General features: G+C 33.3%; 12 protein-coding genes across 17 annotated transcripts; 7 read left to right on the top strand and 5 right to left on the bottom strand.

Moving 5' to 3' along the window:
* Positions 1–3025: 3025 nt before the first annotated feature.
* On the bottom strand, positions 3026–5951 carry LOC122589339 (probable leucine-rich repeat receptor-like protein kinase IMK3). Its single transcript, XM_043761627.1, has 2 exons — positions 4179–5951; positions 3026–3805 (listed from the first exon to the last, which is right to left on the bottom strand). The coding sequence occupies exons 1-2, from the start codon at positions 5941–5943 to the stop codon at positions 3192–3194; spliced, it is 2379 nt and encodes a 792-aa protein (XP_043617562.1). The 5' UTR covers positions 5944–5951; the 3' UTR covers positions 3026–3191.
* A 29775-nt stretch (positions 5952–35726) lies between these two features.
* LOC122587956 (PRA1 family protein B3-like) lies at positions 35727–36461 on the bottom strand. The gene has a single exon (XM_043760107.1). It carries the CDS (start codon positions 36459–36461, stop codon positions 35727–35729), a length of 735 nt encoding a protein of 244 aa, XP_043616042.1.
* Positions 36462–37377: 916 nt separating this feature from the next.
* LOC122587447 (biotin carboxyl carrier protein of acetyl-CoA carboxylase-like) lies at positions 37378–42502 on the top strand. Its single transcript, XM_043759621.1, has 9 exons — positions 37378–37631; positions 39467–39640; positions 40234–40286; positions 40401–40454; positions 40713–40964; positions 41058–41120; positions 41809–41877; positions 41973–42018; positions 42180–42502. Exons 1-9 carry the CDS (start codon positions 37598–37600, stop codon positions 42239–42241), a joined length of 807 nt encoding a protein of 268 aa, XP_043615556.1. The 5' UTR covers positions 37378–37597; the 3' UTR covers positions 42242–42502.
* A 12379-nt stretch (positions 42503–54881) lies between these two features.
* Positions 54882–57386, top strand: LOC122587955 (protein FAR1-RELATED SEQUENCE 5-like). Its single transcript, XM_043760106.1, has 4 exons — positions 54882–55824; positions 56027–56964; positions 57136–57207; positions 57276–57386. Exons 1-4 carry the CDS (start codon positions 54882–54884, stop codon positions 57384–57386), a joined length of 2064 nt encoding a protein of 687 aa, XP_043616041.1.
* A 13237-nt stretch (positions 57387–70623) lies between these two features.
* Positions 70624–73431, top strand: LOC122589590 (staphylococcal-like nuclease CAN2). Of its 2 annotated transcripts, none has more exons than XM_043761897.1 (6): positions 70624–70943; positions 71944–72119; positions 72220–72276; positions 72733–72892; positions 72976–73044; positions 73119–73431. In XM_043761897.1, the coding sequence occupies exons 1-6, from the start codon at positions 70815–70817 to the stop codon at positions 73218–73220; spliced, it is 693 nt and encodes a 230-aa protein (XP_043617832.1). In that variant the 5' UTR covers positions 70624–70814; the 3' UTR covers positions 73221–73431. The 2 variants fall into 2 exon arrangements, with proteins under 2 accessions (XP_043617832.1, XP_043617833.1); XM_043761898.1 differs by having other exon boundaries at positions 70865–70943; positions 71897–72119.
* A 2169-nt stretch (positions 73432–75600) lies between these two features.
* Positions 75601–78426, top strand: LOC122587371 (staphylococcal-like nuclease CAN2). Its single transcript, XM_043759520.1, has 9 exons — positions 75601–75864; positions 75959–76014; positions 76352–76466; positions 76966–77076; positions 77154–77341; positions 77429–77485; positions 77715–77874; positions 77945–78013; positions 78093–78426. The coding sequence occupies exons 1-9, from the start codon at positions 75709–75711 to the stop codon at positions 78192–78194; spliced, it is 1014 nt and encodes a 337-aa protein (XP_043615455.1). The 5' UTR covers positions 75601–75708; the 3' UTR covers positions 78195–78426.
* A 10988-nt stretch (positions 78427–89414) lies between these two features.
* Positions 89415–98674, top strand: LOC122588437 (uncharacterized 38.1 kDa protein-like). Of its 5 annotated transcripts, none has more exons than XM_043760551.1 (8): positions 89415–89559; positions 89641–89851; positions 90122–90309; positions 90388–90444; positions 90935–91094; positions 91166–91234; positions 91315–91430; positions 98271–98674. In XM_043760551.1, the coding sequence occupies exons 1-7, from the start codon at positions 89474–89476 to the stop codon at positions 91411–91413; spliced, it is 870 nt and encodes a 289-aa protein (XP_043616486.1). In that variant the 5' UTR covers positions 89415–89473; the 3' UTR covers positions 91414–91430; positions 98271–98674. The 5 variants fall into 5 exon arrangements, with proteins under 5 accessions (XP_043616486.1, XP_043616485.1, XP_043616483.1 ...); XM_043760550.1 differs by having other exon boundaries at positions 98265–98674; XM_043760548.1 differs by lacking the exon at positions 98271–98674 and adding an exon at positions 96921–97192.
* LOC122587954 lies at positions 92103–93512 on the bottom strand. Its single transcript, XM_043760104.1, has one exon. The coding sequence runs from the start codon at positions 93510–93512 to the stop codon at positions 92103–92105; it is 1410 nt and encodes a 469-aa protein (XP_043616039.1).
* On the bottom strand, positions 95135–96992 carry LOC122588436. Its single transcript, XM_043760546.1, has one exon. It carries the CDS (start codon positions 96990–96992, stop codon positions 95367–95369), a length of 1626 nt encoding a protein of 541 aa, XP_043616481.1. The 3' UTR covers positions 95135–95366.
* Positions 98675–99054: 380 nt separating the features above from the next.
* Positions 99055–102543, bottom strand: LOC122590032 (alpha-soluble NSF attachment protein-like). Its single transcript, XM_043762368.1, has 9 exons — positions 102373–102543; positions 101145–101194; positions 100995–101067; positions 100385–100464; positions 100034–100185; positions 99787–99946; positions 99664–99711; positions 99516–99596; positions 99055–99292 (listed from the first exon to the last, which is right to left on the bottom strand). Exons 1-9 carry the CDS (start codon positions 102521–102523, stop codon positions 99212–99214), a joined length of 876 nt encoding a protein of 291 aa, XP_043618303.1. The 5' UTR covers positions 102524–102543; the 3' UTR covers positions 99055–99211.
* A 3015-nt stretch (positions 102544–105558) lies between these two features.
* Positions 105559–108570, top strand: LOC122589210 (amino acid transporter AVT6C-like). Its single transcript, XM_043761462.1, has 5 exons — positions 105559–106139; positions 106923–107075; positions 107170–107373; positions 107653–108118; positions 108199–108570. Exons 1-5 carry the CDS (start codon positions 105686–105688, stop codon positions 108323–108325), a joined length of 1404 nt encoding a protein of 467 aa, XP_043617397.1. The 5' UTR covers positions 105559–105685; the 3' UTR covers positions 108326–108570.
* Positions 108571–114475: 5905 nt separating this feature from the next.
* LOC122587996 (amino acid transporter AVT6C-like) lies at positions 114476–117883 on the top strand. The gene is made up of 5 exons (XM_043760142.1): positions 114476–114893; positions 115573–115728; positions 115813–116016; positions 116601–117066; positions 117542–117883. Exons 1-5 carry the CDS (start codon positions 114521–114523, stop codon positions 117654–117656), a joined length of 1314 nt encoding a protein of 437 aa, XP_043616077.1. The 5' UTR covers positions 114476–114520; the 3' UTR covers positions 117657–117883.
* Positions 117884–125519: the final 7636 nt, after the last annotated feature.

The following is a 125519-nucleotide window of genomic DNA, read 5'->3' as shown; positions in this document are numbered from 1 at the left end:
TTTGACCTAAATGAGGTCCTAACTGACAGCTGTTTCGAATTTGATGAAGGCCCACCCATAAGTGGTTCAAATTTAATGGATGATATTACAGAAGGATTTGCATATTCACCATATTGGATGATTATGCCAGAGACTGGGTTACTTATTGCTTCAAGGTATAATGTAGTGGTTGTTTTTTTGAGCAAAGATAGAGAGACAACGTGCTTACCGCTTTTTACTAGCCCACCAAGTTCACAACCACATGATATTTGTGTAATTGGACGAGTCAATGGTAATCATTTCGTGAGACTGGTGTTACAAGGAGATTTTCCGGTACCTCCTACGCATCCACAATGGTCTAGTCACGCATTTGATCGAGCATGGGAAAATCCTTTTTTGCATAGACAAAATGTGTACAACCAGATTAAATTTTCTAGACGTAATTAACTAGGTGTGAGAACTTGTATTAATATTGACTAAGAAAATGATTAAAATATTTTATTATCTATGAGTATTAATTATATATATCTTCTACTATTATGTATAATTATAGAAGGTGCATGTTAATGATTTTATTATATTTTTAGTCTTTCAATTGCAATAAAAAGTAAAATGTATGATATTGTAAATAATCAAATATATATATATATATATATATATATATATATATATATATATATATTGGGTAGAGATCCAGAAAGAAGGTTCTTAAGGAGAGAAGGTTCGTTTTGTACTTTTTTTAGCTTGTTTTTTTGACTTTTATTCTTTTATTCACTTTTCTTATTCTTTTTTTTAATTAATTCAATCCATAAAAATTTTTTAAAAAATAAATAAAAATAAAAAATTTCTAACCTGAGTTAGTGAGTTATACATGTAAGGGTACGGTACGGGCTTCGCCCTTAAGGATATTAATAAGGGGTAGTTGGTAGGAGTGATAAGTCATAAAGGGTGATAGGTTATAGGGGGTGATCGGTGATGAGGTGATCTACTTAACGGGCTTCGCCCTTAGCTATTATGGCTCCGCCATAAGCCGAAAGGCTTCGCATTTAGCTTACGGGCTATGCTCTTTGAAAAAAAATAATTTTTAAAACTTTTTTAAAATTTTTATATGGAATAAGTTAATTAAAGAGAGAATGAAAAATGTGAAAAAAAGAATAAAAGTCAAGAAAACAAGTTAAAAAAATAAAAAACGAACCTTCTCTTTCTTCTTTCCTTAAGGTACCTTCTCATTTGATCTTTATCATATATATATATATATATGTAAAGAAAAAAGTAACAAGACAACATGATTATCATATAAAAAATTAAATGAAAAAAGTAAACTATAAATAAAAAAGTAACAAGACATTATGATTAGTATATCATGATTATCATTACATTTTTTATAGCAAAAGTCAAAAGAAAAATAAAATAAAAAGAAGAAAAAGATCATGATTATCTTATTATTAAGATTTATATTAAAATATTGGTGTCTATAGTAAAAAAAATTAGTGTGAGCAGTCATTTCCTAACTTTTATCCGGTAGCTAATTAGTGAGATGATATTATAGAAAATCTCAAATGAACCTCGTAAGTAAATATTTTGCAGGTTAACTTTTCCAAACTATCATGATATAAACATTGACAGGAGTTTCACTTTTCCGAACTATCATGGTGTAAATTAATAAACATGGATACAACTTTCACATCCTAGTTTAAAATTTCTCTTTTTAGATAATCTGAATACATAAAAACTCATCTATTCATAACGATTTCCAATGTGGTTTAGTATTAAGGAGTCTTGAAGGTCTCATTAGAATAGGTCCAGGTTCAAACTAACCAAGATATATTCGTTATTGCTTTCACTACAAAAATGGTTTTGGTTACGACAACTGGTCACCCAAGGGTCCTTTTCTTGTAGTGTGAACCCTTTTCTTAAAAATCTCAAGATTACAAGTGATCAATTTAAATAAAATTTTCCTATTCGTCATAAAAATGGTTGTTGAGTATCAAGCTAATAGATGTACATTAAAAGTGATTCTCATTTAAATTTAACTATTTATTTGTGCAAAAGATTGACAACTAACAATCAAAATCCCCACAATTGACTGTTTATTTGTAATATGAGGCGTACCTGAGTTACTCAATGATTAAAGTAAAATATTATATTATTATGCTTGTTTCTTCATTTTGGGTAACCTAATTTTGATTTCTTTTTAGATCATGTTAATATCTTTCCTAAATTTTCAAAAATTTTCATCGTAATATTACCTTAATTGAAGAAACTATCTAAAGTTTCATCTAATAAAGTACATGCCATGTTGGTCTTGACTCTTGAGTGAAATACTTGTATACAATGGGTACTTTGTCATCTTTAAAAGTGCAGTGTGTTGCTGCAATGCATATCTTCAATCGGAATTTATATCATTTGAAGTAGTTACAGAGTCTAAATTACTATGCCAATTTCATCTTTCAAGCAAATGGAAAGATGAATTAAGACAATTGAAAAGAATACATCCCCAATTTGGTAGTAAAAAACAATAATGAAATCAACAAATTTTAGAGAAATAGAGATTGCTAATTGATGATGATTTCGAGTTTTAGTTAGTGAGGAATCAGCAGACAGGCAGGTCTTTTGGTGGTTGTTCTAGTCTCTCTAGCTGCCCAACCCCGTTTTGGAGTCTTTGACTAGAAACGCCATGGCCAGGCCCCAAAAGACAATGAACAATATTTAGCAACATGTCCAGCTCATTGGAGAGACAAAGAGGATGGAACGTGGACATGAGCAGTTGCAGTTGACTGCCGTCTTCCCCAGCCGCAGATAACCTCTTCCTTAGCCAAGCCAAGCCCAGCCCACCCCATAGATCCATGAACAACCCGATCAGCAAAAACACAACCTTTATTAGCCTGCAGATTAAACAAAGCCGAAAATGCAGCCGCTAATGGCTGATTACTACACCAAACATAAATCGGTTTTGACCATGACCATCATTGGTTAGGTCTTGACCAATGGTAGCATATCCCTTTATTAATTTTCACAAGAACTGATACACATAAATAAGTTCAACTAGCACCAAAATTTTCTAACTTCATTGAACAAAATGAATCAAGAATGTCACACAAACTAAACAAACTAACTTAAATGCAAGCTTATATATACAATGAAATAGACCTTAACATTAACTCAAGAATTAAAGAATCATAATCTCCATACTAACCCCTCAAGACCTCCGTTCACTCGCTCATTGAAGGTCCAGCACCCCCATCATCTCCTGAGCTCGTGGCGTTGTCAGGTCTAATCTCTTCCAACTGCTGAAGAACCAACTGAACCTCGGGCCTAGCCGATGGAGATGGGTCAACACAATGCAAAGCAAGTTTCAAAGTATTCAACAACTCATCACCAATTGCAGAAGCATCTTTCATTAACTCCAAATCAAATACTTCATTAGTCCATTCTTCTTTCACTATTGAAGCCACCCATTGTGGTAAATCTACACCGTTCATCGCCTCTCCCGGTGACTTTCCAGTTAAGAGTTCTAACATTATCACACCCAAACTGTAGACGTCGGTTTTTGTATTAGCTTTCTTGAGCTTGGAAAGCTCGGGAGCCCGGTACCCAAGTGCACCCGCTGTTGCAATCACGTTTGAATTTGCAGCAGCTGTCATGAGTCTTGATAGCCCGTAATCAGCAATCTTGGGGTTTACATTCTCGTCCAGCAAAACATTGCTTGATGTTAGATTTCCATGGATTATATTGTGATGGGTGTGGAGGCTAAGTAAACCTCTAGCCATTCCTTTTGCTATATTCATTCGTGCTGGCCAATCTACCGGTGTTTCTGGTCCTCGAGCTGCATTCGTTTCAATAAAATCAACTTTATTAAACACTAATGAGTTCCAAATTCAAATATAATCAAGTTACTTAAAGACGAATGAGTTCTATTAATCAACTTCACTGGTCTTGCGAAAAACACGGAAAACACTTTTTCATGAATGAAAACTATCGACAAAAATATACGAGTATCACTTATGACTTCAAATTAAAAATAAGAAAAAACACATTTTCTTTACTTTTTAAATTTTTTTTTTTTTTTTAGAATCTTAAATGTTGGGATAGTACTTGATTATATGATTAGCTTAGAGAACTACTTTTCTAACACTTTAAAATAATCAATCCCAAATGCACAAAGAGTATCAATCAGTAAATGAAAAATGTATGCTTACCATGGAGAAAGGTAGCAAGGCTTCCTTTAGGCATGTAATCAAAAACAAGAAGTTTCTCTCCTTTTGGTCCTAAATAATAAGCCCTCATTGCCAATAAATTCGGATGCCGAATTTTCCCAAGCAAATTCACTTCAATTTCAAACTCTCTTTGATTCTTTGTAATCTTTTCCCTCAATCTTTTAACAGCAACTTGATCACCATCTTCCAATGTCGCCTTATAAACCGTCCCATAAGTACTTTTCCCCATTATTTCAGCCGTTGCACACAACAAATCATCAGCTGTAAATCCCATTGTACCTTCAAAATGTACAAGTTTCCCTCCCGCCTCTCCGGCCACCTCGGCCTCTGGTGGGGCCACTCCTTTCCCTGCAGCAGTGGCCCCACTTCCCCCGCCCGCGCCCTGGCCCCCTGCCCCTTCAGGATCTTGTTTCTTAGCCCCTCCTCTTTTCTTGACCAAACAACAAAGAAGTATGCAACAAATCAATAGCAAAACTGCTATCACAGCCCCTGCTGCAATTAAGATGATTTCTTTGGTGCTTAGTTTGTTTTTCCCATTGTGACTTGATGGTTCAGATGGATTGATGGAAGGTGGTAAAGAAGTAGGACATTGGGTTGAAGGACTATATCCACACAAATCAAGATTACCAACAAAAGCACTTGAGTCGAATTTCGATGAAAGTTTTGTTGGGACTAATCCGGAAAGATTGTTGTAAGACACATTGAATGAAGTAAGGTTAAGTTTATCACCCAAGAAAGATGGTATTTCACCAGTAAGATTATTATGACTCAAATTCAACAAACTTAACAAACTCAAATTCGAAAAACTTTTCGGAATACTCCCATTTATAAAATTATAAGACAAATCTATACTTCTAACCTTCAAAAGTGCACCATATTCACTAGGTACATTGCCACTAATTTGGTTATGACTAAATGATATCTCTTCAAGCTCACTCAACTTACTTAAAGAAACAGGCAAAGTCCCAGAAAAAGAATTATGGTCAAAAGTCAAAGATTTGACCATGGGTTTTACTCCATTTTGTCCACTCCCCCAAGAATCTGGAAGATACCCAGAAAAGTTATTGTATTGAAGAGCTAGTAAAATAATGGAATTTGATTTTGTGATAGATACAGGTATAGAACCAGATAAAGAATTAAAAGTCAAATTGACTCTATATAACTTTGAACAATTAGCAAGAGTTTCTGGTATCTTACCAACTAATAAGTTATTACTTAAATCTATAGTTTGAAGTAATGGGCATGACCCTAATGAAGGTGGAATTGAGCCAGTAAATTTATTATTAAATAATTGAAGTCCTCTAAGATTTGGCAAATATCCTAACTCTTTTGGAATAGAACCACCAATACTGTTGTCATGAAGACTTAGTTTTCTAAGAGCTTGAAATTGACCAATTTTGGTTGTGATTTGACCACTTAAACCTCTCCAAGGAAGTTGAATAACAATGACTTGACCTTGAGCACATTTTATGCCTTGCCAACTTCCTGAACAAGCTCCATAGCCACTATCATTCCAACTTTTTAAGAAACCATTTGGGTCAATAAGTTGTTGTTTGAATGATTGTAGTGCTTGAAAATCCGATTCTGTGACTATAATTCCATCCCAAGATTGTGTTGAAACAAATGTGACAATGCAAGTGAAAAATAGTAGTGTGTGTAAATATAAGGTGAAATAGTAGTGTGTTGTTTTGTTATATTTGAAAGGAATAATGTTGAGTTGGTCAAAAGGAGTTGTTTTGGACTCCATTTTGATAGTGAAAGAATGAAAGAAAAGAAAAGAAGAAATGAAGAAGAAATGAAGTTGAAATGAAACAGTGAGATACAAATTAGTCTTGAAATATGGTTTTGTAGTGTGAAAGAGGTGATTTTTGGGAGTTTTGGCAGACGGTCACGTGACTCTCACGCTCTTAGTCACACAGAAATGTAAACATGTTAGTAAAAAACAAAAAAAAGAATAATTTAATTTTGGACATTTTATAGTTCCATGTTTTTTTTTAACTTATTATGTTTATGTTTTTTACATCTACGTATATTTTCATCATTTTGTGATGAAAGAAAAACACAGCAAAATTTGGAGAATTAAGATTTAGAAAGCATAAAATTTGACGGAAAAAACTTAGTATACTTTTGTGTACATTACCTTAAATTATGTTTATATTATCTTTCAAGAATATTTTATAAGATATCATAAATTTGTTATGCTTCTAAAATTTCAATATGATTGAACACACATAAATAATTTGTACGTCAAATAAATATTCCTACAAATATACATAAACATTCATTTATAAGTGTGTTATTTATTTTCTTTTTCTCGTATTAGAACAAGAACCGTTCGAGGTCAAAAATGGATAAATTATTCATTGGTATGTTTATCTCCAAATACCTTAAAGTTTACATTTTTTTGAATGTTACATTCATATTTAGATGTATCTTAGGGGGAAATAATCCATCTTTTACACCAACTAATATTTTTCAAAATTACACTCATATCCCAATTTTAAACTAGGTAATTATGTAACATCATTCTTATATGGAAAAAAAAATATTTTCGAATTTTATAAACAACAAATTTGATCCTTATTTGAATCTGAAATTTACACTATACAACACCTAGGTAATTTTGACCGACATTTAGGCTTACGAGATTAATTTATTGGTTAATACAATTTTGCAATGAAAAAATAACTTTGAATTTGAGAAAAGGAGAAGGGAAAGTTTTTTTTTTTAGACAAACAAAGAACATGTCAGACGAACACATTACATTCAGAGGCTCCCCTCTCACTAACTCACGTGCCCTTCTAAGTCTAACGGCTATTTTCTCAATTCTTCTTTTAAATCTCTTTTTTATTTTCAATTATTAATTATTAAAACATCGACGGCCGCTCCTCCTTCCAACGGCTAACATTTTAATGTCATTAGAGATCACAAACTATTATTGTTAATTATTTAGCCAATAAATTATAATAAAAATATAAATATAAGCTACATATTATTGTCAATGAAATTATAAAAATGTTGATAAATTGCATTTATTTGTGTTGTACCTTAAGTTTGATGTAACGTCTACAAAAATTTTGAAACAATAAATATATATGGTTATTGTTACTTCAATTAAAACTCTAAGGGCACTCATCCTCCAAATATTAGTTCATGTTAGCATCACATTAACTCCATATCAGCCTAAGGATTGACTAAAGACTAATTTCCCAAAACACCCTCAATGTTAGAACTAATCTAGTACCCACAATTTATTTCACTTTGCACTTTTATCCCAATACTCTATCATTTATTTAATTATACATTTTACCCCTCTAACTTATACATCTTCCATTTATTAATAGGAAACACACTTAAATATTTCATTAAGTAAAAAAACATATAATATAATACTAATAAAAAAACAACGCATTACTTTAATTAGAGTTAATTACAGAAATCGTCCCTTTCGTGGACATCTACTTGCAGCTTTCATCCTTAAGTTTAACAAATTATAGTTTAGTCCAAAAAACTTTACTTCGTTAACACTTTTAGTCCACGACCCAAACAGACGTTAAAAAAGTGATCACATGACCTGCACGCCGAGGGTATAATGGTCATTACAGTACTCAGGGATGAAAAATGTAATTAACAGTAACCATCAACAACAACAAATCATCTATCATCATCATCTTCTTATTCATACAAACACTTTTCTAAATCTTAATATGAATATATCAATACATATATAATAAATTAGAAAATAGATACAGAAATAATACATATATAGCATAGATCTGCTCAAAAAAACATATATAAAAAAGAAAATGAAAGCAGCAAATCTCTGCTTCCATTGTTATTCTTGTTGTACTTGGCTTCATGGCCATCTATATCTATATACCATGCATATATAGGAATTTATACAAGTGGTAACACTATTATGATGGAAACATTATCCCTAGATGAGTTTGAATTACTAAAGGGGAACACATGATTAAGCATATTGACATACTTATTTCTATATATTCATCATCAATCAATTAAAGGAAATTTGGAACACCAGATCATCATTGTCATCAGTTAATCCATCATGTGTTCACCAAATCATCAAAACCCTAAGTTCTTTTACCTCAACCATGGATCTTCACCGATCATTTTTTTTTTACCACCACTATCGGTGTTGACCAGTATATATGTATAATATATATATATATATATATATATATATATATATATATATATATTATACATATATATAGTTATATACATACTCACATACATACATTATACACATACATATACACTTTTAGCCCAATAATAAGAAAAAGACTACATTTTTGGTCCTTGTGTCATTAAAAGACAAAATTATTCATCATGTGACTGGCACGTGATGACATATTAAACGGAAGTTAATGCTCAGGACCAAAAGTGTTGATAGAGCAAACTTTTTTGCGCTAAAACTGTAATTTATTAAACTTAGGGACGAAAGCTGCAAGTGGAGGTTCATGATAAGGACGATTTCTGTAATTACCTCTACTAATCAAAAAGTACAATACCCGGACTAAAAAAAAACATAGTTCCACATTTTATTATTAAACAAAGAACAATGGATCACTAGAGGCGCCAGATATGGTCGACAAGACCATGACGAAGACCATGGTGAACCCCTCGGTCTCGAAGCTCCTTATTGGTCCGTTCGTGAACCGCCATCCTCTCTCGGAAAGTACGGACAAGTACACGGGGTGGTTGAGCTAGGATTTTTAGATCATAGAAGGTTATTACATGACCTAGATCCTCCACAATCATGTTATGCAATATCACACAAGCATACATGGTTCGACGAATCCAGTGGACACTAAACGACCTTGAGGGGTGTGTAAGTATCATCCAACGACCTTGGAAAACTCATAATGCTCGTTCCACATCTTTTCGCGCACTTTCTTGATACTTTTGGAATTTTTTCTTCTCCGCGTCTTGTGGGCATGAAAACGCTTTTACAAACGTCGCCCACTTAGGATAAATACCGTTGGCCAGATAGCACCCATTCTGGTAATTGGTTCCGTTAACTGTAAATGAAGTGTCCGGAGTCGAATCCGCAACAATCTCCCGAAACAAATCTAATTGATTAAGGACGTTTATGTCGTTGTTCAAACCTACCATTCCAAAAAATGCATGTTAAATCCATAAATCGTATGACGCAACAGTTTCAAGCATGATGGTTGGTTGCTCTTTATCACCTCGAGTGAACTGGCCTTGCATGCTTTTGGACACCTTTTTTACGGCCAATGCATACAAATATACAATCAATGCTCCCAAGCATACCTGAAAATCCATGAAGTTGTGCGTGTTTATTGTAGATACGCTGTAAGCGCGTCTCTAGAAGTTTGTTCATCCATTTGTAGATACTCAATTAATTGAATCGGCCATGTTGCCATACGCCAGCTGACGTATCGCGGATGTACACTTTTGAATTGTAGTAAAACTGAGTTTACCTCTTCTATCTAAATGCTTTTTTCGCAACTCTATATAGTGAGAAGGAACGAGCTCATCACCAACTGTAAAGAGAAAAGCTATATCGTTAGTTATACACATAAACAATTCTTTTCGCATTCGAAATCGACTTCTAAAGAAGTGTGGCAGGTGCTTTGCATTTTCTACAAAGTAATCATTCATCACTGTTGTTCTGCACCATATCGATCTCTTGGTATATATACTTGAGTTAGATGGTTAGAAGATTCCCCATGTTCGACCAAATCGACATAATCTCTCATTATATTGATAAGTTCATTGTCGGAGTCATTCGTAAACACCTCCGGTCAGCAATATGTGTTAACACTTGACGAAAATGGTAAAGACATGATGATTTTTGATATATGAATGTGTGTTTTATGTTTAGAAGAGTGTGTTTTGTGTATAAAATTAGATATATAAATGGTTACTATGGGATTGGGTATTGTAAAACAAGTATTAAAATAAAACAAATAAGACAAGATGTTGACCCTTAGATCATGGTTAAATTAATGCACGAAAATTCACGAAGCAATTGATGCACGATTATTTTCATGATGCACGGTGATTTTCAATGAAGAAAACCTATTGTTTTATCTTTTTTACTTTAATACTTGCTTTATTTTACCTAATATATAGATGATAAATAGGGACCAAAAATGTTAATTTATTCAAAATGTGGAATCTGGCCGTTAGAGGACGAGAATGTATAACTTTTTTTAGAACTTTGGAAATAGCCGTTGAAACCAAAAAAATAAAGGAAAGAAAAACAGAGAACGAGCTATATCCCCACAGGGTGAGGGACGGGTGTGCACTCGCCTTATTCGAGGGACGGGTGAGGGACGGGCGGAGGACGGGGGCACTGTGAGTGAAGGAGACCTTTCTATCTGTTTTCTCTTTCTAAGTCGTCGGTTTTGATTCAAAACTAATGACATTATTCCCAAATCAATAAGCTTATAATGAACTTTGTTATCATTTTAGTACATCATAATGAATCTATAGTTTTAAATCATGGAAATCAATGTATCACATATTATTTCCTTTTATATAGAAGTTGTGACATATTTATCTTTATATTTGAACATTTGATCTTCAAGAAACTTTACGCTCATATAATTACAAATCTTTTGTACTTATAAAAGAATTTTTTTTATAGTTGTATGCATTTATAAACTTTTTCATTTGAAATTATACCGACAATAGTTTAACAACTTTTACAATTTTTTAATAGAAGTTTTGTTACCTTTTTCAGGATATTGTAGTTGTATGCATTTATAAACATTTTACAATTTTGTTAATTTTTAATAAACTCGAATATTATCAATAAATAAAAATAATGTTGGTTTTATATTAAAATTATAAGCATTGAACACATTTGATGACTATTTTGGAAAGTTAAGACTTATAAATGCTCTTTAGCTTGTGCCCGTGTAGGCGTGTAGGACAATCATCCGAGATCAACTTGAAAGGTGCATCTTGGTGTAATAGGTAGTAAGTAGTCTAGGGATAAGTTGTTCAAAAAATAACTTGGTGAGTCTTGCGGTTTCTACCCACCCGATGTACAGCATTGATTGGTGCATCTAAGGGTTTTTTTCCTGAAAAAGTCATTATCCTGTGAGAGACCGGTTAGTACGTGTACGTTTATACCGAGTAACACTCACCTTTCTATGATGACCTGAAATTGTGATTCGAAACAAACAATCTAAAAAGTTGTGGCATACAAGTTTCAACTCTTTATTGTGTAACGTTCAAACTACACTTAATTTTCATTATTTTATCGTTTCAATTATTTTCAATAGAACTGTGTAAATAAGCTAAAAAAATAATAAAGCAACCGACAAAAGTTGTTAAATTGAACAAAAAAAAAAAGAGTTATCTATCAACCTTTTGGGATGTATTGAACTGTTGAAGTATCCACCTAGTGACCTAGGCTAGAAGGGTTTAATACTAGGTATATGTAAGTCCTAAACTTTGATACTTTAATAAACTTTGATACGAGGTATATGTATGTCCAAATTTGTTAATCTAATTAATAAATGTTTAAGTGGGCCGCTTAATCTCTATTCTCCACTCTTGAGTCCTAAGTCCTATATAACTTTTTTTTTTAAGTAGCTATGTTCTATATTATTAAATTGAAAAATAATATATCTTTTTAAAATTAGTCTAAAAATCATTTTAAAACTATAGGTATGTGATATGGGGATTCCACTAATACTTGTTTTCTTATTTTAGTTAGAAAGATTTTTAGACTATTAATTTAGGAAGATCTATCATTTCCTATTTAATATATTACTATATTATACTTACTAGATGGGTGTCTACGCGTTGCAGCGGTTCCATTTAAAAAACGATAGTTAAGTGTGGTGATGATGGATACGGAGGGCGATGGCCAGGGTGTCGGTGATGATGGACACTGTCACACTGGAAAGTGATAGTATGAAAGAAAATGAGACAAAGAAGTGGTGTGAAGTTAACGCATGTTACTTATTTTAGGGTTAGGGGTAATTTAGGGATATTGTAAAAAGTGCTTAAAGTCTTAAACCTTATTCTCTTTATAAGAGTTTATAGATGAAGTTAACGCATGTTACTTATTTTTGGGTTAGGGGTAATTTGGGGATATTGTAAAAAGTGCTTAAAGTCTTAAATCTTATTCTCTTTATAAGGGTTTATAGATATTATGTACAAAATCAAAGTCTTAATATTTGACTATTTTTCTTTTTTTTACCCTGAAAAGAGCATGATTTACTTTTTATCAATAGGAGGAGATAAACATATATATAAGTCTCATTCTTGTTAGTGATTGTTTTTATGTGTAGGATAGTTTAGTTAACTGGAACTGGCGATGAAAACGACCTTTCTTGAAGAGCAACGCCAATACAACGAATGTCGTTTGTCGTTGTTAATTTTTTCTTTCTTTTTTCGGTTCTTGTTGTCTAAAAAAAATCCAATGGGTTGGTGGTCCATTGGTAAGGTCTTAAACCGTGGAGAAATCCATTAGGGTTCGAATCTCACTTCCTACAGTTGTAGGAGCGGATTATCTGGGGGGTTTTTGAGAGTCCTAGGTTTCATCCCTGGCATGCATGGTTTGAGCTCCGCATACTAATCAATTGGATGTCACTGTGGTGTCTCGAATGCTAACTGCTAACTACTAATTATTAACTCGATGTTCAAAATAAAAAAAATTTGGCAAATGATGAGCAACAATTCACATTCATATGGAACAATTAGATCCCGATCAAAACAAATATCTTTGGATGAAGAGCAGTGAAAGAAAGAATTACCAAAAGAAAAATGCTAGCAAGAAGAGGTTTTCATCTCCAATCAACATCTTGCCCTATATGCCACATCTATAAAGAAGATATGAATCATCTACCCACTGGCTAAGAAATTGCACATCATGTTTGGTCCCAAGTTGCTTCATGGTGTCACTACAACAAAAAGGTCTTTTTAGGACCCTTTGCGTAGGACGCTATTAAATGAGTGTCTTAAAAACTACGTAATAAGACGGATGAGCGGTTGGGGTCCTTTTATAATATATGCTACTTAAACGGTGCCCTAAAATGTTATTTGATAGGATGGGTAATAATTTGGAGTTCTATTATCATAAAACTTAATAAGACACTTAAAATATCAATCCTGATAAGTTGCCTTATAAGACATTTAGTTGTTGGTGTCCCATAATGTGTTGTGAATCAAATTGCCCCTCAACCAAGGTATGTTGTGTCACCAAGGTATCATTGGGGAGAATAATTGAGGCCTGTATCTCTTCTTGTGATCTAGAAGAGACATTGGCAGCCTGTGCAGAGTCAGAGTGTAAGAGAGAAGGAGTCTGACCAGCCTGTGGAATACAAGCAGTGTCACTAAGGCGTTCGATACTTGCATCCTTTGGCTGATCATCCTCAGGAATGATGTGTGATGTGACTAATTTATACCCATTACCCACATCGTTATTGGCCATGTTACTATATGTTTTAAGTCGTTTTCGTATGCATTTGGCGCGTTTATGGTGTTTGTTAGTGTTTTCAGGCTCTAAATAGGTTACGCATTCTGGTGCATTTTCAGAAGACTTATTGGCCAAAGAAGTGATTCATGATAACGAGAGTTGATTAGAGTAGAAGAGACGGAAAATTAAGCAAGTTCATGATCGAAAGCGGAATTTCCACACAAGTATAGGACTGCGCCGTAGTGGAGATGTACCTAGTTCACTGCGCCGCAGCCCAGATGCACGGAGATTAATTGAAATCATCCGACTGCGCCGCAGTCGGGAAGGCACGAAGACGACAGCGCCGCAGTCACTAAAGGAAGAAACGAGGACGTGGATTTAAACTGCGCCGCAGTGGTGGATACACGAGCCACTGCGCCACAGTCACTTAAAGTCAAAGGTCAAACGCACCTCACTGCGCCGCAGTGAGTGCACGGGGGAACAAGCCTTAGGTCGGTTTTGCATCAGGTTTGGAGAGGAGTATAAATAGAAAACCATGGATGAAAATTAGGTTATCCAGACTCTTTCTAGGAGCCGCTCTACAAGGGTTCTTCCTTCTCCAATCAAGTCATTACTTAGGCGGATTCATAGAAGATATCACGGACACCCATCTAGATCGTAATACTTTTCTGTCTTGCAATTTCAATTTCTTCAAACAATTGGTACAATATGTTTTTCCCTCTTATTGATTATTATTGCTCTATTATCATGAGTGGCTAAACTGTCTATCATCCACCTTGATGAAACGAGACAGATGATGTGATTGCAATATTTTAATTCAAAGGATGGATTTTTATTTACCGTTGTTCTGAGATCTTGGTGATTTACTTCTTTTAAATAATTATTATAATATTGGTTATGTATTAATTCTTCGTTAGTGGTACTAGTCGAATTGATATATGATTTGAAAAGAATTGTTTGTCTATAAGCAATTGTCACTAGTTCATGGTATGATAGTGAATATTATTTTAATGAAAGAATTAATTTTGTCAACGTAATTTGTAACGGTTGGTGGTACTACGTTATTTTTACATAGGTTCATATGGTAATTTGATAATCAGTCAAACTAGTTATTGGAAAAAGTTGTCTTGGAACTCGTGGTACCGGTTTGGGTAATTTATCTAGTAATCTAGGTGATTTGGTGATGTGTTCATGGTTGGTGGTACCACATGAGTATTTAACTAGTCACGATTATCTTGTCAATCCTTGTGAATTTGGTCTTAGTTAAATGAAATCACATTTGAAGTCGAGGGAAGTCAAGGTGGATGACTTTTAATTATATTGTCTGAAGTTATCTTCATTTTATGATCTTGTTCAAAACAAATTTTATTTTCGGTTAAAAAGGAGATTTGAGTATTACCCGGTTTTCCAAACTACTTTACTAAACAATTGATTCAAACCAATCCCCGCGAACGAACACGGTCTTACCTCTTAATTATATTACAAATGATCGGGTCCACTACCCGTGAGTGCGTAGTAGTCAGTATGACCTTGGGAGGAGGTCTTTGTTTCAATTCCTTCACCCTGTTTGGAGGGTTGGACAGAAGTAGTTGTTCCCTTTAACTCGTCTATACTCTTTTGGGAGAGTGCAGATGGGCGTGGTGAATCCGGCTTATCAGCTTGGGTGGCAGAGTCAGCTTTGGAACGTTCCTCAGCTTCCAATGCACCTTGGGGGACTTTAAGTCTTACTATAGATAATTTGTCAACCCCTAAAGCTGATACAGTTCTCTTTGTTCTTTTTTTAGCAGCATTGAGAGGCACTAAGTCCTCAACAATGGATCTTTTAGAAGTGGATTTTGAAATGGTGGTTGAGGGTGTGACTAGAGTGGCTGATGTTGTGGCCAACTCTTCACCCTCAGAAGAAGAAGAAGTAGACTTGGAAGAGTTTAAGGGTTCAAGAGATTGAGTACCTTGAATCTTTTGATTGGCAGATTGAGTGTTGGACTCAAATCGCGTTGAAGGAGAGGCAGTTTCCTCCAATGCTTGTTGTTCCCTATCTCTTTGCCTGCAAAAATCAAGGTAAACCTGCATTGCTTGGGTTAATCCCTGCGCAGTTACCTTGGGACTATTAAAAATATTAGAATTAATGGCCTTACATTCCTGATATGTCCATTTATATGCATATTCCCATATCGTTTCTAAGTCGTTTTAAGCTTAATTATGTGCAATTTACATGTATATTCGATGCTTTGATGGTATTGTTAGTGGTGTAGGCTTAGAACAGGTGAAATGGTTAGAAACAGCTTTCAGATGATTAGAAGATGCACTAGGATGGTTCATGGACGCATACGAGTGAAGACGGAATTGAAACTACAAGTTTTGGCTGAAAACAGAGCAGGTGCGTCGCACCTGGTAGAGTGGTGCGGATCATTTTCTACTCAGAAAGTTGGAAGATGTTAGAAAGCAGGGAGGTGCGGCGCACCAACCCTGTGGTGCGTCGCATATCGGGCAGGATTATTTTTGGAAACAAGGCCAGGTGCGCCGCACCTGAAGCTTGGTGTGTCGCACCTGTAGGTCGGTTTGTGAAGACTTTTTGTAAACTCTATAAATACAAGACCATAACCCTCCCATTCGACATACAATCACTTCTAGTCGATTTTAGGGTTCTTTGGGGCTATTCTCAGCAGCTTTTTCGTCCATCAAGGTCTAAGGGTTGTTCGTGAGCTTCAAGGCATTCGGTTATCGTTTTTCTTAGCGTTTACTTGTTTTCTACACGTTGGTACAATATGTTCTTCTATATTTTTACTCTCTGTGCTTTGTTTATGATTATGAGTAGCTAAATAATTCTTCATCCACTGAGATGAAGTGATACATTGAATAATGGTTGCATAATCTTTTGAATTCAAGTTGATTTGATTTAACGTTGTGTCGTAATCTTAGCTTATTAATTCTTTGTTATTTAACTCTTAATTGCGGATAGTTTTTGCATGATCTCAGTGGTAACTTAGGTTGTCTAGAAGGTATTTTGATTGCTTGGTTAGAAGCAATTGTTTCTATGACGGGTACGGTAGAAAGTAATTAATAGTTAATAAGGATTAACGGGGTAATGGTTGGGTACAATCAATAGACACAATTGTTATCTAAATAACCAAAACAATTAGTTGATTAGGAAAGTTATGAAAGGCGTCTTGGGGTACCGGTCTTAGTAATGAAACTAGTTAATTAAGGGAATTGAATAAAGTAACGAACTTTACGGGTACGGGGTGAGTCTTTGTTTAGTTCTCGGTTATAAAATCAACATATTTGAATTGGTTCTTCAATTATATGCAACCTAAATAATATGTATCATGGAGTCGAAGTGGATGATCTTCTCATCCTATTTGATTTAAAACAATTTTCTTTTCGATAAATTCTTAGGAATTTCTAACTCTTTCAATCAACTAACTTTTAATATAAAAACCAAGATGACGTGATGTCTTTAAAAACCAAACTCTTTAAACTACTTAAAACTCGCTAGCTCTTTGTAGTCTCCGTGGAACAAACCTTTACTTACTTTAATCTATATTGCATACGAACGGGTCCACTGCCCGATTGTGTGTGGTATTCGATTCGGAGTATTTTTAAGGATTTTAATTTAACTAGATTTTTACACATCAATTCCACAGTTTGGCCAGTTGCCAAGTTGAAGTCACCATCTAGAATTGGTTCTATGATGAGTGCAAGAATCCTACCATAAGGTATGGTATAGGTCTTGTTTTTGACTCGGCCTACTAAGTCTTTAAATATAATCTCTGCATAATCTACTCTGGTCATAGTGACCAAGGAATGAAAAATTTGCAATTCAAGTACATTTGGCTGATCAAAGCTACCTTCTTTGCATTTGTAAAGTTTTAATTACAGTACTAAGAAGATAATTCCAAATTCCAGTTAAATATTTAAATTTAACCACTGAAGCCAAGGGACCTGAATAGTTCAGAGTTTGTAAAGTATTTTTGGCTTCAGTGTGAGAAACTACACTTGCATAATTATCTTCTTCCATATATTCAAGTTCGAAAGCAGACCTAAGCCTATTCTCAGTAATGATTACCTGTTTCTTACCATTGAGGATGGTACCTCAAACTGCAACATCTCCCTTCTTCGCCTTTCCTACCACACAGCTCGCCCAAAACTCACAGAGCATGTCCTGGTACACCACATCCGGCTTTTCAATCATTATCTTGCCAAACGGATGATGCCATAAGAAGGCAACAATTTCATCGTAACCTTCTGCCCAAGAAGGTGGATGAACATTGGCACAGACAAGATTGACGATCTTGATTTTACCAGTATCAAGATCGGTCGGGCTAACAATCACTTCACTACCCACAACATAGGGTGGAAGCTTGACAGCACTTACCGGAGCTGGGTGTCGAGTAAGCAATTCTTCATTAGCGTGATCATTGAAACTACCAATTATCGTACCAAAAAGAGACACCTTTTGTTTTCACAAACTAGTTCGTTTTTTCATTTCCATAAGCTCCAAATAGATGCTAGGACAATAGCATTGATCACCTATTTTAATCTTCTTGGTGCTTGGCTTGTTATATGAATTTTGGAGGGGTTTGTATGCGATAATTCATTGGCCATAGTTGTGTGTGTTTGAATGTCAAATGTAGGGTTAAGGTTTAAGGGAAGTCTGTGGAAGAAAAAAATAAAGGAGAAAGGTCGCTCATGGTGTTTGGTTAATAGATTTAAGAGTTAATTTCATTACATCACCATGTGGTTTGTCATATTATCAAATTTAGCTTTTGTACTTTTTTTTATTATTATTACATCACTCTGTCGTGACATTTTATATTATTAGAACCCCCACTCCCAAACGTCCGTTACCCACTCGTCGTTACCCCCCTCACGTGTATACCACGTGAGGGTATTTACGTCTATTTCCACTAAACCAGACCTATATACCTCCTTTTCTCCCCTTTTCCCTGTAAAACAAATATTAATTTTTTGTATTTCTTCCCCCTTTTTCCCCTATTTTAATTAGGCTTTTCAAGTTAAATCCCTTTGTTTTTCATCATGGTTGCTTTTTGTTACTCTGGAAATCCAACAATTGTTCTAACATCTTGGACCCCTCTGAATCCTGGTAAAAGATTCTATCGTTGTTCAAGCAAGGTAATGTTCGACTTTTTACTAATTTGTTCTTGAGTACAAATCAACCATTTTTATAAACTTAATATGAGTACAAATCAAATTCGTATGTTAACAAGTTCGTACTTGTTAAGACACAAAAACAAAAACCGTCAAAGACTTGTAATATACATATGCAATTATGCACTTAATGAAACATGTTAAGGAACCTATCAAGACACAACAAGACTGGTTAACAGGTATCTTAACAGGTTTCTTATTGTACCTTAACAATGTCTTTAACAGGTGCCTTGACAGGTTTCTTAACAGGTTCGATGGTTTAAATTTAGGATTTTTATTATATCTTGTGACTTGTCAAGTACAGTTTTTTATTCGTGTTTGAAAAAATTGACACGTAACATCTTCATATCTTTATCATGTTTGTGTCATGTTGTGTCCAACTCTATCCCTCTTATAGCGTTGGACGCATACGTTTCTTTTGATAGTGTGAAATTTATGCCAACATCATACCTAAGTTCCATATGACGTATTTACCACTTTAATTAGTATTTAGTGCAAATAAAATTTCCCAAAAATGATAAAAGTTAAGGAATACAACCACGCATAATTATATTGAGAGGTAAAATTTATCTTGAGGAGCAAATGTTAATCTTACGATTTGCATATGTGTTTTGGTCAAAAATCACCTAAGATAATCTACGTCGAAGATTTATATCAATTAAGTAACCAAACTTTCGTTCGTGAGGTTGTGTGCTTGTAAAATATGTTGAGTTACAAAGATGCGTTGATAAAAAGACTTTTGAAAACAGATTATGTCGACTAAACAATAAAGAAGGTCAATGTAATCGCAAACTAATGTAAATAATGCAAGATATGTTAAGATAAACAAGATATTGAGCAAGAATCAAATAAATAATGCGTAAAGTAAAGAGTAAAGAGCAAGAACACCGATATTTAATGACGAGGAAAAGTCCTTAATCCTTAGAGGATCGCCGGCATAAAAACCCCGGGAGGAAACAATCGTTCCTGCCTTGTTCTTTTATTAATTATCGTTGAAATGAATACAATTGGTGAAAGCAGGTTGATCGATCTTTCTAAGTGTGTGAGTAGCGAAAAGAGTAAAATGCAATGTGTGTGAATACAAGTGAGTGATAGCAGGTGAAAAGTAAGTGCCTAGATCAAGCCTCTTCTATTTATAACGTTTGAGATAAACTAACTATCCGATATTGTAGGGATCTTCCACGTCTTCAGTTCTTGAACGTTGGTGAAGATCTTGACTGGTCAAGTGACCGTTAGTGTATATTGCCTCATGCTGAATTCAACTTGAAATCCGATTATGTTGGGGACTAAGTCTTCTTTGCGTGTTGAAGAGATTCTTCACGTGTATTCTTGATTTCATACCGTTAGAGGTATTTCTCCATGTGAGATATTGAATAATATCAACCCTGTATGTATAACTCAAGAGGAAATAATAATAACATATGTAACAATACGTTAGTAATCTTCCGAATATTCCGCTGTATCAATATCCTGAAATATTAAGATCTTGGGCTTTCAAGATATTGGTACCTGAAATTTTTCAGGCATAACAATATGTATTAACTGTATTCGCTTTGCATTTTTTCTTTTTGTAAGGGTAATTGTACCAAAATATCCCTAAACTAATACCTTAAAAAAAAATACATTGTACCATAATCAGGTTAAAGGCAATTATCTACACACTACCCCCATACTGCCTCCATTTCGCCGTTAACCAAGCTATTAGCCAGTAGCCACTAACATATAAAATAACTATTATAGATCGAGTCATGACACGATGCATAATGGTCTCTATTTATAAGGACACCTATTCAACAACCATAAAACCTTTGTAATTTGCTACATAATAAAACAATTGCCTTTGAAGAGTTTCTCAATTCATAGTATGATCCTATTAATGAATAAAAAATCTCTCTACATAAGAATTCTCAATTCATAGTATGAGCCTATTAATGGATAATAAATCTCTTTACATATAAAAATACTTCATAAAATGAATGGTGTAATTTTATATTTCAATTTTTTTTTTTTTTTGTATTATGCTAGCTTCTGGCTAGCTATATTTTAATATGAAATTGAAAGTTGCATGTAAAAAAAGAAACATAATGTTAGCCCCATCCTATATCAATATTTTTTTTAACCATATACTATTAAATATGTTTTAAACATGTTTTAAAGTGTTATATTGTATAATATGAAATTAAAAATTGGTATTTTACGGATCATCACCCAATTTACCATGTATCATACAATTGCATATAATATATTATAATTCTTGTGTATATTTTATATACATCACATTCAATTATCAAACTGAGTTGTATAACATGGGGTCGTAGTTTACTCAATACATCTATAATCTCATTTATCTTAGTTTTAACTCGAACTTGTTTATTAGTTTTCTTATAAAATCTTTAACTTATAAAGCTTAATTAGTTATGTTGACCCCGTCCTTCACCATATTTGAGGATTTCATAATCCTTCGATCAATAAAGAACCCTGAGATTTCAAATCAAAATCCTATAAATTTCACAAGCGAGACAATAAGTTCTTTGAGTTTCGTATTGGACGAAATTTTATGACCCTCTCTACAAGGAAATGTTAGGTGTTAAATTTGGGTAATTGGCACATGTGTGTCTTTATGCCTATCATATATGGCTCTTTCCTAATAATGGACCACTCTATAGCTTATATTTATTCGTGGTTTTTACATTTCAACCACCAAAGCCTAATCAATTTAGTCCAATTCATGTATTGATGTGACCTCTAAAATATAGCAAGTATATAGTCGTATGATTTATGAAGGCAGCTAAAATATACATTGTTGAATCATTATGACGTATAAATGTAGATGAGAGATGTTGTATGCATTGGCGAAGCCAGATGTTAAACTTAGGAAGGGCCAAAAAATTTTTAAAGTGAACAATAGCCGAACAATGGTGATGACGTAACATCATTTAGTATTTTAGTTATTAGATGATAATCATAACCCTCAGAAATAACAAACAATATAAGATATCTTTACCTAGAAACAACAACATTACAATATGACATAGGCAGATCCAATGCATTAAACACAAGGGAGACTAACCCTAACGATTAGTAGTCAAGCAACGATATTTTAATATATTTTATACTTGATTTTGATTAAAGGTGAAAATAGAATCCAACCATAAAAAGGAAAAAAGACCCCAACGATGGAAAAATTTTAGCCGTCTGAATCTGACATTAATAGTTGAAGAAAATAATGATAACAACCTAGCTATAACCTTTACAGAGCTTGAAACCACTTAGCAAGTCAACCAAATTTTTTTCAAAAAAAGCAACATGTTATTAAGCTATTGAAAATATACAATGATAGAATAATGTAAGACAAACAAATAGCAAAACAATGGCATCCTTAAGATAAGTTGTATATAGTATTGTAGATAATGAAAAGTTATTAGTAATTTTAATCATCTATACTCCCTATATAAACAAACTACCCCTTTCGTAATTAAACACTCTACCTTTAAATTCCCTATTTTATCATTTTAATCTACACTACCACCAAACACTTTAATTATGAAATATTGAAAATACCCTTAAGAAAACCTTACACCGAATTTGTCTCTCTTCCATTCCCCTGAAGCTGCTCACATATTATACCAAAAAGCATACTCATCATCCCCATAGAACAAAACACACACATACATCCCCTCAGAACCACTTCCCTCTAAAACACACATAGTCACCGCCCTCCAAAACCGACGTCGTCTCCTCCGTCTAAAACACACATAGTCATAGGTACGGTGATATGGTAATCGCGCGGGTACCGCTAATTAACCAGCATTTTTTCCTATGCCCCGACGCATCGTGCGGGTACAAGGCTAGTTAATTAATAATAACGAGTAAATGTGTCAAGAATAAAATCAATGGTTCATAATAATGAAAAACATACATACATGGGATACTTTTACCTTTTAGATTTTTTACTTGCAACGTTTCTTACAAAAGAAAAAGAAAAAAAAACTTTAACAAATATTAGATGACCAAACAATTTTATTGGTATGATTTTTTAAACTTCTTACTTTTTTTTTAATAGGATGGGCCAATATGGTAAGATAAATTAAAATCAAAGCAGGCTACGTATTATATTTGAATGTCATTAGCATACTTGGGATGGGCCTTGGCCCACTCTCAGTCCAACGTGGCTCCGCCACTGGTTGTATGAATGATACACAATAGCATATCGTTTTGTAATCTTTAGTTAAGATAAGGCGATTGATGGGATGATCAGATGATGGTGTTCGGCTTCTTCTACTGACGGATTTGAATGATCAGTGAAGGGCCAAGTATATATGGGTCGGTTTGAGTCTATTTTGACCTAAAACAAAACTCAACCGATCCGTTTGGTTTTTAGAAAACCAAAACCGTTGGATTAGGTTTTGGTTCAGTTCATTTTTTTGGTTTGGTTTTGTTCGGTTTTAGTTGTTTTCGGTTTCTTCTTCTCTCTTTTTGCATTCATCTTGAAATGACTAAGAATGTAATAAAGAGCAAACATTGACATGGAATAAGTGAACTAAGTTACTCCGTATTAAATTTACTCAGGACGACTCACGCACATTGTTGTTTCTTTTAGTAAGTAAAATAATCTAGTAAATTTGTTAAGAAGATGACAGTAATTCAACTAACCATAACATTTCATAAGCACCTTCTAGATGTAATATTATTTATGCATAACCAGTTAAGAAATTAATCTTTGGCAAATCGCTTGAAGAAGTGTTTAAGAAGGGAAAATTCCTTAAATTTATTCTAACATGACTAATCATATTAGCATAATCTTAACCTTTAGTTAAAAATTAATTAAGACTGGCTTTGAGGTGGCTCAAACGGTGCAAAAGAGCCAGGCCCAATCGCCATGAGGACCCATTATTTTATAGAAGATATCACATATACTGCGACATATATATGTTCTTTATTAAAAACTCATGAAGACCATATCTATACTTCTATACTACTATATAAAAATTATAAACCCTATGTTGAAAGTTTACATAAATGGGACATGCGAATTGACCAAAATACCCTTAATAAATTAAATTAGCATCAACCCTTAATATTAAATTACACCATTAGTCCATTATATTAGAAAAATCTCTACTAACTCCTTTAAATCAAATATTTTTACCAACACCAAAAGATGTGGCCATCACCGGTATCGCTGACTCACCGCCGCATTGCGCGGGTCCCATGCTCATATTAAGTAAAGGCTACAGTTTTTTTGTTACCTAACATCTTTTATGGATTTTCAAGTTTTCTTACACGCCTATTATTGTTTCTATTTTAAATATTTAATATTAATCGTTTACTAACATTTGACAACTTGTAATTTAAACTTTGTTGATTAATATTTGAGTAGTTAAATATTATAATTATATTTTTTATATTTTGGTAAATATCATGAGATTTTAAACTGTTTTTTTAGTTTGGATGTACACCACCTAATGTGTTATATAGTGTTTTAAAATATACTCATTGTTATTTATATCTTTGTTATAAAACTTTTTAATGTCAAAAACATTTATCGTTTTAATATATTGTATAACAAAACTGGTTACTTTTAGGGCTTATATTTTATTCCCCAGCCAAGTTTTAAAATTTTTCTACATTCTTGGAGATGACACTGAAATTAATCAAGAACTAAGATTCAAATATAAACTTTGAATCTTGACTCTTAATTTTATTTAAAGGTCAGGATTTCCCATTTTGACTCCTTTTCAAAAAATTAAAAAAACATATTGTAATCAGATTGCAGACTAATATATTTAGAAAGATTACATATTGTTAACACTAAAGTTTACAAAGACATAAGAAACTAAATATATTATATGGTTTGGTTTGGTTTTTCTAGTCGTTTTTTTTAATATGAAACCGGAACACGAACCGATCCGTTTGGTTTTTGAAAACAAGAAACAAACCATTCGGTATTGATGGGTTTTCGGTTTTGACAGTTCGGTTTTCTTGATTTATTTTTTGGTTTTCGATCTTCCGGTTTGGTTTTGCTCACTCTTAATCGATGATGGTGATATTATTATGAACTTTGAATCTTGGCCCTTAATTTTCATTTAAAGGTTCAAATATGAACTGACTGAAATTAATCAAGGGCTAAGATTCAAATATGAACTTTGAATCTTAACCCTTAATTTTCATTTAAAGGTCAGGATTTCCACAGCCTTTTCACGCCCCTCTAAGGTGCACCATGTTGATAGGAATCAGCAAAGACCTTCTTGTACACGTCCTCGAGGATTTCCCATCTTGACTCCTTTTCAAAAATTAAAAAAATATATTGTAATCAGATTGCAGACTAATATATTTAGAAAGATTAGATATTATTAACACTAAAGATTACAAAGACATAAGAAACTAAATATATTATATGGTTTGGTTTGGTTTTTCCAGTCGTTTTTCTAATATGAAACCGAACCCCGAACCGATCCGTTTGGTTTTTTGAAAACAAGAAACAAACCATTCGGTATTGATGGGTTTTCGGTTTTGACAGTTCGGTTTTCTCGATTTATTTTTTGGTTTTCGATCTTCCGGTTTGGTTTTGCTCACTCCTAATCGATGATGGTGATATTAATATGGGATAATTTATGTTGATTAGTTTCTACTTGATTTTGTTAAATATGTGATTTTTATATAATGCGAGTTAAATATGAAGTTTATGGGTCTGCTTTTGTGATTTTACGAGAGATGCTATGACATGATGTGAAATGTTATGAAATGATTTGAGATGTTTTGAAATGCGATATGTGTTAATGTTATTTTAAAGGAAAATTTACCTAAAATTTCTATAAAAAAAAACCTATTTAGTTTTCGTTTATTTAAGGATCCAGTTTTCATAAATGTCCTAATAAGGGGAACATCGTTAGTTTGTGAAACCTGACATCCGTTAAGTGCCACATCACCCATGCCATGTCATCGACTTTGCTTATGTGGCATTGACTAAAATAGAAACTATATATATATATATGTGTGTGTGTATGTATATACGTATAATTAACACATTTTCTATTTTTCTCTCTCCTCATCACCCTGCTCTCTTTTTTTGCGGGTAAAGAAGGAATTGAATAAAAAGTTGTTTCAATTTTTAATTAGGGTTATTGTGCCGTGGAGTTATATTTATAAGAGAGTTTGATGATGTTGATTAACATGGAGAGTACATTTTGCTTTAATGTATAAGTTTTTTTTTGTTTCCTTTTCCTTTCTTTTGTTTCCTTTTATGTGCACATATATATATAATATTTTACATAGGCACATATCTATGTTATATTTGTCCTTGTTTAACTCTTATTAGTTAATTATTAATTGTTTATATATACATATAGATATATATACACACATATCTATATTAATTGTCCTTGTTCATTTCTTATTAGTTAATTGTTTATATATACATACATATCTATATTATATTTGTTTCTGTTTATTCTTATTAGTTAATTATGTTAATTGTTTATGATATATTTGGAATAAAGTTGTGTACTAGTTGTATATATACATGCATATTACACACACACATCTATATTAATCGTGAAAATAATAGTCAATACGCAGGATCAGCTAGGTTTGTTATTTGAAAAGGAGTTTAGGATATGTATTTTATTATTGAGAAAGTAAACTTATTTTGACATAGATTAGGGACAGAAATGAATTGCCTTCAGTGGAAGGAGGAGTGTGACAAATGGCACCAGGGGAGGAAGGTCCTAAAAAGCAGTCCGGAATGGTGAATCTATTTTCTGTATTTCTTTATAGCTATGAATGTGAGCATCATATTATGTTTTTGGTTGTCAACCAATTGTTTGGCTTTCTAGAAGAGTTGAATGTAAAATGTTTGCTGAGTTGAGTAGGTTGTTTTGTAGCTTAGGATGAGTTTCTTTATGTATTGTGGGCTTGATCTGTTAGTTAATTTTGTATCTTGTTAACTAACAGGACATATTAATCAATGTTGCTGCTGCACAGTTAGCTGAAGATCTGGTTTTGTTTATCATCTCCCTTTTCCCAGCGATACCCTTACTCAGAGCTCAATGTGTCTCAAAAACCTTTGAGACAGAGATCAAATCCATGTTAGCATTAGAGAATAAAAATATTCGGTTCCTTCTCCCTAGAAACACTCTACTTCATTCAATTACAATTGGAAATGAAATGTCTCCCTTCCCTATGATTGTCATTAATTCACCTATCCTACCTCTTGAAAATCTTGTGACTATGGTGGTTGGGTCTGTTAAGGATTTGGTTCTTATAGTATGTAATGGTGTGTCTTATGGACAACTTTATTATCTTTTCAACCCATCAACAAATTAGCTTGTTCGAGTGCCTGGAAACCCCATAATACCAAGTTTATCACGTCTAGATAGACGTGTATGTCATTTTACATATGAGTTTGGGTACAGTCAGACCAGTAGGGATCTCAAGATTGTTTGTATCATGAAGTCTAATATGGGACCTAAAGATAGGGAGAATTTGTGACGTGGAGAATTTGATGTTGATTAACATGGAGAGTACCCTTTGCCTTGAAGTATAAATTTTTTGGTTTCCTTTTCCTTTCTTTTGTTTCCTTTTATGTGCACATATATAGTTCATATATCTGTTTCTTGGCGGCAAAGTTTGATGAACAACATATTTATTATTTTATAAAATAAAACAAATAATCTACTATATTATTTATATCACAAGAAGACAAAACTGCAACATTTTTTGAACACCAAATTCTCATCTCACGACTTACTAATGTCCTCGTGCTTAAATCATCGCTACTCACTAACTATTTCGTGCTTAATGACTCACGAGTTATTACTTAAGTTTGTGTTTTTGTGTGTCCTTAATCGCAAAGTAAACATAGTTGTTGTAATGTAACCAATAATGAATAATAACAGGTGATATCACATTCTTCTTGTTAGTTCTCCTAATGTGTTTTGTTTGTTGTAACTAATTACATATTAAATAAAGGAAATATATTTTGGGCAACATTATTATTTTTTCTTGCATTTTATTTATGAAATATATTAGTTAACAAAAAAGGTCAGTAGAACGCACGAAATTCACCTAGTGAACTATTATAACGTAACAATGTATGTAATTTTTTTCAACAGTTAAATATCCATTCGTTCGACTCTTCTCTATGTATAACTAAGAGAGTATATAAAATAACATATGTGGCATCTCCATTTAGTTTACAAGTAGGATTTTTGCTTACTTGTAATCTTCATATATACTAAAAAACAACTGACCTAATAGTTTATTAACCAATCATAGTTTTCGATTTTATCAAATTGAAAATTGATGATGTCATTATTAATTTAATAATAAATTAAAAATCTTATTAATCATTATCCAAATATATTATTATATTATATTTATATTAATATTTATAGAAAAAATTCACTAATTTACACTTTTTTGTTTTCTATCAATAACTTACATTTTATCCTCACTAAATACCCAATTTACACTTTTTTTTCTATCAATAATTTACACTTTTTACCTTCACTAAATACTTAATTTTGTTGTAAAACTAAAGAAATAAAACAATAAAGAACACAAGAGATATAGAGAGAATGGAGTTCAATATCATTAATTTCATCAGTACATTTGTTTATATGGATACAAGATGAAGTCTTCTACAAGAAATAAATTTCTCTATCATAATATAAAGATATTGTCTACCATGTATAAAAATAAAAATATGAAACAAAGATCTAGAGAATTAAAATATGAAACGAAGTTTTTAATTTAAGAAAAGAGTGGTACCTCATAACTTCGATCTGCCGTAAACTCAATTTTGTAATCGACCAATATGCACGTATTTGTCTGACTGAAAAAATTATTGAGGAGTCATCATATAAGTAGGAATAATAAGTGCATGACTACATGGTGTATGCATGTATGTTCACATGTTTCCACCGAACAGCCATCATCAAAGGATTCAAGACCAAAATTAATCTTTTTGGAAGGGATAATGTTATAGCTAAAAATTAATTTTGTTCAACTGATCTTTTTTGTTATTTAAAAATAAAAATAAAAATTTAGAGCGTCTTGTAAAACTAAAGAAATAAAACAATAAAAAACACATGAGATATAGAGAGAATGAAGTTCAATATCATTAATCTCATTAATACATTTGTTTAGATGGAATATTCTACTAGAATTAAATCTCTTTATCATAATACAAAGATATTATCCATCTAATATTTATTCATAATATATTTATAATTATTACAATTTGTAGTTATCAACCCTCACTAAATATTTAATCTATAATTATTACAATTTGTAGTTATCAACTTGAGAATTTTGATTTTCATCACTAAATTAATTTAAAAAATTCGACATTTTATTTTTTTAATTTTTTTTCTTTCATAAAATATTTTCTTGTAATTTACTAAAATGTAGTTGCTTTAATAACTTACTGCGCAATCACAACTCCTGATTTCTTAAAGTTGACTTTTGTTTTCAATTTTAACTTTAGTTTAAATTTTTTTCGTTTTCAATTATAAGGAAAGATTACAAATTTCGTCCCTGGGTTTGGTTCCAACTTGCAACTTTCATCCCTAGGTTTATGAAATTACAGTTTTCATCCCTGGCTTTCAACCTCCGTCAACAAGTTTGGTCCAGGCCAGAAACGAACGTTAGGTATGCTGTCACGTGACTCGCACACCATGGGTATTTTTTTATTTTTCCTCCATCACACCCGTTTAATACCCCCATTAACAAATACACACAAAAAATAAATCCTTTTATAATTTTTGGACCACCAAATCTCTGTCTCTCTGTATCTCCTTTTTATTTTGTAATTCACTAAAAAATTAAGATTTTTCTGTGTAAACCATGATAATGGTTAATTGTTCATGTGAAACGACCTTCCCGCCGTAGTTTATGAACAAAGGATTCAAATTCCAGAAAATAATTTGATCACCGTTGAACAATTAACCATTTAGTTGACGCCTATATATCATTAACTTTACTACGTTGTTTTCACTTTTCACTATATGGATGGAGTTCCAAAGCTCCGTCGGTCAATTTCTTTATACCATTATTCAAAGTAGTCATTTTTTTTGAATTTTTCTCTATATCATTAGTCAAAGTAGTCATTTTGTGATCTCATCAAACATGGACCATATTATGGAGACACAATCCCAACTGTTTGCACATGTTTGACATACAACAATGAAATTCGAGCTTACTCGGTTTCTCCCTTTTACATACAACAATTAACCTTTTATATATCTTTAGAACTAAGTCATGTCAATTTAACCATTTCATTGTCATTTGGCTCGCATGACCCGTTTTTGTAAGTTCTCTGTAGCTTCTTTACGCATTAAACCTTTAAATTTGTGAAACCACATCTCTCTTTGTTGACACTTTAGTTGCTTTGAAATATATTTTTCAAAAGTAATGCCCTGAACTTATCGTTATACCATCTATAAAAGTTTCTTTTCACAAGAAGGTTTCAAAAGATTTTTCATAAGAGTATGGCTAAATCTATCATCTAGCGAGAGGAGATTCATCAACGCCAATAGGGGAACTAGCAGTGCAAAAAACATTGGGTGTCCCTTCAAAAACGATAACCTTATCTGCTAGTAAAGCTGCGGCCTCAAAGTCATGTTCAACAACAATTGCAGTCCTTTTCTTTTCTGTTATAAAACGTTTTATAACACCTGCGGCAACCATACGCTGCTCCGGATCCATGTAGAAGGTTGGTTCATCCAGCAGGTAAACAAATGCAGGCTGAGAAAAAAGGGGATAAGATAACATATTTGTATATGTATGCACATATATCAAGAAACAAACCGATTATAGTGGAATAACTAATATTTACCAGGCCGGGCAAGGGAAATGCAGAGTGCAACATTACACATTTCAGCCTTAGAAAGAGTGTTAGAGCGTCGATTCATTAGCTGAGGGATTTCAAGAGGGACCATGACATCTGTATGAAACTCGGGAGTCTCATAAGCACAGGGGATAGATTCCCTGAACAAATCCCTGACAAAACCATGGCGCGTAAGATACCAATCTACGACGATATTTTGGAGCTGGTAAGCCGTGCGAAACTCGGGTATATCTGACTTAAAGGCTCCCACAGTATCAGGGGGTGTAACATAAGCCTAAACGAAATGAATATATTAAGATGATATAACAAACAAACTACTAGAGGCGATGTCGTTTGGACAGGGCAATAAACAAGTATGTGTATACTTACAGAGGAACAAGAAAAGAAAAGAGAGAAATACGGGGCTGATTTAACTGACTCACCATCAAGTCCAAAAAAGTAGACTTGCCGGATCCCTTTCCACCGTGCAGAACGGTAATCTCACGGTCATTGATTTCACCTTCGGCAACCTGAAGTTGGAAACCACTTTCCCGTGTTAAAGACGACGACGACGACAACAACAGGACCCAATCCCTGCGCGGGGTATGAGGGAGGTAAGCTGTAGACAGTTATAAACCGCCAAAGAAGAGAAAATGTTAACGTTATGTATCTATAAATTTCATATATAAAAATAAAAGGGCTGTTCATCTTTCTGCTCATAAGTTGGAAGTCTAGAAATTCATATATTACATAAATGACACATCAATCCATTCAAGACTTCTAAGTTGTATTCCGTTATTAGGGATAGTAAGCTAGTATGGGCTGGGGATATAACAAAACCGTTGGGGTGCGTTTAGTTGGGATATAACTAACTAACTATGAGTGTCCTCTAGGAAAAAAAAAATTTCAAGGGAACATTAAAACCATAAAAGACAAAATTCTAACAGCAACGGCAGTATTAATTCGAATCTGGAAAAATTAGATATGTGTGTGTCGCACGCAATCGTCCAGATTAAAAATTAAAAAAAAAAAAAAACCTAACTACCACAAGATATATATATATAAAAAAAAAAGGTATAAAACCCTAACTTTATACTTTTTCATATCAAATCAAATCAAAATAATGATCTAGCTAGTAACAAGAACAAATATAAGATGAAGAATTAAAAGAGAAAAACGGGGAGGGGTGGAATTACTTTTCAATTCATCACCTTCGAATATATCCGTCATCTTGTTTTATTTTACTTTCGCCTAAATTAGGGTTCTTTTTTCCTTCGTTTTGTTTTGCTTTGTTTATATATATAGTGCGGAACTAATTATCATCATTTAAGTGTTTAACAACACATTGATCCGTCAAAATCAAAAAAATCACGTTTTTTGGTGGATGCATCATTTTGAAGAATATGCATCCAAGATGGATGCACAAAACAAAAAACAAGATTTTCTTGATTTTGACAGGCCAATGTGTTGCTATACACTTAAATAATGATAATTAGTTATGCACTATGTTAGTTTTATGGACTTATAAATATATAATATATATATATATATATATATATATATAGAGAGAGAGAGAGAGAGAGAACAGCCGCAGGTTGTTGGGCTTGGCCTTTTGTTAACATGAATAATAACCATTAAAATCAATCCGGGCTCAACCCTACATTAATTTAGACATGGGCAAAAGTCGGTTCCGGTCTCTGATCAACAAAAGACGGATCGGTTTTTACTTGATCCGGAACCGGTTCGGAACCGATTCTTGATTATATTGGAAAAACCCAAACCGGTAGGAACCGAAACTATAGGTTCCGAATCGGTTAGCGAGTGCATGCAAAAGTAGTTTAGTTCTTAACGACTGTTAGGATCACTTTAACGGCCATTAAAAGTCTTTTTTTCATCGTAAATTGATTTTCAGACTCATGACTGCTAATGGATCGAGACTAGGACCCAACCTTGCAAATGATAATATATAATGAATTAAGCGAAAAATAGATTATTCACTTCACGGCACTTATGGCCACTTTTTTTCATCGTAAATTGATTTTGGGCTACTTGATTGCTAATAACTTGAAACTAGGACCCAATAAACCTTCTAAATAATAATATCTAATGAATTGACATAATAAATTCCAAGTCATCTCACAAAAAACATTTAAAATTAAGTGAAAATATACTATAATTCACTTAAATCATGTGAACCTCGTCTTTAGAGTTAATTACAACTTACGTCCCTGTGGTTTGTACCAATTTTTATAGATCATCCTTTAGACCACGAAATTACGTGTTTTATCTCTGAGTTCGGAGTGTTTTATCTCTGAGTTCGGAATTCTGTTAACAATTTTGGTCCGGCCCACTTACAGATATTAAGTTGGTGCTCATGTGACTTGCATATTCAGGGTAGAATTGTCATTCTTAGGACCAAAAAGTGTAATAATATATATTTATCCATGAATCTACCTTTTCTAAGAAATCATCTGATACTTTCCACCCTTTCATATCTCAGTACCAAATGCAATAAATCAAATCCATCAAAACATATATTGCTCTAGTTATCAATAAAAGATCATAAAATGTTACTCGATGGTTTCTCTTGTTATTCAACGATGAAATCATCATCACTTCCTCTAATTTCAATTTCATTATCATTATTTACCCTATATACTGGAAACCAACTGAATTTTTACAAATATTTGTGCATCATGTACTATGTATCACCTTCTTTGCATGTGTTACAACTTTACTTATGCAATAGTACAAGGCCTTTCTAGATTTGATTATATTCATGGCCAAGTTATATATGTAAATTAATATCCTATTGTGTTGTCTCCTTGTCCTTCCTGTTTCTAAAAGATGCAAATTTAATGTTTGTCTGTTAGTGTTTTATTTCGTTTTATAATGCATATACTCCATTATACTCGTACATATGTATTGAACAAATGTTAAAAGTGAACGAATGACTTGAAAACAAAGATATATACATAATCTTTAAATTCTAAAAAAGCTAACATGTATTATGTTCAATTTCTTTGATGCAAGACACGAACATAATCACCATTATAAGAAGGTTTTCATTATGACGCGAGTTTCATTGAACTAATTATTTTTCTTTCTTTTTTTTTTTTTCCATATTTGAATGTTAATTTTCAGAGGGCGGGTTTGGTTCACGCAATGTTTTTTGGAAGAAATGAAATCTTTCAAAGGAATTGGAATTTGAAGGAATGAAATTTGATGGAATGTTTTTGATTTTTTGAAAATTCAAGTGATGGAATGTTTACGTTCCTATGGAATGAGATTCCTTATTCTTTGATCAACCAAACGCACTAAGGGATGAAATTTAATTCCAATTCCATCAAATTCTGTGAACCAAACGCGACCAGATTATCATTAAACTAATGATGTTGAAATTTGGATGATGTAAAACTGTAATAGAACAATTGACAAAAACAATGTTGGCCGCTGTCATCATATATAGCCTCTTAATTGGACCCTGGTTCTTTAGTGTTGGTACTTGGTACATGTCACACTTCTAATACACTACTGGTCCATCTCGCCACTAGCCCACTAGTATATAGTTTCCCATAAATTGAGTTATATAGTTTCCCATGGTGGGCATGAAGTTCGTCAACCTCTAACATGACATGATGAGTAAATATAAAATTATTTGGGTTTTTTAAAGATGGTTAGAGTTGTTCTTAGATAAAAAAATAAATTAAAAAGAGTTGAGCACTTGGGCATATGAACTTTTAATTGACACAGGCCTATTTCTATTAAGTTCTTGATAAATTAGTAGGTTGACATTTTGGAGCCTACCTTCATAGTTGGGATTTTATTACTCTAGAATCAGGTTTCTTATTTTAAGAAACTTAAAAGGATTCAAACTCAATTATATTGGATCGACTTGAGTAGAAACCAACTTTGATGGATACGTGAGAACTCAAATATTTTGAAAACCGATATGTTTCCAAGGTTTCATAATCTATGCCTCTCGAGAAATTGAACCGGGTCATTAGTTTTACTAAGGTTTTAACATGTGTGTCTCTCCAAAACTTGAACCGGACCATTAGTTCATCTCGGGTTAGACCAAAATTTTCATCTCACCCAATTTTCTTGATAAACCTCGATGTGAGATTCGAATTCAGCCTTCAGGGCTTATAGTCACTGAGCCTTATCCCACCTCTAAAATGCTAGTTGATCTAAATCAAGTCGGTCTAATCATACATTTACAGAAGAAAAGCTTTATCATAGAGCTAAAATCATTGTTATTTAGCGTGTTTGATATGCGGGGTAGCTTCAGCTCAACAAGTATGGTCTGCGGAAATGCTCATGGTTTGCCATTAAATGTAGTTATCCGCACTGTAAGCATAGTATGCAAAATACGTACAAAGTATTAAGAGGAGCTATATATGGCATTCCGATATTCAAGATTTGACAGTTAACTAACCTAGCTAGAGTTCCGAAATACCAAAATATACGTCTATATTTATGTCTACACTTCTGCAGGCACAAACTTTTGCTTTGTATAACCAAAGAGAAGCTCTGCAAGCTCAGCATTACTCATTAGGGACCAAAGTTACCATCTCACAATAAATCAGTTTGGCCAGAGTTGCAATATATAATAGCTCTGGCTCATTAAGGTTATCCAACCCACATGAAGTTCAACCAAACTTAGACAAACTGACATGTTACAGAAGACAAGGTAATTGAGGTCAAAAACTAAATTACTTAGATACACTACTAATAAGTTTGCAATATTCATACTTTCATATATAGTATGGACATATGTACTAATACGAGGCCACCAGCCGCCACTTTCCAGGAGAGGTCATGGGTTCAAGTCTTGCCAAAGGCAGACTTGAGATTAGTGGGTACCAAATTATACATGGGATCAGAGGGTTTTCCATCCAATTACCCTTTTTTTATGTACTAATACGATATATATCAATTTTTTTTCACCATTTATCATTACATATTCAAGTGATGATCTACAAACTTCCAATTAGTTATAGATCACTACAGATCAATCGATCTTGTCTTTAAAAGTTCGTTACGAATTCCTCAAAAGAATTTATGTGCAGTTAATAAAAAATTCACGATATCTCGATAATTAAACGCGCGCACGTGGAATAGTAGGAGCAGCAGCAACAGCAGCAGAAGTAGCCGCCCCAGTAATAAAGGAAAGCAGCCCGGAATCATTCCCCTGTTGTTCCTGACCATCCACAAACACTTCTTGTGGAACTCTAAATGCACCATGAGCACAAGTAACCCCTAATCCAAAAACAATAGACGATATCAACAACGACACCAACCCCGTCAAAAATATAACCAAAATGGTAGAAATAATCAAAATCCCCAACGTTTCGCGGTCAGTAAAACTACGATCAAATAAAAAAACCGGTTGATTAGGTGGACGAAAAAGGTAAAAAAAGATCCAAGCGGATAAAAGGCAAACGAGAAAGAAAAGAGGGAAAGGGTGTGACAAAAGAGACAATGCAGTAATGACTACAATCATGGCTGTGTAATTTATACGAAAATACGAAAAGTTCTTTTTGATTCGAGATACGCCTTCAGAGAGGGTGTCCGGACGAGAGAATGTGGTCCGGTCCATGAGCTCGAACCAAGGACGACGTTGAGAAAAAGAGTGGGTAAGAGAGGTTGTAATGCGGGAGAGGAAAGGGCGGATGTCTGGGTTATTTGTGAGTATTGGTGGAGGTGGTTCGGATGATTGTAGCGGAATGGTGGTGGATTGAGGGAGGCGTGTTGTTTTTGGTTTCGGTTTTGGGATTGCTGGTGACATCGTGTTGCGGTGGTTTGTAGATTTGGATGATGATGGATTTGCCATCAGATCACAGAAAAAGTGTTGTTTAATTTATGCATGCATTGTTATTTCAGTTACTACTAGGTAGCTTGTATTTGTTCTTTGTGGAGTTTTTTTTTGCTTCTGTTTTTTTTTTTTTTTTCCTTTCAAAAATCGTCTCTTCCGATCCATTTTTAGAAATGTGACTTTGGTTAAAAGTAGGATAAGTTTTTCATTGTTCAAAAATATAAATTACTGATTTATCAATCGAATCGAAAGTATTAATTAGTTATAACTTGTTAACTAGAAAAACTGAATTTTATATATTTTAATAAGAGTAATTAATGAGTATATGAATATATTTAATTATAGGCTTAAAAAGTAGGTATACGTTTAAAAATTTGTAACAAATAGTAAGATTAGACAAGGTTTTGAATGGATTTTTTTTAAAGCATCAAAGTTTTCTATGCTTTTAGTTTCAATTTCATGAATATACAAAAAGCTTTGCGCATATTTCTACAAAACCATTGAATAGCTTGAACAACAAATAATACCGATGAATAATGTTTAAAAAAACATACTCATATTAGTACGTACCAACTAAATCGGAAGGTCAGAATTATTCCTAGTTTTATTTAAGTTCTTAAATTCGATCATCTAGGGTATCAAACATTTGGTTTTTTCCTCCAAATGGTTGTAATAGTCAGCATTCCGTTGTCTATGATACGTGTAGGAGTTGACTATTATACAATGATGTTTTTTTTGTGAGGCCATCTTCGTAAAATAAATCTTATTTGAATATTTTTTGTATTTTATTTTCCATATACATTATGTGTTTGTTATGACTAAGGATGTTTGACTCCACGTGGGATGTTAGCAAGTGTCACGTCGGATACCTTTGAGGCTTTCAAAAACAAAAAGTGTCACGTCGGATACACACGGCGACAGTAGTGAGGGAGGGGGTGGGTGAAGAAACTGATGAGAGTAGCTAGCTCCCGTGTGGGCGGACATTTCAAAGACATCTTCTTTTTCATTTCCCTTGCCAAAATTAAAATATATCCATCTCTCTCTCTCTCTCTACTGTATATATTTCAAACTATATATCATACCTAATTCATCTCTAACACCTTCTACTTTCATTTCATTTCAAATTTAATCAAAATACTACATCTTCTCTCACAATGGAATCTGCAGCTGTCCTGCGCTCAATTCACTGTAAATATATATCATCTTATTCTCTCTCTCTCTCTCTATATATATAATATAATATAATATAATGTATCTATCTAGCTATTAATATCTGTTTATTATACATGTGATCCTTGGTTTATCTGTATGTATGTTGAATTTCATTACTTAGTGATCAAGTTGTGATTGAGCTATGTTTGCTGGACATGTGGAGTGTTTTTATTTAGGAACAGTTTGGTTGTTTTGGTTCTCTATTTATATCTATGAGATAGGTACTATGTTCTTTGTCTCAATAATTTAACTAACTAAATAATCGTACGTATTCTTTTGTTAGGGGTCAAAGGTATTTGTAAGTGAGTGAGTTTGTGAGTACGTGTTTTGGAGGGTGAGGTTTTAGTTTGCAGCCCGAGACTTGTTTTCTGAAATGATCCTGATGGACTTCTACGTAAGACCAGTTAGAGATTTCTTTTGTTTTTGCAGTGAACTGTATTTTCATCTTTTTTCTGCTTACCAAATCTTTTACTGGTGTAGAGAATTAAGATTTGTTTGACAATCGGATAAACACAACCGCACAAGGATATAACTTTTCGACACTGCCTAATTATTATAATATATGAGAACGAGTTACAAGCCCGATTCAAGATTCTCATATTTACTTTCCCCCATCACCCACTTCTTTTGTACTGAACACATAAACTCCGTCTTAAATCTTTTAAATTGAACCACAATGTCTTGCAAGCCAGAAACCACTAAACCTTTGTTGTTGAATCAGCATGATGTACAACCGCCACACCTTCACTGTCTTCTCCTTCCTCATTACACTGCACAGGGTGGGTCCACTGCTAGTATAGATGAAAATAAGAAGCATTTATTCTGCTGGAGGTGGGACATGTGTCCTAACATGCCATCATGTTAAAGCTGAGTGATATGCGATTGAAAGGCTTATAGCTTTGTGTGTGCAAGCCGTCATCATTGAAGACCAGTTCAATCTCTAAATTTTTCTTTCTAAATGACTTATTTTCTTGTTTGGTGTTCTCTGTTATGTGATCTCTGACAATCATACTGCACGTTGCCATGTTCATTTACTTGAATTCATATTGCAGCAATGCCTTACTTCTAGTGTCATATTTGCATCTGCAATATTTAACCTATCACTGATAAGGTCAAAACCCTTTCGAATCTCAACAATGGTAGTTACACGATGTATCAGTCAAGAACAGCTTGTGGATTGATATTCACACGAAGTACAGCTTTGTGGAATCACTTGTTAGAGATCAACTCTACAATTCTATATATTATTACAAATTAAAGATACCTAATTTATGAGTACATGGGGCCCTGCTAGACAGATGTTGTAACCAACTTATCACACAAAGCCACGTAGGCTATGACTTACCAACTAACTAACGGCCTTGACTTTCATTGGCCAATCCAAATCGATCTATATCAATTACGGATGAGGATAAAGTTGGTTTCAACTTTACTAGTAAAGTTGAAGACATTTTGACACTTAGATTAAAATCAAGGGTTAAGTATCAAAAATCATTTTTGAATCATGACCCTTGATTTTTAATTCAATGGTCAAGATCATCAACTTTACTAGTAAAGTTGATTATAACTTTAGAGGATCTCAATCCATCAATTACTCCTCCACAACTTCTAAAGTAATACATATTTAAAACCAATACATATCAGAATTTGATTAAATTGATGCATATTGTTTGTCATCTACTGAATTTATGCTATTTTTTGTCATCTACAGTTAATTTGACATTACTTAGGAGATATCTAAGTTCTTTTATTTTTAATGGAATTGATAGAATGAGATTTAGTTGTATTAATGTGTAGTTTTTTTATTGCAGATTCTATGGGTACTGTCGCACCTTTGCGCCCTCTATATGAGAGACCAGGTGTGGTTTTTATGAACAATGCTGCATGGCTTGGTTGTGATTTAGTTTCTTCTCAGAAAAAACGAGCAGGGTCTCTTGTTTCATGTGTGAAGTCTTCTGAGATGGCTGTTGTAGACAAGTCCAATGGTAAGCATTTTCTTTGATGCTCAACATCGCATTCTGTGCTTGAGTTTAATTATCATTAGATGAGTCAACTGGGAAAAAAGTTTAATTAGATACCAAGTCTATAAGCCGGTTGGCACTCAAATCAAACTGATGCTATGTGAAACTCTTTCATATATGGACTAAACCAACCTTGTCGTCAGTCAGTTTATTTTGATGTATCAAGAAGAATATGATGTACAATGTTGTATTTTCAAGTGAGATTACTTCTGAACTGCAGTTCACATTTGATCAATGATCTCCCCTTCACAATTTCTCTTCGACTTTGTTGAAGTTTTAACGAGATTATCACTGGTCGAAAGAAGAAAAAGAATAATATAGGCTTGTTTCTTTCTTTTCTTAGCATTCAAAATGCGTAATCCTTTTTCTTTCATCCTTCTGATACTGTTAGGTTTTTGGATGCCTTTAAAAATGAATATAGCACATTTGATAGAAACTAGTTGGGATCGTGGTTGTTGATAAATTTTATTTTCTGTTCAGTACTTTGGTGGTGCATGTATATGCAATTATATTTTATGATGATTCTAATTATTGTCATGTGGTGTTTCCATCTGAAGGATCAGTGGAGAAAAAGATTTCAGTGGGTTCCACTTTTCCTAATGGCTTTGAGGTAGATGTCTAATAATATCATAGTACTTTTTCAGTTACAGATAACACCCGGATTTGTTTTTTATGTGCATTTTCTACTTTTTAGTTGGCTTATACGATTAGTGATTAATATTAGGAGCTTGTCTTGGGAGTCTGTGACGAGACACAGATTGCTGAGCTGAAAATGAAGGTAAGTTCCCATATCAGGAATCTCATTTGCATTTCTGTTTGTTTCAAAGGATTGTTGTCTGCCATATAATCAACTGTATTAAATAGAACATTGAGTCATGGAACTACATATCTTTAAATTTGGTAACCACTATGGTGGTAAATGTTTGATATTAGATACAGAAGCTATAAGTTTACCATAAAATCCACTCTTAAGTGTAATTATTTACTTTTCCAGAGTAAATTTCGTCTGACCAGGTATCTGTTTCTTTGCTAATAGATCGGGGGATTTGAAATGCATCTCAAGAGGAACATTAAATCAGCAGAACCCATCATGCCTGTTGCTTCACCTACAGAAGCACCACCAATTCCTAGCAAACCAATGAATGAATCTACCCCTGTGACCGCATCATCACCGCCAACTTCTCAAAAAACAACTCCATTCACAAATGTCCCTGTTGAGAAGTCAAGAAAATTAGCAGCACTGGAAGCTTCTGGAGCTAGTGGATATGTTCTAGTCTCATGTCCAACGGTATGTTATTGCATTACTAATTTAGCCTGTGACTGCATGGCTTTATACAGAAAGTTCTGTGAGTTCCATATTTGACTCTTTCTTCTATACCAGGTTGGAACATTCCGTAAAAGCAGAACACTCAAAGGGAAGAAACAGCCTGTCCTCATCAAAGAGGTAACAGGCTATTTTGTTTCAAGTTATGGAGAAAAGTACCTAAATTTCCTTTGTTTTTTATTTTTATTTTGGTTCTCCTTATATTAATTTATCTCATTACATGAATTAAATATATCAACACTATATGAAGATTTATATGATTTCACATACCAATAACCATGTGGAAGCACAAAATGTAACCATTTTTTACATTCTTCGATTTCCAAACTGTGGGACCCATCTTCACAAGTATATTGAATCCAATAGATATGACAATAAGGTAGTCCAATCAGGTAGATAATGGGTCAAAAATTTACCTGGCTACTTTCGACCCGTATGACCCATGTATGTCAAGAGATAGAACATAACCCACATCGACCCATCTATAACTAAATGGGTCAAAATTGCCAGTTTGCCACATCTAGAGTCCACTATTGTATCTTTATTTCCTTTCAGTGTATATAAACTATAGTAGCGCATTTCATGATCTCTCCTTCATATACATGGGACCCATCAAATGGGGATGTTAAATTGCTGAATAGATTTCAATCTATAGTTGGAAAAACCTATCTATACAGGCCAACTGATTATCCAAGGATCACATATACAACGTACACCTTGATCTGACGTATGGTGGTAGATTATAGTCATCACTAGGCTATTGAATATATCTGTGTTTGCCTGTAATCAAAACAACTTCTGTAAACAGGGTGATGTTATCAAGGAAGGACAGACTATATGCTACTTGGACCAGTTTGGCACAGAACTTCCAGTGAAGGTCAGACAATCTCCTTAATATATTTTGCTCTCAGGGTAAAAAGATTTTTATTTCAACTTGATCACCTCTTGTAATTTGTGAATATCGTTATACAGTCGGATGCAGCTGGAGAAGTCATAAAGCTACTCTTTGACGATGGAGGTAAAACCTTTGGTTCACAAATTTTACATCATCTTTCTTCAGATAATTTGTCTGCTTCTAGAACAGATAGTTACAGAAATAGATTCGACTGTAATTTCTTGTTTAATCTTTTTAGGTAATAATTTCATGTTGTTTGACTTATCAAATTTGTAATTCTGCAGAGGCAGTTGGGTACGGTGATCCCATCATTGCAGTCTTGCCCTCGTTCCATGATATCAAGTAAAATACCATTCATCACTATTCAAGTAGTTTCATGGGTACGGAGAGCCCTTTGGCTTGCGGTTTGCTTCCGATTTCAAATTTTCTGTATTCTTCTCATGTTTAGCATTTTCTCCTTTGCCAAGTTTTGCGGGTTGAAAATGACACTAAATCTGCAACAAAAAGCGATCTATAATTTCAACAACTAGAGAGTTTATAATCTGTATTTGCCATATTTTTGTATGCCAGGATAATATATAATGATCATTGTTGCAGATGATTCTCATGCCTAAGAGCCGTAGTTTTTGTTTCTTAATCAGTTCAAAATCTCTAAACATGGGTTATCTTCATGCATTAGAAAAGTGAAGGCTTAACGTGTTTAAGATGGCGTTTTAGTCTCTTCCCAATATTATAAAACTTGATAAGCTATGGTTAATATGGCACCGAGTCTACTATAATATTACTTGAACTACACAGCTTCCTTTATGAAGACTCTATCTGGTTTGAAACAAGAATTAGTAAGGAATAGGATGCGTTTGTTATTTATGGCATGGAAGCCTGAAATCTGAAAACAGGGTCTGCAAATTAAGATGGAGCATCTATATATAAAACCATTCAACTATTTGAAAAGCAAACAAGTATAATGTCAAAATGTATGTGTATATCATTTTTCATAGAAGTATTACCTAGCACTTGGTAGCAGACATTTGTTAATTGACAAGCCACAAGCCTTGAGGTCCCTTTAATAATGACGATTTTGTTAATGGGTGTATACTCTCTGAGTTTGTCTAGTAATGCTGCAGGAAATCTGTTGACTCTGTTCAATGCACAATCATACAACATAAGTCAAGCTTACAACATAGCCTAATTTATTACGAGAGTAACAGTAAGAGAAAACACCGAAAATCTTTCTGGATTTCCCTCATCGAATATCTACATAGTTTTGCTCAAGAGGTCGATTTTATTGATATCATTTTCAGCGTCGTTGAGTATTTGACAACTTTGTGAAGATAGTAGGTTAGGGAAGCAATCTAATACAAAAATGGAAAACCTTTATTGATGATAACAAAATAAATTTATTTAGTGAATAATGATACATAATTATATTCCATATATATGTATTCTGTCAGACCACCGTTTAATCATGCAATAAGGTCTGATCATTTAAACTAAACGATCACAAACAAGCTTCAAATCTGACGATAAAGTTCCCGTGAACACTAACTGATTGATAAACATAAATACTCTTAATAAAATTTTGTTAGAGGGTGTAGTCTCTCAGTCTGTCTAACAATATTGCTGCAGGAAGGCTGTTCAATGCACAAGGGTACAACATAGCGAAAATGATTACAAGAGTAACAGTGGGAAAAAAAACCAGAAATTCCTCCCTGATTGGTTCGATACTTTCGCTGAAGTGGTTAACTTTATTGATTTCCTTTTGATGATCATAGATTTTTTGTTGTCATGCTTGAAGGAGAAATAAATTTGTGAAAAATACATTATAAAACATTACTTTTTTTTTTTTTTTTCACTAAGTTTTTAATAACCTTAAAATGCCACTTTTTTTTCCCATTAATTTAAACATTCCAACTTAATAATAATTTTAATGGAATTATTTACAATATTGCTCAACCCTTATAATAGCTACATTATCTTTTTTTTTTTTTTTACATAATTAATTACTTTTACATTAATAACCGCATCGCTACCACCGCCACCACCGCCTGTCATCACTGCCGCCGCCCGTTACATTGCACGAGCATTTGTCTAGTAATACAGAATTTATATAATCCACATACATGTATCTTAGGGAAGGAGCAAAATATATGTTGAGTGCTGCGTAATCAAATTTATCAATGCTTATGGATAGAATCTAGGGTTCTAGTATAAATTTATATGGAGTTTCACATTATTATTAATCTACACTATAATAATGGTGAAAATTTTGATAAGCGGGTTTAACTACACCCTTCTGGGTAGGGTGTTCAAAATATACAAATTCGCTGAACAAAATATAGCTACTGAACTATACATAAACACATTTCCCGTCCAAACAGTTGTGTATATAACTAGAATCTCAACCACAAGTATGACCCCTAAAGGAAAAACCGAGTTTTGATAAATAAAGATATGTAGCTGTCTATATATAAGAAGTACAATATTAATTAATCTTGGTTTATAACAGATTAAATAAGTGTAACAAAATGAGTGATAAATTCCCAAAATTTTGATGAAGGAGCCGTGAACAATCAAGTATTAAAGTAGTAATCAAACTATAGAATGTAGATTAATCTCTTCTAGCTAGCTAGTTGCCGCTTGTTGAATCATGCACCTTCCCAATTGCTTACTTGTTTCCCAATCTTCTGCAAAGCTTTGGTCACTTCTTCATTTGTTACATTCCCCGTAACCATTACCTTGTTGAGTTTCTTATCGACGTCATATGCTTCAATGTCTGCTTAAAAATACACGTCGTTGTACGCAGCTAGATTAGTGAAAACCAACTTAGAAACAAAAACTTGAATAGATAAATTATGTTCACCTTTGAAACTTATAAACTCTGTTAGATCCTTCTTATTGTTATATATAGTAAGAGAATAGTTCTACAAGGCTACAAGTTTTTGGGGTATACATCTAATTAATTACATTTGGTCAAATAGAAGCATTAACATATATTATACCTTCAAATTTCTTGATGGTCTTTAAGATCTTCTTGATGCATTCTTCACAATGTAAACCAACTTTCAGTTCTACCACCTATTAAGAAGCATAAACGAACAGGCAACAGATTAGTAATTTATTCGGGTTTAAAACGCAGAAATGTGCGGTACAAAACTCACATTAGTCATTGAAGAAGAATCTGTAGACAACTATGTGTCACAAAATGTTGAGAGGATTTTGTGAAACAATGAGAGCCTTTTTAAAAGGGAGTAAAGTGGGGAATTCGATTCTCAACATCTGGATGCCAATTTAACTTCACTTTTTTTTGTGTTGTTTGGGATGTGACTCGTTAGTCATTACGCACCGTGAGTCATGGTGGTTTGAGTCGATTCGGATATGGTCTTCATTGGGTCGAATCCAATTTGTGAAGCTAATTACTAGCTTGAAGTTTGTCAAGTCCAACAATTCGTGCTTGTTGTGTTGTTTAAAACCCGATTCTTATAGTTTCGACTTGATTTTCTTAATCATTGATGAAGTTATGGAGGTGTACGTTTTGTGATTTAAAAGTGTTGATCTTTATTACAAGTGCTTTAGAACTAGGCTGACATGGAAGTTTAACATGCTCAACATGTATGTAAAACTATATAATTGGTTGTTTATATACAAGTTAACTTCCTTATTAAACAAATATTTTGCAATTCATATGAAAAAAATAAAAACAAAAACTAGAGTAATAGAGCCTATTTGTTTATCTTTTGTAATTAGAAAAAGAAATTAACATATTGCAAGGTTAAAAACACATCAAATCTAAATTAATTCATTATCATTATCATTATCATTAAGTATATATGTATATTGAATGATATTTATGATTTTTTAACATCTAACTAAGACAGTGTCTAGTATTTCGTACGTAACGTTTCAATGGCTAAAGGCACATACATACTGACCCAACGCAAACGCATGAAGTCGGGCCCCAACTTACGTAACTCCATGTCTCAGGAAAAACTCACCCGCCCGAAGACCCACTAGCGATAAAACTCGGTTGCCCTTAAGATCGAATAAGTGATCGAAGTCACGTTAATCTTTTTTCATTGAGCAACTTTTTACACTGAATTATATATTTAATGTCAGTTTTTTTTATACAGAAAAATAAATATTGTCTACAACAACAAAGCCTTTTACTCAATCATTTCAATTTTTACTTTCAAATCTAATACACATTTTCAACCCATTAAAGCAAGATAATTATTTAGATGATCAAATTCTAGACTCTATATTTAAATTTGGATACTTATAAGATAAATTTCCTACATGATTATAGAATCCTTAGCACCTAACGCACTTGATAAAAAAATAAAATCAATTAATTAAATGATGACAAATGTCCACAAGAGCTACATCACTTGTACTAATTTGTACTTGTCTTCTCTTTCCCAACAAAGACAAACGAATAGGTATTTTTCCAAGTATTTATAATTACTAATAATTTTAAATCACATGTATAATTTCTTAGTTGGAGGTTTTACCTTCTACTAGGTATTGAGGGTGAGGGGCTCTTTAGCGCGGACTCAGTTAAGACAACGTAAACTAGATCTCCTGTTACGAACAAATGATCCACACCTTTATAAAAAAAATAAAAATAAAAAATAAAAAATCATGTGACTAAAAGTGTCCATGAGTCCATGACTGGCTAAAATTAGGCAATACATTAGGTCATTATATTAGCTTGTTAAAATTAAAGGTTGTATTTAGTTTTTTCGAATAAGTATGTGAAGTGCACAACCTCATATATTGGGTTCAACTCAAATAATACTAGCACGGTATCCGCGCAATACGACGGTGGTAGCCGTGATGGCGGTTAGTGGTGTCAGCGACAAGTGGTCATGGTGGCGATTATTGGTGGTGGTGACAATGTCAAATGATGCAGGTTGATGTAAATGTAAAGGTGCTAGTAGAAATATTTAGAAGATATGTTCATTTCGCAACTCTTATTTTCAATAAGGGGTGTATAATCTTTATACAGTAGTATATATAGATAAGTGTTCACTAGCCTTGGTTCCAGAGACATCAATGGCTGAACACAACATTGATACATGGTTGTTTATGCTACACCTTTAGTGAGATGCTAATATGCTTACTAAAATACTTAGAAAACTTGCTGGAAAAATAAATTTTAAATATTGACAAACGCTTTGCTTATAAGTTATAAATAAAATTGCTAGGGAGTAGATATATATAAGTTGATAATTTATATAAGCAGAAGGTATTAAAATAGCCCCTTTTTTTAAAGGAAAAAAAAAAAAAAAAAAGAAGAAGAAGGTATTAAAATATTCCTCCGTCAATATTTCCTCATTCATTACATAATTGTTTTATTTATTAATAATAAATTAAAGTAGTAAAGATTTCATGGACATTTGACACCATTTGAATCATTTGATTGGTTGATTTAATTTCTTACCAGATGTATTAGGTGATAAAAATTTTATGATTATACATGTAATTTTTTTATAAGTATTCAAATTAAGATATAAAGTATAAAATTTAACTATCTAAGTAATTATCCCATTTGATTCTGTTTAAATACTTTATAACGTGATGTAGTATCCAATATTATCAATTTCCATATAACATCAAAACAAGCCTGTGATTATTTTTTCGGTATACTGCATAACAAAACTTTTATTAAAATTTTCTATTTGCCGGTTTAATTGGCTACTTATATATATTAAAGAAAAAAGAAATAAAATATCATATATGCTGTTAGCAATACCGCGGTGTTACTGTGTTAGTACAGTAGCTTTTCCTCACAATCAAAATAGCTGTGTCAGTACTCAGTAGCATGGATGTCAAAAGAAAAAAATCAGATATAAATCTTTTGCCCACTGCTAAAATGATACGCAATTAATTAATTATTAACTTTGAAAATACCCCATCATCCTTCTGGCTTACAAAATCCAAAATGGCTGAAAGAAAGTCAAATTAATAACGAGAAAAATAATACTCGTAATTTTTTTTTTAAAGTTAAATTTTATTCATAAACCGTCAAACACCCACAAGCTGTGGAGTGACCAACTCTTTTATAAGTATACTATAAAGATTACAAATTTACATTGAAAGATGTCCATTCTTGCAAACTAGGGGAACTTAGACTCGACCGATTCTTGAGCCACAAAAAACTCAAGGCCTTGATCTCGTGAATAATCTTCTCCACATTGATCTCTTTGCCTTCGAACTTCTTCTTATTCCTTGCCTTCCAAATACACCAACAAGTGACAAAGACCACCCCCTTAAATACCTTCCTTGTTTTCTTCCCAAATCCCATATGCATATATAAATCAAATATGTCTTTCACAGAAAAGATAAAGATGAGATTTACCTTACACCAAACACTAATTCTATACCACACATCCATAGCAATCTCGCAAGAGCATAAAATGTGTTCGATGGATTCATCCGCTTCCTGACATAAACCGCAAACCAAGCTTCCATAGACACAATTCCTATCTTTCAGAGCCAATAACGTTGGTAACCTATCCATGGAAGCTCTCCACATGAAGATATTACACTTCTTCGCAACCCATTTGGACCATTTGAAGATGAAGTAATTACCTTGACTCGTCCCGCTTCTAAGATACTCCTTCACTCCTTTGACTGAAAACACGGTATCTTTGTTTCCAATCCACTTCCATTTATCATTCGGTTGCTTTAGAAAAATCCCGTCCATCAATCTCTTTAATTCTGTCCATTCCTGTATTTCTTCCACTGATGAGAAATCACGAGTCCACAAGCAATCAGACCCAAAAGTCTTGGAGATTGGGCAGAACCTGTCCTTGACGTAACACTTTTTCTTCTTCTCGAGTTTGAACAAATAGGGAAATATGTTTCTTTACTGCTTATCACAAGCCCAAACATCTAACCAGAATCGGATCGTATCCCCTGCTCCATATACACCTTTGAAACACCCACTTAACAATGAATTTCCGACCTTAACTTTATTAAAGTAGCTCACAATAGATTTCCAAACCCCCGTAACCCCACTATTAAATGGTAAAGGCTCCCAACATCTCTTGGTATTGTGTATAGCATCTATAACCTTTTTCCATAAAGTTCCTTTTTCATTTCTATACCGCCACAACCATTTGGACAAGAGAGCTATATTCGAATCTTTTAGTTTGCTTAAACCCAACCCACCGAATGAGACAGGTGAGGCTACTCTATCCCATGAAACCCAATGTATCTTTTTTGTATCTCCAACCCCGCCCCAAAGAAACTTCCGAATTATCGCCTCAAGCCCCATTCACTACTTTTTCCGGTTCTTTGAACAAGGAAAAATAGTAAGTGGGTAAACTTTCCATGACTGATTTGATTAAAGTTACCCTACCAGCCATGGAAATACTTCTGACCTTCCACACTGCAAGTCTAGATTCAAAAATATTATATAGAAAATCCTAACTCGCAACACGATTCATGTTACCCCCTATCCGAATACTCAGGTGGTCAAAAGGGAGTGACCCACCTTTACAGCATAATCGATCAGCCATTCTATTAATCTCATTATTTATCGACCCCCACCCCAATTAAGCTTGACTTGTTTAAGTTTATTTTTAGACCCGGGACAATATGAAAGACTCTTAACAAATGAGTAACCTGATTTAAATTTTCCTCCTCCCATACCCCCATGAAAGTACAGTCGTCCGCATAAAGTAAATGGGAAAGTAATGGACCTTGATTTGGAAGTTGCAACCCCTGTATAACACCCGCATCACAAGCTCTATTCATCATAGTCGATAATACTTCCATCACAAGCAAAAAAAGAAATGGAGAGAGAGGATCCCCCTGTCTCATTCCTTTTTGGCATTGGAAATCAAAAGTAGGGGCTCCATTAACTAGAACTGAAGCACGTGCAGCTGAAAGTATTCCATAAATCCAATTACACCAGCAGGCCGGAAAGCCAAGATTCTGCATAATGTTGATCAAGAACCCCCAATTCACGTTGTCATATGCCTTATTAAAATCCACCTTCATTATAAACATCTTCTTCTTTTCTTTTCGGGCCCATGACACCGTCTCATTCAAAATAAGAGGCCCATCTAGAATGAGTCTATCACTCAAAAAGGCCGTCTGAGTGTCAGAAACTAACGTGCCAAGAACCTTCCTTAACCTTATTGCCAACACTTTCGAGATTACTTTGTTAATAACACCAACCAAGGTGATCGGTCTATACTCATCGAGGCCTTCTGGGTCTTTAACCTTTGGTACGAGGGTGATGAACGATGAACCACACCCCCTGCTTATTTTCCCTTCGTTAAAAAACCTATTGAACAACCTCAAGAAATCATCTTCGAACCTCCCCCAATATTTCTTAATGAATCTGAAGTTGAACCCATCGGGTCCAGGTGCCTTGTCGTCCCCACATGAGAAAACGACCTCTTTTATTTCCCCAACGTTAAATCGCTCAACCAGCCTAGCTGCATCAGACTCTGCTAGTTTAGGGCCCAAATCACAGTTTAACTTTGGCCTATCCCGCCATTGTTCCTTAAATTTGTCTCTATAAAATTCCAACACCTTTTTCTTAATAGTTGATGGCTTAGTAACCCATGTCCTGTCCACAAGAAGGCCAGGGATGTTGTTGCTCGGCCTCCTGTTATTAATCAGACCATGGAAAAAACTCGAGTTCTCATCCCCGTCCACCGCCCATTTACATCTTGACCTCTGTTTGAGATCTTGTACCTTACAACCTTCAATGTCATACAATTTCTTCATACATTCCATTCTAATCCAACTTTCTTCTTCAGATAAGTCTTCTACTTCCAACTTGGAATCGAGTTCTTCGAGCTCTAACCTGCAGAGTTCAACTTCTTCTTCATCTTTTCGCTTGAAATCATCTCTCCAAATCTTCAATTTGTCCCTTAACCATCTAAATTTGAGCATCAGAACCACGTTGGGGAGTCCAACTCCTTCAAATGTATCAAAAGCCTCCTCAATAGTCTCTTCGAAGTCCGCTTTCCCCATCCAAGAGTTAAAGAAACAAAAGGGTATCGGTCCAAAATTTCGATCCACTAGGGACAGTAGAATCGGATTATGATCTGAAAAACGCCTAGGGAGAGCTCTGAAACAAACTCCTGGCCAGCTATCAATAACTTCTCTCCCTACCAGAATTCTATTGATTTTACTTAACTTCTTTCCTCTGTCGCCCTCAGTCATATAAGTGAATTTACTACCCTTCATCTCGAATTCATGAAGGTCTGATGCACCAATGAACGCATTAAACGCTCTTGCACAATGGGACTTGAAAACTGACCCTTTTCCTTTCACTAGCATCACGCACCGAATTGAAATCTCCTATAAAGAACCAAAGGCCAGGGGAGCCCCTTTTCAGATTCGCCAACTTATCCCATGAGTCAATTTTTGCTCTATTGCTTTGTGGAGCATAAACATTGACGACAAAAACCCAATCTGGATAACCTTTAATCCTGCCTTTAACTAATAAATAATTTCCGTCTTTCACACAATCAGTTTTTTTAAAAACTTTCGGATCCCACACACTAAGAATCCCACCCGATCTACCACTTGCTTCAACAAAATCAAACTCAAAACCCCCATTTCCCCAATAATTACGAGCTAAATCACTAGAGATAACCCCACATTGCGTCTCTTTGAGAGCAATGAAGGAGACTTTATCTATGTTTTTATTAGCTTTAATCCATTCAGCCTTCCCCATACCCCTTATACCTCTGATGTTTATAGAAAGAAAGTTCATTGTAAAACAAAGTTCATACCTTCTTCTTCGATTGTTCTCCTAACTCCTTTTTCTTCTTTTTCCACATCAACCCCTACCACTTTCCCCATACCCATCGTGCCTTTTATTTTATCGATCATCACATCATCTTGATTCTCTTTCATTCTTCCTTCATCTACCGATGGGATTTTATGTGAACTATCCCCAGAAAAAGTCTCTTCAATGGTTTGGGATATTACTTTCCTTTGAGTCAAATCCTTATTTTTAACGTTAGTAGCAGCTTGGACCTTATCACTCTCCACCTGTTTAATGGGCTCGACAAAGGAGTCCAAAGGCCCATCTAAAGAACTGAACTCAGATGTGCGAGGCCTCTTTCTCGATTTCATGGCATTAAAACTTAAGTTTTTATAATTATTATCCTGGCTTTTGACAATATTACCAAACTTACCCTTGACCCTCCTAACCGACTTTTCCTTAACCAACGTGAGAACACAAAATTATTATTATTTTTATTGGAAAACTCCCCTGCATTAAAATTTTTAGCATGCTTCTCCATGTCCCCATGCAACTCACTCGTTACCCCTTCCTCTTCCACCCTAGTCTCCACCCATTCACCTTCCTCCAGGTTTCCGGCCATATCGCCAGAGTTGTTAGTTGTTTTGCCGCCGTCTTCTTCATTTGACATTGCTGAACCCCCTTTCACCATACCACAAGGTGGACACCAATCCAAAGATCTTTCCTCAATCCAAACTCTGAATTTCTTTTTCCTCCACCTTATAGTCACCACCTCCTTAACCTGCTTTCCATCCCCGACCAACATCCCTACGCATTCCACCGACTTGTTATCATCCTCCTCCTTTGCTGTTGAGGGGCTGATCACCTTCCCCACTTTCTCACATATTTTGTTAACGACACCTGCCTCAGCCAAGTATACTGGAACCCCGAATACACCGACCCAAGCTATTCGTTCAAAAGGTATGGACTGACCAAACCACACATCTAATTGGGAAAACCATGGATCCCATCTTGACGAATTAGAGATAAAATCATGAGCATCCTTCTCATTCATAAACATCATAAGCATAGATAACCCACTCAGGTACTTGATGTTAACCCCCACTAGACCAATATCCCCGAGCCAGCCATGTAATGCGACCAGAGCATCAAACGATTTGCATCTTCCGACCAAAGCACGATTATGTTCTTTTGTTAGACCACAACAAGAGTTGTCAATGGTTAATTCTATCTCCTTCCTCTCAGACCTGCTTTCTCCTTTAACAACCTCACTGTATGACTTTCCCCCGTTAACTGGTAAAGCTTGTTGCCCCGTCTTGAAGGTATGGAAGTTTGATCGTGTATTTTCCTTTCTTTTTGGCTTATACCCCTCCTCGGTCCCTCTATTTTCAGCAGCAAACCATGCTTTGTTAATCTGAAGAACATTCCATCCCATCCTCACATGCTTCAGTCTAGACTCCAACTCTTTCCAATCCCTAACACCTTTGAAGCTAGCGAAACCGAACCGGACATCATCGACGTTTCGTTTCCTAGCAATATAAACCCCCACCAGATCTCCGTAATTCTTCAAAGTATTGGATAGCTCCCAAGGTCTGCAACCCTCAGGAATATTAGCGACGAAAAACTTTACAATCTGAGTGTCTTTACCTTCTTGTTTCTTTGGAGAAGAGTCTCTAGGCGGTCTTCTTTTGTTAGTGACATGCTCCCAACCGTTTTCTCTCTCACACTCTTTCACACCCATTACTTTTTTATTACTATATGTTTTTAATACTCGTAATTAGTATACTACTAACAACTACTACTAGAATTAATAAAAATTACTCGTAATAATAATAAATACTAAAAATTGAAAAGAAGAAGAATGGGAAATTCACTAAAAATGTTTCTTGTATGTGGTTCTTCCTGCGACACCCATGAAGATGTCAAGCTTGTGTTGAACACATTTCTGGTAACAACATCATAGTCCCCTCCCTGTTACAATTGTTAAAATATATGTCATATTAATTAAGTTGTTTTGGTTTATTGCTTAGTTTATTTTGCATGTGCTGATAAATAAGAGCTAGCTATTATAATGGGTCAAGTAGTGGGGTTAGTGTTTCCTATTTCTTAGCTAAATTTCGAGTACTTATTTGCTTGTAAGCTGTGAGAGTTTATATTTTCCAATTCAACAACACTCACTAAATAACAACTTTACCTGCTCATCTAAATTATCATTAAATATAAAAGGATTTGTTATCTAATGCCGGGGTTATAGGTTAGTAGGCATTTAATAAACTCAAAATTTCTTAAAATATTGAAGGTTTTGGGTTTCAATTCATCGACGGTGTATGGGAAGATTAAAATGTAGACAAACCTTACATCTACCCAGGTAGAGATTGTTTTCGGGTTCTACCTAAATGGTAAAAAAAAAGGACCTCTGGCCTTTGCATGGGATGAGGATCGGACCTTTGGCTCCAGAAAATACTAAGGGTTGTAGTTAACTTACATAAAATACATTTCGTATCAAAAATCCACCTTAAATTTTTGGTAAGTGTACAACTACTTTATTCACCTTAACTACCACCCCTAGTTAGTCTATGTATAGCAAAACCCAATATAAAAATCACTAATGATTAGGAGGCCTAACAAAAACACCTAAACTTTGACCTAAATACCACCTGTTATTTTGTTTTAAAATTCTATTAATTATATTATGTTATTACCACTATACCCCTAATCTTTTCTTTGCTCATAATACGTAATTGTAAAATCTTCTTTTTTTATTAAAAATATTCCTTCTACTGTACGTGTTTCTTCCATCTTCATGGTTAGTCTTCTTTTAACCCTAATAATTTATTAATATCATAAATGGTTATTGAAAGAATTATTATATTTCAATATTCAATCTGATAAAAATTTTTAATGTTATAGTGCATTGGAATGAGGTTATTGTTATGTGATTATATAAATTAAAATCATACAGTACATTAAGAAAAAGATTATTGTTATGTAATCGACGATGATATATTATCTTGATATCTAATTGTTTATACATGATATATTCAATTATTTAGTATACAATGTTTGTACTGCACTATAATGACATTGAGAAGAAAATATATATCCTTAGTGGTGGACAATACCTCTTGGAATTAAAGGAGAATTTATAAATGATATAACATATTTTTCGACTACTTGTATTATACAGTAGGTGATATATTGTGAAAAATTTTAATTAGATTATTTTGTATGAGCAGCTCATCATTTAAAGATGTTGGATAATCCACATGATGCTGAACCTATTCAGAATAGTTCTAATGCTATCCATAATATTCTCGAAGAAGTGGAACAGGTTGAACCTTCACATATTCAACCACTTGATGGTTCTATCCATAATATTCCACAGATTGGTATGAAATTTGATTCGGAAGAAGAATTGTATGAGTATTATAGAAAATATGCGTATCAAGTCGGATTTGGAGTGTCCAAGGCAAACGTTAGAAGAAAGGGTGATACAAGATACTATTCACTTCAATGTTTTAAAGGAGGGGTATATGTATATAAGACTGAATCTAGTAGGCCAAGATTGTCGAGCAAAACTGGTTGCAAAGCAAAAGTGAGAGTAATTGTTAAAAGCAGTGGCAAATGCAGTATCTCTTTAGTGTTGTTAGAGCATAACCATGTTTCAAGTCCAGCAAAGTCACGTTTTCAACGATCTCATAAGAAAATGGATTCATATACGAAAAGGAGGCTCGAGTTAAACGATCATGCGGGGATCCCATTACACAAAAATTTTCATTCATTGGTTGTTGAGGCTAAAGGGTATGAGAATTTACCATTTGATGAAAGAGATTGTAGAAACTATATTGCCAAAGTAAGACAACTAAGACTTGGAGTTGGGGATGCAGAAGCGCTTCGTAATTATTTTGTTCGTATGCAAAGACGCAGTCCAAACTTTTTCTACGTTATTGACATAGATGATGAAAGTCGTTTGAGAAATGTATTTTGGGCAGATGCAAGATCTAGGGCGGCTTACGAGTCATTTGGGGATGTTGTGACTTTTGACAGCACATACTTAACCAATAAATACAGTATGCCTTTTGCTCCTTTTATCGGAGTGAACCATCATGGACAATCTATCTTATTAGGATGTGGTTTAATATCATACGAGGATATAGAGACATACGTATGGCTATTTAAGTGCTGGTTAGAATGTATGAATGGACGTTTCCCGAATGCAATAATAACATATCAATGTCAATCAATGAAATCAGCAGTGGCACAGGTATTCCCACAATCTCATCATCGTCTTTGTCTTTGGCATATTATGAAAAAAATCCCAGAAAAATTAAGTAGTTTAAAGCAATATAAAGCAATAAAGAGGACTCTTAAAAAATATTGTGTATGAGTCTTTAGATCCTCAAGAGTTTGAATACGGATGGGCCAAAATGATTACAGATTATAGTCTTGAAAAAAATGATTGGCTCTCATCCTTGTATAGTGATCGCATGCATTGGATTCCCGTCTATGTGAGAGTTATATTTTGGGCAGGAATGTCTACTACCCAAAGAAGTGAAAGCATGAATGCTTTCTTTGACGGGTATGTTAACTCAAAAACCACTTTGCGACAATTTGTTGAACAATATGACAATGCACTAAAAAGCAAGATGGAGAAAGAAAACAAGGCTGACTATGCATCTCTACATTCTTCATACCAATTGTTGACTCGGTATTATTTCGAAAGACAATTTCAAGAGTCTTACACTAATGCAGTTTTTAAGTTGTTTCAAGATGAACTGAGAGGTATGTTGTTTTGCAATCATTCATTGTACCAAACAGATGGCACATTATCATTATTTCATGTGAAGGATATTCAAGAAGGTAAATATGAAGAATACAAGATAAACGTTGTATATACCGTGAGTTATAACGAGGTTGGATGTGATATCAAATGCTCTTGTCATTTGTTTGAATTTCGAGGGATTATCTGTAGGCATATGGTTAAGATCTTAATTGAGAAGGGCATTAATGAAGTTCCATCACGTTATGTTTTGTGTCGATGGAGAAAAGATGTGAAACATCGACAATACTTTGTGACAAACTGTTATGACGATTTGAAGAGTGGAGAGCAAACTCAACAACTTGATCGCATGTGTACCAACTTTTATGAAGCTGCAAATATCGTAGATTCTCCAGAAAAGTATGAATATTTGATGAAGTGTATAAATATTGCAAAAGAAAAGCTAAACGATAATTCGATTTGGAGTGTTAACAATAATTTAATCGAAGATGTTGCAAGTGTTGGTGCTCATGATCCCTTGGAATCGGCTAGCAGGTTAGTGTCGCCTAAGAAAGTACGCAGTAAAGGTCGTCCACCATCAAAGAGAAAAGAAACCAAAATTGAAAAACTTGTAAAGACAAGAAAGAAAAATTCAAAGGTATTGTTATATACATTGATCTTTGCCTGTCTTTTAATTCGTATTTATATAATGTATTTCGTTATTAACCAATTGTAACACTTGCAGGTATCAAAAGAAAAAGCAGACAAACCACAACTTCAAGGATGGCCATTGTTGTCAAATATGTCAAATGAGCAGGTAATATTTGCATTAACCTTAAATGAAATAACTATATTTAGTTGGTATAACTCATTTAATTATTACAGGTGAATTCGAGTTCCGTTACACTGACAAACACCACAACTTGTATACAAGGAACAATTCCTGTCCATGATAATTTGTTAGCAAGTAGATATAGCTTTGATCTTAATGAGTGAGCAAGTAAGAGGTGAGTTATTATGTTCTATTATTTGTATTTGGTTTGGTTAATTGCATGACGTATTATATACTCTGGTAGATTAACTTTTTTTTTTCCGTTTAAATGGTACATGTAGAGGTGGATTTCGAGCAAACATGATCAGTTCGTGAGCATCTTGGACATAAGTTTCTTTCTTCTTTTTCTTTAGAATTAATAATTGTAGTATTTAGTGTTATGGAAATTCTAGACCATTATTGATTCTGCTATTCAATCTTTTTAGACCAATTTTTTCTTTTTTATTGATTTTGCTACCTATTATTCTATCAATAACTAGTTTCTTTTCATTTATGTGGAATGATCATGACTTTAAGCAGTTTACTCTACACGTTATGATCATGAGGTTTAATATCATGTAGATGTTATGTTATCAAACTAAAGAGGGAATGCAAAACATTGAATAAAAAAATGTGGCAGGTGGTGATGAGAGGTTTGCAGAATGATATTGTAATCTAAAGAGGTTGGAGCTCATGTTTTATCCCCAATTGTTGTACGTAAATTGTATCCAAAAATATGTGCAAACTTTGTTGGCAGTAATTAATAATAATAAAATATCGTTTGAAAGATGAAACCAAAAAGTATATAAACACAAATTTGTGATGAAGCTAATTTGATTTTGTGTGTGTAAGTCTGTGAAAAAACTAATGATCTAAAACTAACAGGAATTTTGCTTACACAATAAAAGTAAAGGAAAAAAAAACTATAGTCCGTAAATTAATGAGGGGCAAAACTGGAACACAATTTATGTGGAGTATGGGTTATAATTAAATTGACAGATGGCAAAATACTATTTGTTAGGCTAATAAGTAAGCTTATATGGTAGGCATCCCTATCACAACTCTATAAAAATATGCAATTAATGATTCATATAAAAATGATAATTATCATATTAAATTTTTTTCTGATTCATATAGAAATGAGAATTTAATGCAATTAATGTATTTAATGCACCTTAACTACTAACCACACGGGGAACTAGTCGGCAAATCCTAAATGTAATATAATTTCCTTTTACTAATGGTAAACTTTAAAAGTTCTTCCAGCACTATATATGATACATATTTGAAACTTCATTAGTATTGTTAAAGTTCTGAGTATCTTGAAAGTTAGTATCTTATGGTATCCACCTACCATACTACTTATATTTGAATAAATTTTGCAACTACCGGCCCGATGTGACAAGTGGGTTCATAAGCAGGAAATTCGAGACTTGTGGATAAATGTGAGGTTCAAATACAAATTTATATGAATTTTTACACTAAATTACACTGGATATGGAAAAAAATGGTTCAGCGGGTTCTAAGTCCACCCTCCCAGGTGTATGTAGCTCGGCCCTTGCCTATAATTGTATTTTACACAAAAATTTACCTACATCGAAATGAAAGTTTAGGTAGGGTGATATTTAATAGACTGTACTCTAAATTGCAAATTCATTAGGTGGATTCAATGGCAGTGCAAGATGGGGATGGTTTTACAGTCTATGTTAATGTTAGCAACTCAGATCCTCCCAACGAGGTTGTAACGGCGGTTGTCTAATGCAATGAAGCACGTGCTGCAAGGAACTACATAAGAGCAAACGCATTGCAGAAGCAAGTTAAAGATGCAGGATATGCGTAATGAGCTCCTACTCATGCCTATCTCACAATGTATAATTATTTACTACTTAATGTTTTAATTTGTGAAACTCTTTGTCGACACAGGGTGCTAAATATCAATAATAAGCAAAAAGCTAGCACGAAAGTATCAGATTAGACTAAGGTACTTTAAATAGATTTTGTTTCTCATATTTCTTTTGTTTTGCTCTCTTTGAATCACCTTCCCTGATGTTGGTTGTGAACGATCTGTGGGGATAAATAATGGGTCGGTTATCTGTATTAAGTATGTTATCTATGAAACTTTTCTAAACGTTTTTCAACGCTGTAAAATTCCAATACAGGTGACTGTCAGCAAACGCTTTCCTATAAAAATTTCTCTTCAAGTAATAGGCAATGATTGATTGAGTGACTATGCGATTTGGCCTAATTGGAGGAAACAACCGGACCAAAAGTGTAACCAATTACACTGTCCCTCAGCACCCATAGGACATTAGGCAATGATTGATTCACTTTTAAATCAATGATAATTACTTGAGTGCTTGGATATATACTTTTATAATAGGCTTATTTAGATGTATCATATTTGAAATTAGTTATTTGCTTATTACATATTGCACTCCCAAACATCCCTTAAGAATGTTCTCAATCTGGGCCGGGTCAGCCCCACTCTCCACATTTGTGAGAGTGGATCATTGGAAGAGTTTTTGGGAGTCTTGGGTTCTATTCCAGACATTCGTGTAATTTAGGAGTAGGAGAAGAATGATTTGCCGTTAGAAAAAAAAATAGCATACTTAGTCTACATTTCATAAGTTCATATCTTTTAACATATTCTGGTTCTTTGTATGGAGATATGCCCTTCTCGATTTGGATCTTTCATTTCTATTTAGTTAATACTATTGCCTTCTTGTTTCTTAGTTTTTATCAGTTTCTCTATTCACGAGTTAATGGATACAGGGGAATAGATGCGCCTGAAATCAAAATGCCTTACGGGGAAGAGCTAAGGATGAGCTGGTGAAGATACTTTCTGGGCAGTGCTTGAAAATTTTGGTCTATAATCAAGATCAGTATGGTCATTATGTTGGGGATATCTACTGTAACGACATCTTTGTACAGGTAAGTTGTGTGATATCAGTTATTATAGTGTTATGTACCTACAATGTAATGTGCACTAATATGGGAACCTCGAGTAAACAGAAATTGATGTTGAAGAAAGGACTTGCATGGCACTACACTGCCTATGACAACCGGCCAAAGTTAGCAAAGGTGATTGATTATCACTTGTCAATTAGCTTTTTGAAGTTTGTTTTATGAAAATGGGTGAATTTGTTTGATGTCAGTGGGAAAAACATGCCAGAGATAAGAGAATTAAGCTGTGGGCTGATTCGAATCCTGAAATGCCATGGGAATGGAGGAAGAACCATCCGCAACAAAGATATTAAACTCTGAAATGTCGAGAGTACCTACTTACCAAGAATGACAATCGTGGTATTCAAACTTAGAATTATTTAAGGTGTGAATATATTATCTCCTATGTAACCCATGTCTGTTATCTGACCATCGGTGAATCCAGTCCAGATAGATTTGCTAATATAGGTATGTTGTATCGTAACAATTATGCTATCGGTATGTGATATGTCAGTTGGCAAAGTAGGTCTAATGCTCAATGTTCGTTTTGTGATTAACTAGAATACATACAGTAGCAGGTTTCTTTTGTTGAGGAGACGGCCATCCTTTAAAAACGTACCAATATGATTGGAAAGACCTTGTCCATGGTAAAGGAGTTGCCCAACTTTTTCTCAAGTAATTGAACTCTAAGGATTAGCCCAATTTCGGATTTCCTTAGTAATTGAACATTTGAACATTGGGTGTAAACAAGTTGGGTTTTTTCAAGCTACTCGAGTCTGAGCTCGCTTAAGTGAAGTTCGAGCATAGTAGTTTTCGAACACGGTTCATAAAACAATAAAACATAAACTTATTACTTGATTAGTTAGGAATGCTTGTATATAGAACTCTGCCGTGTGAAAAGTTGTGTCATCTAATTCCGTAGTTGCATCAGTAAAGTTTATAACATGATCCCTTGGAGTCATCTTATGCAAAAACAAAGAGAAATAAGATGTGGAACTGCCGATGATGTTTATAAGATGCAACAAGATATGTATCCATGCGATCCTGTTAATGTTGGAACTACCATATCAATCCTTATTATATAACGTATTTATGGAAACACTTTTAACCACAAATGTAAGAAATAAACAAGTAAAGTTACAACAAATACCGTCTTCTACGAGTTAATTTTAAAAAACCTGTAATTTCTAAGTTAACAAACCTTTTACAAACTTAAATTCCACCAATTAAACCACTTCTATGTGTTCTCTCTTTTCTTTCTATCTCTTGTTTGATTGGACCACTACACATGCCACCTATGTTTGTAACAATTAGTTTGTAATTTGTTTGTCAATCTAGCATGGCTCTATTAGAAAAGAGGAGTGCAAAATGCGGAATATAAATGCTGAGATTGAGAGATCTATTGAGGAGAATGGGAGTTTCTTTGTGAGAGATGTCGAGGAGAAAGTGTTATGATGGGGTTTCTTTCTTTTCAACCGTTGTGTTTTTTTTTAACGTTTGAATGGCCAAAGTCGGTTCGTGTCACTTATGGGCACCTACGTTTTCGGCACCTACGGGGGCGTTTGGTTCGCAGAATGCTTTTAAAGGAATTGGAATCTATTTAAGGAATTGGAATTTGAAGGAATTGGAATCTGAAAGTTCTAAAATATATTATGTGTTTGGTTGACTGAACTCAATGTGTTTGCAATTCAGTTAAATGAATTGAAAATTAAAAATAACAAATGTCAAAATTACCCTTTATTAAATATTACAATTTTTTTTCATTATAATATAACATATGATCATATTAACGGATCTTGTATATAAATAATAATAAAATAATAAAATAGATAAATAATAATTATTATTATTATAATAACATAGCTTAGATATATCGATCCATACTTACGTGTATACCATAAAGTCAAAATCAACTTTCCTCTAGAAGTCTTTCACTTCACCGGCAAATCTGCAACTCTTTTTCTTCCATCAATTTTTTTTCTCTCTATTAATTCTCTTTCTTTGATTGATTTATACAGAGCTCATATTCTAATCCAAACAAGCATATTATATTTAACACACAAAACCCCATGGAGTTTAGATCTGATACGTTTTTGTTCCATGAGGTTAAGGTGAATGTAGTGCAATGGTAAAGATGGTGTGAGGTTGCCTGGAGGGTGCGAGTGGTGATGGAAGTGTGATGGTAAAGATTGATGACGAAAGTGCAGGACTAGTAGTGACCGGTAAGGATGAAAGAAGGGTGTTTTGGTCTATATTGTGAAATCCTAAGGAATTCAAAACATTCCATCACATATGTGAAGGATTTCCAAAATCTGTATTTCAAGGAATTTAGAAGAATGTTTTCGAATCAAATTCCTTACTTACTCCAACCAAACAAGGTAAATAATAGAATTTAAATTCGAATTTCATTGAATTCCTTCGAATTCCTATCAACCAAACAACCCCTACGTTTTTCGGACTAGGGTTTTCGGACAGGATGTCATTTGAATTTTCAGATAACACTTATCGACACCTACGTTTTTCGGATAGGATACCATTTGAATTTTCATAGAAACACAAAGGGAGTAAATTTTGCCCTCTCAAGATTCGGACCTGGGTGGAGTAAATTTTGCCCTCTCAAGATTCGAACCTGGGTCTCCCCATACCCAAGACCCTCATAGGAGGACTCCGAAACCACTGAGGTTTAATCTCAATGATTCAACTATTGTGTTAACCTCGTATATAAATGAGCGGATGAAAGTGATATAATTTTATCCTTTTTTGAAGTAAAAATTTTCAATTGTATTCACTATTCTAAACATTTTCTTTACTTAATATGTTTATAGAAAAATGATAAATCTTTCTAAAAAAATTCTTAAAAATCCTTTTAAATATGTTATTATGACACTTGGTAGACTCATAGGATGAGATTAAGAAAGAAAATAAGTGTTTTATACTTGTGATGTTTTAATATTTTTAAAAGAATTATTAGGCTATTTTGTTAGGAAAATATATCATTTCTCATACATATAATATCTCAACTAATAAAATAACTAAATAACCCCTTTTACAATAATTACTTTTACATCAATTTTCTATAATACTTGGCCGCCACAACGCTATCTCCTCTTTTGCCGTTGCATTTCTTGGCCATCCATCTATTAAAATATCATATATTTATGACGTGAATTAATTTTAATACACTTGTAATAGTTTTAGACTTTAGGGGACTTACGAGTCGTGCAAACCCATTTTATCAACCTTCCCAAATTCAACCAATAGTATTCTTACAACTTACTTTACCTTTCAACCCTTTCAATCAACCCTCCTAACTTTTTTTTATTGGCATTTCATAAATTCTCAACCCTCCTTTTCTTTTTTAAATCCATAAAAAAATAACATTTTATTATTAAACATATTATAAATAAAAACACAACATACTACATTTAAAAACTAAAAAAAGAAAAATATACTTCAACATTATTTTTTAAACTAAAAAACACAACATACTAAATTAAATCTTCAATTGGTGGTGGTTAAAAGCCGGGTCATCGAGGTATGACACATCTAGACCTGCTACATGCTCTGTAAGATCATACCGGAGACGATGATGGACGTTTTCATCAACTTGCTGGCTGCCAGGATATAATTTTGATGTTGGTGGTGGTATAGCCGACGGTATAACCCCAACCTGCCCCAATCTAATGCTTCACTCCTTTCCCCCTTATGTTACATGAAATTTTCATCTGGTTTAAACAATCACGCCAATATATACACCAGTATGAATATGTTCAACAAGAAATGATAAATTTTTACATCATTAACGTCTAATAAATGTATTTATTTGTACTTATAAAAATTTTAGCTTATTGTTGTGAAACAACGACCTAATAGCAAAATATAATTAACATAACATAGAACAACAATAAAAAGAAGTAAAGAACAATAGAGAGAATATGAGAGTGTTCTTTTCATTGATATATGGAATACTAATACATACCCATTATTTATAGGATACTCATAACCTTACAATAATAAATGTGATTATAAGTTAAGTACATGGATAGTCACATAATAAATATATACATTTATAACACTCTCCCTTGACTATCCACTTTATACGCCTTAGAGTGTTGCCTCGTTAAACCTTGCAAGGAAAACCCAGTAGGACAAAACCTTGCTCAGGAAAAAAGAGTGCACGCGTATTTTCTCCCCCTGATGATAATCAGTGAAACTTCTTGAGTCGACGCAACCCTATCACATTAATCAACTTATTGAATGTAGAGGTCCGAAGTTATTTGGTCAACAAGTCTACCAAATTTGCGCTTTGATGTATCCCTCTTTAAGATGAGCAATATATGTTGCTTTATCTTTATATGGATTTGTTGGAGCTTTGTACCTTCATAAATAGCTAATATTTCTGCATGTTTAGAAGAAGCTTTAATTGTTTGTTTTATTGAACGTCATGATTTTGCGGTGACACAACTTGTAGTATCCATTTGAGATCCATTTAGCTAATATTTCTACATGAACGTCATAATTAGCTAAAATGTTGACCATTTTGAGATCAAAAAATCTCTTCTAGTATCCAACAATACAATCTATTATCAAATATTGAAGGATGGACTCATGGACACTCATTCCATATATAAACCAAAATATTTCCTGTTGAATGTCCATTTAAAAAATTATGCCCCATAATAACCTTAATAGATAAAAACCCAGTAGGACAAAAATCTAATGAAGGGAAAAGAGTACATAATTATTTTGATATGTCCGAAAATGCTACCTCATTAAAAACCTTACCATGAAAACCCATTGGGACAAAACCATGGATAAGGGAAAAAGAGTGCAACACGTATCTTCTCCCCCTCGGCCACGTACTTATATTTTATAAGTTAAACTTTACCAACAACTTCAATATGAATGTTGCATTATCTCATACATGACCAACAAGTATTATCAATGCCTTAATGAAACTTTTAAACCAACATTGTGATCATTGTCATTGGAAGTCGAGGGGATCCTTTCAACATTATGTGACCTCATAGCCATGAGTGTCGGTTAACAACATAAAGTATATTTAACATCATTCTCCCTTAACTTTAATGATGCACAATCTTTAAGATATTCAATTTGTAAGCCAAGACAAACTTTGTCTTTTATTTCAAACTCATTTTATAATCCTATTTGGAAGCTCTCTCAGAGTTCTATTTATATTCAAATCACCAAAATACATGAAACTTACATTAAATTCAAATACGTATTTCTTTATAAGTCTCAAACATAAATTCTATGAAACATTTTTATTAAATATATAGTATGACAATTGTAACACATATACCATATTTGATCAAATAATAATCTCGATAACTTTCTCTATATGTTTTAAAATTTTCAAATCATGAGACATGTTTCTTGTATTTTATATCCCTCTTAGAATCTCAAAATGATCTATATTCATATCTTTTAGACGCAATTCAACTATCTTAACTTGCCAGACTTTCAATAGATCAATAGTTATTTCCACCATATGACATTTCTTGTCCACAATCAATACAAGATCTGTTCAATAATCTATGAGCCATATTTCAATTTTCTTATTCAATATTTGAATACAGACCCGTATAGATCATATCATATTTACACTTTCAAGTACATACACTTCATGTCCCAAACTACTAGTTCTTTTCAGGTTTTGGCAGTCATCCATATCGTATCAATTTATGTGCATGCATGCATTGAAGATCCTCACTATTATTCATAATATTTAGCGCTATATCATATACAAGTCATCTCGACGTTGCTTTTATTATTTTATTTTTTTTTCCCGATTCCACAAGTCTTTAGACATGCCAAATTCATTGAGATCTCATTATTTTCAAGTACCCGGGGTTTTTCAAAAACCTTCATATCTAGTTCATTATCAATATCTTGTGGGGTCTTTATACCTCAATTTTGACCATCTTCTTTATATGCTCCCTTTCTTTTGAGGCTTTTATTTGGAATCGACTTTTTTACCACTTTCAAAAGTGCGTAGACTCATTACTAATCGGAGCATTAGCAACTGATAAATGTGATTTAATCACTATCATTTTGGTCAATTAATATGCTGGCAATTACTAAATGTAGTGAATGAATTACACCACAAACTTTAAGTTGATATTTTTTAATGTGAGGATCTTTAATAATTTATTCTTACTCATTTCAGCTGCTTTCCATCTTCCCTAATTGGGAACATCTCCCCCTAATGTTGGGAAACTATATCATATCAATGAGAAACATAAACCATAAACAAAAGCCCAATGATAGCTTTATTGACTACGTTCACCTCTTTTATGTTTTAACTCATACCCAAAACAACCATACTAATGTCTAGTTAAATCAGACAGTTTCGAACTGAATCAAAGTATGAGCCTATACACTTCCAAGGCACGTCTATTTTCCCAACATTATTTCCAACATTCTTTGAAGTCTCATATTTGTGCATTGTGGTGGAGCAACTTAATCATATATTGCACATTCAAAACTCTTATGAGACATATGTGGTTTTTGACCATAAACCAATTTCATTGGGGAGGAAACACAATAACTTCTTGGCATGATACAATGTCAAATTATCGCATGTTAAATAATAACATGGCCCCAATCTATAGTCATTCATTTGCTTTCAATAATCATTATTGTCAATATACAATATGGAACATGCTCTCAATCTTATAAGTTGAGCAAATAATCACGCAAGCTTCATGCTGCGATTTTGATGACCCATTTAGACGATGCATCGATTTTAAAACACTAAATGGTCAATATGGACGAGGTATAGGCCTACTTACATCTCCTTTGCATATGTTCCATTAAATAATCCTTATCATTTTTGGCATATACTTTCTTATGGAGCAAATGACCTCAATTTAAATAATCACTTTGAATTGAAGTATCTCTTCACTTTTCAATATATTTCATATCAACATTGACCCGGGATGGTCCAACCGGTCATGCCAATTACTCATGATAATCATTAGTTTATAACCACGTGTGCTTTAAGTGCACTTAATAGCTTTGTAAGTTTGTTTCTCATGACAAATTTATATTAACTACTCTAGAACTTTTAGATCATTAAATATACTCATTAAGTATAACATTGTGTTGCCTTTAGCCATAAAGTGTGTATCTAGTTTAAGTAGCACATAGTCCAACATACGACATATAAGTAACATGGAGAAAACATTCCAAACAATACCGTATAATTCATCTTGGTAAATCTATACATATAAATACTCGTAATTAAATTATATCTTTTCTTAATTTGATTAGTGAGTATAATCCATAGGTAGTAATTATATCAAATGCACACATATTTTCTCTATGTAAATTTTAGCAAATTTATAACCAATATTCCTAAAACCTCACCCTTTTATATAGCATATCATTCGATGTATCAATTTACGAGGATTATATTATTAAAACATATCCAGTACCGTTTAGTTTAGCTTAAAAGTCAACTAGCCATAATACAAATATCCCATTTTCAATGTATAACTTGTACTCTAAAATTTGCATACAATACTTCTTCACGTCAAGTCCATTAGCATGGAATCATGCATAAATATAATTGAAGCAAGTATGCCATATATCAAATAAGGGAAAACCGACATCCCTTTTAAACACATAACTATTTATCCATTACAATCTTTTCGAAGATGCTTTATAGAATAACCAAAGGAAACTTAACTAATCTCATTGTACGTATTCGGAAAAACTATAGGCGCAACTATATACGACCTTGCGTATTATTAATTACCATAATCATTCGATAGTTAACTAGAAAATGTTGGTTATGTCATACAATTTTACCGAGATTCTCACACGTAGTAATCAAGGCCATAAGTAAAGCTATGATGAAAACTTTAATGATGATTAAGAAAAATGTAACTTAAAAACGAAAAAGAAGGTCAAACGAAATGCGATCATGTCGCATTTGATTTTATTTCTTTTCTTTCTTAATACCGCTATTTGCCTTTTATTACCAAAAAAAAAAAAAACTCATAGCAAGATTCTAGAATTTAAAATTTATTAACATTCAAATCATCACATATAATCACATGAGGTTGGATTCCAAATAAAATAAACTTGCAAGCCCTTTATAGTAACGAACTTGATTAATTGTGTGACAAAGATTTAGCCAAGAAAATCTTATAGTAATAGATTTTAGTTAATATATAAAAATGTTTTAGAAAAAAGGGCAAAATTAGTTATGCAAATCTATCGAAACAATTAGATTGTCCAAGGACAAAACCAATACACCCCTTCGAAAAATTAGGTTTTCATAGCAGAAAGAATTCAGCCAACTTAGAGTCATAGCATGTCAAATAGTAATCAAGATTTTGATTTAATATTATATCCTAGCTTGATGGATAATCACATGTTACAAACTATCATAAAAACAAGTCCAAGTTCAAAAACTTTCAGACCTTTTACTTTCAATAGTTTCAATGCAAAAAATTAAGGAATCATGATGCATGGCAATCAAAAATAAATATACACCTCATTAACTCCTATATGCTTGTTAATTCTTATTTCAAATTGTCACATCCATTTGTCTCGAAATGTCGATTAATTTCCTTTTCTTTTTCTGTTTTTGTTTAATGTTTGAATTAAATGAATCAATGGCATTTTGGTAACAGAAATACAACTTAATTTACCACTTTAAATCTTAATTCTAAGACTTCGTAAATCTATTCAAACATCATAATAATTAAGTTTTCGAAATCATTTTATTTGTCAATCAAGCGATTAATTTCGACAGCCCTTTTGTCTTTTTAAGAAATGAGCCTAAAATAAACAAATTTAGACAACTAAAATAGTTATTTACATTCATTTCCTTCACCAAATTAGCCATAATGGTACTTAGTCGTATATAAAACTACCACATCAACTATCTTTTTTCTAAGCAATGAATAAATTAAAGTATAAACTATCATCATATACAAAATCAAATAAAGTGTTCAATAATTCATATTTGAAATAAGTAGATAGTAGGCAATGACACACATGATTCTCATTTTATTGCTGGTTTGTGAATTCAACAATTAAAATAAATGGATTATGTATAATCAAATTATATAATAAACTATTACTTATATGACCGATGACATGCCGATAAGATACCAAAACAACTACGTAACTTTCCATATTACATTCCAAATAGAGTGGAAATCATTATATGAAGGAGTTATCTTGCCACTCTATGTCATATGTCTTTAAATTGATTTTCCAATTAAAGTCAGAAAATTTTACCAATACATGACACGACAATATGTAATGATATATCTAAAATCTAAATCAAAGATATTTGGTTGATACGGGTATTTACCTGCGCGTAGTTGCAAAGCAAAAGGCATAAATCATATAATTGGTGACATAGTTGTTTCTCATTCTCGGAAACAGACCTCAATGGTAACATCCCAAAATTGGCGAATTCTTCACGCTAACGACCTTTATTTGGATTTTGATTCGCGAGTGTCGTGCTGATAACGTGTTGTGAAACAACGACCTAATAGCAAAATATAATTAACATAACACAGAACAACAATAAAAAGAAGTAAAGAACAATAGATAGAATATGAGAGTGTTCTTTTCATTGATATATGGAATACTAATACATACCCATTATTTATAGGGTACTCATAACCTTACAATAATAAATGTGATTATAAGTTAATTACATGGATAGTCACATAATAAATATATACATTTATAATACTTATATAATTGTTTTAAATATGTGCATAGTAAATAAGTGTTAGAAAAAACCATAAAATATTGGTTCTTGCTCTTTTAAAATTTATATATAAATAAATAAATAAATATTTTGAATCCTCATAATTTTTATTAAATTAAAAATGAATTGGTAAAGAGTTGCTTATCTAAAGTTAAACGAGCATGGTACCCGCGCAATACGACGGCGATGACATTAATTGCGATGTGGTGGCGTCGACGGATGGTGATGACGTCAGCGTTAAGTGGTGTAAGTAATTGATAGATAAATATTTGATTTTTAGGGATAGTGAATATATCTTTTAAAAAATTATAGAATGATTGTGTAAGTTAATTAATTAAGGGTAAATGGTAATTTCGTATATACTAAAATTGTAAACTTTTTAACATAGGGGTATAATTTTTATTTAGTAGTATAGATAATGGACAATTTTTTAAAAATAAAAAAAAATAAATTTTATTCATACACACCAAGGGTCAAAACATATGATATCATTTGTGTTACATAAAATTTAAACGATTTTCTGAACCGATCTTTATCATCTTTAGTTCTACATTTAACATTTGTACCAAACATAACACTGGAGGACACGACAATAAAAAAACATAAAAGTTGTTGGAAAATATTCCCCCATACCTGCAGGTAAAAAAAAAAAAGAGTCATAGTTATTTACTTATTTACTTAATTTAACAAGTATAACTAAAAAAAACATAAAAAAAAGGTATCCAGATATGAATCTTCTTGCCACTACTAAAAGTTGATCTGCAATTATTGAAATTAACTTAACAACCCCCGTCCTTTCCTCGCATAAGCCATTAATTACAGAATCCAGAGTGGCTGAAGAAGAAAGGCAAAAAAAAAAGGAAAAAAAAAAGAGTAATAATAATAATATAATCTAAAAGGAAGAAAAATGGGAATAATTACAATAATAATAGTAGTAATAATAGCCATTAGTTTACTAAAAAGGTATCTTCAATGTGGTTTTTCTTCCGACAGTGACACCCCTGCGGGTGTCAAGCTTGTGTTAAACACATTTCCGGTAACTTTCACTAGCCTTTTTACTAATTGTAAATTTTAAAAGTTAATTAATTACTGTAATGATACATATTTGAAACTTCATTAGCATAGACCATGCTAAATAAATACCGACTATTTTTAAAGTTTGTATCACATGGTAACCAATTAGCATATTACTTATATTAGAAAAAAAAAAATTGGAAGTACCTGGTGGATGCGACGAGTGGGTTCATAGGCAAAATGTTCAAGATTTGTGGATAAAATTATTAGTGGGTTCAAATACAACTTTATATGAATTTTACATTTAAATAATACCGGATATTAGGGGGGAAATGGGTTATTAATTTGAAAAGGTATCTAGCTACGCCAAAAAAGTTTTAATGGGGCCATTGGGGGTGGTAGCTCATTGGTACGGTGACCATGGAAGAATTCACTTGGGTTTGAGTCCACTTTCCACATTTATGGGGGGTTGATTTGTTCGGGGTAGGGGTGGGTGGATTTTGGCAGTTTTAGGTCCATCTCAGACATTCGTGTAATTTAGGAGTAGCGGTAGCCTGGTAGAATAGTTTGATGTTTTATAAAAAAGGTAAAAAGCTGTAATGGGTATCCAACTTATCTAAGTTGGGTTATTATCTATCAAAAAGCCCTAAATATGGGTTTTTGATACCCACATTAGAGTTTGAATGGTACTCACATTAGAGTTTTCTAGAGTTGTATGATGGTACCCTACTACCTGCATTAGAGCTTTTATGATTGTATGGCCATTACATTAAGCTTTTTGGTACCCTACCATAGACGTTTTTAAAGTTATATACCCGCTAAAGCTTTTTTTGGATAGTTAGATTTTTTTCCTAGCAATTTGCCCAAAAAATTGTTTAGCCGGTTTCGGTGAACCTTACCGGGTGTATGTAGCTCGGACCACGTCTATAATGTATTTTACATAATATATTTACCTATTTTGGAACGAAAATGTAGGTGGAGTGCTATTTAATATATTGTACCCTACATTGCAAATTCATCAGGTAGATTCAAGGGCAGTACAAGATGGGGATGGTGTAATAGTCTATGTTAGTGTTAGCATCTCAGATGCCCCCAAAAAGGTTGTAATGGCGGCTGTCAAATGCAATGAAGCGCGTGCTGCGAGGAACTATGACAGAGCATATGCATTGCATAAGCAAATTAAAGATGCAGGATATGGGTAATGAGCTACTCATGCCTGTCACAATATATTACTGTTACTACTTAATGTTTTAATTTCCACCAAAATGTCTTCTGAATCACCCTCTTTGTCGACACAGGGTGCTATATATCAATCGTAGGCAAATGCTAGCACGAAAGTATCGAATTAGACTAAGGTACTTTAAATAGATTTTGCTCCTTATATTTCTTTTGTTTTTCATCAATAATAATGGGTTGGTTATCCATCTTAAGTATGCTATCAATGAAACTATTCTAAACATTTTTCAACGCTGTAAAATCCCAATACCTATGACTATCAGCAAACAATTTGCCTTATTGGTACAGTGACCATACAATTTGGCCTTATTGGTAAAACCACTAACCAGTTACACTGTCCCTCAACTAAAATGATTCAACCCATAGGGTATTAGACATTGATTGTTTCAATTCAGAATCAAGTATAATTACTTGAGTGTTTGGATATATACTTTTATAAGAGGCTCTTTTAGATGGAAAAAATCAGTTTTTGTATCATATTTGAAATTAGGTATTACATATTACAATCCCAAACACCCCCTAAGATGCACTAGGTGTTTCTTTAAGTTTCTTTAATCACAAGTCAATGGAAACAGGGGAATAGATGCGCCTGAAAACGCAATGCCTTACGGAAAAGAGGCTAAGGATGAGCTGGTGAAGATAATCTCTGGGCAGTGCTTGAAAATTTTGGTCTATAATGAAGATCAGTATGGTCGTTTTGTTGGGGATATCTACTGTAATGGCATCTTTGTGCAGGTAATTTGTGTTATATCAGTTATTATAGTGTTATGTACCTACAAATGTAGCGAAAACTAATTTGTGAAAGTGGATTAAAACAGAAATTAATGCTGAAGAAAGGACTTGCGTGGCACTACACTGCCTATGACAACCGGCCGAAATTAGCAAAGGTGATTAATCATATCTTGTCAATTAGCTTTTTGAAGTTTGTTTTATAAAAATGGGTGAACTTGTTTGATCTCAGTGGGAGAAATGTGCCAGAGATAAGAGAATCGGGTTGTGGGCTTCATCGAATCCTGAAATGCCATGGAAATGGAGGAGGAACCATCCTGAACAAAGATATTAAACTCTGAAATAGGGCTGTAAGAACCTTAATCTCGGTAGGTACTCAAATTGTTAGAATTACTTTAAGGTGTGAATTTATGTTCTTAATTAGCCCATGTATGCTATCTGACCATCAAACAGATCTAGATAGATTTGCTAATATGGGTATGTTGTATTGTAACAATTATGCTATGGTTATGCCAGTTGGCAAAGTAGGTCTAACGTTCACTGTCCGTTTTTGTGATTAACTAGTATACATACAATAGCAAGTTTCTTTTGTTGAGGAGACCGCCAACTGGATAACAAACACATCCATATAGTGGTCCATTCTTTAAAAATGCAGCAATATGATCGGAAAGACCTTATTCATGGTCAAAGAGTAGCCCAACATTTTTCTAGTTAATTAAACTTTTAGGAGTGTACTCTTGAGCCAAATATGCATCAAATAAACTAACTTGTTATGGAAAGTAGTTACTTGACTGTTAAAAATGATTTATAAAGTGGGTAATTAATTCTTACTCTTTGTAATTGCAACATTAATGTCCAAAAATGTAATTGAGCTTAGAGTGTAAACGAGTGGAGCTTTTAACTAGCTACTTAAGTGAAAAGGGGTGTTTGCTTTGATGTGATCTTGCAGAGGAACATCACCAGTTCACCCATTTTTTTGTACAGATTTCTTGATTTATATAATGTATGTATATGTGCGTACCTTTCATAAAAATGTATATGTACGTATTTTTGACATTGATTTTAGTCTTTTTAGAGATGTGGAACTTGATGATGATTTACAGTGGGTTTTCATATTTCGTGACATAACTTATAACTTTCAATTTTCCTTCCTCACATTGTCAAATTTGCTCCTTTTGTCCCTGGTCAAGTAGTTAAGAACACTTACCCTCACGTGTTGGTCACATGGAACGATTTAACTAGAGAAATCGGACTTCGTTAGTATTAGAACCTCAATTGAGAAAATTAACGTGAGAAAGTGTAAAGATTAACTACTTTAGAGACGAAAAATAATATACATAAAAATGTAAATAAAATAGTATTATAGTACAATCAAAAGTTCCCGAAATTACATCTTTTATATTAATAAAACAAAATTGTGATGATTTCATTTTACTTTAAAGAAGACTCTTAATATATCATCTTGATACTTTTATGACATCATCTAAAAAAAATTAAAATTGGGCAAAAAACGATAAATGGAAACTTAATTTAAGATATTATAAGACTTTAAATATTTTTATTAGATAATCATGAAAGGTTTCTATTGAAATAAGAAACAACTTTGTAGATCAAAATTGATTATTATAATACTATTTTGGAGTTAAAATATGAGTTTTAAATTATCATTAGATTTCTTATAACATAACTAATGTGATGTATATGTTATGATTTTTAAACAAATTGTAGTTTTAAAATCGCTTACTCAAAACATACAATATAATAGTGTCCAACATAATAAAAAATTAAACATGTTCATTGTATTATATTTTTTAAAAAATTAAATTCTATTCATGTCAATATGCGTGTTATTAGCTGGTTTACTTTAAAAAAAAAAAAAAAACTTGGAGCGGGATAAAGAAAACCATGTTCTTCCATCATTTCTTCGCACAATAATTAAAGAAATGAGAGAAAAGGACGTTTAGACAAATATCTGTTTCTAGGAATCTTCTTATGAAAAAATTGCATAGAAAGAATTAAATAATTCAACAACTCTCGAGTATTTTTGAGTGGAAAATGTGTCATTTTTCTTCTTCAATTCATTTCATATATTAACATAATAACATCAACCCAATTGTTTGTTAATTACTGTGATCAAAATAGTAAGCGACTAGTATAATGTCCACACTCCACAGTCCACACAATGCGACAAGATTATTTTCCACTGATGGCACTCGATGAATTTCTTTTTAGTGGAATAAATAAAATAATTGACACAAAATCTTAAGAATTTGATACATAAATACCCAGATAATTAATTATTATTATCTATTTACAAAAATGAATGTTAAGTTTTTTAGCCAAATTGATAATTTATACCTCGCATCATCAAATTGCATCGGATGATATCGTAAGTCTCGTATTCAGTATTAGACACAAGTCTAAAATCTAGTTTTCAAACAACATACCCCATATATATAATTGTACATAGGATAATGATAAATCAACCTAATTGGTGTGTCTAAAGATATACCTAATAGTAAGATGATGACATGTGGAAAAATCAGAGGCAAGATTAGAAAAGAAAATTAGTGGAATACATATGTCAAATTCTTAAAATTTGAGATTGATTTTTAAGCATATGAATATGAGTTAGGTTGATTAATCATTTTCGTTGTACATATACATATAATTAGTATACATAAAGTAATCTCACTATTAAAGTAAGTATAGAATGATATAAAAACCAACATAAAAATCCAAAGTAGAGTATAGTAGTACAAGAAAGAAGGCGAATTAAGCAACAATAATGAAGTAAACATTGAAAAAGAACAAGAATAAGAATGGGAAATTCACTAAAAAGGTTTCTGTGTGGTCTGTGTGGTTCTACGGATCACACTAGTGGTGATGAACAACTTGGTCATCACGGTGTTTCAATATCCACAGTTGGTCTATCTGTTCTTGTTCAACACCTCTATTACTTTGAAACCAACTCTCAGGTCTTCTGTCTTCTAATTTACTCATGATCACTTATTATTTTATTTTTTTTTATGGGTCTTGAAGTTTTTCTTTCTTAATTTGATGATTTAATAGGTTCCTGAAGGTCTTAGTAAGCATGTGATTTCTTCCAAGAAAGCTCAAGCCAAATGGTAAAGTTTCTTCGCAATCAAGTATAGAATGTGCATGTATTACAAGTTAAACTTAAACTCTAGTTACGAGTAGGATGACAATGAATCGGATATAGATCAAGCGACACGACATCTAGTTGTAGTATACCCAAAAACACTTAGCTGTAGTAATTTGATATTGATTGATTTATATGTGTTTTATTTGTACTTTTCTTCAACTTGTTGACTTTTATGTCAAAGTCAACTAAATGAGTTGTTAAATTTTATACATTTTGGGTGATATATGGATGAATTAGTGGATTAGACATCCATAGCTTTGTTTCTTTGGTTGACATTTTTTAAGACATGATAAATGAAGGTATAGGAAGCTATCAAAGGCATGGAGGGAATCAAACCCGCAGCCAAGGACACCAGAAGAGGCTTCCAGGCTTATAATTTTCACCCTGAAGGGACACCAATTACCTGATGTTGAGGTTCTTTTTCTTTTTCTTTTTTTTAAACCCATATACACAATGCACTGGAGTTGTCAAAATGGACTCGTCGTAGCTTGTTAAGATTGGTTATTTTTAGTACATGTGGAAACGACTTGGGCTGTTACAAAATTTCGTTTGTCGATTTTTATTCTTTGTACTTAGGTAATGTCATAGCATATGGTTGCAAAACTATTTGTGCCAAGGTTTTCCAAAAACTGCTTAGTCAAAGTTTAATTCTGTTTATACAGTTTATAGGGCATGGTTATAGATTACTGGGTTGTTTGGTTAGTGGATCACAGGTAGTTGTTCGTTTGGTTTGAGGGTATGTGTTTAAGGTTTGTGCTTTATATAGGTTTAAGTGTTGCAGCCCATTTTACCCACTTTGACGTGTTCATAATCAAATGGGTCAAAATCAACACTTGTAACAATCATTTAAATTGTTAGATACAACTAACTTATGTAAGATTCTAACTTACGGTTTTATGTCTCTTTCTTAAAGGGATTATTGTCGTTTTACGGGCTTCCTCTTTTATATTCGCAAGTCGAACCTACTGACACTGAAGCTACACCGCTACCTGATAGGCCAAACTTTGTGTTAAATACACTTCCAGTAAGAACAAAGTCCTTGCTCACATCCTACAAACTCGGGTGTTATAATAGTTTTGTAAATTAATTTGAACAAAATAGGTGGATCCAAGGGCAGTAGCAGATGGGGATGGTCTAACAGTCTATGTTAGTACCTCAGATGCCCGGGAATCATCACTTGTTCCCGAAGAGATAATAATGGCGGCTGTTGAACGCAACGAAGCACGTGCTGAGAGGGACTTCGCTAGAGCAGATGCATTATATAAGCAAATTACGGATGAAGGCTATGGGTAATGCCTATGTGGTAATGCAACCAAATGTTTTTAATATCCATCAAAATGTCTTCTGACTTCTGAGTTATATCTTTGTCGACACAGGGTGCTACATATCAATAATGAGCACATCCTAGCACGAAAGTATCGGATTAGACTAAGGTATTTAATGTAGATTTTGTTTCTGAAATGACCGGGGTTTAAAATTTTATACTTTTGATTACATGGTTCAAATATACCAAAAACATCATAAAAGTTTCGCACATCAACTCCATCTTTTGCAAGCTGCCCAAAATAATGGACACATGGAAACAGAATAATAGATGTACCTGAAAATGCATAATCAGTTTTGGTTTATGAAATTTCTCTATTTATGAGTTAATGGAAACAGGGGAATAGATGCGCCTGAAAACAAACAGCCATATGGAAAAGAGGCGAAGGATGAGCTGGTGAAGATACTTGATGGGAATTGTTTGAAGATTTTGGTCTTTGATGAAGATCAATATGGGCGTTTTGTCGGGGATGTCTACTGTAATAACATCTTTGTACAGGTATTTTATTGTCATAGCTTCGTTTACCTACAAGTTTCATGCGACTAATTTGTGAAACTCGACTACACAGAAATTAATGTTGAAGAGAGGACTTGCGTGGCACTACACGGATTATGACAAGCGGCCAAAGTTAGCACAGGTAATAGAACAGATTACCTCTTATAAATCACTAGCTTTCTTGTGTTTGTTTTATAAAAACGGTCTTGGTTTAATGTCAGTGGGAGAAATATGCCAGAGCCAAGGGAATCGGGTTGTGGGCTTCACCAAATCCTGAAAAGCCGTGGGAATGGAGGAGGAAACATCCGAATCACAGATATTAAAGTCGGTAAAAGGGCTGTAAGAACGACAATCTTGGTTGTTGGTACCCAAAGTGTGAAAAACTAAAATTACTTTAAGGTGCAAACCTTGGTCCAATTTCTAATGTATGCTTGTTGACCAATATTGGTGAATCCAGATTGATTTTGCAACATGAGTATGCTGTATTGTAACAATTATACGCATATGCCATTTGGCAAAGCAGGCCTAATGTTCACTGTCCGGTTTTTAATTAAATATAGTTTGGAGGGCAAGTAAATACAACATAACAGGGTCAAATAGTGGTTATGCAAGTTCAATGCTGATTTACCCACCCCAACGGCCCAACCAAGAGGCTGTGGGTTCACATCCAACTCAGGATTTCCGTTGGGATTGTGCGTATATTTTTTCCTTTTTTTATAAAAAACTGATATCATTTTGCGCTCCTTGTGATATACAACAGTTTCCTATAAAGTAACATCCCCTCAAACTTACAATGTTACATCAGTAGTTTCAAACAAAGTCCGAGTACTCCAACAGCCTGTTGTTGATGCATGTAAAAGTTCCAAACCAATGTAAAACATGTTTTGACTTTGAGAGTCATATACTCATATCTAAAGCCAATGTAACGCATGTTTTGACTTTGAGAGTCGAGTCTAAAGCCAATGTAGCACATGTTGTTGACTTTGAGACTTGAGATTGAGTCAGATTAAAATCCAATGCAAATATTGACGGGCAATGCCAAGGTGTTTGAACGAAAATTGAATCACCAATATAACAAATCAGTCGGCCCGATTAAGACCAACAATTATTATTATTATTGTTTATAGTTTTGATTACAATCCTGAAACTATGATCTTAATCAATATGATTGAGATCTTAATAATAAACAACACAGAATAATTTGATCTAGATGATCAAATATACAAGAAATATACGAATATATTTGAGAGAAAAAGTGGCTAAAAAATATATGTGTGTGATGTTTGTAAATGGAACCCTAAATAGGGTATTTATACTCCAGCAAATAAACTTTACATCCAGCACCCTTCAAGTCTTCAAATTCTTCACTTCTAACCTTCCATTCTTTAGTCTTTTAACTTTTACCCCTATAAAAGCTTTTCTTCTCTTTTTAAGTCCAAATATAAAATCCTGCACACAAAACACAAACACTAGGAAGTGTGTAAGTATATATATCATTTATCAAGTTAAGGTTGATCAAAATATACTTATGATTTTGAACATTCCCCCTCAACCTTAACTTGAAATAAATCAACTAAACCCAATTTGACACATAGGTTATTATGCTGATCAGAAGAAAGACTTTTAGTCATAATGTCAGCAACATTTTCTTTGGATTTGAGCTTAATAACTTTCACTAATCCTGCACATATTTTTTCCCTAACCAAATGAAGATCAATTTCCAAGTGTTTAGTTCTTTCATGAAAGACTGGATTCCCAGCAATTTGTATAGCAGATTTATTGTCACAGAAAATTTGTGCAGGAATAACATTACTCACTTTAAGATCAGAAAGCAGATTTATAATCCAAAGTAATTCACAAGTAATAGAAGCTAGAGCCCTATATTCTGCTTCTGCAGAGGACCTAGAAACTGTAGGTTGCTTTTTACTTTTTCAAGAAATCAAATTACCACCAAAATATATGTTAAATCCAGTTACAGATCTCCTAGTATTTAAACATCTTCCCCAATCAGAGTCAACATAACCATGTAAATCAAGATTATCATTTTTATTTATCTGAATACCATTTCCTGGAGAGGTTTTCAAATACCTCAAAACTCTAAAAGCCAATTTCAAGTGTTCAGCAGTGGGTGCATGCATAAACTGACTTAATGCATGCACATAATAACTTATATCAGGTCTGGTGAGAGTAAGGTAAATCAATTTACCTATAAGTCTTTGATAACAGAAATATTTTCCAAAATTTTATCATTAGGAGTACTCTTGGAAATAGAATAGTTACCTTCCATAGGTGTTTTCATAGGTTTACACCCTAACAGGCCAAATTCATTCATCAACTCCATACAATATTTTCTTTGAGACAAACAAATACCAGAACTGTTATAAAGAACTTCAATACCAAGGAAGTATTTCAATTTTCCCAAATCTTTGATCATAAATTTAGTTTGTATAAACTGTTTTACCTTTTCAATCTCAATGTCATCATTTCCAGTTAACACAATATCATCAACATAAACCAATAACACAACATAAACCAATAACACAACAAACACAGTATCTTTACTATAAGTAAAAACAGAATAATCACTCTTACTTTGAACAAACCCATATTCAAATAAAGCTTTGGTTAACTTTTCATTCCATTGTCTTGGAGCTTGTTTAAGCCCATACAATGATTTAACAAGTTTGCATACTTTGTTACCACTATTATCACTATAGCCTTCAGGTAACATCATATAAACATCTTCATAAAGATCACCATATCGAAAGGCATTATTAACATCTAATTGAAACAAAGGCCAAGAATTATTAACAGCCAAGGACAACACACATCTAACAGTGACCATTTTAGCAACAGGAGAGAAGGTTTCATCAAAATCAATACCTTCTCTTTGACTATACCCCTTAGCTACAAGCCTAGCTTTATATCTTTCTATTGACCTATCAGATTTATATTTTATCTTAAAAATCCATTTGCAACCTATGGGTTTTCTTCCTTTAGGAAGGTCAACTAAAATCTAAGTATTATTTCTATGCAAAGCCTCAATTTCATTATTCATTGCTTGCACCCAATTTAAATCCTTGCAAGCTTCACTAAATGACCTAGGTTTAGAACTCTTATTCAAATTTGTAATAAAACAATAATTTTCACTGTTCAGACAAGAATAGTTCACAACCTTTTCTACACCATACTTAACCTTTCCATTTATTACAAAATCTGTATACTTGTGAGGAAAAACAGAAGATCTTTCTGATCTTCTAAGATTAACAATTTCATTAACAGAATCAATATTAACATTTTCAAGAGATTGATCATCAAAATGTTCAAGAACATCTTGACTACCCTCAGAATTATCTATATCATCACTTTGTGTTGCAGTACTAATAGATTCAAGACCGCCATGCATAATGGGTGAATGAACATTTGATGTTCTATCTCCAACATTAGCAGTAGTCTTGAACTTATTAGTATTACCATCACAATTAGGGGTTTCTCTCACTTCATCATAGGGTTTTGGGTCAGAAAAAAATGTGTCAAAAAAGTTTAAATGATTAACATTTTCATTATTATCAACAGAAGTTGACTTATTTTTCATTTTAAAAGGATACACAGTTTCATAAAACTTAACATCTCTTGAATAAAAAACATTTTTATTGTCTAAACTATAGAGTTTATAACCCTTTTTTTCATTTGAATATCCAATAAAGACACATTTTTCTGCTCTACTACTAAACTTATCACCATTATTTAGAATAGTAGCAAAACAAAGACACCCAAAAGATCTTAAATGTGAGAGAGAAGGTTCAGATTTAAACAACTTATAATAAGGAGAATGACCATTTAGCATAGAAGGAATCCTGTTAATCAAATAGGTGGCAGTCAGAATGCATTCAGTCCACATAACAAGAGGTAATTCCCCCTGAAACATAAGAGATCTTGCAATATTGAGCAAGTGTCTGTGTTTTCTTTCCACAATACCATTCTGTTGAGGTGTATAAACATTAGAAATTTGATGCAAAATACCCTTTTCAGAACAAAACAGTTTAAATTTATGATTTATAAATTTAGTTCCATTGTCAGACCTAAACATTTTTACATGTTTACTAAACTGATTTTCAATTAAGGATACAAAATCAACAATATTCACATAAACATCTTCTTTAGATTTAAGTAAATAAGTCCAAACTGCCCTTGAAAAATCATCCACTATAGTAAGAAAATATTTAAAACCTTCTTTACTTGCCAACTTATAAGGTCCCCATAAATCTAAATGAACAAGTTCTCCAACTTCCTTTGAAACATGAGTACTCAAAGGAAATGGTTCCCTTGTTTGTTTTGCTTTATGACATATGTCACAGGGAGAGGTCTTAGGTTTATTATCAAGATCAAGAGTATGCTACAGCACAGTAAGAACTTGATCACCAGGATGACCAAGCCTACTATGCCACAAAGAATAAGAAACATAACAAACAGAAGCACAATTAGACACACCTTGGCACTCAGAAACATCATCCACAACATACAAACCATTCTTTTCACTACCAGTCTAAAGAGTTTTCTTGGTTTTTAAGTCCTGAATATAACATTTATACTCATCAAACCCTATAAATCTCTTACTATCTCTAGCTAGCTTATGTACTGAAAGTAAACTCACACAGTATTCTGGTACAATAAAAACATCATATAAGGTTACCACATTGTTCAGTTTTAGGTTTCCAATCATTACTACTTTAGCTAAAGTTCCATTTGGATGACCCACAGTAAAATTCAAATCAGATACATCAATACCATTTATAATATTTTCACAAGAAAAAGTCATATGTTGATTTGCACCAGAATCACTTATCCAACCATCATGTTTACTCTTAGCACATTGTTCACTAGTAGAACAAAAAAATTTATCAAAATTCTTGTTGAAAAAACTATTAGAATTGAAATAAGTACCAGACATATGAGATAGATTTGCAGAGATAGAAGGATTGTCATTCAGCAGAGTTAAAAGCTTTGACATCTGCTCATTTGTAAGAGACAAAGTAGAACCAGTAGTAGAAGAAGAAGAAGTAGAAGCAACATCATGATTCTTATGTTTATCAGACACAACATTATTATTATAATTTTGTCTTGAACTTAACTGTGAACCTTGAAAATTATTATTTCTTTTATAACCAGGAGGATATCCAATTAACTCATAACATCTTTCAATAGTGTGACTAACACCCTTACAGTTTGTGCAATTTAGACTAGTATTAGGACCTCTAGTTCCAAAATTCTGATTTCTGTTACCAAAATTATTATTTGAATTAAATTTTCTATTAGGCTCATTAAATTTTGACACAAAAGCACTAGAAGACCCTTTATTAGACACATTAGAAGAATTCTTGTGAGACTCTTCCCTAAACAACAAAGCATAAGCACTTTTAACAGAAGGTAAAGGATCACTAGTGAGAATATGACTTCTAACAGAACTGTAGGACTCATCTAGACCCATAAAAAACTGCATTAGTTTTATAAGTTCATTATGTTTATGAAAATCATTTGGAGCATGACAAACACAAGTAGGCAGTTTAATGAGAGCATCAAATTATTTCCAAAGAGAGTTCAGTTTATGATAATATTCAGACAAGGAAGATTTATTTTGACAGAGAGAATTAATTTTATGATGCAAGTTAAAAGTAAGAACACCATCAACTTTATCATAGGTTTCCTTAAGTTCATTCCAAACAACAGCAGCATTTTTAGAAAATATTTGACCTAAATATAATTCTTCAGAAACACAATTCAGAATCTAGGAAAGAACAACAGCATTACATCTATCTCACTATTGGGCTAACACATCATTATCCACAGATTTCACACAAGTTCCATCAATAAATCCTTTTTTATTTTTAGTTTCTAATGCTAACAACATTGCACAACTCCACACATTGTAATTTTCTGTTCCTTTTAACTTTAAACTTATAAGTAGAGCATTAGTAATATCACTAGCATGCAGATACAAAGGATCACCAAAATCAAGTTTACTTATCTTAGTATTCTGATTATCAATATCACTTTCAGATTCATGATCACTATTATGCACAGAATTATGAGGAGAATTAACCATCTTGACAAATAAAAACAAATAACCAAAAAATAAAAATAGTGCAGCAAATAAAACACAGAAATCACACAAAAATAAACAACCAAATAATCACAGACAACAACTAAAAAACTTCTTCTCAAATAAAAAATTAATCACACAAGAATGCCAGGGGCGGGATTCCTAACCTTTCATATGAAGGCAGGTCAAGCGTTAGCAAACTTGTTTTTATGTGAGAAAAGATTTAAAAATTATATATATATATATATATATATATATATATATATATATATAAAAGATTGATCTGAGAAGAAGAAAAATAGTTGAAGTAAAAAAACACACGAAAAACAAATATTAAAAAAAAAAGAAAAAAAAGAAGAGATAACAATACAGCGCTCTCGGATGAAGGAAGAGGAACCCTAGATAACAATACAGAGCAAATATTGACGGGCAATGCCAAGGTGTTTGAACGAAAATTGAATTACCAATATAACAAATCAGTCGGCCCGATTAAGACCAACAATTATTATTATTATTGTTTATAGTTTTAATTACAATCCTGAAACTATGATCTTAATCAATATGATTGAGATCTTAATAATAAACAACACAGAATAATTTGATCTAGATGATCAAATATACAAGAAATATACGAATATATTTGAGAGAAAAAGTGGCTAAAAAATATATGTGTGTGATGTTTGTAAATGGAACCCTAAATAGGATATTTATACTCCAGCAAATAAACTTTACATCCAGCACCCTTCAAGTCTTCAAATTCTTCACTTCTAACCTTCCATTCTTTAGTCTTTTAACTTTTACCCCTATAAAAGCTTTTCTTCTCCTTTTAAGTCCAAATATAAAATCCTGCACACAAAACACAAACACTAGGAAGTGTGTAAGTATATATACCATTTATCAAGTTAAGGTTGATCAAAATATACTTTTGATTTTGAACTGTGTTGCTCAACGTCAATGCAAATTTTTTTATTTTTATTTTTTTGAACATTAATAATGTCAGTGCGAATAGCCAATGAGAAAAAAAAATCAATGCAGGTTAGCGCAAAATTTAATACCAATCATTAACCCAAAATTCCTAAAAAGTATTGCGAAAACATAAAGTTGAAAAAAGAGTTTGATAATTAAAAGTTCAAAACTAAGATACAATATATTTCGTATTGAACATGTAGTATTGTACTATGTTAGTAACAATTTTTTTTACTTTAGCGTCAATATCCTAGAATTAGATAATGTGAACTTTTGTGGTTTTATCAAAATTACATTCTTTAATTATTTAAATTACAATATTTACTGGCCATGAAGCCTTTTAGGCAAATTTGAAATTACATTGGTAACTAGTTAATTAACCCGGGTTTAACCCGGACATGTTAATTAAAATTTAAAAATTATAAAATATATTAAAAAAAATTATGTAATGTTTGTTCTTAAAACATTATAACTTGATATAAATCTAATAATTCTACTAACACAATAATTATCTAGTTAATAAATCAACTAAATAAAAAAAATACATTTTGTTTGTAATATTATATAAGAGAGAATTTTTATTTTTATTCTTTATATAAATGATTGATATTCTTATTAAATATGTAAAAAAGGGCATTTTTTATTTTATTTATATATGACATCATAATTAAATAAAAAGAGTTTTAGGTAAAATATGGATTTGACACATCAAAAACTTTTTAAATATACCTATAAACACAATCTTGTTTTATTATATATAGAGATATTTTGTAGGATAATCTATAACAAAACTAAAAATTGTTCATTTGCAAACTGATTTTTTTTTTGAAAACCAGAAAACAAATCCTGACCATCCAATAACCATGATCTACGGCGATTAAAGCTTTTCTCATGTCTCGTATGTTGCTATAGCTGCTACTCTGACCACCACCATAATTTCTGACCACCACTACCACTGCCATCATCTACGACCACCACCATTATCATCTCCGACCACCACCACCACTACCATCATCTCAGTCATTCTTGAAAGGACTAGACTCGATAAACCGGAAACGCAAATTTTTTTTTTTTACACCCCACTTCGCCGCAGTGGAAAGTCTCGACACTGAAAAAGAAAATGCCCCACTGCGCCGCAGTGAGAGAAACAGAAATTCTTTACGTGGGATTCCATTGCGCCGCAGTGGGCAAAATCACCCCCACTGCGCCGCAGTGAGCCACCTGATCAGCAACCCTAAAACCATTACAACACTTAAACAACTTACAACCTTCACATTTCAAAATGAACTTCATAAAACACATTTCAAAGATTACCAAGAACAATATAGACACATTTTAAACAAATTTACAACATCAACTAGTTTCAAAACCCATGAACACCAACAATGGGTCATTTACCCATTTTGACGCTATTTTCGTCAAAAATGCAACTTCACAATTTGCTAAAAACTTTACACCTGATCATTTACACAATTTTAACAAAAGCATGACCATCAAATCAAAATGTACCAAGAGCCATGAGGAGAGAGATTTCTAAGCCTCTAAACTAAAAGTGTGTCATTCAACCAAGAATGACCTAATACCTTCCAACGTCTTGCAAAAGTCAACTTCGAGCTCTAATCAACTCTTTCAATTCAACCACACTAGTTCCTTCTTCCGGAACTACCTATAAAAGGGTAAACAACTAAAATATAAGCAAAGGCTTAGTGAATATACTTGCATACATTTATGAATACGAAGGAGGGTAAAGTGCAAGGACTTTCACATGTAACCTATGACACCGTCATGCCACATTTACATGCTCACCTTGCACACTATCAACACATATATGGATCCATATAAGCTAAACAATCATATCAATCATCGGGATTCTTAGGCCCCGGAGGTTCTTAGGCCTCACATCATATCAACTATCGGGATTCTTAGGCCCCGGAGGTTCTTAGGCCTCATAATCACAATGCCCCACATGGGCTTATGCCGCATCAATTACCACACATGGAAAAATAAACTTCAACATGATGTGGTCAATTGATCCAACATATACATAAAGGTATGCAAATATACTCACCTCCTCCGCAACAAGGACAGTGACGCTAAAACGATTATGCACAACAAGATTCAACCTATGATCATATCATAAAATGCATAAGCTTACATTCACAACTTGACTAGCTCAACCTAGTCATACTCAATCACTAGCCTTTCTAAACCCCAAAACCCAACCCATTTGTCATTGAGTTACTTTCATCTTTAACAACAACATTAGGTAGTTCATCCTACCATTTTCATCCACATTTCAATAACTAACAAAAAAATTCATCTTTTCTTACAAACTCAATTTATCACATTGAACTCATCTATTTCATAATCAAACACATCATATAACTCAATGACAACTAGGTTAACTAGGGAAAATTAACCATAATTCATTTCCTAGCAAAAACCCCCAAATTGGTTCACTCCATGAACCCTAATTTCAAAAGAAAGATGAATACTAAATTAGGGGAAATTAATACCTCAACAAGATAAGTTAAATTCAAGCCTTGAATTGGAAATTCTCCTCCTTCTCTTTTTCCCTTAAAATTTCGGCCACCACCACCCTTTTCCACTCAAACCCTAACTTTTAAATTCTTGAATGATGATTAATTGATGGTGATGATTATTATGGATGTCCTTATTCTTGAATTTGAAGGGATTTAGCTTTGATTTTGAAAGAATGGAAAGGATTACATGAAAGGAGTGAAGAAGAAGATAGTGGAAATATGAGTAAGGAAAATGTATGTGGCTGACACTCTCTATGGGTGCCACGACCCACTTCTAAATTTGTGGGTATTCTACCCGCTATCCGTTAAAGTTCCAACTAAATTAACCTCATATCCAAAAATAAAATACCAGGAAATTAATTTAATGTCAAAACTATGAAAAGGGGTTAATTTCTTTTACCTTAAAATCTTTGGGGTGTTACAACTCTCCTCTTTTGACGATGGTGACGGTGACCACGACGACCACCAGATATGCCTCTCTCCTCTTCTGGTGACGACGCAGACAACAAGGGTGAAGTCAGTACCGTATCAAACCGCCACCATCTCTTGGATCGCCGCCCATTAAATCTATACCATTTCCATATGCATCCGGTGACAACCAGTTTAGAACGGATGAGGGCAACGCCCGTAATGTATCCACCCGAAAACGAAGGGCGGCAGTGGTGGCGGCGGCTGATCGGAAAAAGATAACCGGAGAAGGTGGATGGTGGTGGAGGAAATGAAAATTGGGATTACAAAGGGGAAGGATGAGAGATAAAATGGATCTTGATCTTAGAATGGACGGTGGAGATTTGTTTCTAGTTTCCACCATTTTTTTAGTTTTCAAATTATCATATAAAAAAAATGTCAAAGTGCATTCTAATACCTTTAACTTGATTAACTAGATGTTGTATTCACTTGTATACTTAACTTTGAATTCTTAAAAAGTGTAATGTAGTGTGGTTTGGATTAGTGTTAAATAACATGGCCTCTGGAGACAGAGTTTAAGGGTTCGAACCTCATCTCATGCAAAGGTTGGAGGTCATTTTCTATCATTTAGGTAGAACCTGGAAGTAGCTTCATTACCTAGGTAGAGGTAAGATTTGTCTACATCTTTACTTTCTCATACACCGACGAGCTATTGAGGCTCAAAACTCGCAAAAATACAATAGTGAGCGAGTTGTTTCTTTCCTTATCTTTCTTACAAGTGTAGGATAATATTCATTTTCTAGTACCTCACTAACTATTTGCATTTAAGGTTGCATAAATTAACAGATTACAATTATGGGTACTAATATACATTTTATCTTTAGCATGATTATTACAGATCATTTAATCTTAATTTATTTTATTGGAGCAAAAATTCATGAAGACACACATTTTATAATGGGAAAGAATTTCATGACTTTATACATTTTAGAAATTAAAAACAAGAAATAGGTATGGAGTATGGACTCACCAAGTTGGATTATTTATTAGAAAATCTATAAAGTACCTTGATTTGGAGGGTGTTTATGATTTCGTCATGAGCTGATTATTCGATTATTGCGTTTGTATAACACAGATAATGAAAATTTGTGTATCAAAATTTGTATTTTGTGATGCGAAAAATACTAATGAAGCCTAGAACAACATATGAAGTTTAAATACGCGGGTTCGATCCTTCGGGATGTCCAAATTATTTAAGGATTAAGATATGGGTATTGTACTGATATCATATGATTCATACGGGTAAGTCGATGAGTATCTAATTGTGGTACCAGACTAGGTTCCCTCCATTACCCTAAAATCAAGAGATGGTTTTTAATGTAAAAATTTTTACAATCGAATAAATTATTAATGTCAATCTTTAGTTACGTCATTATCCTTTTTTTAAAATTTTAATTTGTTGGCCGTTAAGTATAGTTTAAATAAATAAATTTTCAATGATTAAAAATTTAAAACTATGGGAAGTTGATTGACCCGGCGAGACCAACTCCCACCACAGCAGCAAGCGGTGCCTGTTTCGGTGGTTATGGAGCACTTGGTCACCACCACGGCGTTTCAACCCCCACCGCCGGCGTTACCCACCACCTCTATCACTTCGAAATCACCTCCCAGGTAAGTATTAATTTTCATCCATCTCCCTAAACTCTTCATGTTCCATTCTTTTTACTTAAAATGGTTTTGTATCAATTCAAGGGATAACAAAGTAGCAAAGACATGGAACCCTCCACCAATAATAATACATGAAGGAGAAGAGCCTTCCAAACTTCTAATTCAGACCTCACAAAGACCCGATATCAATAAGAGCTTATTGTCATTATATGGTTTCCCTCTTTATCATTCACTCATTGCCAATGTAGCCCCGCCACTTGCCGACGGGCTTAAGTTCGAGTTGCACACGCTTCCGGTATCAATAAGTTGTCCCTATTCTTACACACTTACATGTCTTAGAATTTAGAAAGTCGGTTACGTGTAAAACAGATTTTGCGTTTAAAAACTGCGTTTTGAAAAGGCCCTCTCCACTTACTTTTCAAAAACTGGATAATCAATTTTTTTGCCAAACTTTTATTATTATTATTTGCATTAAGCAAACACAATAACCAGCTAACTACCTCAAAACGCAATAATAAACACCCTCTTATAGTAGATTTATACCATATTCACTTTGTTTAAAAAGGTGGATGCCAAGGCAGTAGCTGATGGGGATACTGTAACAGTCTATGTTAGTACCTCGGATACGCGGGAATCATCACGTGTTCCTCAACAAGTACAATTGGCGGTGGTTGAATGCAAGGAAGCACTGGCCGAGATGAACTATGTAAAAGCAGATGCATTGTACAAGCAAATCAAGCATGCAGGCTATCGGTGATCAGTCATGTCTGAGTCAAACTAATCTAGTTTGTAAGTGTAAATCTCTTCTAATCCAATTACTTGTTGACACAGGGTACTGCATATCAATAATGACGACATTCTAGCACGAACGTACCGGATTAGACTAAGGTATTTCGAATATATTTGTCTCTTATCTTTCTTTTATTAGGGCTATGTGTACAAAAAAGGTAACCAAGTTTTTACTTTTGCCCAGTTGCGACTTTTATTGTAATATGAACTTGTAAGTTGCCGAAATGACGAACTGGTAGCTTATGTTTTGATAACTTTTAACTTTTGACCATGTATACCTTTTCTGAATGTGTCATCTGAAAGACTGAAACCAGTTATCTTAGGTAAATAGTTTAACTAAATTAAAAAGAAAAATTGAACCTTGATGGTTTATGATGGCCTATAAATTACAGAAATCACACCATTTTTTTAAACAGTTATCCGCGTTACCCTTGGATTTTTCTTTTTCTTTGCTTTTTGATTCCTTGGTTTTGTATACAGACTACTAAAACGGGGATCTTATTGATTATAGTGTCGTTACATACATATTCGGCTGCTAGACATTTTATGAAGTTTCAGTAGTTGGTGTAATATGAATTAATGGAAACAGGGGAATAGATGCACCTGAAAGGTCAATGCCTTATGGAAAAGAGGCGAAAGATGAGCTCGTGAAGATGATTGATGGGAAGTGTTTAACAGTATTGGTATTTGGCGAAGATCGTTATGGACGTTTTGTTGGGGATATATACTGTAACGGCATCTTTGTACAGGTAATTTAGATGCAGTTTTAGTGTATATGCTTGTAATGCTACAAGTTTTGAAACTCAATTAATTTACACAGGAATCAATGTTGAAGAAAGGAATTGCATGGCACTACACTACCTATGACAAAAGGGCGGAATTACACGAGGTAATTTACTAGTTATGGATTGTACGAAGAACATTCTGGTTATTAGTCTTTCTGACTCTGTCTGATAGGTTCGATTATAGTGGGAGAAAGATGCGAGAGCCAAGAGAATTGGGTTGTGGGCTTCATCAAATCCTGAAATGCCATGGGAGTGGAGAAAGAATCGTCGTGAACATAAATAGCCACAAACCACCTCCCGGTAACACTCTCAACTTGACTCAATGGATACACATGGCTTTGTGCCTTAGATTTGTTGTTAGTAATAAGGTTGGCATACTAAATGAGGTTGAATCCAGTAAAAGGGGTGTAAGAACAGTTTACATGATAATCAAACCCTTAAAATAAAGTTAATATTCAAATCTGTGCCCTATCTTTAGCCTATATATAATTGCTGTTTGTTTGTATCGTTTCTCATTCAGGATTTGATCTTTACAAAAAAAAGCCTAAATTAACATATATTGACCCTTACCATTGTCTTGTAATAACACACAAATTTCATATGGTGACCGATGTCACATAAAGAAGTAAACCCTCAAAATGGAAGCTTGTTTATTGAAGAAAAGCAACCACAAGTATACCCAAATGATTAAAAGAACAGTTCCAATACACCAAGAAAGCAAAAGAGAGCTTTTCTAGTTACCTTGCCATATGAATGATCGAAGGATTTTGATGGATAAAGTTAATTAAATTCAAAAGCTTAAATTAAAAAGTTATACAGAAATCTAACAATTAACTCATTTCAGAAGATAAAAAACTAACTTATAAACAGAGCAAAAACCTGATGAATATGCTCGAAAAACATGAAAGGGTTAATCTTTACAATTCTAAAGTATGAATAATAAAAGCATAAAAACTTAATTTTTTTTAAATATCATCTATGTATAACGGGTGGAACTGGTGATTCCAAAGTTACATCATTATCTTTTGAAGAAGAGCCTTCTTCCTCTGTTGATATCCGAGTACTTGGGCTCTGAGATTCCTTTACATCCCTGCTAGGACTTGGGGGGCTAGATCCAGGTTCCAGGTTTTCTTCTTCTCGGGGGAAGGGGGATATAGGTGTCTCACTAGATTCAGCCCCTGCTTTTTCAAATAATGTATCCTCAATAATATCGTATGAGTTTCCAGTGCGGACTTCCTGAGCAAGGGAACACCAACAGCAGCACAACCATAATGTACAGTCAGCAATAGCAGGTTTACCACAACAGAAATCTGATGATGGCAAATTGAATCTTTTCCTCATTTTAGTCCTCCAAAAACCACCATAGAGTAAACCAAATACACAGAGTATCACCCCTATAATACCTAATGCCTCTCTGACAGTCTCATTGTCAATATTAATGGCTGCCAAAACTAATATCCAAAATGGCGCCGAACATAGTAAGATAAATGTTGCAACATGGACATACATGTTTCCGAACCCGAGTCTCTCCATATTCCACCCAAAGACACAACAACTACAAAAGATTGACAGACATGCCAACTTAATATTTTCCCAAAAATCAAATATACCTCCACTCCATTTTGGATTACTTATGTTAGTTCTTGAATCGTCTTTTAATGCAAAGAAGAATTTTTTTTCAAATGGTTCCATCATTTTGCTGGTTGACCCACTACGAGTCTCTGGCTCCTTTTTTATTTGGGATTCTATATCAGAAACTATGTTGTAGTCTTTCCCTAGGGGACTAACAACACTGTAAACACCAGCAGCTGCAGGGGAACCGTTTGTGAAAAATAAGGCAATTGCCACCCCAAGTACAGGTCTTTCCGATCTCGAGTATCCTACATTGAGACCACATAAAACATATTGTCCAAAACAATTGATATTAAGGAGCACAACAACAACGAACATGTGTAACTGTTCACGAGGTTTCTTACATGCATTTTTGCAATATAGTTTTCTCAATCTGGAAACGTCTTCTGATTTCCATCTTAGAAGCATTACAAGGTGATGGAGACGTTGAGGGTGCTGGTACAGACACATGAGTGTAAAGAGCGCATTCAATATCTGGTTGTTAACTTCAAACCAAATGTTTCTCTGCGATTTCTTTGGAAGTGCTGCATTTAACATACCAGTCATAACAAGGAAAAGAATCGTTCCTGAGACAGTAACACATATAATCCAGATCAACACTACCATATTCACTGGTTTTTTTATCCATTCTTTAGGAACATTTTTAAGGGATCCCCAATCAACTTTTCTAGAGAAGACCTTCTGGAAGCTCCCTCCATCTTTGGTATCAGAGTTATATTCACCCAAACCAAAACAACCTTGTTTCTTCATGATTCACTTGCTATCCCTAAATTTGTTGACATATTCAATAGATTGAGCAAAAAGTAAAAGGCCAATAGACTACAGAAATAACATGTTCCGAGACTTTTAACTAAAGATGCCTAATCATGCCAATTTGAGTTACTTATTAAGCTTAATTGTGTCAGTTTGAGTTTCTAAACAGAAGGACATGATCTTAGTGGTATACAAGTTGACCCAGCAAACAATAGGTTAGGTTCCAGTCTCGTGGTGGATTGGCGGACAGATTATCTTGATGTCTGGATGTTTGTGGATACCTGCATTTCACAAAAATAGGCAGAGTTTTGAAGGCCCTATACAAAATTCTTGAATTTCTTTTAAAAAGGTCACAATAATGAAGGCCGCATAGGTTAAAGATGAAACCTTTGTATACCAATATAGCTACAAATAACCCCACAACTACTACGGGACAATAACTTCTTTTTTTTTAATCTTGTTCTTGTTTGGTAATATAAACTAATGTTTGAGGTAAAGTTTGATGTCCCAAAAATTTGGAAAACATATGCGGCCGCTCTTCTTGCAGACATTGACATAATGGTTACATGATTATTATGAAGCAGTAAAAGCGTATATATCTGTATATATTGCAAACATAATAAATCATGAGATCATGACAAGATTTTAAAATTGATAGGAAACGACCTAGATGAAAATATAAAACAAACCTATGTATATAAGTAATCCACAAAATGGTCAAAAGGTAATCGTGTTATCTGATTTGATTGCTTATGTTGCTGTGTTTGTTGAATTATCTAATACATTTTGGATTAGAATAGAATAGGATGGTGTGTGTTTGTATATCGATTTTTCTATCTTTTGATATAATTTACATTTTTACCTTGAAAAAAGGAGGAGATTTGAACGTCTGTGCATTCTTCACTCTAATTAGGATACATTAGATCAAATTACTAAACTAGAGTGTGAAGAATACATTTATCCAAAACAAATATGTGAGCGCGAATGTTGGAGGGACTAAACTGTATATTATTCAAAGTTGGACGTTTAGAATGTAAGTTGGCTGTTAAGCAGTTAAATAGGCAGGGGGAAGTTAGTTGTGACCGGTTAGGCGTAGTTGCGTATATAAATTTTAATCCTTTCATTTTGCTTGTAACTAATCAGCCACGCATTAATGAGACCTTAGTATGAAACAAATTTGTGCTAATTCGGATTTTGGTTTCATTAGTTTCGTTTGCATGAGACTCCTTTTAGTTGGTTTCTGACTTTCTGTGACACTACTAAGACACGAGAAGAGGTTTCCATGCTTCTTAATTACATCTTAGAGAAATTCAAACACTCCTGACTTTGAGGCTTCTGTCAATAATCTTTCTTTTATCTGCTAAACATGTCAAAACGCATAATTGTGTATGGGTAAGATCCAGTTGACCTGCAACCGCTTTCTCTCAAACTTTTTATATGGAAAGAATTTTAGCGTAATGAGCTTAATATTAACAATCCCAGAAACCCATGGGAATGGAAGAAGAATCATGGTGAACACAGATAGCAGAAAACTTACCATATATAGTGTGAACTCTCGAATTGAAAACTTGTAAGTAGCAGAAAAGCAACCACAAAGTATACATATAAGCAGTTCCAAATGCAACACATAACTAACAGGCTTTTTATATTACTATCAAATATTCAAAATTTGAGATAAAACTGTACAGTGATGTAATATCTAAAATGCATATTCATAAGATGAAAAAAGAAAAAAAAAACTTAAGACAAAGTAACAAATAATATAGACAATCCCAAAAAATGTACAAGGGCTGGTAGTCCTTGCAATTTTGAATCACAAATAATAATGGTTTAAAGTTTAATCTTTCTTAACTAATAATGTATAAAGGATGGAACTGGCGGTTCAAGAGTTACATCCGAGGAAGAATCTTGTTTTACCGTTGATTGTTGCTCGGTTGAGCTATGATATTCCTTCATAAATCTATTAGGACTCGGGCTAGAGCGAATACCCAAATGTTCACCTTCTCTATGCAAGGGCAACATAGGCCTTTGACTAGATTCGGCCTCGGTTTGTTTGTAGAACTTATCCTCCACAATATCATATAGGTTTCCAGTTCGGACTTCCTGAGCTAATGAACACCAACAGCAGCATAGCCACAATGCACAATCAGTAATAGCAGGTTTATTAAAACAGAAATTAGATGTTGGCAAATTGAACCTCTTCCTCATCTGAATCCTCCAAAAACCACCATAAAGTAAACCAAATACGCAAAGACATACCCCTATAATCCCCATTGCCTCCCTTAAACCCTCATTGTCAATATTTATGGCAGCCAAAGTAAATATCCAAAATGGCGCCATACAGAATAGGAGAAACGTTGCAATATGGACGTACATGTTTCCAAAACCGAGTCTCTCCATATTCCATCCAAACACACAACAACTACAAAATAACGACAGATATGCTAACGATATATCCTCCCAAAAATCAAATATACCTCCACTCCATTCAGGATTACTTATGATGTTTTTGGAATCGTCTTTTGATGCAAAGAAAAATCTTCTTTCAAATGGTTCCAATATTTTCCGAACTGACCCACTACTACTCATGGGCTCTTTGTATAGCTGGGATTCTTCATCAGAAGCCATGTCATAGTCTTTTCCAAGAGGACTAATGGAACTATAGACACCAGCTACTGCAGGGGCACCAATTGCTACAAATAAAGTAATCGCCACTCCAGCTGCAGGTCTTTCTGATCTCTTGTACCCAACATTTAGACCACATAGTGCATACTGTGCAAAACAGTTAAGGTTAAGCAGCAAGACAACAACCAACATGTGTGCCCATTCATGCGGTTTGTAACTTGCGTTCTTGCAATATGCTTTCCTCAATTTGGAAACGTCTTCTTCTGATCTCCATCTTATAAGCAGTATAAGGTGATAGAGACGATGAGGGTGTTGGTACAAACACATGAGCGTAAATAACGCATTGAGTATCTGGTTGTTGACTTCAAACCAAGCGTTTCTTTGTGATTTTTTAGGAAGTGCACTATTCAACATACCTGTCATAACAAGAAAAAGAATCGCTCCAGAGACAGCAACACAAATCATCCAAATCAATAGAACCATGTTCCTTGGATCTTTAATCCATTCTTTAGCTAGGTTTTGAAGGGACCCCCAATCGAGTTTTCTACTAAATACCCTCCGCAAGCCTCCTCCATAAGTTTGATTAGTGTTAGAAGGCATGCCCTGCGAAAAGACATCCTTATCTTTGGCAAGCTGTTGAAATTTTACAGTCTGGGCGTCGTGCTTACCAAGGCTAAAGAAGCTCGACATCTTATTGTTCAGACTGTTATGCGTACCACCATCTTGGGTTTTGTTATCATGGTCTCTAAGTAGTCCTTTTTGATGTGTTTTTATGTGTAGAGGGACAAAATTCTTGGCTGCAGATCTGCTGGATTTCTCATCTTCAGCCCCATCATTATCCATTGAAGGCATTATTCTCTGATCTCAATAGTATTAACTTTTAAACTAATTGTCTTAAGCCGATATCCAAGTTACTTTGCTACAAAGAGTAATCGTGATAACTGTATTAAAAGTTTAGAACATCTTAGATATGTATCCGTTTGAATAAATCTTATGAATTCTTTTGAATCATTCAGACTATAACAACCATGTTTCTTCATGGTTCATATATATTTATCATGTTTGAGTTGGATGCCATTTCAATAAATCAAACAAAAAAGTAAAGCTATGAAAATTTCACGTATCGAAACCTTGGCAAAATATAATGAACCTATATTACATATTTAATTAAAGACTTTCAAAGGGTCTCCTTCATTTGATGTTGTATGTTTTTGGCACATAACCCCTAAAACCTACAAAGTAATCTATCTTACATGACACCTTCTTTCTCGTGCTATGTCTCTGTTTCCGTATCTTAGGAGACGGGACATTGCCTAAAAGGTATATGGCGGCATTATTGACGCCTTATTATCTTTCATGGGAATTCCTAAAGCATAAAGTTTTTTTTTTTTTTTTTTGGGGGGGGGGATACAAACATCTTTGTCAAAGCTCTTAAAAATTCCCATGTCAAACATGGTATAATATAATGAACTCGATACTACAAAAAGTGGAAGTGTGTGTATGTATTGCAAACATAAAACCAGGAAAGGTTACCTGTAGAAATTTATCTGAAGTTCAACTATTCATCATTGATATTAGCTTATGAGACCCAGAAAAGAAATGATAACTTATACGAAGTAATAACGTGAAACTTTAAGGAAACAAGGAAGAACGGGTGTATTATTTGACTTTTGACTCTTGACCATGTGTATAGAATATAATAGAGTAATACCAATTTACCAAATTTCTTGTGTGTCCTTCGAGAAGATGTCCAATTGGCAGCCAGCTGACGGAAGCTAACAGTCAAACAATAACGTTTGTCCGACTACTAGAACATCGAAACTATCATTTATGATCTTTTAGATAGCCAATATTGACAATTACAACCTCTCACTTTTATCAACATATATGACGTGAAACATTCCTATTTGGGACTAGGATGGTCAATTTGTGACCCGACTCAAAAACCCAACCCGAAACCGGCCTAATAAAAATCGGTTAAAAGTTGTGTATTCTAGACCTAGTTGATCCCCAATCTGCTAACCCGGTATCTTTCGGGTCAGTTGATCTTGGTCATCAAGTTAAGCCGTGAACCTAATTTCTATTTTAAATGCTATTTCAAAAATGTTTTTTTTTTTTTGAAAGGTGTAGATCATTTGCTCACAACAAGGGATTTAGCTTATGTTGTCTTAACCGGATTCGCGCTAGAGAGCCCCCTCATCCTCAATACTTATTAGGAGGAGAAACCCTCAACTAAACCGCCTGAATGCATGAGATTTAATTGGGATAAAACTCATGCCTCCTCCACAGGACTCAAACATGCTTCACTGGAGGACTTTATTTGTGAAATACTTGAATGTCATTCCCATGTCTCGAACTCGAGACCTCCAGCATGAAAAGTTGGTGCTCAACTATTGAGCTATAAGGGGAAGTACCTATTTTAAAAAAGTTATATATACATTCACAAGCACTCTAACGTTTGAAATCTAATATCTTTTGAAACTTCGGTTATCGTATTTTCTTTATATAATTGAACTTATGTTTTATTGATCATATATATTCGTAGTTCTACTTGTTTTGTATTGTTTTACCTTTGAAAGCTCTAATTATGAAAGAACAAATCACAACATAATCTTGACATAATCTCTATATGGAATTCCTTAATCTTGAAATGAAAGTGGGGGTAAAGATAGTTAATGAAAATACATGTGATGATACACTGGACAACTCGTAAGGATGTTCCCATTTCTAACATCAATAACTTTGTATCTTTGAATCAGAAAATCATTCTTTCAGTTTGTAAAAGACTAACATTATTCACTTGTTTTAAGCTTAAAATCATAGTGTTTGGTTCAACAACTCGCAGATAGTTAACGACGCACAACCCATTCAGTCAACAAACAGAATGTATCAAAACCATGTATAAAATGGCATCAATTGTTTGTATGGTAAGTCTTCAAATTGACAATCACATATTCAGTAGAAAAATAAGCATACTATTAACTAGGCTATTATAATGAGGCCAACAACAGGCAATCAAAACGCAACGATGAATTAACAGAGTAATTTGACATTGTCTGAAGAAAAGTGACTCAAGTAAGATCATCCTCTTCCAACTCCTTGGCCTTTAACATGTCCTTCACTCTTAACAAAAGAGTTGTCTTCCATGCATCCTATGTTCACACAAAACATTCAAACCGTTTCAGAAACTCAATATACTTCTGTATCTTGCCCGCTTTTCTATCTGAATTTTGTTACTTAAAAAGGTTGTGTTTTCATTTCTGTTTGTCATACTTTGTATAACAATTCAAGAACTACAAAATAAAAGTGTGGCAACATCTGTGGATGTAAAAATTACGAATTTTGATAATAGATTTTCATAATAAATTTTCTTACAAGCTTAGTTATGCTATCAAATTCCTTGATTGCCTCTGTAAACTTATCAATATCTTCCTCATCAATCGAAGCAGCCAAGTCCTGTTACAAATTAACAAAAAATAAAGTACAAAACTATTATTGCCTATGTTTGTAAGATGCAACATACCGCAAGCAATCTGTATTCACGTGTTCCTCCGAAAGTTGGATCAATATCCTACAAAAGAAAAGAAAAATTCAGATAATAACTCTAAGCATGAACAAATTTGTGTAGGCGAATCAACAGTTCAACCTGATATTTGTCCAATGCGTTTGTAATTGCAACAACGTCGTTTTTACATAGTTGGCAAATGCCGGCATTGAGTAGATGCCCTCGAGCCCCATGTCTAAGCAGATTATTGTTGACTGACTGTCTTGCTATGTCTTCATAAATCTCGATTGCTTTCTGATATCTGATAAAATATTTGGGAAGGCGGTCTCAGTAAAACTTCCAATGGGCTGAAAATTATGTGTAATATCTGGATGGTTGAAGCACTTACTGTTCGAGTTCAGCTGAATATTGTGCAATTTTCAGCCTGCATTGATTTGCAGAACTGCTAACTTCTTCACCTTGATAAAGATCAGCTGCTTTATCATAGTAAACCATAGCTTGCTCAAAGTTCTGGACCTGTTCGTATAACTCGGCGATTTCCTATACAAATGTAAGAAATCATAACTGACTCAACCTATAACTTGGATAACATGAGTAAATGCAATGATCTATGTCCAAACAAATAAATGATAAACAGAATGAACAAGCTAAATGTCAAAACTTGTGAACATAGAAATAAGTCTCAATGAACGACTATATGAAGGATAATATTACTTATAGAAGAGATCCGGGATTGTACCTTGCAGTACCTGGCAGACATGCTAAGCCTCCCAATTTCCATGAATAAATCCAATGATTGCTCCAGCCGAGTTATACACTCTGCAAAATATCCGATAATATGAAGATAAACATTTTTAAAATGTATAGCAGAAAGAGACATATGATTGTGGGCGGATTTTGAAACTTAGGATAGCAAAGAAAAAAGGAATTCAAGAAACTATGTGCATTTGCAAAAAGAAACTTTGTACATTTTAAATTCATTAGATGGATAGGTTATGTCCTCCCCTGAAGTAACTGTATATTTACACAGAACCCGGGTCAAACTCGTAAGTTCATAATCTACATATTTTCGAAAAAATGACAACTCTGTATCCATGTTACTGCTACATAGTCACATTTTTCGTAATATTCAACGAATATCTAAAAATTGCCAAATATGTAATGAAATTTTACTGTAACTCTTCAAATATTACATAAGGGCATATAGTCCTGAACATGGTATTTGCAACTCTAACTTGTTATACTTTTGAGCAAAAGAAAGTTCAACAGTAAAAAATACGGAGTAGTTCATTAGTATAGACTAAAACATATATGGCTAAAACATATATGGAAGTTGAAAAGCTAGACACCTGTAGTGTTTGTTTTCTTATAGCAATGACCTGCATCCGCATAGGCATTAGCAGCTTCATGTTTGCTATCCAACTGCAAACAGAAAGAAAGCATCGATATAGGATTTTAGCATAAGCATCCAGTCGTGCTCAGGAACGCTAATCTCTTACCTTCAAATAGCACTCGGCCAATTTGACATAAACCGACCCTGCTTGATCCCCTGAGAAACCATGTCTGAAATTAGCAAGTACTCTACAAATGCTCATAACCCTATGGCTAAATTAGCAAAACATCAAGTTTATATGTTCCCGGATATGACATTAAATTTTCTAGCAACTAAGTTCCATATCAATTGACTGAAACCTCTAGAACACACTCCAATGCATAACTTATAAAAAATGTTATGTTCGTAGGCGGTAGTAAAATTTTATTGCTAGGGTGACCATCATCTTGATTTTCCAAGTTTTCCAGACGTTATGAGTGGTGAGGATGAAGATGACAGTGTTGGGGGTCCGCAAGATGATGATTAGACTTAGAGTAAAAGTAGTGCGGGAATTCCTTTAAGGGGAGACTTCCACCATGTAGCGCCACATCACCATCAGGAAGCCCCTCAAGTCACCATCACTATCACACACTATTATTGCCTTTGATATTTGATGAAAGTAGAAACAAACAGAGATATTACAGGGAGACTAGAAACGGAAGGCCCAGGGGGCAGTGTAGCTGGGGACTCGGGCAAAAAGCAGGCGACTTAGGGCGTGTGTCGCCTCATTCCACTTAGTCGTAACTATAACCTACTAAAAGGATAAATGCACACATTTTTGTGGGGGAACACAAGTCACTTCATTCAATTAAACAGCATAAAATAGATTTTTGCACCAATTTTCACTAGGAAAATTGAAGTACACCTACCCCAAGAAGGGCCCAACCCTCATTACACAAATTCTATAATCCCTTTTATACTCGTGACAATAAGCTTCCACCTAAACCAAATCTTGAACATGTCAAAATCAATTCCAAACCAACTTCATTCAAGTCTTGAAAACAACACAATAATCTTAGGTAGGTAACACAAATGAAAATGGTCCAAAACTCCCCCAATTGATACAATCACTTCTATATTATTTTAATTTATTAATATGCATAATAATCTATATATGGTTTCACAAGATAGTTACACCTCATATCTAACGTTTATAACCTAAATTACATATACAATATGTATATATAAAAAATGATATTCTACAAATTAACCTCAACAAACATCAATATAATTCGAATTACGTACATTATTATCACATATATATGTATACATATGAAAATCAAGATTAAGAAAAACATGCAACAATTAATAAAGAAAAAAATATAAAAGAAAAAAGGGATAATGTCATGGCATACATGCTTTTCCAAGTTTATAAAAATTGGCAGCTTTTTCATAAAAATCGGCAGCATCTTCATGTTTGGAACCGAAGAAGGCCCAACGGCTGTTTAATTTTTTTTCTGCTTGTTGTTCCAATTCTTCACCTTTCGCTATTTGGTTTGAATACATTTTCTTTTCCTTTTCCTGTTTCCTTCATTTGCATGGCATTGCAAATAAACATGATAATAAAAATGTAAAAAGCATTTGCAAATTGATGGTGTTGGTGCTTCTTAATTTTTTTGATATATTTTCACCTTTTACCATGTGTTATATATCTATGATAACTTTATGCGACATAATTACGTAGTATTTTATTTAAACATTTCAAAGCATACATACAATACTTTTAAATTTGCTTTGAGGATATATTGTAATTATGTTTTATAAAGTAGCGGCAGAAATAAGGGGGCTGGATTGTGTCAAGCCTCTTACGGTAGACACAAATACGACAAGTTTTGAGCCTTACCGAGATTTTTTGAAGTTTATATACTATGAGTGAAAAAAAACCATATCATGATTGTGCTATTGGGTATATGGAATATTATTGCCCTAACGTTTTATAAACCAAATAAAATTAAAGTTAAATAGTTAAATATAAAAATAAATTACACAAATAGTAATTGAGATTTAACAACCAACTGGGTTGGATTTGGAGTTCATGCCTCTAGAAACAGAAGTCATGGGTTCGATCCTTATGCCCAGCAAGGCTGGAGGTCCTTTTCTATCTATGGTAGAACCTGGAAGCAGCCTCTCTACCTTTGATTGGGGTAAGGTTGTCTACATATCAACCTCCCCCATACACCGTCGAAGACGGTATTGGGACCCAAAACCCGTGGAAGACGGCATTGGGAGTTACTTTTTAATAATTGAGATTTATGTCAAACTAGATTTTGTACCCGGGCGTTGCCCCGGGAAAAATAACAGCACGTAAATTGTCGTGGCAAAAGTTAAAAAAATAAAAGTATAAAAAGTAAATAAAACAAAACTTTTCCGTGAAAAGTAAAAGGAAGAAAAAGTGAAGAAATTGAAAGTTAGAAAACTTTCTTGAAACTTTAATAATTTATGCGATAAAAAGTGAAGAAATTGAAAGTTTCTTGACAAAAGTTAGAAGGATGAAAGTTTAAAAACTAAATAAAACAAAATTTTCATGCCAAAAGTAAAAGAATTAAAGTTATGTGGCAAAAAGTAAAAAGGTTAAAAGTTGCGTGGCAGGAATGAAAGAGCTAAAAAGTTACTAGCTGACAAAAGTTAAAAGAACAAAGTTATACGGTGAAAAGTAAGATAATGAAACTTTGGTGACAAAAGTTAGAAAAATATAAGTAAAAAAATAAATAAAACAAAACTTTCGTGTGAAAAGTAAAAGAAACGAAAGTTTTGTGGCAAAAAGTATAAGTGAAAACTTAAATGTAAAAGAATAAAACTTTCATGACAAAAGTTAGAAAGATAAAAGTTTAAAACTAAATAAAACAAAACTTTCATGAAAATAATAAAAGAATTAAAGCTATGTGACAAAAAGTAAAAAACTTAAAAATATCATGGCAGAAATGGAATGAGTCAAGAAGTTACCGCTTGACAAAAGTTAGAAAAACAAAGTTGTGCAGTGAAAAGTAAGATAATAAAACTTTTGTGATAAAAATTAGAAAAATAAAAGTAAAAAAAATAAAATAATGAAAATGACCTAAAACTTTCATTGTAATTACGAAATATGCCATTGGGTATTAAAAAAACGCAAGAAAATGGACGGATGTGAGACGACACGCAAATTCATATATACTTGAAAAACATATATACATATAATGTTACCTAAAAGCAATAAAAACTTACTATAAGGGATAGAAACTAAGTTTGAAACATATATACATAAAATATTACCTAAAAGTTTGGAACTAAAAGTTTACTATAAGGGATAGAAACTAAAAAAATAAGTACCCAAAACCAAGAATTTGATGGTAAAAGTTAGAAGTATTAAAATAAAAAATAGAAAGTAAAAAAAAAAGATTTGATGATTAAAGTTAAAAACCTAAAGTTAATTACTAAAATTAAAAACTTTAAAAGTAAACTATACTTAAGTTTGTATAAAAAAAAGTTAGACTAAAGTTAAAAAAAAAAACCCAAAAGTTAAGTGGTAAAAATAAGTTTGAATTTAAAAGTAAATTATACTTGTATACCAAAAGTTAGACTAAAGTAAAAAAAAAAAAACCAAAAATTAAGTGTTAAATATAAGAAACTCTAAAAGTATACAAACTTATATTTGTATACAAAAAGTTAAACTAAAATTAAGAACTCAAAACTTAAATGATAAAAATAAGAAACTTTAAAAATATATCTTAGAAAAAAACAAAAAGAAAAAAAAAATTTGAATACGACAAAAAAAAATAACATCAGACAAAAAAAATAATAAAAACTTAAAAAAAAAATAAAAAAAAATCTGACACGCGAATTCCTACCTTTAGATTCATATAGTATATAATAACTGGTTTCATACATACAGTTTAAAAATCGTACTACTTTGTCAGATCATGCATAAGCTTTAACACTAGTCACTTTGGTTATTAAGTCATGTGTGATATTGAACAAATCACATGTACACACGTTTCATATGATATGTCAATATTTTAATTGTACACTCTTAAATATACTTTAGAAATGGTAACCATATTATGCATGTTGGTGTATAATTAAAAGATAGCGATGTATAAATCACCACCATTTCATATAAAACGTTTATAGTATTAATATATATAAAACATGATGGAGATTCCCTCAAGTTGAAAACAACTTGAGGGATCAAGTTCAAGAGATTATGGCTTTTGATTTATTATCAAGGTCTAAGATTCAAAGATAATTATTGAATCTTAACCCTTAATTTTAATCAAGAGGTCAAATATTTCTTAACTTGACTCAAGTTAGGGGCTTGAGGGAATCCCACTCCTATAAAACATGTGGTACGTGATCTTATTCTCGATGTTAAACGCAAAATACTTACGCTGTAAACTTTTAGTCAATTCAATTGCGTAATTCTCGTTAAACGTAACAGTTTGATTTATGTTTGTTTCTTTGCTATCATATATGAGTAAAAAAAAAATAACAATAAAATATTCTCCTTGAGTTGAGTGCTCCCAAAAACAGATAATAAAAACAAATCAGTTTTTCAGATCAATAACTCTGCCTTTTCATACTATACCATTAAAACCACCATCTACAAATTTTACATACATTGCTGGCCAGTATCTTATCACATATATACATTTTTGTTGCGATATATAAAAAAGATATTAAAAAAAAAAACTTATGCATACAACCGCCATCACGATCACCAAAACTCAACAGAATCCAGTAACCATGAAATCATCAGAAATCAATAAAGATTCTAGTTTAATCACAACACCCCTTTTACCCAAGTCACATGTCCCACAACAACCTCAAAATGAGCTGACCAGCTCCAATAATATTTATGGGGCTGTTTTTAATGTTTCAACTAGCATGATCGGTGCTGGGATCATGTCGATCCCAGCAACGTTAAAAGTGCTGGGCATTATTCCGGGTTTCGTTGTGATAATGATAATGGCATTTTTGGTTGAGGTTACTGTCGAGTTTTTGTTGAGATATACTAATTATACTGGTGAAGCAAGTACTTATGGTGGTGTCATGGCTGAATCTTTTGGGAAGGTTGGCGCAGTTTCGCTTCAAATATGTGTCATGGTTTCGAATCTTGGAGCACTTATTATTTACTTGATCATCATAGGTAACTTAATTTGGGGATTACTTATCTATATATCTATCTATTATCTATGATTTTTTCATTTAGTTATAGTACTAATTTGTAAATAAGGGTAAATGCCCAGCAACCCCTTAGTCCCGTAAAGGAATTTTGTCGGCTAACGACCCTGCAACGATGCCTGGCGGCCCTAGAAACCTTGGCTAGTTGAATATGTTTTTCCAGGGATTCGAACCTGGGTAGTGTTCCCACCAAGTCGGTTTTTAGGGGGCAAGTGGACACTAGGTTGTAACCCGGATGGTTTATAGTACTAATTTGTGTTGATATTGATATCAATGATGTGTCATGCCAACTTAGTTTTTAGATGTCCTGATGTTAGATTGTTAGGTCATTAATTATTTATGTGACAGAACTTGTTATGTTGATTTTGTGATGCATTATGTTGTATTAGTAAGAAGGGGACTTGATATAGAAAATAAGTTATGGCCTACTTGCTTAATTGGTTCTATAGATGTGGACATTTTAGTCAAATTTAAGATCCGATTTATGAGACTTGTTTTCTTTGGATGAAATGTTTTAATCAAGTGGAGTACTTTTTGAAAAGGCGGCTTGATGAGCACGATTTACCTCTCACGTAATGATATCGGGCAACCTGGAATGGGCCAGTTAGCGTTACCACAAAACCATTGACTACGATTCTATGAAACTGACTATTAGAGTGTAACTAACTCTCCATGTATTTTATATGTAACCTCTGGATCTTGAAAGTTTTATGCAAATGTGTTGCTAATAGCCTGATCTTGGATGCAGGGGATGTTCTATCAGGAGACCAATCTGATGAAGTACTACATTCTGGCATTTTACAAGAATGTTTTGGATTTCATTGGTGGAATTCTCGAGCTTATTCCGTCTTGTTTGTTGTAATCTTTGTTATGCTTCCGCTTCTTTTACTCCCTAAAGTAGGTTAGTACAAACACCATTGACATACTATCTCATAAATTTTTACTTTCTGGTCAAATTGACTTATTGTTGTTGTTTGATGTTGCTCCTCTGACAGAGTCGTTAGGTCATGCTTCAGCCGTATCAATTCTTTTGGCAGTTGTTTTTGTTGTTATAATTTCTGGGATGGCGATTTACGCCATGTTGGAAGGCAAAACTCAAGAACTGAGACTTGTTCCAGATTTCAGTGATAGATCTTCTTTTTTCAATCTTTTCACAACCATACCTGTCATGGCCACTGCCCTTGCCTGCCATGTTACCAGTAAGGATTTTTTTAGTTTTTTTCTTCTAGCATTTGTTTTAATTAACATGTATTGCTTAGGGGTGTTTGGCTTAGCTTATTCGCTGTCAGCTTATTGAAATTTCAAAAAAGCAATAAGCTCATTTTTTCTGACTTATTAGCTTATGCGCTTGGACTTATGGGCTCAAATAAGTATTAAGCAAAATGGATAAGTTCATAAGCGAATAAAAATGAGTGTCTAGTTGTGATATGAGTATGCAAGAATGTATAACATTTAGTCTTTATTGTTGATATGTACAGTTCATCCAGTGCGTGCAGAGCTTGAAAAGAAATCAGATATGTACTCAGCTGTACGGATTTCTTTAGTCTTAAGCGTAGTTATCTACTTTGCAGTTGGATTCGTAGGCTACCTTCTTTTTGGTGATTCAATCATGGCCGATATGCTAGTCAACTTTGACCAGGCTTCTAATTCACCCGGAGGACTATTAGTCAATGCACTTGTAAGACTAAGCTATGCATTACATCTTATGCTAGTTTTTCCAGTGATTTTCTACACTCTACGGGCAAACATGGATGAAATGATTTTCTCACAAAAATCCCTTCTAGCTAACGACACTAAAAGATTCGTGTCACTCACATGTCTACTACTAGCATTCGTGTATGTTGTGGCAGTTGTCATCCCAAACATTTGGTACTTCTTTCAGTTTATGGGATCAACCACTGTTGCGTGCATTGCATTCATATTCCCGGGTGCTATTGTTTTAAGGTACCAATCTTTCACAAAGATAAATGATCACAATTGGAGTTTTTTTATATATCTAACGTGTTATGTTTTTGTTCATATAGGGATGTTCATGGAATTTCTACTAGGAAAGATCAGATAATGGCGATATTGGTGGTGATCTTGGCCGTGGTGACTAGTGTTATAGCCATCTCCACCAATTTGTATAGTTCCTTTGGGAATACTTCATAATATAAGGAAACGGAGGTGATACTATAATCACAGAAGTTGATAAATTTATCAACTTGTGTGTTATCAATATCACTAAGAAAAAAGGATTCAAGTTCATGTGCTTTACTGAATGAGAAATGATAATTCACTTATATCTTAATTTTTCATGCATTGTGATAGGATATATCTAAATTATCATATCAATTGCTGTTACATTATTATGTATATAAATCTACTTAATAAAGATTTTATAGCTGTTCATATTACATTTAAGTTTTTTTTAGACTTTTCATATGTTTTATGGTAAAACTGAGTATAACTTAGATCATATCTAGACTTTTTTGTACGGCAGATGATATTAATTCTACAACTTTGTTTAATCTATACCACAATAATGCATTATTAATTTGTACAATCTAATATAATTTGACCAGCCAAATCTTATTTTGGTAAACTTATACAATATGGTAAATAAACTAAAAATTGTTGTACGTTGTCATTCTTTTTGATGTGTAGATGTGAGAAAAAACCTAACTCATTATATTTCATTGTTTTGATTCAATACAAGAGATCTTTTCATTTCATTAATCTAAATTTGAGTGACCAAACTTTCTTTTAAATAATTAAAAAATCGCAACTGTTTCGAAAAAGCCAACCAGCGATATATTATCCAAAATATCTTGATTATTAGAAGCAAGTGTATGTTCAGAAGTCAATATTTCCAGCTCAACTCTTTGTATGTATTTGTTTGAACCAATATTGTGTCTAGAGACGGAGCCAAAAACATTTTTGCGATGGGCAATTTTGAAAGTCGTTTGTCATACTTTTAAGAGTCGTATTTGAAAATGTAAAAAAAATTGGACCGTAGCTCGAGAATACAAAATGGACCCTCAAAAGAATTTCGTCACCACAACGAGTGTAACACTCATATTCAAAAAAAATACGAGTTTATTTTAAAAAAATAAAGACCGCACGTGTTAGACAAGGTTTTATTAAATGAAAATGTAAATAATGCAAGAAACCCGAAAAATAAAGACCGCACGTGTTAGACAAGATTTTCAACTTGGTTGTACCTATCATACGTACAGCCGTTGTAGGTATGATATCCCCATTTAACAAACGGGAAAATGATGGGTACAGCAAATTGTACCCAAGCTTAGGTACTACATACACAAACATGCCCCCTGATTTTACACTTTTATCCTTCAATTTATATATGTATCAAAAATGCCCCCTGATTTTCAACTTGGTTGTACCTATCATACGTACAGCCGTTGTATGTATGATATCCCTTAACAAATACTACAAAAGATCTTCAGAAAATTAAAGAGTAACATACATCCTTATGAAACAAAGAAATCTTGGCTTGAATAAAGGTAAAACTGGAGTATGTTGCTTGATGTACGTCTTTGTTCATCGGGTGTAGAAAATACCTTTCTCGATTTTCAATACAATTTCTTTAATGGACTGACTATTAATCTATTATTTTTAGTTGGGTCGACTTCGTTAACTTATCATGCTACAATTACAATTTATCATATACAATGTTAACATTTTAATGGACTTTGGGGTGGGCCATGGCCACCTTTGGTTTTTACATGGCTCCGCCCACTAAAGATCATTGAGAATGAGCGGCTCTATCATCGAATGTTAAGTAAAATTACAAAAAATTTTACTTTTTTAAGCGTTTTAAGAAAGTTGTTTAAAGTGATAGCTTCATTACAAGAAAGCGAAGTGATATTAGTACCACTCGCTTTGATAGATTTACCACAGCTGTGAAATATTGGTTTGTATAGTCAGCTGTAAAACTTATACGTTGTAATACATACATCAAAAATCGTACGAATATCATTTCTCAACAAAAAAGTCCAAATTTAATTTATTTTTCATATATGAAAATATTCTGGGGATTTTATGTATTGATACCCCTACTAGAAACAAAGCTATGTGTTGGATTTATGTTTATTTTTCGATTGATATTCATAAGAAAACTATATTTGGCATAAGGCGAAACATACATTTTTGCTCTTCTCCTCGATCATTTTTATCCTAATTTCTCTCATAGTCTCACATACTTTTTTACCTTTCTTCCTTTTTTACCATCTTTGTTTTTAAATTCAAAAAGTATATAATTAATATGGTCGATCATTAAAGACTTATTTTTTTAAATTTAGTTTACGCCAACATAATATATATATATATATATATATATATATATATATATTGATAACTATATAACATAAAAGTTAAATCATGATAATTACATACAAGTATAATAATTATATATAAAATATCTCTTTTATTATAATCACTCAAATAAAAAAAAATTTAAACAAACTAAGCATCTGATAACTAAATTAACATGTGACATATTGGCTTTCTTCGTAGTGATTAATGCAAAAAATACTTACATTAGTAGACTTATATTAATGGTATAAATATATTATTAACATTTGACTCAAAATCTAAAGTATACCTTCCGTCAAGTTGTAAAACTTCTGCAATTGTGTTCAAATATTTTAATATCAATGTTTATTTTAGGTAAGTTTAACTTTTAGTTTCAAAGGTTATGATTTATTTTGTTAATCAAAATTGCATTGAATTTTCTTTATAAGCTCTACTAACATTATATATAAAATATTAAAAAAATATCAAAAGTAAAAGAAATTATCTAGCCCAGCCCATAACCCCATCCGAAAACAAATCGAATTTCGATGATTTTATAGTTACCTGGTTGAAAATTTGTGGGCAATATAGCTTTGCTTCCAAATATGATTATGATACGGTGGGATGTATTTGCCAAGTTAAAAATCACTGGCAATAGAATATTAGTCAGAGTATTTCATTTCATTGAATATTAATTAATACAATATTTATATTAGTTAAGTTTGACATTTAGTTTTAAGGGCTAAGATTCATTTGCTTATTAATTTAGATGGTCAAGAATGAAAATAAACTTATTTTTTTTCTTAGTTTTACCAACAATATGTATAATAGAATAATATAATATGTAATACCCTGATTCCTGAATATCATCCACGGTAACCGTTGGCCCGTACTGTAACAATTGTGACTTTGACCGATTGACCACATGTACAATTTAACTAATTATCGAGTTGACCAATATAGTACAAGTGCAATTTAGAGTTCATTTAAGTGCAATGTGTTCATATAGATCAATTTGTCGTGCAATTTGGGACTTATGTGTTAGTCGAGTCATTAGTTGGTGCTAACCGATTTTTTATTTTAGATAACAATTAAATTAACTAGTAAATGTAAATGGATCCTCCATGGGTCAAACCCATGACCCAACTCTTGCACTTTATCCTCCCTTTCATCCATTCATTTACTTCTCTTTCTCTCTTTCTCTTTCTTTATTATTGCAAGAACAAAAACACACACATCTCTCTCTCTCTAGAATTTCTTGCATCAAATCCTTGTTTCAAGTAAATTGCTGGTGAATTCAAGAGTTTTATCATCATCTTAACATCATATCAAAAGATTGAGTCTTCAAAGTGCAAGAATTCTTCCATTCGGGTCAATTTTGGGATTTGAGCATTGTGGTGATTTTTGGTAAGTAAAACTTCACTCAAAACAACCATTTTATACTTATTATCATGTTTCTAGACTAACATAAGTACTCTTGGGTCAATTTGAACTAAAATTGGAATTTATTTAAATTAGGGTTAAATTAGGGTTTTGGAAATGGGTCAAACGAATTGGGCATGGATTTGATGTTTTGGGACAAGATTATGATGTGGGTTATGTTTATTTATGTTCTATCTTGGTTGTTCATGCTTAAAATTGAGTCACAAACCTTCCTTGGACGGATTTAGTGTCAAAAATGAGTCTAGGTTCGAATTTGCAGGGGCGGATGCTGAGATCTGGAGGGCGGACGTTCTGAAGGATATTTAAAGTAGGTTGTGATCGTTGATGAAGTTTTGGTTGTGGATATTTGACGATTGTTGGACATTCATAGCTTGGTCATAAGTTGTTATTGCTTGGCAAAGGAGAGTTTCGTAGCTCCCTACTCAATTGAGATTCGGGCTGAAAAGTGTACAACTTTTGTGTGTTACGTGCTTGATTGTGCAAATTATATGTTTGCCTTGAGTTATGACATAGTTCAGTTGTGCATACACTTGATTTCTTGATTGATGACATGACTTGACTTTGCATATGTTTGAGTGTCTTGGGTGATGACATTATGGAGGACAAGAGGACAATAGAGGGACAATGTGTGCATGCATGAAAACATAGGACTTGTTAGGATACTTGTTGATATCACTTATTACTTGTTCTTGCTTACTATGCGTATTCTAGATACCTTGATGTAGTTCATTATGTGAATAAACGTGTGAGGGTCTTGATGGACATGGTTGTTCGGGGACATTGATTGATTTATGGATTCACATGTTGTGTGACGGTTTTGTAGATGGGAAATTGTGTGATTTGTTGTATGGTTATCGCATATGTATGTTGTGTATATATGGAGGACGGTAATGCCTTTGAAAGGTTGGAGATGTGGTGGGAAGGCTGCGGGTGAGCCTATATATAAGCATCAAAGGCCTTTCAAAAGTAGTATCGTACGAAGTATATACATATGGTGTTTTGGTTATGTGGGGACATTAATGGTCATGGATGGACAACTTACGTGTAATTGAGTACAATGAAATACATAACGTGCAATTGAGTACAATGAAGTACATAACGTGCAATTGAGTACAACGTGGTACATAACGTGCAATTGAGTACAATGAGGTACATAACGTGCAACTGAGTACAATGAGGTACATAACGTGCAATTTAGTACTATGAGGTACATAACGTGCATTTGAGTACAATGAGGTACATAACGTGCAATTGAGTACAATGAAGTACATAACGTGCAATTGAGTACAATAAGGTACATAACGTGCAATTGAGTACAATGAGGTACATAATGTGCAATTGAGTACAATGTGTGCAAGTGCAATAAACGGGTACCTTGAGTACAATGAGGTGCATGATGTGAAATTAAATACTTGTGCCTTTAAGGACTGACTGTAAGTGTGTCCTTGCTCATTATCCCTGTTCATATTATGAATGGCTTTGACATTATGTCCTTGTCATTCGCTCCTACGAACTCACCAACCTAGTGTTGACTTTGTTTAGTACACTTTTGAGGTATTCAAGAGAATCCAAGATGTGTCAGTTGATTGATGCTTGTGCTAGAGCTTGGGCTTGGTCTTACATGGATCCAGGATTCATTTGCCCTTATTTTTGCATGTATGCATTATGTACTTGTTGGTTGATGTTGGATTCACCAAATCCCCTTTATTTCATATAGTTCATGTTCTACGATAATCTCATGCATACGCTATATCTTTTCGGTAGTATTTCGAGCCTAGCTCGTGGTGTTACACGTACCGTTAGTCTCATGATCCGGGGAAACTTATCAACCCATCCGCCCCAACATATTCTTGGGCGGGTTAACTAAACATTGGATAGTATAAGGGTTTAGACTATGTTGTATTAACCAGTCCACGCTAGAGAACACCCACTGACCTCAGTGGCAAAGGTAGTCCCCAATGAAGGGTGTGGGTCTAGTGATCCTAAGTTCGAATCTTGGAGAAGACAGGGTTTACCTCTATTAATTGTCGTGTCTTGAGGCGAATTAATAGGGGGTTTTCCCCTATCGAGTATTTAAAATAGACATTTCTTCTTAGAGTGAGCTCTTTAACGTGAATCTTGTTAAAACAACGTATACTAGATCTTTCGTTGTCCAATCACCTTAAAAAGAAAAGAAAAGAAATTTAATTCTCCAAAAATATGACAACAAATTGGGAATTTGGGATAGTAGAAATTTTGCTTTATTAGACTCAGACCTGAGTGTTCCTAAATCTATTACGAGTAACCCCGTTGATAACAGTCGTGTAATTAACTAGTTCTATCTGAGTTTGCCGTAATCAAGCTGTTCACATCATCTGGCTGCATTAACGTCTAGATACATTAAATTCCACACCACTCGCCACATCCAACTCATTAAATCATATACTAGCCACATTCTATTTTCCCATTTTACCCTTCCATCCTCACCTACTCACCGGTCATCATGCCCTTTTCCGTAATTTCACTCCCCCAATCATTAACACAATTCTTAACACATATAAAACTATAAAAATGTATGCACAATGCACGTTTAATAACAATAATACACTCTTAGTTAACAATTAATTAATGTCACCAATAAGCCCGGAAAACATAGTCCCACTTTTACCGGAACATAATGTTCCAACGACCTCGTCGAAGCGGCCCTCGGTTTCGGGGGCTGTGTTTAATGTTTCGACGAGTATCATAGGTGCTGGAATCATGTCGATTCCAGCAACTCTTAAAGTGCTTGGTGTGATACCCGCGTTTGTGTTGATTGTTGTGGTCGCACTTTTGGTGGATGTTTCTGTTGAGTTCATGCTGAGATTTACGCATGCGGGTGGGTCCACCACGTATGCTGGCCTCATGAAGGAGTCGTTTGGATGGATTGGATCGGTTGCGGTGCAGATTAATGTTATGATCACCAATCTTGGCTGTTTGATCATTTATCTCATTATCATTGGTACATACTATATAATAGCAATACTATTATTTATGTGATTATCAATTGAACTTATTACAAGTATTAGAGGATATGCTAATTATTACTATATCTTCTTTTATACTCGTATATTTACAAGCTATATCTATATATCTATCGAAACGACTGTTTGTTATTTTTGAGGAATTATCATTTTTAAGTTTTAACAGATAGCACCATCATATAAAACTAAGAAGTTAATTAAGCATTTAATACTGCATAACAACTAATAATATTGATAAATGTATTTTTAGCTTCATAAGTTTAAAGAAATCTGTTTTATAATTTATATTTGGTCAAATATTTCACTACCTTGGTATATTATGTAAGATATATTATGTAATGTGTACTTAAAAAGTGTTGGATTTAATACTATATGAAACTATTGTACTTAAGAAAAAGGGATTAATCCCTGCTAGTAAAAGTAACTCCCAATGCCGGAGAGGTTGAGATGTAAACAGCCTTAGTCCTACCAAAGGTAGAGAGACTGCTTCCAGGTTCTACCAAAGGTAGAAAAAGACCTCCAGCCTTGTTGGGCATGAGGATCGAACCCTTAACCTCTGTTTACAGAGGCAAGGGCTCTAACCACTGATCCAACCTAGTTGGTTTTTAATCCCTGATAGTATAATTTTTAATTTTTGTTATATATGTTGTATTATAGGGGATGTGCTCTCCGGGGATAAATCTGGAGAAGGTTCGGTACATTTGGGGGTTCTGCAAGAATGGTTTGGTATTCATTGGTGGAATTCACGAGATGTCGCTATCCTCTTTATTGTTGTGTTCATTATGCTTCCCTTGGTCTTATTCCGCCGTGTTGGTAAGTACACGTGTACATTTTATTATCTTTGATGTAGTCCATTACCATTTTGAAGATATTGCTTAATTTGAATTATATGAACAGAATTGCTATCAATGAGCTCAGCAGTAGCGGTTCTGCTAGCTGTAGTGTTTGTTGGAATATGTTCAGCCATGGCCGTCTCTGCTGCAGTCAAAGGTCAATCAAGGAGCATTAGACTGTTACCTCAGTTAGACGATCAAGCTGCATTCTTCGATCTTTTTACTGCCATTCCTGTTATCGTTACAGCTTTTACTTTCCATTTCAATGGTAAGGGTTAAATGGTTAATAGAAGACTGTAGTTTGACCAAAATATGTGATCATGCCAAATAGATGTTAGCTAGTAACAGAAGATTGCATACCAGGAATCCATTTCATAACTCATAATCTAAAAATCAAGGTTAAGACAATTCATGAGTTAATTCAGGTTATGGGTGAAACACTGAAACGGGTAAAATACCAAAAAATAGTTAGAAGGTAGATGATCAAATGGGCCAAATGGGCAACATACTGAAAGAGTGAAAGTCATCAAAAAGTCTATAGTACATTAGTGCATAGTAATACCTTCTAAATCATTCGGACCGACCTGTCTGACATGCCCAGTTTGCCAAAGTCTAGTCAATATCCTAAGTGCATCCGTGGCCAACCTTCGTCTAAAAAAATAATAATAAATATGGCCAATATGACATGTCATTTACGAATTACGAGGCACCCTCTACAAGAAGGGGCCGAAGTGTACTAGCTGCACGTGTGTTGTTCTTCATAGGGTAGTACAATAAGTAGGAAATATGTGTCTTGAGTTAGTAGTAGTATATACAGCATTCCTAAAAGATGTCTTGGTTTATTCTTTGCAGTTCATGCAATTGGTATGGAGTTGCGCAAACCTGCGGCAATGGCATCTGCAGTCCGTATATCTCTAATACTTTGTGCTCTTATTTACTTCTCTATTGGACTATTTGGTTACATCCTATTCGGGAATTCAATTGAGGCTGACATTCTAGTAAACTTTGATCAAGCAACTGGCTCAATGATCGGTTCAGTATTGAATGACATTGTTCGCTTAAGCTATGCATTCCACTTGATGCTGGTGTTCCCTTTGTTGAACTTTTCTTTGAGGACCAACATTGATGAACTCCTTTTCCCAAATAAGTCTCTTCTTGCTAAAGACACCAAGAGATTTCTGGCCCTTACATTTATTCTGTTAGCGACGGCTTACCTTATTGCCATGGCCATTCCAAATATATGGTATTTCTTTCAGTTCTTGGGATCAACTTCAGCTTTATTCATTGCCTTCATTTTTCCAGGTGCACTCGCTCTAAGGTATGTTCTGTGCTTGTATTTTACATTTACTTCAGTATGTGTTTGCTAGCACAATGCATCGTGCTAAATCCACAAAGTTTCTTTACCATACTACCACTAATTGCAGTTGGGTGTATAAAGAGGCAATGTCACTGAGCCCAAATCAGCCTTTCAAAATAAAATGATCCCATTTGGTTAGACTATACATGCAACTAATCATCCTTTTTACTCAGTTAAAAAGCTTCCGAGTTTTTGGAAACAACCTTTAAACATAGCTCTAACTAATGAGGCTTGAATCTACTAACGTTTAGCTAGGGGTGTTCGTAGAGGTACGTGGTATCGCTTGGGATAAGTTATTTAATTAGTTCGATCAAGTCAGCTGCCTACTCTAAGCAAACCCAAAGTACAATTAGAAGGCTTATATTGTAAATAATTTAAAGATAAAAGTTCTTGGAAGCAAAGAAAGCTAAATATATGGTTATTTCAAATGTGACAGAGATGTTCATGGCATATCTTCAAGAAAGGACAAGATAATCGGAGCAACAATGATAATTTTGGCCGTTGTTACAAGCACAATTGCAATTTCATCAAACCTCGGCTTAGGCAACTAATTATGAGTCTTGGTAATGGTTTTGTGTGTAGTACTCCATAGTTCTTCTTAGCTTATTTTCTTACAGATTAGTAAATTTTTGTACCTACATGGAAATCGATATCCGAAGGTCATGTAAGATCTACTTTGCCGTTTGTATACAGATGTACCATGTACGTTTCTTATTGACCTATGTACCCAATTAAATTTCAAAATGTAAAAAAGTGGTGATAATTATTTTAAAGTTAATTGGGGATATAAGTCAATAGAAAAATATATGACGAAATGTGTACATGCTAAAAAGTACATTGACATTTCAAGGCTATTCTAACCCTGAAAAACATCAATTTTTCATGAATATGTATGAAAAAAGTTAGTGTACCTGGTCTTGTACCAAACCATCTTTGGAAAATGGGTTACTGTATTTGAATGCAAGAAACACACAAATACGTACACAATGCGCCCCCTAAGACATCCAAGCTTCAAAATTCTCAGCTTCTTAAAATGCACGATTAGCTTAATGGATCCTCTAACGTCCATCAAAATAAAGAACGGTCGGTGCAACAGGTTTGCATTTGAACATTATCAATGCAAGTCCGAAAGTTAAAGGATCAAGCCTGTAATGTTTCATGTTTGTGTTAAACCATCCTACTCTTCTCACAAACCCCTTCAAGGCCTGGAAATGTCTTGGAGGGAAAATAATTGTACTTTTTGTATCCAAGATTCACATGCTATTTTGTATGCCCATGCCCACAAATGCACCTGATTAGTATAAATATGGCATGTTTATCATCCTAGCTAGCACATCTGACTTAAATATTTTGACTTACTTGTACAAGTTTACTCCTACTATATGATGCATAATTTTACAGAAAACCAAACCCGAAAACTTACTGTCAATTATGAGTCGCGCAACAAAGGCTGAAAATAGCTATTGAATCTCTACATACGAGCTCATGAATAACTCCTAAATCCTAATGTAGTCCACTACATATATTCAACATAAATAAACAAGTAAGCAATAATTCAATAAAGTTTACTAAAACTTAAAAAAGGCAAATTAGAGGATGACAAACTCCACAATTGGAGGCAATATAGCTAGGTTTGAGCTTATGAGTAGCGGAACTTGAACACTTTCTTTGGAGTCGGTAATGTAATTTAATATAAAAGATTAATTAATTTTACACTAACAGCTCAAAGTTTTTGAAGGTACCGTAACCTCCGGGCCCTCTTAATAGTTCCGCCAGTGTCATGGTTTGACATAACATCGAGCATCTAATTTTTTGTCATTCAAGAAGTTCTTTGCAGTGTTACTTGGCAAACCTTGGAACTGATCATCAAGATACAATCACAATTTTCTAATTTAGAAGAGGCTTATACTTGTTACAACCTGTCGTCGACCAGTATAAATTTCTTGATATTTGGTAGCTCAAGATACGAATCCAACTTACAAAAGTTCCTGTAAAAACAAGACAACTCAAGGATCTTCCATTGACAATTATTAGCACTTTTAAGTTGTCCTAACCATGGGACGATCGATATATATATAGCTAAGTAAAGACTCTGCCAATCTTCCAAATTGAATTAAAGACTTCCATATTACTCTCGTTCGTATCATTATGCGGCCTATTATTCTTCACTACTTTCAAATATGCCACAACCAAATAAAAATTAAAGAAAATAACCTCAAATACCTATTTTTTTTATAAAAAAATATGTTACCCAAGATTTTTTGAAATTTTACAAAATACCCACAAAAATCGTAATGAGATTGTTAAAATTACATAAAGCCGATGAATAAAGAAGATTGAAAATCGTATAAAGAAGATTGAAAATTGCATAAAAAAGATTAAAAATCACATAAAGATTTTTAGAATATCATAAAAAACTTGATAATCGCATAAATAACTTACAATCACATAAAGAACTTGAGATTTTACCTTCAGATTTTACAAAATCTGTACGAGATTTATAAAATCTTTATGGGATTTTGTTAAATCTTTACGTGATTTTGTTAAATCTTTACGCGATTTTGAGAATCTCATTGCGATTTTGTTGGGTATTTTGTGAAAATCCGGAAAAACTTGGGTATTTTGCGATATTTTTTGTCACTAGTTATTCCTGGGCTATTCATTTTCGTTGTTAGTCGTCCTGCCAGTAACTCTCATTAAAAATTAATCTTTTTAATCTTAATCCTAACAAGAATACTCTATGAAGTTTTAAACTTCTTATTTTATCATAGATAATATTTTCTATTATCAAAAGGAAAATGAAAGATAATATGATGAATTTCACTGGTTTTACGTAATAAAAACTTTAAGTTTATCTTAGTTACATGTTTAAAAATTGAGGACAAGACATCATATATCATATCATATATATAGAGAGAGAGAAAGAGAGTAAAAAGATAAGAGAACCAACAAAATGTCGAGAACTGTAAGAACTTTTTTAAATAAGGGTAATTCTGTAATTCAATAAACATATGAAAAATAATACTAATTTAATTAAATGAGTCCCTTAAATATCTCCATAAATAATGTTGACACTTTAACCCATTTTTCTCTATAATTACAAGATTAATTAAATCTGTTCCACGAATGTTTTATTTACATTTTCAAAACTTCATTTTCTTTTGTTAACTTAGTAGAGTATAGGCAAATAACTTAATTGGATTAAAGTGTAATACTTATGACAATAAAAATAGTTTTTACATGCTAGACAACTTTAACAATTTATTTTCTCATAATAATTATAATAGATTCATTAAATTGTGTAATATTCATTCCATTCACATATTAAGGTTTATTATTTTATAAAGATTTTTATATGTGAACATTATCAGATATATGTATAAATAAAAGTTTTTTACATGTGAACATCATTATACACATGTGTTAATAAAAGGTGTTTACATGTAAACGCAAATAGATACATGTATAAATAAAAGTTGTTTACATGTGAACATCACCATACACATGTGTAAATATAAGTTGTGTAGATATGAACCTCATCATACACATGTGTTAATAAAAGGTATTCATATGTATACACAATTCTTATATAATTGTTTTTAAACACACTTGTAATTTCGTTAAAAATATATACTTGGACATTTATAAACGGTTTCATTCATATGTGTATACTCTATTAAATATACAACAACGTAGATAAATTATGTTAGTATTTTAAAGTTTTTAAAAATTATGTGTATGGATTAATAAGTCTTAATATTAACAATTATTATTAAATGATTTTTAAATCCAATAACTATATCAATCATTAAATGTGGTGCCGAATTTACTGGAAGTTTGTTATGGAGGATACGGTTGTTCTAATTTGTTTATAATGGCATGTTTACCCTTTTACATTTTATAACCATTTATTTATTGTTTTAATTGCACTTTATTTATTAGCCATTAATTAATCTCATCTAATGATTTAAAATAGTTCTCGTAGTTCTCGACAAATAATTAGTTCTCGTAATAAGCTAACTCTATAATTCAGATACAAGAAGACCCATTACAATTACATGTTCGTGCAACTTGAAAGTTAAAATCATAAAATAATAATTTTCATATAAAATCCATACTTAATTATAAAATATAATAATAATAATGTTAACCCTAAATTTATATAATCAACAGTCAACACATACAAGAAATGTACGAGTAATAGTTAATCATATAGCTAGATAGATATGATGACAACACACAAGTCTAATAACACGTATAAACACTTGGTGATATATGATACATAGCTTCCACTCATTTTTTTCCTATCTTAATTTGTAATCAGTTCAACATTATATTTTTAAAAATGTTTAAAAACTATAAATCATGAGAGGAGCAAAAATATGTTCTTATTTTTATTTACATGCATGTGTACCTTAATCATGTTTGAAGCCTTTTGATTGATTCTAACTTTATTATGTTTAGAAATTCCAGTAGCGAATGTCTCATATTTTTTATACCTAATGGTTTGTGTATCTTTTATGTGTTTGACAACCTTATAACAACAAGGGTCCAAGATCTTAACGTGTTGGAACGGTTGATGTCTTGAATTTTCATAGCATGAACTAGCAACAATGCCACACAAGTATATATGTTTGCTAGCGATAGTATTAAATCTAAATGAACTCATTTTCATGAAAATGAATGGGCAAAACCAAATCTCCACTTATATTTTCCGTCATTCCAATAATATCTAAGTCACATATATAAGATAACATAACAAATAATTTTATCATGTACATGTCTCTTTCGCAGGTCATGATACCATTAAATCCATACGAGAAAGATATCTGCACGTCGGGGTGGTGATGTAATGGTGGTGGTGGCGGTGATGGGATGATCTATCTGACGGGCTCCACCCTTAGTCATACGACGGGTTCTGTCCTCGGTTTTAAAAATTCGTCAAAAGTATATCAAATTATCTCTCTAATGAAAGAACATGAAATTTTAAGAACACTCATATAATTTTTATAATTTATCGATGTACGGTTTTTGAGATAAAAGATTTTGAATGAATTAAAGGAATAAAATGATTTATGGAAGAAGGAAAAAAATGAGTTGTTGAGATTTGAGCAGGGGAAAAAAAATATTATAGTTATTTTAGTTAAATATAGCATAGATATGAGAGACATTTTAGAGAAGTAAATGTTAAAACTTAAAATTTTAAACATGAGCTATTTGCTTTATAATATAACATGAATAAATGTAATTGTATTTACGTGGCTTTTATAATTGAGAAAAGATAAAATGTTCACGTGATATAATTTATTTTTCATTTTTTTTTATCAAATTATTTCCTAAAATAGATAAAATAATTTATTCACGTTAAGTGAAGTCCTAAGGGCTTTATTTAGTATTTTTTATTATTAAAATACAACCAATTTATGAAGAATATTTTATCGAGTGATTGCTAGTCCGAATATCCTTTACTTTTTGGATGCTAGCATCAAACGTTAAATCATTTTCCCTATCTATATATACAATCTAATAAATTACTAGATTTCATCTATATATATTTAAGGCAATTTTGAAAGAAAAGAAAAATAGATACCCTTACAACATGTATCTTGTTAATTTAAATTTACTATATTTAATCCTCACGTGACAATGTCTTTAAAGATATATGTGCTCTAAACTAAATTAATTATCAACAAAAATTTGAGTCAAAATTAAGGTCCTAGACAAGTTTGAGTTCGATTTCATGGGCTTGTTTATTAAAGAGGCCGGTTGGTGAGACACAAGATCGGATTTTACTTATGAGGCGGGAGTTTGAATTTAGTCAAATGCAATTTCATAATTGTTTGGGAGAGCCTAGTGAACTTTTTTCTTTGGCACCGATGCTTCACTCGTGAATCGTGATTGATAGTAGGATCCGGTTTAAACAATCGACTATTCGTTGTCGAGTTAGGATCTCATCATTTAACAGTAAAAGAGTTTCTTTCTATTCAAAAGTCCTTAAAGGAAGCTAGATAACTTTTTATAAAAGTTGGTTTTATATATCATAATCTTTAAAATAAACTTAATAATAATTGTTTATATAGATACTTAAAGTAATTCTAAAAGTAAAATAACATAACTGATACATATATATGGGTTATAACTAAAGAGGATGATGTAAAAAGGTAGTATAGTTAATTTAAGAGTTGAGTATAGATAAATATTATATAACTAAAGATTTTTTCGAACATTACTTAAGGAGATTAGTGTAGTAGTAATGGGGAGCGGATAGTTTGCTTAATAGAGAAATAAAGATAATGCAAGGGTGTAGTGCCAATTTGTGGCAAATTGGTAAGTTTTTGGCTAATTTTCCACCATTTAAAAGTCGACACGTGTTTTTATCAAAAACTAACTAAAACTTACCAAGTCAAATGGTGTAGTGCAACAAAACTAGCCAAAACTTGTCAAATTGCCAATGATCGGAGAATATATACAAGTGACCGGAAGTTGGTCTCATTTTTTAAACTTGGTCTTAGAATTTGGGGGTCGAGAATTTCAGAAGTTAAAGACGTCATGGCTGCCAACCCGAAGGTTTTCCCTTCCAAGATATGTCTCAGATCATCCGAGTCTGATTTTTACGAACATTGTGTATCGTTAATGCCCATTTAACGTAACACCGACAACCAAACTATTCAACGTATTATCATCGGCTAAAACTACATTTTCCGGCTACCTATTGCTTTAATGGAACAAAAGACGGCAACACTACTAAAGAAATATCCGACAACGCTACCGCTAAGTTAACACTACCAAGCTAATCACAAACATGCAATTAACGATAATGTAAAAAGATAAATATACATATATAAGCATAAGCAACACCAAAAAATGAGTCACCGAAAAACCGAAGCAACACTAAAAACCACAAAGCGGATCACATGCAGCAACGATTAAACCATAAAACCCAAAAAGGAGGTCACCGAAAAACCGATTAAACCGGAAACCCCAAAAAAGGGGTCGCTGGAAAACTGATTAAAAGTTACCAAAAAGCCAATAATGTGTACACCCTTGTCAAAGCCAAACAACAATTTCGCTGTAAAAAAGTGAACGTTTCTGGCCGACAACCACCGGAAACCCCAAGATCTCACCGGAATAAGGGTTTTGTAAGTTAGGAGCATAGACAACTTTTTCCGGCATGGATTCCAGCGATAGAAGCCAAGAAAACCATAAAATTAACCTCAAAATCGAAAACCCCCAAATTAATTTTTAGGTTTCCGGTGTATAAAAAGAGTTTTGGCACAAGAACAAAAAAAAACGGTCACAAGGCACGCTACCAATTTTCACAAGGATCGGCCAAAAGTGACCGATGTATACAACCGATGTAAGTTGCCAAAACTAGCCGATGCACATGCTATAAGCTTGCCAAAAAGCCAAAGCTAGTCGATCCATTTTGGCGATAAAGCTTGCCGACTACACCCTTACACCTAAAAGACTCAGTTAGATTGCGAGCCTACTCTAGTTTGATGTTCAAAACTACGAATTCCAAATTAAGTTCGAGCTATCTTTGAGTTCATTTAAGCTTTACTCACTTCGAGACATTGTTAAGTCGAACTCCAATAATTTACAAGTAGATTGACTTGTTTACAACTTGAATATGTGATAACACTTATATTAGACAACCTTATATACATGTCATTTAAAAATTTCATTTGCAAAACAAATTTTACATTTTCAAATCATCGCTTTTACATGTTTAAATATAAGTTTTTTGATTTTTTCATATTAAAAACACTTTCATACTTCCATCTAAAATTCATGGCAGCCAGCCACATTAGTTTGATTATATCATCATCTTTATCTTTTTTTACTTCCTTATAAAGGAAATAGTTTTTTTTTTATTTTAGGTAATTTTACCTTTGAATTACCAAAATTATCCTTACTTTTTATGTTTTGCCCTTAATGAATTATAATTTACATTTTAAACTTCTATTTTAATAATTAACACTTTAAACCTTTATCATCTGAAAATTTCTACTTTCACAATTACATTAACCTACACCACTTGACATCACCACCTCCACCAATAGTACCATCACCAATACCAATGGTATCAACACAAGTTTTAACAGCATAAGATTTTGAGAAACTAATAAAACTAAAAAATTTAAAATAAACTTTTAATGCACAACTTTGACCCATGAATTAATTTTTCACCAATTCAAAAGTTAATATTTTGTATATTTTTATATATTTGGCATCCACAATACCACAAGTCCGCAACTATTCGTAACACCCCACAGTCACATTTGTTACTAGTAACGGAGTAACCGGCTAATGAAGAATGACATGTGACTTATCTAATTAGTAATTATCCACTAACAACCAGCACACCATCTGCAACCTTACCTACAACACGTCCAACTTCAATTGTTCAACTA

The sequence above is a fragment of the Erigeron canadensis genome, chromosome 2, assembly GCF_010389155.1.
Source record: "Erigeron canadensis isolate Cc75 chromosome 2, C_canadensis_v1, whole genome shotgun sequence".
In the NCBI taxonomy this organism is placed as follows: Eukaryota; Viridiplantae; Streptophyta; class Magnoliopsida; order Asterales; family Asteraceae; genus Erigeron; species Erigeron canadensis.
This window is presented reverse-complemented; position numbering and strand designations above follow the sequence as displayed.

Excerpts from the sequence above, each read along its gene's own strand:
- LOC122589339 (XM_043761627.1), bottom strand. The coding sequence starts at position 5,943 with ATGGAGTCCAAAACAACTCCTTTTGACCAACTCAACATTATTCCTTTC. Across the intron at positions 3,806-4,178 it reads CCTTGCTACCTTTCTCCATG|CTCGAGGACCAGAAACACCG; the intron begins GTAAGCATACAT and ends AAACGAATGCAG.
- LOC122587956 (XM_043760107.1), bottom strand. The coding sequence starts at position 36,461 with ATGGCAAATCCATCATCATCCAAATCTACAAACCACCGCAACACGATG.
- LOC122587447 (XM_043759621.1), top strand. The coding sequence starts at position 37,598 with ATGGAATCTGCAGCTGTCCTGCGCTCAATTCACT. Across the intron at positions 40,965-41,057 it reads TTCTAGTCTCATGTCCAACG|GTTGGAACATTCCGTAAAAG; the intron begins GTATGTTATTGC and ends CTTCTATACCAG. Across the intron at positions 42,019-42,179 it reads GCTACTCTTTGACGATGGAG|AGGCAGTTGGGTACGGTGAT; the intron begins GTAAAACCTTTG and ends GTAATTCTGCAG.
- LOC122587955 (XM_043760106.1), top strand. The coding sequence starts at position 54,882 with ATGTTGGATAATCCACATGATGCTGAACCTATTCAGAATAGTTCTAAT. Across the intron at positions 56,965-57,135 it reads GGTTAGTGTCGCCTAAGAAA|GTATCAAAAGAAAAAGCAGA; the intron begins GTACGCAGTAAA and ends TAACACTTGCAG. Across the intron at positions 57,208-57,275 it reads CAAATATGTCAAATGAGCAG|GTGAATTCGAGTTCCGTTAC; the intron begins GTAATATTTGCA and ends TAATTATTACAG.
- LOC122589590 (XM_043761897.1), top strand. The coding sequence starts at position 70,815 with ATGGGAATAATTACAATAATAATAGTAGTAATAATAGCCATTAGTTTA. Across the intron at positions 72,120-72,219 it reads ATTAAAGATGCAGGATATGG|GGTGCTATATATCAATCGTA; the intron begins GTAATGAGCTAC and ends TTGTCGACACAG. Across the intron at positions 73,045-73,118 it reads ACCGGCCGAAATTAGCAAAG|TGGGAGAAATGTGCCAGAGA; the intron begins GTGATTAATCAT and ends GTTTGATCTCAG.
- LOC122587371 (XM_043759520.1), top strand. The coding sequence starts at position 75,709 with ATGGGAAATTCACTAAAAAGGTTTCTGTGTGGTCTGTGTGGTTCTACG. Across the intron at positions 77,077-77,153 it reads TTGTGTTAAATACACTTCCA|GTGGATCCAAGGGCAGTAGC; the intron begins GTAAGAACAAAG and ends TGAACAAAATAG. Across the intron at positions 78,014-78,092 it reads AGCGGCCAAAGTTAGCACAG|TGGGAGAAATATGCCAGAGC; the intron begins GTAATAGAACAG and ends GTTTAATGTCAG.
- LOC122588437 (XM_043760551.1), top strand. The coding sequence starts at position 89,474 with ATGGAGCACTTGGTCACCACCACGGCGTTTCAACCCCCACCGCCGGCG. Across the intron at positions 89,560-89,640 it reads ACTTCGAAATCACCTCCCAG|GGATAACAAAGTAGCAAAGA; the intron begins GTAAGTATTAAT and ends TATCAATTCAAG. Across the intron at positions 91,095-91,165 it reads GTAACGGCATCTTTGTACAG|GAATCAATGTTGAAGAAAGG; the intron begins GTAATTTAGATG and ends TAATTTACACAG.
- LOC122587954 (XM_043760104.1), bottom strand. The coding sequence starts at position 93,512 with ATGAAGAAACAAGGTTGTTTTGGTTTGGGTGAATATAACTCTGATACC.
- LOC122588436 (XM_043760546.1), bottom strand. The coding sequence starts at position 96,992 with ATGCCTTCAATGGATAATGATGGGGCTGAAGATGAGAAATCCAGCAGA.
- LOC122590032 (XM_043762368.1), bottom strand. The coding sequence starts at position 102,523 with ATGTATTCAAACCAAATAGCGAAAGGTGAAGAATTGGAACAACAAGCA. Across the intron at positions 100,186-100,384 it reads TGTCTGCCAGGTACTGCAAG|GAAATCGCCGAGTTATACGA; the intron begins GTACAATCCCGG and ends ACATTTGTATAG. Across the intron at positions 99,947-100,033 it reads TATTCAGCTGAACTCGAACA|ATATCAGAAAGCAATCGAGA; the intron begins GTAAGTGCTTCA and ends ATATTTTATCAG.
- LOC122589210 (XM_043761462.1), top strand. The coding sequence starts at position 105,686 with ATGCATACAACCGCCATCACGATCACCAAAACTCAACAGAATCCAGTA. Across the intron at positions 106,140-106,922 it reads TATTTACTTGATCATCATAG|GGGATGTTCTATCAGGAGAC; the intron begins GTAACTTAATTT and ends TCTTGGATGCAG. Across the intron at positions 107,076-107,169 it reads TCTTTTACTCCCTAAAGTAG|AGTCGTTAGGTCATGCTTCA; the intron begins GTTAGTACAAAC and ends CTCCTCTGACAG.
- LOC122587996 (XM_043760142.1), top strand. The coding sequence starts at position 114,521 with ATGTCACCAATAAGCCCGGAAAACATAGTCCCACTTTTACCGGAACAT. Across the intron at positions 116,017-116,600 it reads TTTTACTTTCCATTTCAATG|TTCATGCAATTGGTATGGAG; the intron begins GTAAGGGTTAAA and ends TATTCTTTGCAG. Across the intron at positions 117,067-117,541 it reads CCAGGTGCACTCGCTCTAAG|AGATGTTCATGGCATATCTT; the intron begins GTATGTTCTGTG and ends CAAATGTGACAG.